Source organism: Eretmochelys imbricata, chromosome 6 (assembly GCF_965152235.1).
Source record: "Eretmochelys imbricata isolate rEreImb1 chromosome 6, rEreImb1.hap1, whole genome shotgun sequence".
In the NCBI taxonomy this organism is placed as follows: domain Eukaryota; kingdom Metazoa; phylum Chordata; order Testudines; family Cheloniidae; genus Eretmochelys; species Eretmochelys imbricata.
In genome coordinates, this window is record NC_135577.1 from 112746937 (window position 1) to 112891115 (window position 144179).

At 43.9% G+C, this 144179-nt stretch overlaps 2 protein-coding genes and 1 non-coding gene across 11 annotated transcripts; 2 read left to right on the top strand and 1 right to left on the bottom strand.

Moving 5' to 3' along the window:
- Nucleotides 1-19142: 19142 nt before the first annotated feature.
- Nucleotides 19143-111365, bottom strand: LOC144266162 (exocyst complex component 3-like). 8 transcript variants are annotated; one of them, XR_013346438.1, is made up of 14 exons: nt 88059-88291; nt 87377-87665; nt 66528-67308; nt 51785-52376; nt 46670-46781; nt 42826-42900; nt 36702-36802; nt 34126-34218; nt 32855-32987; nt 27904-28014; nt 26535-26690; nt 23530-23651; nt 22149-22332; nt 19144-21292 (listed from the first exon to the last, which is right to left on the bottom strand). XR_013346438.1 is itself a non-coding variant. In XM_077819416.1 (14 exons), exons 3-13 carry the CDS (start codon nt 67042-67044, stop codon nt 22154-22156), a joined length of 2196 nt encoding a protein of 731 aa, XP_077675542.1. In that variant the 5' UTR covers nt 67045-67308; nt 87377-87488; nt 111220-111365; the 3' UTR covers nt 19144-21292; nt 22149-22153. The 8 variants fall into 8 exon arrangements, 7 of the variants coding, with proteins under 7 accessions (XP_077675545.1, XP_077675542.1, XP_077675541.1 ...); XM_077819416.1 differs by lacking the exon at nt 88059-88291 and adding an exon at nt 111220-111365 and having other exon boundaries at nt 22149-22337; nt 87377-87488; XM_077819415.1 differs by having other exon boundaries at nt 22149-22337; nt 87377-87488.
- Nucleotides 111366-115314: 3949 nt separating this feature from the next.
- On the top strand, nt 115315-128482 carry EIF5 (eukaryotic translation initiation factor 5). Of its 2 annotated transcripts, none has more exons than XM_077819423.1 (12): nt 115315-115337; nt 117832-118016; nt 120905-121184; nt 121564-121645; nt 122052-122224; nt 122646-122757; nt 124796-124935; nt 125563-125718; nt 126070-126231; nt 126639-126803; nt 127121-127255; nt 128100-128482. In XM_077819423.1, exons 3-12 carry the CDS (start codon nt 121113-121115, stop codon nt 128190-128192), a joined length of 1290 nt encoding a protein of 429 aa, XP_077675549.1. In that variant the 5' UTR covers nt 115315-115337; nt 117832-118016; nt 120905-121112; the 3' UTR covers nt 128193-128482. The 2 variants fall into 2 exon arrangements, with proteins under 2 accessions (XP_077675549.1, XP_077675547.1); XM_077819421.1 differs by lacking the exon at nt 115315-115337 and adding an exon at nt 117559-117708.
- On the top strand, nt 122949-123074 carry LOC144267189 (small nucleolar RNA SNORA28). The gene has a single exon (XR_013346559.1). It is a non-coding gene; the product is annotated as a small nucleolar RNA SNORA28 (small nucleolar RNA).
- Nucleotides 128483-144179: the final 15697 nt, after the last annotated feature.

Here is a 144179-nt window from a genome sequence, read left to right on the forward strand (position 1 = left end):
ATATTTTTCCAGGATAAACATTCTGAAATCTTTGTCCCATCCTGAAGAGAAGGGACTTTCTTCTGTGAACTGGAACTGGGACAAAACCCGAAGTGAGCATTAGCTAGCATTACTGTCCATGGGAATGAGTAATCTAGTTCAGGCACATACAGAGGGGGGCCTGCATGGTTGTGTCACTGACATGGCTGTGCCTTAGCAACCCTACTGGCCAAGTGTGGCTTTGCAGCTCCCTGCCTCAGTTTCCCCTCGCCATGGTTTTCTCTCTCCTGGGGATTCATGTGACTCAGTCAATGGCAGATTAATGCACAGGCCCAATTGAGGGGCCCCAGGAATGCTGGAAGCTGGGTAGAAGAGGGAAGGCCACCAGTGCTGGAACTGATTTCAGAGTAGCAGCCGTGTTAGTCTGTATTTGCAAAAAGAAAAGGAGTACTTGTGGCACCTTAGAGACCTTGTCTTTCCCTGGAGCCCACCCCCTGCACCTCTTCCCCCTTAAGTCCCCCCCGACCAGGCTAGAAGCCAGAGACAGGCCAAGACAAGAGCTGCCCAGGGAGCCTAGGCCACTGTGGAGAACCCCAGACCCTCCACCTGCTCGGAATGAGGAGGCCCGAGAGCAGCCCCCCTCTCTGTGTTCCCACCTGCCCTGGGTCACGCCGCCCCGGGCAGGGTCGGAGTGTCGGGGGCTCCCCACAGCAGCCCAGGCTCCCTGAGCAGCTCTTAGAAGCCTCGGAGGAGAGGATGAACAAGGGGAAGGGCCCATGGTGAGGGAGGGTCCTAAGGCTCATCTCATGCCCTCCCCCCTGGGAAGAGGCTGGCACCGCTAGCAGGGGCCGCACTTTGCAGTGCGGGAGCTAATCACCTTATCAATTCCCGCAACGCAAAGCACAGCCCCGGCCAGAGTCTCTGCCTATGTTAAAAAGTGGACAGGCATGGCCCTCTCACAGTTCTGGCACCCTTGGGGTGGGGGGCCCCCACAAATGTTCTTTGGGCCCAGGGCCTCAATATATCTTAATCCACCTCTGGGCTCAGACCTCCAGCTGGGTCATTATCCGGCTTCTCCACCCGTTGGAGTTGGTGATGTGGTTTAGCCTTCTGGCCAAGTTAACTAAAATTTACGCCCTTCTGGTGTAACATAAGTCCAAACAAACAGTACTTTGGTTCATCTTCTGGGCTACCTTTAAGTCTCTCTGCTCTGGGATAGAGTGCTAATTCCCAGGCTCCTTTCAGAGACTCCCTCTCACAGTCTCAACCCCACTGGGCCACCTTTCAGCGTTCCTAGCTCTGGGATAGTCCCCTGTTTCTTCCAGACCCTACTTCAGGGCCTTCAACAAGAACCTAACTTGCTCCCTTCTTCCTGAGTTCTCTCAGTCCTTTTATGAGGTCCAGGTATATCAGGCTGTTACTTGACTCCAATTAGTTCTGCCCCCTTAGGCTGGGAGGTAGCTAATTATGACACAGACAGGGATGATTGAACAGGGCTGGCTAGCCCCAGGCCCCCTTATCTTAAAGAAGCAGGCCACACTGTTACAGGTAACAAACACATAATTGGTACTCAGTAAATAATAATCCTATGTAATGTAAAAAATTGATAAGGGAAGCAAAGGGACACAAGGAGAACTCTATGGCCAGCCAAGTTAAGAACAACAATAAGGAGGGTTTTTTTAAAAGTATATTAGGAACAAAAAGAATCCTAACAATAGTATTGGTCCATTACTAGATGGAAATGGTAGAATTATCAATAATAATGCAGAAAAAGCAGAAGTGTTCAATAAATAGTCTGTTTGGTATTTGGGAGGAACAAACAGATGATGTAGTCATATCATATGATAATGTTCTTTCTATTCCACTAGTATCTCTTGATGTTAAACAGCAGCTACTAAAGTTAGACATTTTTAAATCAGCAGGTCCAAATAACTTGCATCCAAGAAGTTTAAGAGTTGACTGAGGAGCTCACTGGACTGTTAATGTTGATTTTTCAATAAGTCTTGGGAAAGTTCCAGAAAACTAGAAGAAAGCTAATGTTATGCCAATATTTAAAAAGAGTAAATGGGATGACCCGGTTAATTATAGACCTGTCAGTCTGACATAGATATCAGGAAAGATAATGGAGCTGCTGATATGGGACTTGATTAATGAAGAATTAAAGGAGGGTAATTTAATTAATGCCAATCAACATGAGTTTATGGAAATTAGATCCTAACTTGACATCTTTTTTGTACGAGATAACAATTTTAATTGTTACAGGTAATAGTGTTGACCTAATATACTGAGATTTCTATAAAGTATTTAACTTGATACCACATGACACTTTGATTAAAAAAACTAGAAAGATATGCAATTAACATGTCACACATTAAATGGATTAAAAGCTGGATGATAGGTCTCAAAATGTAATTGTAAAGAGGGGATCATCCTTGAACTGGTGTGTTTCTAGTGGGGTACCACAGGAATAAGTTCTTGGCCTTACACTATTTAACATTTTTATTAACAATCTGAAAGAAAACAAAATCACCACTGTAAGTTTTCAGATGACCCAAAAATTAGGAGAGTAGTAAATATGAAGAGGACAGGTCATTGATACAGAGCGATCTGGATCTCTTGGTAAGCTGGGCTCAAGCAAACAATATGCATTTTGGTACAGCTAAATGTAAATGTATATAGTGTGATGGGGCAAGGCCAGATGGCTATAGAAAAGTAGTGGGAGATAGATATATTAGCTCCAGGCTAAACAAATCCCTGGTACCAGGATAAGTGAAATGGCAGCTGCTCCAGGTCAATTAAGACACCTGGGGCCAATTAAGAACTTTCCAGAAGGCAGGGAGAATGCTAGGTTGATTGGGACACCTGAAGCCAATCAGGAGCTGGCTAAAACTAGTTAAAAGCCTCCCAGCCAGTCAGGTGGGTGTGTATGTCAGGAGCTGTGAGAGGAAGTTGTGTGGTTGGAGAGACTGAGTAGTACACGCTATATTAGGCACAAGGAAGGAAGCCCTGAGGTAAGGGTGAAGTGGAGCTTGAGGAAATGAGGGCTGCTGTGGGGAAAGTAGCCCAGTGAATTGTACGTGTCATGTTTCTAAAAGGTCATCTACCATAGCTGTTACTATTAGGGTCCCTGGGCTGGAGCCCAGAGTAGAAGGTGAGCCTGGGCTCCCTCCCCCCGCCCAACCTTTTCCCCCTGATTAATCACTGAGACTGGGAGACATCAGAGACTGTGCAAGGAAGGATAACTTCTCCTCACCTCCCTTGCTGGCTTATGATGAAAATGGCTCAGTAGACTGTGACCCTTGTCTCTAGAGAGAAGGGTTACGTGGAGGGTCACAGTGAGCCTCTGAGGCTAGTGAAATCTGCCAGGAAATGCGGGACCCACAGAGGCAAGAACAGAGCTTTGTCACAATAGCTAGGAACAAAGAATGTAGGCCCTACTTACAGAATGGGGACTTTATCCTGCGAAGCAGTGACTCTGAAAAACATTGGATTCAAGGTAGATAACCAGCTGAACGTGAGCTCCCGATGTGGTCAAAAGAGCTACTGTGATCCTGGGATGCATAAACCGTGGGAATCTCAAGTAGGAGTAGAGAGGTTACTTTACCTCTGTATTTGGCACTGGGTGGTGTGACTGTTGCTATGTCCAGTTCTGGTGCCTGCAATTCAAGAAGGATGCTGACAAGTTGGAGAGAATTCAGAGAAGAACCATGAGAATGATTAAAGGATTAGAAAACATGCTTTATATAGTGATAGACTCAAGGAGCTCAAACTATTTAGCTTAACAAAAGGAAGTTTAACGGGGGACTTGATTACAGTCTGTAAGTGCCTACGTGGGGAACAAATATTTAATAATGGGCTCTTCAGTCTAGCAGAGAAAGGTATAACACAATCCAGTGGCTGGAAGTTGAAGCTAAATAAATTCAGACTGGAAATAAGGCATACATTTTTAATACTGAGAGTAATTAACCTTTGGAGCAATTTCCAAAGGGCCCTGATGGATTCTCCATCACTGACCATTTTTACATCTAGATTGGATGTTTTTCTAACATTATTTTGGGAAGTTTTGTGGCCTATGTTATCCAGGAGGGCAGACTAGATGATCACAGGGGTCCGTTCTGTTCTTGGAAGCTATGAAATCTGCGAATGTCGACAGAGCTGTGTTCTAGGGCAGAAGTTTATCTATAGTAAGAAATACTTCTTGAAAATGAGGAGCTGACATTTCTCCATTCAATGTATGAACAGGGTCTGCGTTCTACCTTGCCCTAGAACCATATCTGCAAACCATGGGTTGCCCCCCACAGAATAACTTGATCATGTTCTGCTGTTCTCTATATCCGCAATTACCATTAGCAAGTTGCAGCATATTAAATCTAGGTGAGACTTTCTTTCTACTTGATTTTAAACCAACTTTGGTGAATCAGAGTTCACTATAAGCAAGTTCTGTTCTATTCACAGAATGCCACACTGACCTGGAATATTAAATACATGTTGTGCACAGTGGATATAGTGATGCATTTTTAAATGAAAAGGATCATTTTTCCTCCCTTCATTGCAGAGGGGGAAAGTGGAGCAATAAATATGAGGCTATAAAGCCAGGGAGCCATCATACAGTGTTGGAAGAGAACACTACCATATTTTGAGGTGGTTTATTGTGTTCTGTAGCTCCATCTGGTGGATGGTTTTCAATTTCACTTCAATATCTGAAGCTGTATTATCATATGGATTGCACCAATAGACTGAGCAGGTTTCCAGTACGCCCTATGGATTAAAACGTAAAGTAATATTATGTACCAATCATGCATTCCTTTCCCAGCCTAAATTTCCATTGATTTTAATAGGGCCTTGTTTCCACTTAGGAAATTTGGACCCCAATACACCTGAAATACATCATCTCCACACACAACATTTCTCTCCCTGGTACATAAGAATTCTCCCCACCACCTGGAGCACAGCTGACCAGAACTGCTCTGAGCATAGTGAACCAACATGCAGTCCTCCATTGTGTCAATTTCTACTGGTGCAGTAGCCAGGTAGATGACAAGCCTTAGTATAACGGCCCCAGCAGCAGGTGTGGAATGATGAGGAGCGGGTGCGGAACTTGTGCAAGGCCATATTCCTGGGTCTGTGTGCCGAACTCGCCCCAGCCCCACACCAAAATGAGAGCTTCACTGACCCAGGAGAAGCGAGTGGCAATTGCACCCTGGAAACCTGCAATGCCAGATTGCTTCTCGTCAGTTGGGAATCAGGAGTCAGGAAATCTACCGTGGGGACAGTTGGAGTTAGGAAATCTACCTTGGGGGCAGTTGCCATGTAAGTGTGCAGGCAGGGCCATTAATCACCTGCTGCTATGCAGGACTGTGACTCTTGGCAATGTGCACGACAGAGTGGATGGCTTTGCAGCTATGGTTTCCTGAACTGCGGTGGAGCGATAGATGGCACATATGTCCCTATGCTGGCACCAGACCACCTTACTGCAGAATACGTCGGCAGAAAGGGCTGCTATTCTATGGTTATACAAGCATTGGTGGATCACTGGGGACACTTTACCAACATCATTGTTGGCTGGTCAGGGAAGGTGCATGACACACACATCTTTAAGAACACAGGACTGTTCAGAAAGTTGAAAGCAGAGACTTTCTTTCCTGATCAGTGGATTATTATTGGCAATGTTGAAATGCCAAGTGATCCTGGGAGACCCCGCATTCCCCTGGCTTCCCTGGCTCATGCAGCCATAAACCGGCCATCTTGACAGCACCAAGGAGCGCTTCAACTGCTGGCCCAGCAGATGCAGAATGACAGTTTAATGTGCCTTTGTCATTTGAAGGGGGTGCTGGTGTTCTTTATTCATAAGACTGAACCTCACTGAGAAAAATATTCCAATGGTTATAGCTGCCTGCTGTGACCTGCATAATATCTGTGAAACAAAGGGGGGCAGTTTCCACCAGGGTGCAGGGCAGAGGTGGATTGGCTGTCTGCTGAATTTGAGCAGCCAGCACAAGGGATATCAGAAGAGGTCAACATAGAGCTATATAGCTCAGGGGGGCTTGGAAAGACCATTTTAATAGTGAACCAGAGTAATGTGTAAAAAGAAAAGGAGTACTTGTGGCACCTTAGAGACTAACCAATTTATTTGAGCATGAGCTTTCGTGAGCTACAGCTCACTTCATCGGATGCATACCGTGGAAACTGCAGTATACATTATATCACTTTAGATAAGCTATTACCAGCAGGACAGTGGGGTGGGAGGGGGTATTGTTTCATGGTCTCTGTGTGTATATAATGTCTACTGCAGTTTCCACGGTATGCATCCGATGAAGTGAGCTGTAGCTCACGAAAGCTCATGCTCAAATAAATTGGTTAGTCTCTAAGGTGCCACAAGTACTCCGTTTCTTTTTGCAAAGACAGACTAACACGGCTGTTACTCTGAAAAGGGTAATGTGTGGCGCTGAAATGTTCTCTACCTGGCCCTGCTCTTTTGCAGCCTGGAATGAATCATGTGGTGATTCCTGTATATGTAGGAATAGAACATTGTTAATGCACATACTAATTTTGTTTGTGAAGGATCTTATGAGTTATGTGACACTGGGCAGTAACAGGTAAGGGGTCGCTTTCAGAACTGCTGAGCACCAGTCAGCATATGTCGTGAGCTATTACAGATGAATTATGTTCCAGATAATAGAACAACAACAAAACAAAAAACAACGAACAACCCAGGCCATTCAAAAACAAATATATTTAAAACGTAATAAATTAAGAGAATAGACCTTATGAAGGAGAAAAAACATTCCTGTCCATTTCAGCTACACATATACCAGCCGTGATTTTCACAGGTCAGCGTATATTAAGCTGTGATTGTCTTTATGTCCCCCAGCTAGAGTAGGAGGGGGAGTGCGGTGACTCCTGATGTCACATTGAATGTTAAAGAGGGGTACAGATAGGTCTCAATGTAGAGTTCTGAATGTGCTTTGGAGGGAAGCAAGCTTGGGATTGTTGAACCTGCAGGTCCACCAGAGTCTTCAGCATCTCTGGTTGCTGTCAGAGAAACCCCGTTATGTCCTGGGGCATGCCCCTCTTCTTTACCTGGGCCTTTCTCCTCTCCACTCTCTCCTTTTCCAGACTTTCTGCAGTGGTCATCCTCCAGGCCCCGTGTGCGCGGTCCAATGCAGCACTGGCTTGCAGGACATCCTGGAACGTGTCATCCCCAGTCCTCTTCTTTCTTCTCCTTATCTGGCTCAGGTGTTCTGTGAGTGTGGAGGGGGAAACCTTGAATGCTGCAATGTCAGCAGCTGCAGGTAAAACACAGAGAGGTACCACCGTAGTGTATTCCCTACCTGTGTTCCCCCTAAGGTGTGCACTTGCACAAGAGGCCATCAAGGGCCACACACCTGATTAGTACAGCTGCGCAGGTGTGCACACAGCACACGGGGGCATAGCCACAGGTGGGCCTGGAGGACGTGTAGGGTGAGGTGGGGAATAGTGGGTGGATGGGGGAAGTCAGATGAGGTGGGGGCAGTGATGTGGGAGCTTGGGTCGTTCAGGGCTGTGGCGGGGAGAGAGGCTTCTCCCCCAGCCCCAGGCCAGTGGTGTCTCACGCCCCAGCTGAGGGACCTGGTTCTCTTGGGCTTAGCCAGGCAGTTTGTTGCCCCTGCAGTGCAGTCAGTACTCCTCAATTGTGGATGACTGGCCTGCTCCGATGCAGCAACACCCCGGATGGCTCTTGTTGATCTGACACTTTTTAATGTAAAAGGCTCACTGCAGCAATGGGAAAATCTCAGCTGCATGGGATCCCTCTCTCTCAATTTCCCTCCCACCCTTATTTTAAAAAAATCCGACAGTATTCTACTCAGTAGGTCCCCCGCGCGCTGTAGTGACACCGTTGCAAGATGCAGCGAGATGCAGCACTGTTCTGCAAGGATAGCTTAATGGTTCTAACCGTCATGGTGGGAAGGATTTGAATGCAACTCTCAGAAATTAATTCCGAACGTCAGCAAAGGGAACTGGCTACTCAGTCATAGTCAAAGGATCAACTGAACACGAGGTGGTCTGGTTGTCCCCAAGACCTACCCCTTCCCCTTTTCTCCCAAGAAGATTTGCCACTGAAGGTAAGAAGAAGAGCGAAGATATGGTTGGAGGATGTAGGTCATTCTTGAGACATCCTTTGAGTGGGGCAACCTTAAAAAACTTTCCTGAATGTCCAAATATTATTTTTGTGTTGAAGGCTGGATAAATGTTCCCGTGTGTGTGGGTTCTGTAGTGTCTCTTGTAATAGACCGAATATAAGACTCAAATGTGGTACTCACAGAAGGGACTCTCCACTTCGGATGTTGGAGGCATGGAAGTTATTATTAATTCTTTATATTACAGTAGTACCCAGAGGCCCCAGTCATGATCCAAGCCCCATTGTGCTGGGTGTTGTACAAACATAAAATAATAGTCAGTCCTTGCCCCAAAGCACATGTGCAATCTAAGGCTCTGATCCTAAAAGCCACTGAGGTAGGGATGGGCTGCGCTAGAGTCCGGCTGACTTCAGAGGGACTCTGTGATGGCTGAGGGAAGAACGGCCATACTGGGGGCAGGGCTGCAGCGGGGAGAGAGGCGGGATCTGCATTAATTACCCCTCGGTTTTTTGTTTCTATTGGTGGCACACATCTGCACATCACCTCAATATCGGTGCTGCACATAACAAAATTCATTCTGCACCTGAATGGAAAAAATGAGAGGGAACTTTGTTACAGAAAGCAAAACTTAAGATGCTGAACTCATTCCCCTTGCACCCCCAAAGTTTTAGGCACTGCAGTCCCACTTCTGCTTGGGCTTGCTTGTTCTCAGGGCCAGACACAGCAACTGCCATGGTGAGTATGGTTCTCTGGATTGGGGAAATGAGGAGGGAATTGCTCAGGTGTATGATTCTAGTCGTGTAGGGCAATGTCACTGAACACTGGCACCATTTCCACAGGCAATGGTGATTTTGGCTGAGAATAACCAGAGGCAGAGCTGCTGCTGGTGTCCGAAAGCTTCCTGGGTCCATATGCTGGTAGCCTGTGTAATGCAATGGTTCCTGCTGAAGTTATCAGCACTGAGGGTGTGGGAAAATGTCCTACCGCGGCAGAAGAAATAAGGTAGCTCTCCCTAGAAACCTTTGGCAGAGCACCTCCCTGAAAATTTCATTAAGATCTCCCCAGAGGATTCACAGGATATCCTGCTGCACATAAACAATCTGCTCCTTATGCCCCGTCTATTCAAGAGGGGAGTGAACAGCAGATAGCAACTCTACCTCCCCTGGTTGTACCACTACGTCTTCTAACCCAAGTAAATTAATAAATCCAAAGATGTCTCTTGCTACTGTCGGGGGCCATCCCTGATACTGAAAATTAAACTTCACCCTTACCTGAGATTCCTTCCCCTGCAGCGGGCTTGCCCATGCACAAATGGCTGGACCTGTACTGGAGTCCAAAACAGGTCCTGGCTCACTGTGCAGCTGGATCCCCTGGTCATCTGTCCCCCATACTCCTCCTCCGCTTCCTTGTCCACCTTCTCCTCCTCACTGTTCATGGCAGGGCCATGTGACTTGGGCTCCTCAGAGGTGTCCAATGGTGCAGTCTCTGCCGAGGGTTCTGTAAAAGCAGCAGGTCTGAAGCTCGGCTCCGGATTCATTGATGGCCTCTCTGGCCTTCTGGTTTGCCTGCTGCAGCTCCTTGGCTTTCTCATGGCATAGCTTCTGGTCCCTGTCTTAGTCCTTCTTCTGCATCCCCCTAGCAATCTGCTTATAGATGTCCACGTTTCTACATCTGGATTGGAGCTTTGACTATAGAGCCTCCTCTCCACACAGGCCCAGGAGATCAACATCTCCTGTCTACGCCAGGCAGGAGCAGGTCTGCAGCATATGGTCGCCTGGGCCATTGCACTGAACATGCTAGGCATGCTCACCAAGCCAGGAAAAGGGATTTCAAAAAATCACAAAGCTTTAATGGGGGGAGGAAGGGGATTCTCTGGGCAGCGGCTCCCCCCTAGTGTGACATTGTGGCCAAAGGGACTAATATGATCCTGGGATGCATAAACAGGGGAATCTCAAGTAGGAGTAGAAAGGTTGTATTTGGCACTTGTGCGACCGCTGCAGGAATACTGTGCCAATTCTGGTGCTCACAATTCAAGAAGGATGTTGATAAATTGGAGGAGTCAGAGAAGAATCATGAGAATGATTAAAGAATTAGAAAATATGCCTTACAGTGATAGACTCAAAGAGCTCAGGCTATTTAGCCTAACAAAGAGAAAGTTAAGGGGTGACTTGGTTACAGACTACTGTATAAGTATTTGAACAAATGTTTGATAATGGTCTCTTCAATCTAGCAGAGAAGGGTATAACATGATCCAATGGCTGGAAGTTGAAGCTAGACAGATTCAGACTGGAAATAAGGTTCCAATGGTTAAAAAATTACACAATATACCAAGAACTGTAGTAGATTCTCTATCATTGACAAGGTGTACATCAAAGTTGGATGGTTTTCTCCAAGATCTGCTCTAGGAACCATTTTGGGGAAGATCTCTGGCCTGTGTTATACAGGAGGTCAGCCTGGATGATTCCACTGGTCCCTTCTAGCCTGGGAATTAGGAGTCTCCAGCCTTTGTTTGCTGCTGCCCTGAGCTAGAGCTGGGTGAACTATTCACAGAAAAGAAGTTCTCTTGTCCTCTATTTGGATTGTAAACTCTTTGTCCTTTTGATCTATGTCCATACAACATCTAGCACAATGGGGCCTGGCCAGTGACTGGGGCTCCTAGATGTTATTGCAGTACAAATAATACATTTTCTCCTTGTTTATTTGCAAACAGACTCTGTTCCTAATTCATCCATTATCTGGGTGGCAGAAACACATGGGTGGCGTGACTACATATTTGCATGAGTATTCATGACACTTTCTCTCTCTGCATATCAAATGTGCTTGTCTGAACCTTGGCAGAAAGTACACAAGATGGATGTCCAGACTGCTTTCATGGATTTATTCCAACAAATGGTGGCTCGTAGTATTCATTCCATTGCTGTAGTGGTTGAGCACCCCACACATGGGTTAGCAGCCCATTGCAGACAACACAACACCGACAGTATCTCCCAGTCTAGAAAGCTCATAGTCTAGAATGTGGACACGAACAGCAGGTGAATAAACTGACAAATAGAAGTGGGAAGGACAAGGTAACAATAGAGAGAGGTGCATTAGTAGTCACCAGTTTGATGTAGTGACTTTTCTGGCACTTTTGACCAATCTCTGCTCAGCACCGAGGTTACGTTAATACTGTAGATTCAAAGATGATAATGACAGAAGGGGCCACCGTGATCTCCCAGTCTGACCTCCTGAATAACACAGACAATAGGAAGCTCAACTCACAGACTTCACAAAAAGAAAAGGAGTACCTGTGGCACCTTAGAGACTAACCAATTTATTTGAGCATAAGCTTTCGGGAGCTACAGCTCACTTCATCGGATGCATACTGTGGAAAGTGTAGAAGATCTTTTTATACACACAAAGCATGAAAAAATACCTCCCCCCCACCAACTCTCCTGCTGATAATAGCTTATCTAAAGTGATCACTCTCCTTATAATGTGTATGATAATCAAGGTGGGCCATTTCCAGCACAAATCCAGGGTTTAACAAGAACGTCGGGGGGGGGGGGTAGGAAAAAACAAGGGGAAATAGGTTTCAGAGTAACAGCCATGTTAGTCTGTATTCACAAAAAGAAAAGGAGTACTTGTCTCTAAGGTGCCACAAGTACTCCTTTTCTTTTAAGGGGAAATAGGTTACCTTGCATAATGACTTAGCCACTCCCAGTCTCTATTCAAGCCTAAGTTAATTGTATCCAATTTGCAAATGAATTCCAATTCAGCAGTCTCTCGCTGGAGTCTGGATTTGAAGTTTTTTTGTTGTAATATCGCAACTTTCATGTCTGTAATCGCGTGACCAGAGAGATTGAAGTGTTCTCCGACTGGTTTATGAATGTTATAATTCTTGACATCTGATTTGTGTCCATTTATTCTTTTACGTAGAGACTGTCCAGTTTGACCAATGTACATGGCAGAGGGGCATTGCTGGCACATGATGGCATATATCACATTGGTGGATGTGCAGGTGAACGAGCCTCTGATAGTGTGGCTGATGTTATTAGGCCCTGTGATGGTGTCCCCTGAATAGATATGTGGGCACAGCTGGCAACGGGCTTTGTTGCAAGGATAGGTTCCTGGGTTAGTGGTTCTGTTGTGTGGTATGTGGTTGCTGGTGAGTATTTGCTTCAGGTTGGGGGGCTGTCTGTAGGCAAGGACTGGCCTGTCTCCCAAGATTTGTGAGAGTGTTGGGTCATCCTTCAGGATAGGTTGTAGATCCTTAATAATGTGTTGGAGGGGTTTTAGTTGGGGGCTGAAGGTGATGGGTAGTGGCGTTCTGTTATTTTCTTTGTTAGGCCTGTCCTGTAGTAGGTGACTTCTGGGAACTCTTCTGGCTCTATCAATCTGTTTCTTCACTTCCGCAAGACACCATCACAGCGCCTAATAACATCAGCCACACTATCAGAGCTTGTTCACCTGCACATCCATGCAGGCTCATTCACCTGCACATCACATGCTCAGATAAATTGGTTAGTCTCTAAGGTGCCACAAATACTCCTTTTCTTTTTGTGAATACAGACTAACACGGCTGCTACTCTGAAACCTCAGACTTCACTGATTGCTGCTGAAAGCTGACACTCACAGAAACAAGAGACAGTCTGAACCCCTGTTTTTAGCAAGATAACTTTCAGGCTATAACATCATCTGCTGTTTCCTTATTGTCTCTTTATCATTACAGCAAATTCTAGTATCTAGTCAGCCCAAAGTGTGTACCCTTTGGAGACTGGGAGCTGTCATAAAGGGATCACAACCTGCAAGTCCTCTGTCCTGCCCTCCCCAGCTCCACTAGATGGCAGCAATTGTGTATCTTTTTCACTTCTTTTCATTGCTCCCATTGCACTTTTGTAAGACACACACTAAGCTTTAAGGCAGCCATGAAGCTGTCTTCTATGCTGTAGAGTGCCCTTCCCCTCCTGGTAAATAATTGTCTTTATCACCATTTCTAATCAAAGGGCTCTTTCTTATACTCTGCTACTTCTGGAATCTACCCTATAATGATGTCCTGGGGCCATAGCTCCCCACAATTTCCAGTCCCTCCTTCTTTGACCATATTAATTAAGCTGTGACACTCTGGGGACCTTTCCCAGACCTGAAGAGCTCCGTGTAGGATGAAAGCTTGTCTCTCGCCCCAGAAGAAGCTGGTCCAATAACAGATATTACCTCACGCACCTTGTCTCTTTCATATTAATCAAGTGTTTTGCAGAGTGTTTAACATTAGTAACATCTATGGATGTTTGTTGTAATAAAGATTAGTTGGCTTTATCAGTGAGTGTATGATCACTGTCTTGTCTGTCCTGGACGTTTACAATTCTTCGTCGTCCCCCCCAGGAGACTGATGACTAAGCTGGGGTTTTCTGTTCTCAGCTGTAACCTTTGACCTGCAAAGTCACAGCTACAGGCAAAATCTGAAAGAGATTTCCACACACAAGTTATTCTGGCCAATGTGGTGACAGATACGTGTCACGATGTTTGATTCATTAGCTCCCTGGATTTTCTTTTTTGGGAGGGAAAAAAAAATCACAAATAAAAAACCAGCTTCTGTTTTATAGTAACAATACCTAGCTCTTATACAGTCCTTGTCAACAGTGGATCTCAAAGCACTTTATAAAGGAGGTCAGTATCATTAGCCCTATTTTACAGATGCGGAAACTGAGGCACAGAGAGCACAGGTGACTTGCTAAGGTCACCCAGCAGCAATAGACCCCAGCTCTCCTGAACACAGGCCAGTTTCCTATCCACGAGGCCACACTGCCTAGTGAATTGTTCCTAAAGACGTCCAACTTTCTGTGGGTCTTTGTTTTCTTCCCCCAGAGGATGTTATATGTCTGATGAAACTGAAAGGCTCACACACACTTGCCTTGAGCACTTATCCTCCTTCCCCATACATCATACTGCCTTGTCAAAGCTATTTAATAAAGCCATGATATGCATATGGCTATGAGAATCTCACGAAGCCTCTGCTTCTAACTTACATCTAGAAGGTGCATTAGTGCTTGCAGTGCAATTCAGGGGATTTGAGACTCCATGAAACTAACTCTCTTGCGAGACAAAGATAAATCCTTTAAGGTGGCTGCTGTAGACCATCTGACTAACCTGCAAAAAGAAAAGGAGTACTTGTGGCACCTTAGAGACTAACCAATTTATTTGAGCATGAGCTTTCGTGAGCTACAGCTCACTTCATCAGATACATACCATGGAAACTGCAGCAGACTTTATATATACACAGAGAATATGAAACAATACCTCCTCCCACCCCACTGTCCTGCTGCGGTGGGAGGAGGTATTGTTTCATATTCTCTGTGTATATATAAAGTCTGCTGCAGTTTCCACGGTATGTATCTGATGAAGTGAGCTGTAGCTCACGAAAGCTCATGCTCAAATAAATTGGTTAGTCTCTAAGGTGCCACAAGTACTCCTTTTCTTTTTGCGAATACAGACTAACACGGCTGTTACTCTGAAACCTGACTAACCTGGGGAGTCAGAAGTCTCCTGGAAATACAATGTCATAATTAACCCTTTTATAGACACTACATCACTGTTCAGAGACCCCACTAATAATTAAACTGAGCCCCTACAGTAGCTGTCAGGTTACCTGCCAAGCTATTCTGGGAACAGACAAAACTAGAGCTGGTCTCAAGGCACAAAATTCAGATCCAGCAGCCCTAGTTTTGCAGGCTCTGTCTGTAGAAAGCCACTCCCTCCCTCCTCCCAGGTTGGGAAAGTAGGCAACTGGTAACAGTTAGTCAGCAAAACCCACTTAACCCTTTCCCTTCCCTGAGGAGCCAAACCTGTTAGCTGGGCGAGTGGTTTCAGATTAATCTTGTTAGCCTGTCACTGGGTTGTTTCACATGCTTTCCTCAGCAGTTCTTAATAGATGCTCCCTCAGAATCCCACCGGATTTGTATCTCTATGAATGCTATGGGGTGGAATTGTGCTCACCCACACAGAGCTTAAGTAAATGTGATATGTACAAAGAAAAGGAGTACTTGTGGCACCTTAGAGACTAACCAATTTATTTGAGCATAAGCTTTCGTGGGCTACAGCGCTCAAATAAATTGGTTAGTCTCTAAGGTGCCACAAGTACTCCTTTTCTTTTTGCGAATACAGACTAACACGGCTATTACTCTGAAACCTGTGATATGTACAGTGAGTCTGAGGCTCTCTAGCCCTTTCAGTAGAGAAAAGAGCAGATGCACAGCTGGGCTGTGTCTGCAATGTACACCACCTTCACTGGGTTGGGAACCAGTTGATCAGCACAGTTCACTGCCAATGCCCTTTCCTGTCCCCTGTCCCAGGGCCCCTCCCTGCTGCCATAAAAAGATGTTGCGGTCATGATCCATGATTCCCTTCCTTTAGGGACTCCTGTCAGGGTTTGTTTGTCACACAAGCAGTGCATCCGATGAAGTGAGCTGTAGCTCACGAAAGCTTATGCTCAAATAAATTAGTTAGTCTCTAAGGTGCCACAAGTCCTCCTTTTCTTTTTACAAGCAGTGCAGGAAGCTGAGTTATTCTTAGTCCCTAGAAATGCTTTGGAAAACCTGGTTTACTGTAACAATTTCCCACACACAGGACCCTCACCAAAAAACTCCAGTCCCAATGCTGTGCTCTAGTTCCAGAACCATGAATTACCGAGATGGTTCCAAAAAGTCTGTCACAGCAGAACATGAGGGGCTGCAGCCAAACAGCAGCCATGGAACACAGACAAGGAATCGTCTTCCAGCAGTCAGTGGCTCCATTCTGTGCCAGTCACAAGAGGAAATGGGAAGAAAGGATCTCTCAGAAAAGCTGAGATGTTTAAATCCTAGGAATCAATGTTATCTCCCTTTTAAAGTCCTGGTGCCCGTGGTCTCATGAGGTGACTTTAATGGGAGCAGGACCTCTGCACCTGATCTAGGAAGGGGCTGAACATCCTCTGTTTCTATTGGCTGGTGGGAATTGAGAGGAGGAATTCCTCATCCTCTGCAGCCCCTATATGCCAAGAAAGAATCATAAGCCCCGCAGCCAGTGTATCAGGGGAGTGGAGGAGGATCATTGTCGAGGGAGTCTCTGGAGTGCTGAGAGCTACAGAGATTCTGTGCTGCCATAGACCATGGAGCAGCTCACTGGCAGCCCACAAGAGGCTGCTGTAAATTAGAGCAGCTCTGAGCTGCTCTAATTTAGGTCTAGGGTACAGGAAGTCCTGGCTGCTTTAAAATGTATCAGCAAGACAAGATGTGTGAGGTAATATCTTTTACTGGACCTTCTTCAGATCTGGGGAACTAACAGAGTGTCACAGCTAAGCACAAGAGGGAACACATTGTTTAGCATAGGCTGTTAATATATAGTGCAAGGGGACATTCAAGTGAAGTGGCCTGTTAATACCTCTCCAGTCATAGGAAGGGAGGGGAGAAAGGGCAGCTGAGAGGGGTTGTTTAGTGGACTGTAAATTGTAATAAGCCATAAATCCAGTGTCTCTACTATTCAGTCCATGATTTTAAGTGTCTAGGAAAGTTATGGATGTAAGCTCCCAGGCTTATCGTTTGAAGGTGTTATGCAGGTTTCCTTTGAGGATGAGGACTGAGAGGTCACATACAGAGTGATCACTTTGTGAACAGTTTTCACCCACAGATGATAGGGTGTTTTTGTCTTTTATCATTTTTCTGTGCAAGTTCATTTGAGCACATAGTGAGTATCTCATTGCAGCCACTTAGTTGCTACTGGGGCATTTAGTGCACTGGATGAGGTACACCACATCTTGTGATAGGCATGTGTAGGACCCAGGGATATTGAAAGGTGCGTTGTTGGGGGTGTTGATCATTGTAGAAGCAGAGATATGTCTGCAGGTTTTGCATCTGTTATTGTGGCAGGTTCTGGGGCCGCTTTGAGTTTGTGTGCCCTGGTGTGCGGGGAGCTTGCTTCTGATGATGAGCTTGGAGAAGTTGGGGGGGTTGTTTGAAGGCCAGAAGAGGGGGTCTGGAAAGATTTATTTCAGGATGGGGTTCCCATCAAGTATGGGTTGTAATTTTTCGATGGTACCCTGTATGGGTTCCATTGTGGAGTGGTAGGTGACAACTAGGGGTGTGTGGTCAGAGGGGGCATTATTTCTCTATTGAAATAGGTTTTCTTGGGTTATTTGTGTGGCCCGTTCCATGATGTGATCTACTTCTCTGGTGGAGTGTCCTTTGGTGCCTGCACTGGCCCCTACACAATCCAGAAACAAGGGTAAAACAGGGAAGTTAAAGCCACCCTTGTCCCCTGTTTTCCTGGAAGCACAGCACAGATGGGTTTAAATATGTCACAGGATCATATCTAGAAAGTCCATAGGTTTGAGATCTTTCTCAGATCAGGGCAGATTCACCTCCAAACTCTGCAGTCCAATATGCAGCAAACAAGTCTAAGAGTGCATTTTTCTTCATTTAAGTTTTATTTGAATATTTTATGGCTCCATTGCAAAATAAGAAAGAGAAATTTACAATGAAGAAATATTATTTAAAATAAATATCTTTCACATACAGATATATATTACAGAACACATTGTATATACATACACAGACAGGATTTATTTACCTAACACTATGTTCCAATACATGCCGATTTCCAATTTACATTTATTTATTTAGTAAGCACAAAACCCTTCTCTGAATGTGACTATCAGATAGAGTAGAAGCAACTAATTATCAATATTTATTTGAAGAAATCTTTCCAGTGCTGTGGAATGTATTTTTAGACCAGCTATGATCAGGATGTCTGAAGGGTTTTGTCTGTTTTTATTTATTTGCTCTGTAATGCTTGTTGATTTAAATATCAATAAACATGGGCTCACTATAATCCTATCTCCAAGAAATTGTAGATATAATGTATTCCCCGCCCCTGGAAATAAATGCGTAAGTCATAGCACGGCAGGATGAATACTGTGACTAGCTTGATATACCCAGCACAATTCAGAGCCCGGCCCTGTATATTTTGACAGATGTCCATATTTCTTTGTGTTGCAAGAAGTTTGAGGCTGGATGAGCTGGGGGCAACATGCAGACTGTGCTGTCTTCCAACCTGTGCAAAGTGGGAGTGAATTTTTTAAAATTGTTTTACTGAGTGATTTATAAGCCCATTAAATGTTTAGCTGGACTAAAAATTGCACATTTATCTAATACCTGGACCATCTGAAGCTTTAGAAACTGTTTTCAAACAGAACAGGGAGTCAGCTGTCTTGGAAGAGTAGCCAAATTACTGACTTTTGTTAAAACGCTCTTCCTAATCCTTTAATAGCTGAAATTGACTTTTATGATTCTGAAGTTCTCACAATTCATTAAAAGCAATAAAGAGTCTATTGGGGATTAAATCATTTGGTCCATGGGAATCAAAGATGTGCTCAGTATTGTACAAGACAAAAATAATATTAATACTCCCCCTCCCTCATCTCCTGTCTCTGTGAGGCTCACAAAGTAAAGGCAGCATTCTGCAAAACCTTACAACCAAAAGTAGTGCTTACTACTCATCCCAGTAGTACGAATTTGCATGATTGGGTCCTAGAACACAGACATACTGTAGATCAGGACCAATTACCTCCACCAAAGCTCCCCTCCCATCTACCCAGGACAATTAGCAATATGGGAAGGACAGGGTGGTTGTGAGCCCTTGACACCTATTGAGTGCAATCCCCAAAGAAAGATAAGGCTTTTTTTTTCTTCATCCAATTATTTAATGTTGGGCTGCAGAAGGTATTTGGTCTTTACAGGCCTCAGAGAATAACAGGTCTTTATGAGGAGGTTAAAAAGGGAAAGGAAGGGCCAGCTGCCCTTGTATTGGGCGTGGAGGAAGGCGCGAAGATGGGCCTAGAGAAATAAACTCAGAAGGCTGTGAGTGGAGCTGTGTGAATAATGGATTTTCTGGTTCATTGGCCATTCTAGAAAATTAAAAACACCGAACCGCTTGGGTTGAACTGACAGGTTTCAGAGTAGGAGCCGTGTTAGTCTGTATTCGCAAAAAGAAAAGGAGGACTTGTGGCACTTTAGAGACTAACCAATTTATTTGAGCATAAGCTTTCGTGAGCAGCCGATGAAGTGAGCTGTAGGAAAGCTTATGCTCAAATAAATTGGTTAGTCTCTAAGGTGCCACAAGTCCTCCTTTTCTTTTTGGGTTGAACTGAAACTGTTCAAAATTTTTGGGAAAACAAAAAGCTGGGAAAAAACTACAGTGTCCAGTCAAACAAAACGTTTGTTTCACTGCTGACCACGTCTGATTATTTTACACATTTTCAAAACAGTCAATTTGAACTGAAAAATCAAAATGTCATCTTTTTTGAAAGGAAACATTTTGATTTTCTCTGAGTCCTTTTTAAGGGATTTTGTTTGTTTTTCTCACCAATTTGGCAAAACCAACACAAATTCACCAAATGTTTTTGTCCCTGAAGAGGCAGGGCGCATTGGCCCATTGACATAGAAAGAATATGGGTCATGTTAATAGATCAGATCCAAGGTGTAGGCCAGGGCAGAGCTGTGCAGGGAAAAGTGAATGAAGAGTTCAAGCTGAGATGGCAAACAAGGGAGAGCAATTTTTTGGTATGGTGTGGTGCCACTTTTAGTTAATTAACAACCTCTGTGACTCAGCTAGTGTTTTCTGGTCCTTGAAGGGTCACTTAAGGCAGATTACATGGTCATTCTAAAGTTGTTTGACTTGTTTTTTAAAACCCATATATTTGCCATGGGCAAGGCACACATTCCCCTGTTCACCCTGTGTGTCACCTTACTTGGAATAGGTCTATTTGGGTCTAGTTGTAGAGGGAGGTACCGTTCACCAGGAGTAAGGAAAGCAGAATCTGGCCTTTAAAAGCTAGTTTATTGAAGAAATGAGCTTTCAGACTCAGCAAAGAGCACAGATGAGAGTTTATAGTTTTGTAGTGTGACACCTTTTAAAATTTCATTTTGATTTAGGGGACTTTCCCCCAAACATCTCACGGGGCAGCTTGATTGCAAGTTTTTCATATACACAAAAACCAACCAACTTGCTTCTCTTGTTCCATTCCTAATTAATCATGAGCACACTGAACTGCCAACAAAACAGGGGTAAAAGGCCATGTTTGAGGAAGCTGTCACTGATGCAGAATGGCTGCCTATAAGAGTTGAAGAGTATCTGATAATCGCAGTTCTTTTCTGCACGGCTAATTTGTTTACACTTGTCAGAATGGCAGTGACCTATATTAACACAATAGCAAATGCGGCCTTGAACCAAATCCAGCTCTGAGATTATGACCAGCCTATACATGGGCAAAAAGAAGGGCTATTATTTTCCCATACTGTACTTCTTGTCTATTCACATCTGAAAGAAGTTCACACCGACCCAGAGTGGAAACAGCTATTTTAACTGTCCACTGCACATGAGACTTCCACAGCAAAAATTCCCATGTTAAAGAAATGAGAGTATTACAGCAGGGGAAATTTTCGGTAAACTGAGTTATACGGATGGAAAGACAAACTCAGCTCTGAAGCCAGTTATAAAACTAAGATACTAATTACACTATGTCCACAATCCATTGTAATGGGCTACTGGGGATTGATGTAAGTTCTGTGTTATTAGTATGGCTTTCCATTTAAGCAACTGAATGGGACACAAAAGCTAAGTGCCGCATCCTGCTTCCCCTCTGTGGGCCTGCAAGGCCCCAAATGCTATGGAAATGCCACCTTCCGGCTGAGCAGGATGCTAGGTAGTAACCATGCGCCAAAAGGCTTCCGCAGCCCTCTGCATGCCACAGAGCATGCTACATAGTGGCTCTCTGTGCAGGACTGTGGAAAGGAGCATTGTAGAAGGACTGGAGAAATGGCAGGGGCTTACTGACCCAATCCCCTATGAAGCAAGATGTGGCTCTCTCCAGTGCTTCTCTTCCTAGCAGCCATAGCCCAGCTAAGCAAGAATCTAGCTGCAGGTTTGAGGGAGGATTCTAACCCATGTGCATTCCCCTTTTCAGTTGGACTTCATGCAGGGAACCATGGTTTGGGTTTATGTGATCTTCTTGTCTTGAAACACTCTGGCACATGGTCTCGCATGGCCTACAGGCTGTTTTCAGCAGACAAATACTGTTTGCCATTCCGAGCAACTTTCAAGTAGCTGTGATCTCAGATGTTGCCTGCTGATGATGGAACCTTTGTGACACAGGCGAGGAGGGTGGCTTCTGACTTTCCATATTAGACCTGAGTGAAAGAAAGGAAATGTTTGTGAAACTGAAATAAAACAATGTGTGTGTGTGAATGCACTCTCAATACAGAGCGAGGCGATAAACCTACATAGGGAGAGGGCTCTAATGAGCAGCCAAAGATTTAACATGATCCTATGGTTTGAAGCTGAAGCAAGACAAATTCAGACTAGAAATAAGATGTAAATTATTCAGAGTGAGGGTAACTAACCATTGGAATGAGTAGGCATTGGCCATCACTGGAAGTCTTTAAATCAAGACTGGATATCTTTTCAGACGATATGTGCTAGCTCACTCAGAAGTTATGGGCTTGAATGCAGGAATCACGGTGAAATTCCCTGGCCAGTGTTAAGGAGGTAGTCAGACTAGATGACCATAAAGGTTCCTAATGGCCTTCAAAGCTATGAATCTATGCACTCTGTTGAAATGCATTGGACTAGGGGAGATTTATGGAGGGACCAAATGGAAAAACATTAAGTATTTGTTTAAAAAGAATAGGGATTGTCACTCCTAAGCAGGGGCTAACTGGACAGTCTGAACAGGCCCTGTGCTCTGTGATTCTCTGTGATTAGACTAGGAGCCAAGAGTTCTGGGTTCTATTCACAGCTCTTCCACTGACCTGCCGTAACTTGGCCAAGTCACTTAAGCACTCTGTACCCCAGCTGCTCTATCTGCAAAATGATACTTAAAGACACGCCGAGATCTACAGGTGGAAAATGCTATATAAGAGTTATTAATGCCAATTTGTATTAGAAATCTAAAAAAGTGGCATTACAGTCACATCAACTATTACATTATCTAGCTATAAATCTATTTACACACACCTATAGGCATATGTATTCACACATACTCACCTTTCCTAATAGCAGCAGCAGCAGCCACAGACTCCATATTTTCCAGCCTTTATTTCTATCTCGTCAAAAAACAAATTTTGTCCTCTTTCAGCTTCCACATAATTATCATAAACCATCTCCAACACAGCATTTCTGTCTGTCCAACTGAGAGTTCCTTTGATGTCCAAGATTATATTCAGATGTTCTTTCCTTTCCAAAAGTACCAGGAATCAGACCAGTAAAACAGAGGAGACAAATATGTTTGCTTGATAAGACCCAATTACAAAGAGCAGAGTCTTGGAAACTATTAAACTTCAACTGCTGATAAATTGGTTTCTAACACCTATGGCCACCCAGCCTGTTATAGCTGTATTTAAAATTATGATCTCACCTAGCCAAAGCTTTTCCTGACCCAGTTCTCTAGTAAGAGCAGACCAAGGCTGTTTGATTGTTTGGAAGGTTGGTTTTTATGGTGACTCCACATTTTATTTTTAAAAGCATTTTTTGTACCCTTTCTGCAAAGAGATGGTGACCTCTTGGTCACCTGGAAGATGTTTTTTTTCCTCTGTGTGGTAGTTGCTTGACTGAATTGAATGGTCACTTATCACCCTGTTTAATGATGCGGGCAATAGGAATCCAAGTCAGATGTGATGTAAGCAGGTGTGACGCCATTGAAGTCAATGACATTGAACCAGCGCTAGCTTTGGCCCTAAGAGACTACGATCAAAATGGGTATTTTTCCGAGTACTGTCTGTGCATATAAGTTAACTTGGAAAAATACAGTTACTAGAACAGGGCATCAGAAAAATGATGGAAGGAATTGAAGGAAAAAAAACAGAACAGTTTGACAAACTGAGATTAGCTACAATTTCATTTTTGGAACTAAAAGTCAATTTTAGTTCCTACTGTCAGTTTCCTGTGTGAAATGTAAGTGCTGAACGCACGTTGGATAATGTATAATTAACGACACACAAAAGAACGACGTTAGAAGAATGTTAAGGTTGCCAAGTTAAACATTCAAAAGTTAAGAATTGCCTGAATTAAGATTGTTGGTGCAATGCTAATTTGGCCCCCTTGTGCATGTGCATTATGATATAGTCTTTAATTACATGATCACATGCGACTTTTTTCCTCTGGACCCCTGCCTCATTCAGTGCACAGAATGGGAAATGTCAACCCAAATGGTCAACGTTTGATAGTTATAAGCAACTGAAAACAGGATCTAATAATGGAGGTGTCAGGCAGCCTTAACTATAGATGTTGGTACCAGCTCTGACTATAATAATCCCAAAGCACAGCCAAGAAGGTGCACAGGTAGTGTATTGGATAACAAATATTGTTACAGGATTTATGGCTGTAAATAACCAGCTAAGCAGCCTGAATAATCCATGAAATGCCTTACCTTATATCTGGAAACTTGTGGACAAGAATCACAAGCTGTATTTTCATTGCTTCGATGTCAGTAAGTAGAATAAACTCTAGGATTCCTTCAATAGGATCATCCAGTGAAGCAGTTCTAGGGCCCTAGGGATATAAGAACATATGCATTCGACTGGAGTGGCAGAGGAAGTAGAGTGCACTGTGAAGATCTGGCTTCAGGATCAGACTTGGGTCACCTACTTGTGGACCAGAAAGAGCTACGAGCATTGCAGGGGTTGTGTGCTATTTCCCCCACTCCCCAAATGTAAGAATAAAGTAGAATCTAATCATGCAACTGCATTAGCATCCCCTACTGGTCAATACATGCAACTGCATTATTGCCGGCTTTAAACAAGCCCACCAAAAGAGGGAGGCTATGAGGGGGTGAAATTTGAACAAAAAGACAAAGTGAAAAAAGGGTTTGATCCTGCATGGATCTGTGCACTCCTGCAGGACTGAGCCCTATAAAAGCAAGCAAAGAAATATTCCTTTTTTAATGACATTTGATAAATGAGGATTGGAATGAACTGCCCAGAGTTAGCTTCAGATCTTGCTCACATTTTGAGTAGGAAGGTAATAAGAGTAAATTGCTACTCTGAATTATTTATACCACAATATCAGCATAAATTCTATGGCAAAGCAAAGCTAGGGAAAGTGCTGTTCAAATTAGTTCAGGACAAGCACACATTCCCACGATATCTACTTAGCACCAAGAATAAGACTGGATTTTCCAGGAGCTAGCACGTCTCTGCACTGAACATAAATTCAAAAGATAATATTTAGAGAAAACCCTCCTCTCTCTCTTCCTCTGCATTGCAGAAATACAGACTGCGTGTAGCTCTGCATACCAAGAAAACTATAATTATTGCCGGGTTTTGCTCCCTAACATACTCAAACTGTACAATATTCCCTGTTTGTCAAGCTCAGTATTCTCAAATGTTATTTATTACAGAGTGCCAAAAAGGTCTACACAGAGAGGCAGGAAGACAAGATCCTTGATCTAAAACAGCCAAAGTGTAGGTGACTGAGCAGTAATGCTTAACACAATCTTGTTCGCTCTTCTTTTACAATATATGTAATTATTATTTAGCAAACACTTCTTTGAGGAGAGGGCTGGGAGTTTCAACATATGTTTTGAGAAGGGACTTGAAAGGGGAAAGCATGGACACATGGCAGGCTAGGTCAGGAAGCAGGTGCAACCATGGTAGTAACTGCATGCATAAATTAAGTATGCAGTTGAGCATATATCTTGCATGCACAATTATGCACCTAACTTGACTGAACATCAGCCTGCATTTTTAAGTATATTTCTTCTAGCAAGGTTTTCAGTGCTAATACCCTGATCAATGAGAGAGGAAAGAGCATGGGTGACGGGAGTGGCATTTTACCAACTGCATGCAGATTGGTTCTTCAACCTGTGTATATTATAGATTGTGTGTGCTTATACATACAATTAGATTTTCTTGGATTGCCTGTGCATTGCCTAATTTAGTGATAAGATCAGCTCTTCTTCCATGTCTTATACAATGCTGAGCACAGCATTAATGGCAAATTTAAGAGCTATCTGTTAGAGATTCTTTTTTTGTTTTTTAAATAACATATTTCTGGTGGTCTCTGAAAGTTTTAAGCGCTCTTTAAATGGCCTACTTAATACAATAGACTTTAAAAGTACTAGCAGTTTTCATTTTTCCATACTGAGACTAATGGATTAATTGCAGTGAGTCTGAGCTTTTTCCAAGGGAGACTAAAAATTTTTGTTTATTTATACAGAGTTTGAATCACTGACAACCAGTTTACTGCAGCTCTCACTGAGGATAGAAAGGAGGATTGTCAAACCCAAGCAGCCAAAAATAATGAGTTGGGCCTAAGAAATCATGTGATTGGCTTAAAATTAATAGATTCTTTAAAATAATTAATTTGGGGTCTTTTTATTTGTGCCATTTAGTTTCTGAGCCCTTTGGGTTCATGTTTTCTAGCTTTTCTCTCCAACCGTAAGGCTGGTAACTTAATTTTTTTAAATGAAAGCTAAGAGCCTGATGTAATCACATGACTCCAGTAGCTGGGGGATTAGGAAAAATGCCAGATGTTGAGAGATTTGCTATAAAATCAAAAGGGCTGGCAATACTACAAAAGCCTCTTTTCACATCCCAGACTGCTGTTTGCATGCACTTCCTTCTGATTTCACACAAAACATCCAGCCTCCTTTGGAAATTCATCTGTTCTGGATCCACCTGGCCTCTGCTTTGCTTTATCTTGTACTCACCAGTAATTTATTTGGGAAAATGTACCAGGTAGCCAAGAATTACAGTATTCTTAATTATAATACATTACTAGGCCCTCTGCAGTGCATTTCACCCATCTCTCTACATGTGCTTTACAAACCTTCATGATAATCCTGATCCCTCTGAGATAAGTAAAAGAGATACAGCAAGCCCTTTACCCACTACTGAAATGCAGCAACTTCTGTAGTGGAACACGGAAGCATCCAACCGCCTGTCAGAGCAGGAAGTGAGAAGGATACCGTATCCAACTGAAACTATACTACAGCAGACCTTTGAGGAGAGTGTAGGTTCTATAGGACTCTGCATTGCCCACCTGGCAAAAGTTGTACGGTAGAGCAGCATAGACAACGTCACCTGTTCTACTGAGACAATTGCCCCCTGAAGTACAATGGACCTAGCTGATGTAATTGACTCACCCCAGTTTTGAGCCTCTCACTATTTCCTGTTACAGGGGAAAAAGTAGAAATCTTGTGGTTCCCCCTACATTCCAAAGCTACAAACTAACAATATTTTGCACCACTGATAGCAGATTTGAACTGCCAACATGATGTCTTGAAACATGACTGATGTTTATGTATGGGAAGCTGGGTATCAGTTTGTTAAGTGCTCCTGTTCCATTCAGAAATGTGCCGCTCATTGCCCAGGTTCTTGTACTTGGTGGTGGAAAAAGTAAACATAACACTGCAAAGCCAAATCAAAGACTTACGAAGCATTCTTCAAAGAGTGTTTGCATTGCCCTGTGATCTGCTTCAATTTTGTTGGCAATTTTCCTCCGCTTTGCAGAAGATGACTTCCCAGAAGCAGTTAGGAGAGCCTGAACATACTCAGTGATAATGTTGTGATGGACAGTCTGGATGAGGGTCTGTTCCAGACAAAGAAACAAAGATTAGCCTCTTTGTGCTGAGTGTGGCTATGAGTAAAGGCCGATTCTGGATAGAAAGACACTGACCACTTTGGTTTCACTCAGAAGCAGGCCCCAATCTTCCCCCTCTGAACCCTTTTAAAGAGTCTTGCAGTGCTAGTCTGACACATGGATGTACTATGGTGGGCACAATCTGTTTAGAGACTATGGGCGATGAGGGCCATGTAAGTACTTAAAGGGAATGAGAGAGATCTAGCCCTCAAATATTACTAAGAAAAGACAGTTTATTGGACAAAACTACAGATCATTAACAATTTAAATCAGGTCAGTTTTAGACTGCAGTCAAAGCACGTAGGAAATCTCTAGCCCTACCCCAAACAAACTTAGCAACACAGTCAGTTCTGGCTTAGTGTTCTACCCCAGCACTGCTACCTGACATGGCATTCGTGTGACACAATGTCCAGTGACAGGTTCTAACGAACAAACAGAGTAGCTCCAAAGTTCTATGTTGCAATGCTTTTTCTATCTTTGAATTGAAATTAGTGGTGGTGAAAGGTGCCATATTTACAGATGTGGAATTGGAAGTCTTGTTTTTAACCATAGGACATGCATAGCACAGGCAGCAGCAATGCAAACTTCCCCTTAATGAAAGGAAGGATAGCCAGGTGTTTAGGGTACTAGCTTTCTATATGGGAGACGCAGGTTCAAATCCCTGCTGTGCCACAGACTTCCAGTGAGACCTTAGGGAAGTTATTTAGGTTTCTCTTGGCCTTCATTCTCCACCAGTAAAATAAGGATAATAGCAAGTCCCTACTTCATAGGGATGTTCTGAGGACAAATGCATTAAAAATTACAAGGGTTTCAGATACAATGGTAATGGGGGGCCTTAAAAGTGCTTAGCTAGACAGATTGCTACAGCCATGACCGGGTGAGGCACCTTTTAAGGTAGTCCAACCCCCTCCCCTGCCTGTTTCCATGCCCCTTCCTTTCCTGGCTTCTCTGCTAAGATCACAACAAGAGTTGTAATTGTAACAGTGGTTTTTGTGATGTTGACACCTGTCTGTTAGGAACCGGACTGAGACTATCAGGACTTCTTCTAAACTGCTTGGGGCTAAACGGGAGTTGGGGTTAACTCTGAAATACGTAGCAATCCCAACATCCACTAGCATGGTTTGTGGTGGTTTTTCTTAGTAATATCTTGCTTATTTCTTACCTCATAGGTCTCTGTATTTTTCATCTCAAACCTTGAAAAACTGGACCGTAAGCAGTCTAGAAATCTGTCAAAATCACTATGACCTTTTCTGAAGTGAGCCTTCAGTGCCACCTGAGGAACAGGAAATAACTGACGTCAACGGCAGACCATGTAGAGACATCACAGAGCTGGTATATGGGCTTTGTTTCTGTTTGCTCCATCCACTTTTAGAGGTGGAGTCATTCAAGTGCTGCAGCTTCTTCTTTTCATTCCCTTGTTTCAAATGATGAGCAAAGCGAGGAAAGCAGGGAAACAACTAAAACCCAAGATGGACTAAATCAACGTGCTGAAGCCCCAACACTGGAAGACCTCAGACTGTGGAAGAGACCGGGTGGGGAAGGCAATATCTTTTACTGGACCAACTTCTGTTGGCAAGAGAGGCAAGCTTTGGAGCTATACAAAGCTCTTCTTCAGGTCGGGGAAACTTACTCAGAGTGTCACAGCTACATACAAGGTGGAACAGATTGTTTAGCATAAATAGTTAACACATATTTCAAGGAACCATTGAAGGTGAAGTGGCCCATTAACACCCCTCCAATCATAGGGAAGAATGGGTGGGAAGGAAGTGGGGGGGGTTGTTAATGGGTTATAGATTTTTTGCAATAAACCATAAACCCAGGTCTCTGTTCAGTCCATGATTTTTAGTGGCTAGCAAAGTTATGAATTTAAGCTCCCAGACTCATCTTTTGAAAGTATTGTACAGGTTTCCTTTGAAGATGAGGACTGATAGGCCAGATATAGAGTGATCTCTTTGTGAAAAGCGTTCACCCACAGGTGACAGGGAGGTTTTGTCTTTTATCATTTTCCTGGGTGAGTTCATGCAAGACTGTAGTAACTGTCTGGTTTCACCCACATAGTGGCTACTGGGGCATTTAGTTCACTGGCTGAGGTACACCACATCTTGTGATAGGCATGTGTAGGATACATGGATCTTGAAAGGTGTGTTGTGGGGTGTGTTGATCATTAGAGCAGTGGAGATATGTCTGCAGGTTTTGTATCTCTTGTTCTCACAGGGTCTGGTGCTGCTTTAAGTTGGTGTGTCCTGGTCTGTGGGGAGCTGAAGAAGACATCTGAGTAAGCTCCAAAGCTTGTCTCTCTCATCAACAGAAGTTGGGCCAATAAAAGATATTACCTTGTCTCTCTAATATCCTGGGACCAACACAGCTACAACAACATTGCATGAAATAACGGAAGATACCTAATTTTGCCATCTGAAATGGAAACTCCACAGCATAAAGAAAAAGGAAGTGAAACTTACTAGCGACATCTACTTCCTGAGCAAATATGAGAAACAAAACATCATCCCAGAGGTCTCATCATCTAACACAATCTGACCACTATATACAACTCCAAATATGCTGAACAGCTTGGCAAATGGACTTCAGAAAAACTGAGGAACCACTTACTGCACCTCACATGCTCCAGAAGGAACCAGCTTCCTCCAAGAAACAACTGATTTCCTTCACAAACCCTGCAACATTAACAACCTCCCTCAGAATACCATTCTTCCCACCATAAATTTCACCTCCCTGTACACCAACATCCCTCACAATGATGGCATAACTGCCTGCCTCAAATATTTACAAGACAATGGACAACCCTCAGATATCCACCCCAACACACATCACCAAATGCATCCGTTACACCCATTCTCATCCATAACAATTTTACATTAAACAATTAAACAACGAACACTTTGTCCAAACCATGGGAACAGCCATGGGTACTAGGATGGCTCCCCAATATGCCAACCATTTCATAGCCAACCTTGAAGAAGAATTTCTGGACAAATGCACCATGAAACCAATGATATACCTGAGATACATCAATGATATTTTCATCCTCTGGAAAGACGACCTACGTGCACTCATAGATTTCTACCACAACTTCAACAACCACCACCCATCCATTAAACTGTCTCTGGAACACACCCACACCAGCATCAACTTCCTGCACACCACAATCAACTTCAGCAATGGAACCCTACAGACAACTATATACAAGAAACCCATGGACCACCACACTGACTGTCATAGATCCAGTCATCATCCAAAACACACCAAGAAATCTGTAATCTACTCAGGCCATGTCTACACTTATAAGCTTACAACAGCACAGCTGTACCGATACTGCTGTGTCACTGTAAGATCAATGGTGTAGCCGCATTATGCCAATGGGAGAGAGCTCTCCCATCAACATAATAAAACCAACTCAACAAGCGGCTGTAGCTTTGTCGGCGGGAGAGCATCTCCCATTGACATAGCGTTGTGCACAAGAGCACTTATGCCAGCAAAACTTATGTTGCTCTTAGAGGGGTGTTTTTTCACATTCCTGAGTGACAAAAGTTTTGCTGACATAAGTGCTAGTGTAGACATAGCTTCAGATACCACAGAATATGCTCAGAGAAGAGAGCCTAGGATATACACCTTAACACACTCAAAACCACCTTCACCAAACAAGGACACTGCACCAGACATGCAGATCGCATCACGGAATGGGCCACTCAAATATCCCAGGAGAACCTGCTCCTATACAGAAATGAAACCCCTTCTGACTACATACCCCTAGTTGTTATCTACCACCCCACACAGGAACCCATATGGGGTATAAACAAATGACTACAACCCATACTCAAAGGGGACCCCATCCTGAAAGAAATCTTTCCTGAACCCCTTCTTCTGGCCTTCAAACACCCAACATCCCCAGGAGCATCATCAGGAGTAAGTTCTCCACAGACAAGGCCACACCAACTCAAAGCGACACCAGACCCTGCCAGAATAACAGATGCAAAACATGCAGACATATCTCCACTGCTAAAATGATCAACATCCCCTTCCCCAACACATCTTACAAGATCCGTGAGTCCTACGCATGCCTATCACAACATGTGTTGTGCCTCATCCTGTGGACTAAGTGCCCCAATAGCAACTGAGTGGCTGCAATGAGATACTCACTACGTGCTCAGATGAACTCACAAAGGACAATGATAAAAGACAAAAACACCCTATCACCTGTGGGTGAACATTTTTCACAAAGCAGTCACTGTATATCTGACCTGATGTGATTGCAGAGCCATTGGCCATTATCTTTGAAAGATTGTGGCAATTGGGGGAGGTCCCGGACGATTGGAAAAAGGCTAATGTAGTGCCCATCTTTTAAAAAGGGAAGAAGGAGAATCCAGGGAACTACAGACTGGTCAGCCTCATCTCAGTCCCTGAAAAAATCATGAAGCAAGTCCTCAAGGAATCCATTTTGAAGCACTTGGAGGAGAGGAAAGTGATCAGGAACAGTCAACATGGATTCACCAAGGGCAAGTCATGCCTGACCAACCTAATTGCCTTCTGTGATGAGATAACTGGCTCTGTGGATATGGGGAAAGCGGTGGATGTGATATACCTTGACTTTAGCAAAGCTTTTGATATGGTTTCCCACAATATTCTTGCCAGCAAGTTAAAAAAGTATGGATGGGATGAATAGACTATAAAGTAGATAGAAAGATGACTAGATAGAAAAGCTATAAAGTAGATAGAAAGCTAGGCTCAATGGGTAGTGATCAACGGCTCAATGTCTAGTTGGCAGCCGGTATCAAGTGGAGTGCCCCAGGGATTGGTCCTGGGTCCGGTTTTGTTCAACATCTTCATTAATTATCTGGATGATGGGATGGATTGCTCCCTCAGCAAGTTCGCAGATGACACTGAGCTGGGGGGAGAGGTAGATATGCTGGAGGGTAGGGATATGGTCCAGAGTAACCTAAACAAATTGGAGTTCCGGCACCTATGTGTACGTTTGTAGTGTAGATCCAGCCTGAAAAAGTTTCCCAGTCCAGAAAAAGTGCTCTGTGTAAGCTTGACATTTTGTCTCTCTCACCAACAGAAGCTGGTCCACTAAAAGGTATTCCCTCACCCACCTTGTCTGTCTGGCATCCTGGGACCAGCACAGCTATAACAACACTTCATACAACTGTGGAAGGCAGACAGCCTCTCAGTGGAGCGATAGCTATATCAGTGAGGCCCACACAGAACTGCCAAACTGGATCAACCCTGGGGTTCATCTAGTCCAGCAGCCTATCTCCAACAATAGTCAGCACCAGATGCTTCAGAGGAAGGTACAAGAACCCTACAGCAGACGTATGCAAGATAATCTGCCCTCCACATTAAGTCTCATCCTGATCTCTAACAGTCAGAGGCTGACTTAAGGCCTCAAGCATGAGGTTTAAATTCCCTTCCCAAATTTTGTTTCCATTGGCTATGATAACTCTGGATATGCTTGATCTCCAGATAAATATCCAGGTGCTTTTTGAATCTTGCTAAGTTCTTGGCTTTAATGACTTACTGTGGCAATGAGTTCCACAGTCTAATTGTGCACCATGTAGAAAAGTATTTCTTTTATCAGTTTTGAATTTGTCACCTTTCAATGTCACTAAATGTCCCTGTTCTTGAGTTATGAGACATAGAGAACAGAAGCTCTTGATCTACCTTCTCTGTACCTAGATTAACCCAGGGGAGACACACACACGGGCTTTGACAACCATCTGATATATTTGCAGTGGTCTTCATCTTTGGGAAGAAGTGAACAATACACCAAAGATAAATGGCATCACATTATTTAACTTTGTCCATTGAGAAATTCATAGCCATTAGAAATTAATATTTTTCGCTCCAGCTCTTGGGATTTGAATACAGGCGGGCAGCCATCGGTGCATCTTTAGTAATAGCGAAAAGACTATGGCTCCAAAAAGCAGAGTATTAGAATCCTGAATGATTAAATAGACAGAAGCTCCAAGGTACAGATCTAAAATATATCAATTCCTCAGTCCTGCAGGCAAAGCCATACATCATCCCCAGGATCAGGATAGGAACATCTGCCTGACAGCATGAAAATATCATTAAATGTTAACACTGGTCTCAGATACCTTGACTTTAGAAGTAATTGCCTGCAGAAGAAGTTCTCTGCTCTGTTCTTCTGTACTGTCTATAAATTCCTTCACTTTAGCATCAGTGTCAGCACTAACATGATAGATGTACATTAGCTTATGCCAAGCAGCTCTGTAAAAAAAAAAAAAAAAAAAAAGAACAAACCAAAACCAAAAGTCACATTGGGCCATATTTTCAGTCCATGGTCTCCTTTAAGGGCTGATCCAACTCCCATTTAAGTCAACAGGACTTTTTCAAATGGTTGAAGGTTGTTACATGCTTAACTGCACCACTGGATGAGGGCCTCAGTGCACAATCACTTGTGCATATATTTTTGAGTGCTCTCGTTAATGTGTGCAACTTTACACAAACAAATGCCACATTTGTACATGCAAATCAAACATAAATGGGTTTTGCAAATACAAATTCTGTCATTTTCCCAAATGAGAGGACACAAAAAATAGCACACAAACAGGATTTGCACATGTAAGACAGCTTGCAGACAAATGGAGACTGGGTCAGGGATCCTTTGTACGTTTGGCCCATAACAAATGCAAATAGAATAGCACTGTACATTAAAAAGGCCAAAGCTTACAAGCAAAAAATACAGACATACACAATCAGAACATTCTTCAGATCTACATAATCATGCAAGTCCTAGGTTAACGTGTTCACAAATCAGAAATCATCATTTTTATTGTCTGGAAAAGGTTAATGTGTAATTTTTATTTTCACATTTTAAAAGAATAATATACATATTTTCTACTCAGTGGAGCCAACATAACTCTTCAGTTTAGGATTCATAGTGTTAGCAACATGTTATGGGACTCTTGCCTTTGCTGTAAGCTACATATCACAGCGCATATATTATGAAAGAAAAAATTACTTGCACATGACTGACTCTAAAACTGAAGTAAATACTGTGGCTATTTTTGGGGCTAGGGATTTCTGGCTGACTCAAAAAGATCCCTAGGTAATCTGACACAGAAAAACCACCAGTGAGCCTGTTTTCACCACTGTCACAAAAACTACTGAATTGAGCATTTTGGTGCCTAGAACCTCCTCTCTCCTTTTATGCTTTGTTGCTTCCTGTTCCTTTTAACAAAAAGAGGTAGGATGTTCATATAGGGCTTGATCCAGCAAAATCACTGAAGCTCTTGCTTAACTTTAAGCACTCAAGTAGTCTCATTGACTTCAGTGGGAGCTGGATGAGGCCCATAAAGCAGAAAGTTCACTTCACTTCACATGTCACACTGGTCTGTTTTCTCACCTGAAAATGCAGCAGTTCTCAAGTATTTGCAGATTGCTGTCGGTCTCAGAAAAGGTGTCAAGTTGGAGAAGGCTTCTTACTTCATGTTTATAGCTAGATAAAACAAAGTAATAAAGACATGTTTAAATAGCAAGGTCTGACAACATTACAGAGTCGGCTAGCCTGGCAGCAAACAGACCAAATATTCCATTATTACTTTGATTCTTAGCGTTCACAGTTTTACTCTTCTAGGTGCTTTCTAGAATAGGAAAAAGATACAGTCCCTGCCCTAAGTAGCTGGAAGGGATAGGGAAGTGTTACAGTAATAAGACTGGGAAGTTACTTAGCTTAGGCATTGTCATTGTAATGGTTCTGGGGATTTTGTGTGTTCATTTTTTAAAATACTTGCTCCTTGTAAGCGACAAAGCAAAAGGGACTTGCCCGAAACCTGGTGCACTTCTAGAAGACTCAGTGTGTATGAGTAACCAGTGGAATCTGTAAAAGCGGCAAAGAGTCCTGTGGCACCTTATAGACTAACAGCATATACGTCTGTTAGTCTATAAGGTGCCACAGAACTCTGCCGCTTTTACAGATCCAGACTAACACAGCTACCCCTCTGATACAGTGAAATCTGGTGATAGCTTGAGTCCCTAAAGGCCTCAGATTTATAGCACTGCTGGGCAACTCACTCTTGTACTTAATTCCTTCCCTCTGTTAATTTAAAGGGACAGTGAACTTTAAAAGAAAAATAAATCACACTCCTTTCTGAAAATATATTGCCTACAAGTAGTAGTACAGGACTCTCTGCTGGATGGGATACAGTGAGAGACCCATACTGGAAAAAGAGGAGAAGGAAGGAGCCAGAAGAAATGACAGGGTAAGGAGCCTGTGGATAGTGGGGAAGCGGTAGATGTGGTATATCTTGACTTTTAGGAAGGCTTCTGATACTGTCTCACATGTCCTTCTCATAAACAAACTAGGGAAATTCAACCTAGATGGAACTACTATAAGGTGGGTGCATAACTGGTTGGAAAATCATTCCCAGAGAGTAATCATCAGTGGTTCACAGCCATGCTGGAAGAGCATAACAAGTGGGGTCCCGCAGGGATCAGTCTGGGTCCAGTTCTGTTTAATATCTTCACCAATGATTTAGATAATGGTATAGAGAATACATTTATAAAGTTTGCAGACAATACCAAGCTGGGAGGGGTTGCAAGTGCCTTGGAAGATAGGATTAAAATTCAAAATGATCTGGACAAACTGGAGAAATGGTCTGAAGCAAATAGGATGAAATGCAAAGTACTCCACTTAGAAAGGAACAATCAGTTGCACACATACAAAATGGGAAATGACTCCCTAGGAAGGAGTACTGCTGAAAGGGATCTGGGGGTCATAGTGGATCACAAGCTAAATATGAGTCAACAGTGTAACGCTGTTGCAAAAAAAGCAAACATCATTCTGGGATGTATTAGCAGGAGTATTGTAAGCAAGACACGAGAAGTAATCCTTCTGCTCTACTCTGCGTTAATTAGGCCTCAGCTGGAGTATTGTGTCCAGTTCTGGGCACCACATTTCAGGAAAGATGTGGACAAACTGGAGAAAGTCCAGAGAAGAGCAACAAAAATGAATAAAGGTTTAGAAAACATGACCTATGAGGGAAGATTGAAAAAATTGGGTTTGTTTAGTCTGGAGAAGAGAACACTGAGAGGGAACAGTTTTCATGTACATAAAAGTACATAAGGAGGAGGGAGAAAATTTTTTGTTCTTAACCTCTGAGGATAGGACAAGAAGCAGGGATAGGAGAAGAGGCTTACTGTGCAGTATGGTAAGCGCCTGTTAAATAGAGAGACCTGATTATTATATTAATGTAGAATGTTTCTCTAAACAAAAATCTCACTGTTTTACTGATAATTGTGTTGTCTCTGATACTTACATAGTAAGCATTTAGAAAGAAAGAAAGAAAGAAAGAAAGAAAGAAAGAAAGAAAGAAAGAAAGAAAGAAAGAAAGAAAGAAAGAAAGAAGAGGGTGCAGTACTTTATTCAAGTGGGAAAGGGTTAGGAGGAGGTAGTGTCCTCTGCTTTTAGTAACTAAGAGTGGGAAAAGAGTCTTCTCTCTGAGCAGTTAGGAAAGAGAGTTAAAAAAAAAAAATCTTACTGGTAGTTTAGTGAGAGCCTTATTCTGGGCCTGATCCCAAACCCATTAAAATCAATTAGAGTCTTTCCATCGACTTCAGAGGTCACTGGATGAGGCCCTCAGACCCCAGAATATGCATGGCACTGGTACACTACTGTTACACACACAACACACCATGGGTACTAACAGGGTGTGAAATGTCCTTTTCTATTGTTTCCCAGAATAAATGTTGACCCAAGTACTTAAGAAAACCAAATAAATCCAGAGGAATAAAATCTTCAAGAAAGGTGATGAAACTTGAGTCTGGCAGCTTGATGAGAACTTGCTGTACAATGGGGAAATAAATGGGGAATTGGGAAACAAAATTAGTTTCAGACAAACAAAAAATCACCAATAAATCTGCTACCATTTCTTCTTTCTTTTACTGATGATGGGTCAATGCAGAAAAAGATGGGCCTCTTACCTATGCAGAAAATGCAGAAATTCTCCCAAACATACAGCTTCCACCTTATCTTTTATGGTATCACTGATATGCTGGACTGCCTGTGCCCTCCTTGTTAATACCTGTCGATTTAAGTAGTGATAGAACATTCTGAAGTTATTCAAATGTCATTGGGTGCACATGATTTCTCACACCTTCTTCACCTTTGAAAGTCCCTCCATCTTCTTAGGGAATGATTTAGTTCCTTGTTTTAAAAATCCTCATGTGAATAAAAATACTCCCTAGGGTCTAGATTTGGATACTCAGACTCACAGTGAATAGTATCTTACTCCACAAATGCTTCTGCTGAAGTCGGTAGGACTTCCTGTGCAGTAAGGTGCCACTCAGTGCGAATAAGAGTAGAAGAATCTGCCCCACATTTGGGCATTACTAGTAATACTCAGCTGTAGGGCCCACTTCATACAATATTTGCCATCTTCATTTCTGTGGGGTTTGCCAGCAACTTTAGCATGACCTTGTATTTGAATAGATATGACTATATAGAGACATCCCATCTTTGACCATAAAAAGATGCCTATATAAAAACTTACGCAGACAGTATTCCTGGGGTGAGATGCTTATTCGACCAGATTGGCGGCAAGGAATAGGTGGGCTCCATTTCATGGCCTAAGATAATAAACAGGGTCCTGGCAATTTGCTCATGTTAATTCCCCCTGACACCACCTTACACTTGCAAGTGGTAAGCCAAGCAGAGCACTTAGTTTCTTCCTGCCAGAAGGATGAAAATCAGTCTCTGTTTGGATTGACTTGAACAGGTGTTAACACTACTAGCTGCTCTGTTGAAATGGAGCCTTGCTGTAGGAAAGGACCAGATGGAAAAAAGGAGACAGACAGAATAATATATCCTGTGTTCAGCTCATGATCTGCGTAGTGTCAGAGAGACAAACGATGACACAGAGAGAGAATGGGATTTTCCATGCACTAGCCACAATAAATGTATCAGTTCATCAAAACAGGAGGAAGGAAACACATCCCCTAAATCTGAGCACAAGACATGTATTGTGAAAATATTGATAATCAGTTCATCTTTAGGCATAAAGAAAACGAAATTGCAGAAGTTCTATTTTCATGATCTTACATAATGTATAATATTACATAGTAATATTATGCATCATCATCATATTTATATACCTAAGTGCCCCAGTGAAGGATCAGGTCCCTGTTGTGCTAGGCACTATACAAACACAGAACAAAAAGAAAGTAAGTAATATTTTCAGGATCTTACATTCATACAGCACTTTTCATTGCAAAAAATCATCCCAAAGCCCTCTCCAAATAGCACCAACTCTATATACCACTGAAATGCAGCCAGATCTAGCAGTTGTTAATCAGGGTACAGCAACACTATGCATCAGTTTAGGACAGCGAGTGAAGAATGCTGTATTGAGTTGACATGTACAGAATGGTAGCTGGGTAATCACATTCCATCTCAGTCAGGAGCTTGATCAGGACATCAAGTCGGACAACAGTGTCTCTTGGGAAAAGAGGTACACAGCATTCAAAAGGCAGCCTTAGGCCTGCTCTACAGTTAAATTTTGCTGGCATTGTTACTTCAGTTAGGAGTATGAAAAAAAAATCACACTTGTAGCTGACATAGCTATGCTGGCAAAAGCCTTAGTGTAGATGCAGTCATACTGGCAAAAAAAGTGCTTTTGCCAGTATGGCTTATTTCGTTTGGGGAACTGGTATAAAATATACTAGCAAAATAACTCTCTGGCCTGTATAAGCTGTGTCTCCATTAGGCTTTGCCAGTATAGATATTATAGACAGATAGATAGATCATAGAATCATAGAATCATAGAATATCAGGGTTGGAAGGGACCTCAGGAGGTCATCTAGTCCAACCCCCTGCTCAAAGCAGGACCGATCCCCAATTAAATCATCCCAGCCAGGGCTTTGTCAAGCCTGACCTTAAAAACTTCTAAGGAAGGAGATTCCACCACCTCCCTAGGTAATGCATTCCAGTGTTTCACCACCCTCCTAGTGAAAAAGTTTTTCCTAATATCCAACCTAAATCTCCCCCACTGCAACTTCATAGAATCATAGAATATCAGGGTTGGAAGGGACCTCAGGAGGTCATCTAGTCCAACCCCCTGCTCAAAGCAGGACCGATCCCCAATTAAATCATCCCAGCCAGGGCTTTGTCAAGCCTGACCTTAAAAACTTCTAAGGAAGGAGATTCCACCACCTCCCTAGGTAATGCATTCCAGTGTTTCACCACCCTCCTAGTGAAAAAGTTTTTCCTAATATCTAACCTAAACCTCCCCCACTGCAACTTGACACCATTACTCCTTGTTCTGTCATCTGCTACCACTGAGAACAGTCTAGAGCCATCCTCTTTGGAACCCCCTTTCAGGTAGTTGAAAGCAGCTATCAAATCCCCCCTCATTCTTCTCTTCCGTAGACTAAACATCCCCAGTTCCCTCAGCCTCTCCTCATAACTCATGTGTTCCAGTCCCCTAATCATTTTTGTTGCCCTCCGCTGGACTCTTTCCAATTTTTCCACATCCTTGTAGTGTGGGGCCCAAAACTCGACACAGTATTCCAGATGAGGCCTCACCAGTGTCGAATAGAGGGGAACGATCACGTCCCTCGATCTGCTGGCAATGCCCCTACTTATACATCCCAAAATGCCATTGGCTTTCTTGGCAACAAGGGCACACTGTTGACTCATATCCAGCTTCTCATCCACTGTAACCCCTAGGTCCTTTTCTGCAGAACTGCTGCCGAGCCATTCGGTCCCTAGTCTGTAGCGGTGCATGGGGTTCTTCCGTCCTAAGTGCAGGACTCTGCACTTGTCCTTGATGAACCTCATCAGATTTCTTTTGGCCCAATCCTCCAATTTGTCTAGGTCCCTCCATATCCTATCCCTACCCTCCAGCGTATCTAACTCTCCTCCCAGTTTAGTGTCATCTGCAAACTTGCTGAGGGTGCAATCCACACCATCCTCCAGATCATTTATGAAGATATTGAACAAAACCGGCCCCAGGACCGACCCTTGGGGCACTCCACTTGATACCGGCTGCCAACTAGACATGGAGCCATTGATCACTACCCATTGAGCCCGACAATCTAGCCAGCTTTCTATCCACCTTATAGTCCAGATATAGATAGCTAATCTAATATGCCTATGTGCCATGTTAAAGACATCATTTTCCACCTTGCCTTAACCAGGCCTGTGCAGTCATTTGTGGCCACACTGGCTTCAATTCCTAACTACTTGATGGAGCCACAAAGCAGGTGCTTAGACATCTGATCAAATTTCAGACATAATTTGTGCCTGAAGAGAAACTGAGGCCACCGTCTGAAGATTTGTGCCTAAATATTTATTGCATGTAGAGATGGGCCTGAACTGGAACCTCAAGTCTGAATCCATAATCAGATTTGGGAGACGAGGTTGATTTGAATAATTGGGTCTGAACCTTCCTGTAAGCAGGTGGCTTTCTTACTGGCCCAGGAAAGAACCAGGGCCATGCCAGAGTCTGTTTCAGGCCCTTGCATCAGGGCCATGGGCAGCGCATAATGGAGACTAGGAGAGGCTAAGCCTCCCCAAACCTCTCACTTCTGGGGAGGGGGGCACGGATTATCACATGGACCCACAGGAACCATGCCCAGGGGCCCCTGGAAAAAATCTCCCCCCACCAGGGCCACAGAGCTGGAGGAGGTCTCACTCCCAGCTGCAGAGCTTTTCCGGTCTCAGGGCCATAGCGGGGTGTGTGTGAAAGGAGCAAGCAAGCAGAGGGCAGGGCCTCAGGGGAAGAGGCCGAGTGGGGAAGGAACATGGGCGGGGTTGTGGAGGAAGGGGCGGAATGGGGTGGGACCATGGACGGGGCTGTGGGCGAAAAGAGCGGAACAGGGGACAGGCTCCGGGCTTGGAGCTCCGGCAAGGGTCAAGAGCTCTGCTGTGGTCCCAGCTGGGGTTGAGAGCTCGACTCCAGCCAGGGCTGAGCTCTCAGCCAACCTCCCCTCCCAATAACCCCGATCAAGCTCTCAGCCCACCCCGCCCCAGTTGGGGCCATGTGCAGGAGGGCCCAAACTCTCAGCTCCACCCTCACCCGGGGCCACAGGGCGGCTGAGAGCAGTGAGCAGGGGATGGCCTTGCCTAAAAGAGGCGGGGCCTTGGCCGGAAGAGGCAGGGCAGAGGGCTAGCTTCCCCAAGGGGAAGTTTCACCCGCCGCCCGTGATCAGGGCACACTTTCACAAACACAAACTGAGGAAGTTAACAAAACAAAGTGATTCCCCCAACCAAAGCAGGCTGCAATCCCCAGAGGTTTTTTCCCCTGCCTCTCCTTAAATCCCTTGCTCAGTCATGCGACAGGCAGGCGGCCCTTAATCCTTTCTTGGATGTTTCACCCTGTCTCACTGCCCCTATGGGATTGGTTCTGGATGTAGCCCCTGCTGGTGGAAATCTCATGAGAACACCTTGAGAGATTTCATAGATTCATAGAGTTTAAGGCCAGAAGGGACCATTGGGTCATCTAATCTGACTGTCTGTAGCTCTCAGGCCACTACATTTTACCCAGTTACCCCTGCACTGAGCCCAATAACTTGTCATTTCAGTACCACCAAATCCAAACTCCAATGCTGTTATACTCAATTAGATCTGCCTGCTGGCCTATTTGAGTATTTTATGACAAGCGGCAGGCCATTTGTGCAAAAGAATGACAAAATAAAAGGAAAAAAACCTTAGCTGCCAATAAATACAGACCTTGATTGGAACATAAGTATTAGTGTTTCTATCTTTTAACAGAGTTTATAAATCAACATTATTACCTGCAGTGCTTAATTTGTAATGAAAGAGATGCCAGGGCTCAGCCCCAGCACAAATTAAGCACTGGCTGGGCAGCCGAATAGCAGCAGCTGCTGGCTGGGCGCCCAGCTCTGAAGGCAAAGCCCCCACCAGCAGCAGTGGAGAAGTGAGGGTGGCATGGTGTGGTGTATTGCCACCTTTATTTCTGCGCTGCTGCTGACAGCAGTGCTGCCTTTAGAGCTTAGCACCCGGCCAGCAGTCACCACTCTCCAGCTGCTCAGACAGAATTTAATTGGCAGGCCACACAGGAAACCTTGGCGGGCCAAATTTCAAAGGATCCTCAACTTGGCCTCTATATGTGCCCATGCAAATTTCCTATAGTAGCTATTTTTGCAAAGTATCACCTGCACATTCCTAGGTTGGTCTGACATGATTTTTTCCTGACAAATCCATGTTGACTGTTACTTAGCACCTTATTATCTTCTAGGCGTTTGCAAATTGATTGCTTGATTATTTGCTCCAGTGTCTTTCAGCTGACTGGACTGTAATTCTGCAGGTATTCCTAATTCCCCTTTTTATAGATTGGCACTACCTTTGCTCTTTTCCAGTCCTCTGCAATCTCTCCCATCTTCCATGAGTTTTCAAAGATAATCACTAATGGCTCACTCAGTATCTCCTCAGTCAGCTCCTTGAATGTTCTAGGATGTATTTCATCAGGCCCAGCTGATTTGAAGACATCTAACTTGTCTATGTAATTTTGAATTTGTTCTTTCCCTATTTTAGCCTCAGATCCTACCTCATTTTCACTGGCATTCACTACGTTAGACGTCTGATCACTACTAACCTTTTTGGTGAAAATGGAAACAAAAGAGGCATTTAGCACTTCTGACATTTCCATGTTTTCTGTTATTATCTCTTCCCCCCCAGCCCTACATTGAGTAATGGGCCTATCCTGTGCTTGGTCAGGTTAGGAAAATCTGGACCACTGCCTCTACACCACATATTAAAGTTTCTTGCAAACATGCATGCAGCACTTCAAGCATGAGCCTGCCCACAAAGAAGTTAATGGCAAAACTCCCACTGACTTCAGTGGAAGCAGGAGCAGGGTATTACTGAGGATATAGAGAAACATAGGAAAGTTCATTATTTTTCTTTTATACAAAAGAGGAAAAACTCTGCTCTCTGTGACACAGCTACAGCTGAATTCCGTAGGATTGCAGGTGTGCAACACAGCAGACTTGAGCCTAGATCTGTAAAATTAGAGTATATTAGCAAATGCTGAGGATCTTGCATGTAATGACTTGCATGCTACAAAGAACATCAGCTGTGGTTTACCTGAATGATTGTAGTGTCTGTATAGGGTTTTCCCCTCGCGGTAATTACTTGTCTGAGCGCTTCTCTTACTTCCTTCTGAATATAACAAAGTTAAAATACAAATATTTACAATATGAACCAATTTGTAATCTGTTAGGTTTCCCTATCTCACCCCGCACCTGTGCATTTGAAAATCTTCTGCCTTTGTGTTATGCTCACTGTCCAGTCCTGTTTAACCCAAGCGGACATCATGTAGCTGCCCTATGGGAAGCTGGCCAAGGACTATTGGATGCACCATAAACACAAAATCTGAAAACAAACCTGACACTGTAAAGAGAAGTTTCATTGCTTCAATGTGAACAGCAAAGGATTTTTTTATAAATTGGGCTTCTGCCCTTTTTTGCTTCTTATGATGAACAGAGAAGACCTGACATTGTTTAGCATTTTTTATTTTTTTAGATTGTGGGCAGTCTTTTTGTTTGTTTGGCTTAGAAATATCAAGAATGCAATATCTGGCCATCCCTGTTTTTTGTGGGCAGACCTGTGGGAAGTTTAAGGGAATTTATGTTGGGCCCTTAACTTTATGGAAGGGATGAGAGTGCTGAATCTTTAACAAAGTATTAATTAATTATTACACCGTCATTCAAACATTTTAATCAAAACCAAATAAACAGTCTGATGAAAAATCCTTCTCTCTCTCTTAGTAGCTGAACTTTCATGTTTAGCTCTTGTGATGTCGCTAGTTCTCCAGTCACCACAGAGTCTTCCAATCTAGAGAGGATCTGAACTTCCCATGTAAAAAACAAGCAGGAACCAAACCTCCCCCTCCACTCCTCAACTTTCAGACCTTCTTTTTTCAGCATAAAAAATAGAGGGGGAAAGATGCATGCTCCATTTTTTCCCCTTTGTGGGTTACTTTGAACTTCGGCATCCTGCCAAGTTTACATCCAGCTGTGCATACCCTGCTGTGTCCTCTATGAAAAGATGGATCAGCCATTAAATGACAATCCACAATGCTATGGGAAGAAAAGCTTTGAAAACTGGCCCCAAGTGGGGATCAAATTCCCCACCATTGTGTGTCAGCGCTTCAGGATGAATCCCTGCACCAAAGAAATGCTGATAATTTGATAAATCTGCCCTCCAAGACAGCTAACCCACAGGGGCAGAAAACATCATCATACTAGTTATAAGAGCTCTCAGCACTGGTAGGCTGAAGACCAAAGTAGGTTGAATAGGGCAAGACAGGGTTTGGGTGAAGCCATGTATTCAAAGTCTGAATGTCCATTTGATTTGATTGTATCCCTTGCTATTTTCTATTTGTGAATGTCTGTGAAAACAGCCTTTTGTATGTGCAAATATTTGGGCAATACTCCAATCAGAAAACAAATCAGGATGTCAATGAAAAGAATTAGACAAGTCATTCATTCTTCTTCTTCTTAAAAGTTTCAGACACCCATGCAAGGAGCAAAAACAATACCATGTGACTTACATGATCAGTCAGACACCAGGAATGTAATCTATTCAAAGACACCAACTCATGAATAACCCATAGGCTGACATTTTTTCATATGTCTTGATTATCATATAGTTATTTCCCAAAAGGAATAAAAAGGGTGAGATTCACCATCAAAATTATTCAGGATGGATAATTGCATCAGCTCTGCCAATGATGCAGATGCATTCTTGGAGCTGGTCTTACAGTGCTTACCATGATTATAGTCACATCCTCATCTGAAATGCATGCTGAAGAGAGACATTAAGAGCATGAGGTCTTCCCTATAGTCCTGATTCAGGAAAGCACTTAAGCATGTGCTTAGCTTTAAGCATAAAAAATCAATCAGACTTAATCACATGCTTAGATGCTTTCCTCAACGGGTGCCTATATGAGTATGTACATGACTAAATATGCCTTTTCCTTCAGAAATCATTCCTGGGGTGCTGCTGTGGAAAGCGTAATGCTCCATAGTATTTCCTGAACTGATTCAGCCAATTGTAGTGGTTTTCCCCTCCTTCACTAGCTGGGTTGCAGGTGGATGTTGTTTGAGAGAGGCTGGGAAAATGAAAGAGATAATGTTACAAGGGTCTGATGCTAGCTTACTGCAGCCAGTGCTAGGGGAAGTGGGCCCTGCCATGCTCGGGTTCTAGTTACATTAAAAAGCACTGCAACATGGTCTCACCTTCTTCATTTGGCTACCCCTGACATTGCAAAGTATACCGTCAGAAGCTCATCTCTTTCCTTTGGAGCCCACACCACATTCCTACAAAGCATCCTTCTAAGGGGTTTTTAAATTAAAAAAAAAATACTGTCCTGTAAGCGTTGGGAGTTGGAGTCATGGTTTGACTGTAAGGCCCCCTTCCCCACTCAAGCCCCACTAAGGGTATGTCTACACTGAACGTAAGCCCGGGGTTAGTGGCCCTGGTGCCAGCTGGGCTTGAGCATCTACATTGTATTTTAACCCTATGTTAAGACTTTTCTAACCCATGCTCAACCCTAGGGCTCTGGGGTCCACACTGCAGTGCACAGACCCAAGTCAAAGTAACCATATCCCAGAGTCCCTAGCTGCCCCCCACCTCCAAAATGTGGCCACTTTACTGCCCTAGGGCCATGGTGCACTGTAGGAAAACTTTACTGCCTGCCCTGCACGTTTCCAGGAAGCAGCTCACTTCGCAAAAGGCTTGATCGCTTTGCTCTCCACAGCAAACCCAGGAGGGCTCTCTGACAGTGGGTTTGCAGATCAGAAGAGAATGGGTTAACACTGACCTGAGCTGCTGCCATTTGCAAAGCCATTTGAAAAGAGCTTCCATTTTCAATAAAGTGGATTGCAGATTGTTGGGACCGAGAAGACTAAGGAAGTTGTCCCGTGGAATTGTGGGATACTTCCAGCTGACACCCGGGAACCAAGTCAAGCAGGGCTGCATCTATACTGCAAAGCAATAGGGCTTGGACCCTGGGTCCTGGCTTAACTTGAACTTGGGCCCTGCAGGGTCCTGGGACCCTGGGCCTGAGCCCTGGGCTAGCGCAATTACAGAATAGACGCAAGGGGGATTAGGCCTGAGCCCATGCTCAAGCACAGACTTATGTTGCAGTGTAGACATGCCCTTAGAGGCTCTGTGGGGTGTCTGTGTGCTTTGCCAAGGAAACTGTATCTATGCCAGCCCCACAAAGGTTAGCATGGAAGGCCACTTTGGGGCAGGCTAGGGGTGACCATAGTTCCATATTACTCAGATCCAGAGGCCCCAGTATCCTGCATGACTGGTGCAAAGGGTCTGTGACCCTTAGTCCAAACTATAGGCTGATTAACATCCATAGGGAAAGGGGTACGTAGTCCCGTGAAACAGCCCTGGGTTAGTTGGGGGGTGGATTTCACCTCCATGGTCTCCTGTACTCCACCTGGATAGAACCTAAATATTCTGATTTTGTGTGTGTGGAGTGAATCCCCCCCATAGTGCAGGTATAGTAATAGCATGAAAAGAGGCAGTTCAAAGTTCCCAGTAGCCTCTTGCCGAAGTGCTCAAATAGGGCACCGCCTATCGGCGAGGAAGGCAGACTGCTGTTTGTGGACCTTCAGTTCTTGGCTTCTTTACTGAAACTACCAACACATTGAGATGGGGGCCGTTTGTGATGTAGGCACCTGTCTGCTAGGAACCACCCTGAGACCATCACCTCATTTAATACCATTCTCTGTGTGGTATGTTTTCATTCTCCTACTAAATAAACAGATTGAGGAGTAGAGCCATAGGGTAGCCAGCTGGGCAGGAGTATTTGACCTTTTCTGTACATGAGCCAAAATAACAAGGAAATGTATTATTAAAAAGAGAATGATTTGGGGTGACAACCAGGTTTGCTAGAACTCCATGTTCTTACCTGGATGACTGTGAGCAGCTTTTCCTCCACATTTGAAAAATTCCACTTGAGAACATATGCATCAGCTAAGAGCATCTGCTGTGGAGTCCAGCAGGGCATGAGGAGCTTCTCACTGTCATTGCACACAGAAAACAAAATTGCAGTAAGAGAGGCAGTTTTCCAGTAGCTTTGTGGCTCTTCCAATCCCAGTACTGAGAACCTGTGCTTGGCTATGGCCATATTTGTGACGTGTAGCTCACCTGGCTAATTGCATGCACAAAGCAGCATTCAGCTCTCATCTAAGGAACAATTGCAACTAGGTAAAATATTTTTTTGATCCTCCCCAGCCCCATCCTTTTTTTATTCTTCTCTTTTTGGCCCTTTTTGTGGCCCCATTCTCCAATTACATCCTCCCCTCTCCTCTGTCTCACTCCTTCCTGCAGCTCTCTCTTGGCCTTGTTTGCACTAGAAAGTTGTACTGTTAGTGTAGACCCTTCAGACTCCCAGTGTGGATACAGCTATATAGGTTCAAAGGTGATATTCCTGTATGGGAAGGGGAATAACTATACAGTACCAGTATAAGTCGAAAGGCTTTGGAACTCTCCTCCCCACTTGCTCCAACAGATCATAGATTTGGTGACCTTCAGAACATGCCGTACGACACACAATTACACATTTCCCCAGGCTTTTCTTGAAGGGAGCGTGTATGTGATTGATGGATGGGATGACTGAGGCGTCAGAAGGTTGGGCAGAGTAATGTAGTTTGACAATGGGAAGAGGAGGCAAAAATTCTTTACATCTGAAATAGGGTCTGCTGGTGTCACTGGGTTTGGGCAGCCTGTTGTTGATCTTCAAAATGTGCTTTAGGTAACATTTGTGTAATAAGCCTAGCGTTGAGAGAGGTGCAGTGTACAAGTTCAGATAAATATGCTTACAGCTGAGAACACCTATTATATTTGTCGTGAAAGAGATATTCGGGATAGTTAAATGCAAATACCTTAGCACCATCAGCCCTCCCAAAAGTTCTATTAGTTCTGGGTACTCAAGAGTCTCTGTTGGGAAATAGAGCTCTCCTGCTATTTCCACACGTCAATCATTAAAGCAAACATTCATATTTTACAGAATATACATGATATTCTGTGTGGATAGGTGCCATGCCAGGGCACCCCCAATGGCCTGGGATGGCACTGCACACACCTTGCCTTAGTTTCCCTCTGACTTCTCAGAATAATCCACTTACACCCAGAGTCTTTAAAAACAATATTCCCGCCACCCAGAGTCTCCTTTATTCATATTAATCAGCTCCCCCAAAAGAACGCTCCTTTTAGATTCAGGGTTTCACAGCCCTCCCTCTTGGTCTGTGTGCGACTAGCCCCAGCCCCCACAACTTGTAAAATCTCCCCTCAAGCTCAGAGTATCCACAGTCCTCCTTGGTGGGGCTGCCTGTGTTTACCCAGTCAGGCTAGTGGACTTTCCCCTGAGGTTCAGAGGTTGCATAGCCCTCCTTCTTGGGGCTTTACCCTAGCTGAGTTCTTCCCCTCAGCAGCTTCCCCTGACTAGGCTTGGAACCTCCATTTTGATTCATCTACCCAGTTACCTGACTACTCCCTTAATCCTTCCCAGGGGGTCTAGCAACCAAAACACCTGCCTGGGCCAGCTGAGAGAGATGAGAGCCATGTCTCACCCACTCTGCTAGGCTCCTGGTCCTGGGCCCATAAAGGAACACTAGCCTGGGTTTTTCCTGTCACTTCATCCTCCCAGAAACTAACTATTCCATGGGATCACCTGCCTCTCATCTCCTTTCAGGTAACCAGAACAGACATTGGGTAATTGACCTCTCACACAACCTCTCCTGACCTTAAAGAATCAGAACCAGCCCATCATAATCGCTCTTAAAGGGCTGGGAAAGTAAATAATATTTGGCTGCAAACATACAGCCCCAGTTCAGCAAAGTACTTAAGCACATGCCTAACGTTAAGCATACGAGTAATCACACTGAAGTCAATGGACTCCTCACTTGCTTGAAGTCATCACATTCTTTGCTGAATTGGGGCAACCAAGACATTTCCCAAGTTGTACAGTCAGTTCTTAGGGTCACTGGCTTCCAGAACAGCACAGAGATGGAGCACTGGTTGGTCAGAACTGATCTTCACTATGAATTTATGCTGTTAGGATAAGGACAACAATCATTACATTTCAGGGTGCAAAGTTTAAAATGTCAGATGAGAAGCTACACAGAATAGAAAAAGCCACATCACCATAGCAATAAAAATTATCAATGTATCCAGACTTTAATGCAACTGGTATGGTCGTACACGTTACGAATTATACCTGAGAGGACACGCACACAACTGTGCGAATTATACCTGGTAGGACACGCACACAAATGCTACGAATTACACCTGGTAGGACACGCACACAAATGCTACGAATTACACCTGGTAGGACACGCACACAAATGCTGCGAATTATACCTGATAGGACACACACACAAATGCTACGAATTACACCTGGTAGGTCACGCACAGTTCGAATCTAGGCTGAGGCACATAAACAAAGTCCACAACTGCAGAGTTCCCAAAAGACACTAAGTTTATTACGCTCGAGCATGGTGCCCCCCTGCTAGCCAGGAGGGGACCCTGAATACAGATTATACAAAGGTTATATACTTTTTAGCAAAGCATGTTGCCCTCGTGCATCAGAAACCTTAGCCAATAAACAAACCCTTTTTTTATCTACTACCTATCCCTGCTTGGTGCATTCCTCGTGCTAAACCAGTATGTTAATTACACAGCATGGTCCTAAAGCCATGCATCAGTAACTTTTATTATCAGGATGGGAGGCCTCACATCAAAGGCCAAGAGATAGGGAGTTAGAGACTGACAAAAAACAGATACTGGGAGTCAAGGCAGGCTGGAGACAAGGAGGAGGATTTTCACAGGGATTCAGTATCTAAGGATCACTCCTCCTGGTGTATGATGTGCTTGCTTTTAGACAATGGTGGGCCCCAAACCAAAATGGAGTCACATGTGCTAACTTTTCCATAACAATCATTATCCCCACTAACACTTTCTAAGCCCCATCTACAAGTTCTTAAGTACACAGTGAAGGATGTTCAGTGCTCGAATCACTAGCTTGTGCTGTGGAAAACACAGGTTCAATTCCTGCTCTGCCACAAACATCCTGTGTGAAGCTTAGCAAATCCCCAAGGCTCTCTGTGCCTCATCTGTAAAATGAGGATAATAGTGCTCCCCTATAAATACTTTAAAGATACAGTAGTGAGTTCAGATACTACAGTGATAGAAGCCATGTAAGTACCATAGCCAGAAAGAGGTTGGGTGTATGCTGAGGGAACTGCTTCCATGGCCAGTATTCTGGAGACAGGCACAGATGCGCCGTTATTGGTGAGAATTGTTAACATCTCCCTGTGGGAAGGCTGGATTCTATTCCCCATTAAACAAGAAGAAGTGCTGCCCCTGCTAAACAAAGTACCCCTAGGATACTGTGATCAGTAATGGGCACCACATTACCAGGAGAAACAACCTGCAGGGAGTTCAGAGACGAGCGGTGCACCCCACTATGCTTGCTCTGTTCTAACGCAGCTCACACCACGGTAAGCCCTTCATTTGTTAAGCTCAAGGCTAAATGGCTGCAATCAGTTGTCTTGTGCTTGAGCCATCCTTGAAAAGCACTTGACGAGTGCAGGGGCCAGAGTGCTGGGGCTGACCTTGGGAGTGGGGTGAGCCATCTGTGGGTAGAGGGACAGATTATGTGCTACAGATGAGTTCCACTCAGTGCAGCAGAGCTGGGGGACTGTCAGAGGGCTGGTTACAGCTCCCCAATTCTTTGTTCAGCTCTTCCCTAGCACAGGTTAGAGTACCATCTGCCAGTTAAAAACAGATGGAGCAGAACACAATCCAGCCACACCTCTGAGCCAGGGCTGCAGCAGGGGTAATGCAGGAGCCTGCCGTGCTATCCCTAACACCACTGGGAACTCCTCAACAGCGGAATCCCAAGGTGAGATGCAGGTGATTTCCAATCTGTGTAGCACCAAGTGAGCAGAATAGGGAAGTCAATCTGCTCCATAATGCCTATTCTTTAGACTGTCTCTCTCGTCAGTTCTGGGTGAAGTTCAAGGTTGTGCTCTACCGAGCCCTAGATGGCCAGGGATTCAGCTACCACGATACCATTTATAAATTGGTAGGTATCTAGGGGCTTGTCTTCATGTACAGCGCTACGTACAGCTGTCTTCACGTACAGCTGCGCTGCTGTAGCGCTTTAGTGAAGACGTTCCTACGCCGACATAGCACTGTCTACACGTGGATTTTTTCACACCCTTGAACAACGTAGTTATTCCAATATAGGTCTGTAGTGCAGACATGGCCTAGGTCTGGAAAGGAAATCCATTCACTAAGAACAAGCAAAATCAAACTCATAGAAAAGACACTGTTATGCGGGAGGTTGGGTGGCTCCCATGAAGTGTGTCTTTGGCCTATGGGCAGTGCTGGTAGGCATGATAGCTGCCTTCCATTAGATTAGGCTAAATGAGGGAGGTGTTAAATGCCCCTTTCATGAGTAACAGCTGAAACAATAGAAGCTACCACCCAAAATAACAGACCAGCATGGCAAGGCTGGAGTAGGAGTTGAGCCATGTGGTCTAAAGAATTTTTCCTGGGGCCTGAATACAACCGCAGGGAGGCGGGGCATTGTTTGATGGAGCTGAGCATGTCTGTGAGCCAGAAGAAGTCAGACGCAGACAGAAAGCAGCAAGAAATCCAAGGAGACAGTAAGAGAAGTGCTAGTAGTGAGACCATGAGAGAAAGCCTAAAGAGAGAGCTTTTGGGGCAGTGCGCTGACTGGAAAAACTGTGAGCAAAGAAAATGCCTCCTGTTGTTTGATTCCTACTGTGCTTAGGGAAGCAGGACTTTGTGTCCATTCTTTGTAAATAAACAGGATTGCACCAAAGAAATACCTATAATCAATTTCTCCTCCTAACCCACAAGGGCCTGAATATTGGCTAACCTTTCCCTTTATGTTCCTTCAGTATCACTGCCTTGAAGCTCAAGAAGGACCATGCTCAGAACTAAAAGGGAAACTGAAAGGTATAAAGAAAAAGAGGAATTACTTGGAACATACCTTCTGTACATATTAAAGCCCCATTCATAAATGAGAAGACATTTGTTGAAGCTCATATCACCGCCTGTAAGTGTGGAAAGGTAAGAAGACAAACAGGCATTACAACATTTTGTATAGGTAGTAAGCAATCCTGCTTCTTTGAAGACATCTCTTTTGCATCTCAGGTTGGGAAAAATTGTGGTTTCCAACTGACTCAGATGATCTTTTAATGCAGACTCATCTGTGTTGCTAGCAGACATGAAGGAGGGAATCTGTGTTGCCATGCACTCCATTAGCAGTTTCTCGAGATCTTTATTCCAGTATTTTGGGCTCCAGGTTGAAACAGATTCCATGTCTTTGACACTGTCAAACCATTCTTTTTCTTTCTCTTTTTCCCACTTCAGTGATTCACCTACTGATTTCAGTGGCTCCAGTAATGTACTATCGCTTCCACTGATTGCTTCTTGCACAACTGACCACATTCTTTCTGCTACTTTTTTGTAAAGTAAGTCAATCTTTATTTCACTCTTATGTTCAGATTGCTCCAGATCATAAATGTGATTACAAGCTTCAAGAAATTTTGCTTGATCTATCAATTCACAAATGGCTTGATCTGAAACAGTAAAAATACAACCAGAAGGTTATTGACTTAGCTATAGACTTTTCTGTGGCAATCATCATAGTAATTACTGAGCAACTCACAGATAATAAGAATGTATTCTCATAACAGCCTTGTGAGGTAGGGTATCATTCCCATTTTACAGGTGGGTAGACTGAGGCCCGGTGCAGTTAAGTGATTTTCCCACAGTCATCTATAGTTAGGCTTGGCAGAACTTATATATATATATATATATATATATATATATATATATAAGTTTGACAAATACTATTGATGTTTGTTTTTCAACACTTTTCAACATTTTTAACCATTTACATTTTCACAGTTGCACACAATTATGGGATTTAATCTTTTTTTAATTTTTGATTGATTTAAACTTTCACAGTTCCAGGAAACGGGATGAGTCAGACAATAATTATTTAATGACAGTAGAAGCTGCAATTCAAAAAGTTAAAGCTTTATAACACTTAAAACACAATTGTCAACATCACCAGTCAAAATATACAAAGTGAATAGCCTTAAATCAAACTCTAATAAGTTCTCAAGCAGCAATAAAAAACTAACTCTTCCAAGCCTAGCTATAGCAGAGCCAGGAAGGGAACCCAGATCTCATGGGAGCCTATGCTTAACAGGCTGGTGTGATTGATGATTGGTCACACCCTGGAAACAATTTCAAATACATCTGTGGAGAATGAGGGAGTTGTGTATTATTTTTTATACATATCATGTGCACCTCAGTATACTTGTGCCTGATTACATAGAGTGAAAAGAGGCTGTAAGTGGGAAACCAATAGGAAATTAAACAAATGAAGCAAAGATAAGGTACAGTCCATAGAATACAAAGCGTCTCTAAGGAGACAAGCAAGAAGCCACTGATTGGAGAATACTCAATGCCTGGCTCCAGCTCCTATGGCAAGGTCCACTCTTCCCAGACTTAAATCAGGATCAAAGGAGATGCTAAAACTTTAAAGACGTTGGCCTAGGAAAGAAGGGACTTGAGTGGGTTGTCATGATGGGGACAGACATGCACATTGGGAGAGGGGGTCACAGAGCATGCTGCAGAACTCAGTGTCACTCTTCTGACCAGAGATGGGATTAACTCTATTGAGCTTGCAAAGAAAGATTAAGGTGTAGGCTAGGGGGAATATGCACACAGGCATTTTTGCTTGGTACCTTTGCTCTGCATGCTTTGTACCTTTGGGTGAATAGCCAATGCTTTGTTTTGAAGAAGCTATTTCTGTGTCCCTGCAAATCCATTCTGTAACAGGCTCCCAGAGAAAAAGGACCTGAAGATGCCACACCCAGCTGGGTCTGTCAGGTTAGCCAGAGGGCTGCATCCTAAGATTTAGTGTAAGGGTGGTAAAGTCACATGGTTCCAACCTTGGGAGTGGTTTAGGCAGAAAGGTCTGTCACCTGAGGGGCGCACTCGAGAGGGATTAAGTGTTTGTCTACACTGCACACTAAGCCCGGGCTTTGACTCAGGTTTGAGCCCAAGACTCCCTTCCATCCACACACAAATCAGTCTGACTCAGGTCAGCAAACACCTAGGACCTGTCATTTTGCAGCATGGACGCAGGTTAAGCCGCAGACCTGTGACAAAAGGTCTGCATAGTGCAGTATGGATGTGTTAGCAAGGCTGTGAAACCCAGGCCCAGCAATTGTAAACCCAGGTTTACAATGCAGTTTTTAGATATGCAAGCATGGGTTTGGAAACACCGACTCCCCAAGCACGGGTCCCACAAACCTGAGCTTGAGGGCATGGTAAACACACCTTAAAAGGGGTCTAAAGCCCAGCTCGTCCTGTAACTGTGTCTATATCTTCACTGTTTGTCATTAGAGTCAGGATCTAGGAGGGCATTGCCCTTTAAGGGATATAAAATGATGATTCACATAGGAAAATATTTCCCAGAATCCAGCTTCCTACAAAATGCTTTATTGCGTCTAGTTAAAAAGTGTGCTTTTAACTCTCTGGTTCTCGCAACAATCACTAAATATCAATTGCCTGTGGCAACAGATTTCTTTGGTATCGACATATAAGGGCCCAGCACCTGCCAATAGATGTAGCATGGAGAGGGAGCTAAGTTGGCATAGGTTACCTACACATGCCCCCCCTGCACATTACTGGAAGAACAGACCACCATATGAACACGCTTACAACCAAACTCTGCTTTGTATCACATCTTTCTTACAAACTAAACCAAGGCGCTTTGCAGGGATGGATAATACAGTTGCAAAGTGAAATACAAATGAGCAACAGAAAGGGGAGTAAAATTTAAAAACATCGGCAAGGAGAAATATACGTTTCAGAAAAGATTTGAAATGAGAGGTGAATCCGGGAGGAGGAGAGAGATAGGAAGCCTATTCCAAATGGCAGGAGCTGATGAAAACAGTTTCCACGGTGAGAAGAAACAGAGGAGGCCAGTGGGGAGGACAGACTAGCAGAGAGTACCTGAGAGATACTGCCTCCCACCAGACTCTTTGTCCACAGGCTTCTCTTCAGTTTCCTTCTTCAGAGAGGACAAATTCTTCAGCAATTTGACTGCCATATCTTTCACTCTCTGTCTCCTATTTGATTTCTGCTTCTCTCTCTCCTTTTGAGCCTCTTTGGGAAGCATTGATGCATTTTCACCAGAAGATGGTCCCTGCAGCTTTCTCCCTCCAGGGAATTGGGAATGCTTCATTTTCTTCATACTCCCAGCAAGAGCCAAGTGTTTGCTATCAGGTTGAGAAGGCTAACTGGAAAACGTTGGCACCACGGTAACTCAATGTGATTTTACAGTCTCAGCCTTAAGAGTTCCTCTCCGTGAGACGATGTCTGTCCCCAGATTCAGTGTCAGTGCTCCTGCCTGCTTTAACTGACTTCCAGACAACTCAGCCAACTTCATATCACAGTTTAGTCCAGTAGTTTTTATAAGCTACCTGCTCTATTATGTAAATGATCCCCTGTAGCGTTACATCAGCAAACGTTTAATACATAACCTAACCACAGGTGCTGGAGGAAAGCCAGTGGAATTTTCAGCAGTTTCTAAATGACTAAAATTCCCCTGGATGCTGCCAACTAATTTAGATTCAGAGTCCTCTCAGTCCAAGAGATTTTGTTGTTGACAGTGTCCATGAATACACACAGCAGCTCTACACTGATGCACTTGCCTTTCTACTGACTCTGTGTTATTTCTCAGCACCAAGGTTATCCCTTATTTTAGGCCCAAATTTGCCTCCATCTTCAAGAAAATCAAGTATTCCGCCCTTGGGTGTGCAAACCCCAAAAGGACTGGCATTGGTTTTCATTGTTGAGCTATGAGGTTCTTATGTGATGAGACTGGATCTGAACTCCTGGGGTACCCAGCGGCTGCCTGGGACTGCCCTCTAGCAGTTATACACAACCCAGCATTTTTAAATGAAGAAAATGAAAAGTTTAAAGTTACAGGGGCAACTAGCCCCTTCGTTATCTACCAACAAGAGAACCAGCCAGCCTCTCTCATCCCTCTCTATGGTATCCTACATAATTAGGGCCTTTCTTTTCATATATTCAAGTACAGTAACTCCCATTGTCATTCATGGGGATGGCTGTAAGTGTGGAAAGAGATCTCTATCAAGCGTTCTTACAACTACAATACCCACCTGCTGAAGTGAAGAAACATATGGACAGAGCCAGAAGAGTACCCCGAAGTCACCTACTACAGGACAGGCCCAACAAAGAAAATAACAGAACGCCACTAGCTATCACCTTCAGCCCCCGACTATAACCAACTAAAACCTCTCCAATTCATCATCAAGGATCTACAACCTATCCTGAAGGACGACCCATCACTCTCACAGATCTTGGGAGACAGGCCAGTCCTTGCTTACAGACAGCCCCTCAACTTGAAGCAAATACTCACCAGCAACCACACGCCACACAACAGAACCACTAAGCCAGGAACCTATCCTTGCAACAAAGCCTGATGCCAACTCTGTCCACATATTTATTCAAGTGACACCATCATAGGACCTAATCACATTAGCCACGCCATCAGAGGCTCGTTCACCTGCACATCTACCAATGTGATATATGCCAGCAATGCCCCTCTGCCATGTACATTGGCCAAACTGGACAGTCTCTACGTAAAAGAATAAATGGACACAAATCAGACGTCAAGAATTATAACATTCAAAAACCAGTCAGCAAACACTTCAATCTCTTTGGTCACTCGATCACAGACCTAAAAGTGGCAATTCTTCAACAAAAATACTTCAAAAACAGACTCCAGCGAGAGACTGCTGAATTGGAATTAATTTGCAAACTGGATACAATTAACTTAGGCTTGAATAAAGACTGAGAGTGGATGGGTCATTACACAAAGTAAAACTATTTCCCCATATTTATTCCCCCCCCACCCCCGCCGCTGTTCCTCAGACGTTCTTGTCAACTGCTGGAAATGGCCCACTTTGATTATCACTACAAAAGTCCCCATCCCCCCGCCCGGCCCCCACTCTCCTGCTGGTAATAGCTCACCTTATCTGATCACTCTCGTTACAGTGTGTATGGTAACACCCATTGTTTCATGTTCTCTGTGTCTATAAATCTCCCCACTGTATTTTCCACTGAATGCATCCGATGAAGTGAGCTGTCGCTCACGAAAGCTTATGCTCAGATAAATTTGTTAGTCTCTAAGGTGCCACAAGTCCTCCTTTTCTTTTAACAGAAACAGTGAAGTTCTAATGCACTGTGGGTGGTGGTAAAATGCAGGAAGCCCAGAAAAGGGTCCTCAATATAGTGAGCCACAGGGCTGTGCTTCATAACGTGTGCTTTACCAGCTAACAAAAGATCCAGTGGGAGGCTAACGTAGGTAAGATGAGGAGCAGAAGTGATGCGTACGCAACTATGTATATCTGCTAGTCAAACTCCACACTGGGGGCAGAGGAAAATTCTGTCCCCTCAACACCTACAGACATTTTCTTGGACCCAGATCTAGGAAGAGGTTCTGGCTCATGTTTCCCAGACTGAATTCATACACAGTAAATCTAATTTAATGCATCAAATTGCAAAAAAGTATATTCATGTTTTAAAAGTCTCTCTCTAAACTAATAAGAGAAAGACAGTTGAGGTGTTAAAGGAGCACTCAAGGAAGACAAGGCCATTGAGGAGAAGCTAAATGAATCCTTTGCATCAGTCTCACTGCAGAGGGTGTGAAGAAGGTTTCCACACCTGAGCCATTCTTTTTAGGTGAAATTCTGAGGAACTGCCCCAGATTGAAGTGTCAGTAGAGGAATTTTGGGAATAAATTGATAAATTAAACAGTAATAAGTTCCCAGGATCAGATGGCATTCACCCAAGAGTTCTGAAGGAACTCAAATATGAAATTGCAGAACTACTAACTGTGGTATGTAACCTGTTGCTTAAATCAGCCTCAGTGCCAAATGACTTACTCCTGGGGGAATTCTGCATCACTGTGAATGCACAGAATTCATGTGCCCTGCAGATTTCTTTGCTTCTCCACAGAAAAATGACTTCTGATGGGGAAGCAAAAGAAAGCCTCAAGACTGGTCACATGCCCCTCCTCAGCACCTCAGGCAGGTCGGTTTGGGTGCCTGGAGTAGCCAGTAAAGACGTAAATCACCGCCGGGGGGAAGTGGGGTACTGGGCCATCATGCATCTGAGAGAGAAAGTCATTCTGTCCCTCTCACATGCTTTTGCGACACGCTTGGCATGGAGGGGCAGGGCTTTGGGGTATTTCTGAGCAGGTAGGCGTGGGGAAGGCTCTGTCCCCTCAGGCAGAGAAGAATGTAGCAGCCTGCCTGCTTAGTGAATTGTTTTTAGTGAATTGTTCCCATTGTCTTTGTGAATTACCCAGGAGTATAAAACAGGTGTAAACATTTTAAGGTTCCTTTACATTGCCAGAGTGGTGTAAAGGAGTCTTATTGTAAGAACAGTATGGCTTATAAATGCTTATGGTGCTTTAGTGATTAGAACTGGTCTAAAAGTTTGGACTGAAAACATTTCCTAATAAAATATGCTGCATGAACTGTTTGCTACTGAGCTTTCTGGAGATGGTCAGTAACCAATATAAATTGTGAGTTTGATTCACCAACTCTCATCTGCTCTTCAGTTGCCTATGATGTAACACTGAGCATGTGGCTGCATATATTTGTTGACTAATAACTAGAAATAAAGGGTCAAACTTATCTACACTACTATTAGAGAAAGGAGGTTTGGGGATTTCCTCTAATGCTGCCCACTCCCATTCTCCAACCATTATATTGTAGTTTAAACAAATTACCAACATAATTGAAACCAGGATGATTATATTGTGTTAGTTTGACAAATAAAATATGCAGAATTTTAAAATATTGTGTGCAGAATTTTTAATGTTTTGGAGCAGAATTTTTAAATTTTTGGCACAGAATTCCCCAGGAGTAATGATTGGAGGATAGCTAATGTAATGCTTATTTTTCAAGAGGCAATGCTGGCAATTAAAGGTCAGTAAGCCTAATTTCAGTACCAGACAAAATGGTGGAAACTATAGTAAAAAACAGAATTATCAGATACATAGATGAACTTGATTTGTTGGGGAAGAGTCAACACAGCATTTGTAAAGGAAAGCATGCCTTCCCAATCTATTAGAATTCTTTGAGGGGGTCAACAAACGTGGACAAGGGTGATCCAGTGCATATTGTTTACTTGGACTTTCAGAAAGCCTTTGCAAAGGTCCCTCACCAAAGGCTCTCAAGAAAAGTAGGCAGTCTTGGGTAAGAGGGAAGGACCTTTCATTGATCAGTAATGGGTTGTAAAACAGGAAACAAAAGGTAGGAATAAATGGTCAGTTTTCAGAATGGAGAGCAAGAAATAGTGGTGTCCTCCAGGAATCTGTACTGGGTTCAGTGCTGTTCAACACATTCATAAATGATCTGTAAAAAGGGGTAAACAGTGAGGTGGCAAACTTTGCAAATGACACAAAATTACTCAGGATAGCTAAGTCCAAAGCAGACTGTGAAAAGTTACAAAGGCAGGGATGAAAGTAACATAAAGGACTTACTGGTACTCTGGAGTCCTGAGCAGGGGGGCATGGCCTCAACTGGAAGAGGCAAGCCTTTAAATACCCAGGCCCTTTAAATCAAGATTTAAAGGCCCCAGGGCTCCATTTGTGGCTGGGAGCCCTGGGGCCTTTAAATCACCCCTGGAGCTACCAGCTGCAGAGGCAGTTGGGAGCCCTGGGGCGATTTAAAGGGCCCCAGGCTCTGGCTGCCGCTACCGCAGCGGAGCTCCGGGCCTTTAAATCACCACTGGAGCCCTGCCGCTGCTACCCCGGGGCTCCAACAGCGGGGCTCGGGGGGCACTTTAAAGGGCCCAGGGGCTCCGGCTGCTGCGGGGAGCCCCAGGGGTTCGTGGGGGGGTGCTTTAAAGGGTCCAGGGCTCCCCACAGCGGCCGGAGTCCTTGGCCCTTTAAATCAGCTCCGGAGCCCTGCCGCTGCTACCCCAGGGCTCTGGCAGCAGGGCTCGGGGGGCGCTTTAAAGGGCCCGGGGACTCTGGCCGCTGCGGGGAGCCCCGGGGGCTCCAGCCACTTCAGGAGCCCCAGGGGTGCTTTAAAGGGCCTGGGGCTCCCTGCAGCGGCTGGAGCCCCTGGCCCTTTAAATCGGCACTGGAGCCCAGCCGCTGTTACCCTGAGGCTGCGGTAGCAGGGCTCGGGGGGCGCTTTAAAGGGCCCGGGGCTCCCCGCAGCAGCCAGAGCCCTGGCCCTTTAAATCACCGCTGGAGCCCTGCCACCATTACCCTGGGGCTCCAGCAGTGGGGCTCGGGGGGCGCTTTAAAGGGCCTGGGGTTGCGGCCGCTGCGGGGAGCCCCCAATGATCCATCTAGCCCAGTATCCTGTCTTCCGACAGTGGCCGGAGCCCCGGGCCCTTTAAAGCACAGGCAGAGCCCTGCTGCCACTATCCTGGGGCTCCGGCAGCTGGGCTCGGGGCGGGGGGCTTTAAAGGGCCTGGGGCTCCTCGCAGCAGCCGGAGCCCCGGGCCATTTAAAGTGTGGCTGGAGCCCTGCTGCCGGAGCCCCGGGGTAATGGTGACAGGGCTCCGGCCGCACTTTAAAAGGCCCGGGGCTCCAGCCGCTGCAGGGAGCCCGGGGCCTTTTAAAGCGCCAGCCTGGGGAAACCAGTCCAGTCTGGCACGGCGTACTGGCTCTTGCCAGTATGCTGTACCGGACCGGACCGGCTTACTTTCACCTCTGTACAAGGGGATCTCACAAAACTGGGTGACTAGTCAATGAAATGGCAGATGAAATTCAATGTTGATAAATACAAAGTAATGCACATTGGAAAACATAATCCCAACTGTGCATACAAAATGGTGGGATTTAAATTAGCTGTTACCAAGATCTCAAGAAAGAGATCTTGAAGTAATCGTGGATAGTTCTCTGGAAACATCTGCTCAGTGTGCAGTGGCAGTCAAAAAAACCAACAGGATGTTAGGAACCATTAGGAAAGGGATAGATAATAAAACAGAAAATATCATAATGCCACTATATAAATCCACAGTATGCCCGCACCTTGAATACTGCATGCATTTCTGGTCACCCCATCTCAAAAAATGTATATTAGAATTGGAAAAGATATAGAGAAGGGCAATAAAAATTATTCTGTGTGAGGAAAGATTAAAAAGACTGATACTTTTCAGCTTGGAAAAAAGACAACTAAGGGGGGATATGATAGAGGTCTATAAAATCATGATTGTGTGGGGATAGTGAATAAGGAAGTGTTATTTACTCCTTCACATAATGTAAGAACCAGGGGTCACCCAAAGAAATAAATAGGCAGCAGGTTTAAACAAACGAAAGGAAGTACTTCTTCATACTGCGCATAGTCAACCTGTGCAACTTGTTAACAGATGTTGTGAAGGCCAAAAGTATAACTGGCTTCAAAAATGAGTTAGATAAGTTCATGGAGGATAGGTCCATCAATGGATATTAACCAACATGGTCAGGGATGCAACCCGATGCTCTGGGTGTCCCTCGCCTCTAACTCCCAGAAGCTGGAAGTCGATGACAGGAGATGGATCACTTGATGACTACCCGTTCTGTTCATTCCCTCTGAAGCATCAGGCATTGGCCACTGTCGGAAGACAGGATACTGGGCTAGATGGATCATTGGTCTGACCCAGTATGGCTGTTCTTATGTTGTTATGATAATACACTCAGAGCTAAGCTGAAATTCCACTCTTAACTTGCTCTGTTTTGTTTAAATAATTGCAATTTGTTTTCTTTTTTTCTCATTACTGTTAACAAGGGAGTCAAGGAGCTACACCAATTTCCAGCTGCTGAGTATCTGGTCCCATTAAATATTAAAGCCATAGTTGTTACAAACCATATATCATTAAGGAATGGTTTCAGTAGGTATCAGAACTTAAGGGGTAAATTTTCCATGCAGCATTTAGAATGAATGGGATACATGCATTTAAATCTCCGGGTATGGCATCCAGAATTTGCCCCAGGATATCCCTACATTTCTATGCCAGGGAAATCCTACTAGTTTCTATTTGAAACCATGTATATTTTATCCTGCTTTTTGTCTATATTTTCTATTTTTATCCTGGTGCCTCAAGTTTCCTGGCTCTTTCCTACAGTGCAAACTATCAGATAACAGTTACGTTGTTATACCAATAAAATAAAAACCAGCAGGATCTTATTAAAGGAGAAAAGGCAAAATGCCACATTTATTGTGAATACAGAAAGAATCATAGTAAGCAGTTAGTTATAGCTATAACATTCCATTCAATTTCATATTTATTCACACATTTATTCATACATACACACAGAGGTTCTGCAAGTTTGTTATCATTGTTACCAGCCTTAGAGTTCCTCATGCCAAGCCACTGACCAGGTGGCCTGGACATGAGGAGGGAGCAGGGCCTTGTCAGATGCACATCTGATGCTCCTAGAAGTTGGTTTGCAGAATCAGACCCCAAAGTTCTCAGTTTCTAGAGTCCATTTTTATAGGAATTTATTCCTATGCCAGTCTATGGGAATTGCTTCATCATGCTGTTGCTGAATCAATCAGCAGAGGGCACATTCCTGATGGCTCCGTGTTGTTCTTCAGTTCTCCCGTCCTTGAAGCTGTTGGGTGGATTCCAATCTGCCCTCCGGGGGTCCTCTGGTTGTTTCCACTTGACGCCTTCTTCGGCTGATGGACACTGGATTCTTAGGCCTTGTCTACACTACAAAATTAGGTCGAATTTATAGAAGTCAGTTTTGTAGAAAGTGTTTTTATACAGTTGATTGTGTGTGTCCCCACACAAATGCTCTAAGTGCATGTAGTCGGCGGAGCGTGTCCACAGTACCGAGGCAATCGTCGATTTCCGGAGCATTGCACTGTGGGTAGCTATCCCACAGTTCCCGCAGTCTCTGCCGCCCATTTGAATTCTGGGTAGAAATCCCAGTGCCTGATGGGGCTAAAACATTGTCGCAGGTGGTTCTGGGTACATATCGTCAGGCCCCCCTTCCCTCCCTCCCTCTGTGAAAGCAAGGACAGACAATCGTTTTGTGTCTTTTTTCTTGAGTTACCACGGCAAGCATGGAGCCCGCTCAGCTAACCATCACCGTCTGTCTCCTGGGTGCTGGCAGACGCGATACTGCATTGCTACACAGCAGCAGTTTATTGCCTTTTGGCAGCAGACAGTGCAGTATGACTGGTAGCCGTCGTCGACGTAGTCCAGGGTGCTCTTTTAACTGACCTCGATGAGGTCGGGGCGCCTAGGCAAACATGGGAGTGACTCAGCCAGGCCATTTCCCTTTAAAGTTTCGTCTCATGGCGATTCAGTCCTACCGACAGTGCACTGTCTTTTAATCTGCAGCCAGCAGAAGATGATGGCCAGCAGTCATACTGCACCGTCTTCTGCCAAGCACCCAGAAGATGACGATGGCTAGCGGTCGTACTCCACAGTCTGCTGCCACAAGATGTATAAAGATAGATGAAGTGGATCAAAACAAGAAATAGACCAGATTTGTTTTGTATTCATTTTCTCCTCCCTCCCTCTGTGAAATCAACGGCCTGCTAAACCCAGTTTTCAGTTCTGTCCTTAAGAGGGCCATTCTGTTTCTCGCAAAGCCACCCCCTTTGTTGATTTTAATTCCCTGTAAGCCAACCATGTAAGCCATGTTGTCAGTCGCCCCTCCCTCCGCCAGAGCAACGCCAAACAGTCATTCCGCGCCCTTTTTCCTGGATTGCCCAAGCAGGAGCAGACGCCATAGCACAGCAAGCATGGAACCCGTTCAGCTCACCACAGCAGTTATCGTGCAGTGTATGCAGAACCAGCACCTGAAAAACCAGGCGAGGAGGCAACGGCAGCGCGGTGATGAGGACATGAACACACTTTCCTCTAAAACCGCGTTCCCCCACAATTTGGAGATCATGGTGTTAATATGGCAGGCTCATGCCGTGGAACGCTGATTCTGGGCCCGGAAAACAAGCACAGCGTGGTGGGACCGCATAGTGTTGCAGGTCTGGGATGATTCCCAGTGCCTGCGAAACTTTCGCATGTGTAAGGGCACTTTCATGGAACTTCGTGACTTGCTTTCCCCTGCCCTAAAGCACAAGAATACCAAGATGAGAGCAGCCCTCATGGTTCACAAGCGAGTGGCAATAGCCCTGTGGAAGCTTGCAACGCCAGACGGCTACTGGTCAGTCGGTAATCAATTTGGAGTGGGCAAATCTACTGTGGGGGTTGCTGTGATGCAAGTAGCCAATGCAATCACTGAGCTGCTGCTATCAAAGGTAGTGACTCTGGGAAATGTGCAGGTCATACTAGATGGCTTTGTTGCAATGGGATTCCCTAACTGTGGTGGGGCTGTAGATGGAACACATATCCCTATCTTGGGACCGGACCACCAGGGCAGCCAGTACATAAACCGCAAGGAGTACTTTTCAATGGTGTTGCAAGCACTGGTGGATCACAAGGGATGTTTCACCAACATCAACGTGGGATGGCCGGGAAAGGTTCATGACGCTTGCGTCTTCAGGAACTCTGCTCTGTTTAAACGGCTGCAGGAAGGGATTTACTTCCCAGATCAGAAAATAACTGTTGGGGATGTTGAAATGCCAATAGTTATCCTTGGGGACCCAGCCTACCCCTTAATGCCATGGCTCATGAAGCCGTACACAGGCACCCTGGACAGTAGTCAGGAGCTGTTCAACTATAGGCTGAGCAAGTGCAGAATGGTGGTAGAGTGTGCATTTGGACGTTTAAAGGGTCGCTGGCGCAGTTTACTGACTCGCTCAGACCTCAGCGAAACCAATATTCCCATTGTTATTGCTGCTTGTTGTGTGCGCCACAATTTCTGTGAGAGTAAGGGAGAGACGTTTATGGCAGGGTGGGAGGTTGATGCCAATCGCCTGGCCGCTGAATACACGCAGCCAGACACCAGGGCAGTTAGAAGAGCACAGCAGGAAGCGGTGTGCATCAGAGAAGCTTTGAAAACCAGTTTCATGACTGACCAGGGTACTGTGTGACACTTCTGTTTGTTTCTCCTTGATGAAAACCCACCCCCTTGGTTGACTCTAATTCCCTGTTAGCCACCCGCCCTCCTGCCTTTGATTACAGCTTGCTTGCAAAGGAAATAAAGTCACTATCATTTTAAAAACATGTATTCTTTATTAATTGATTATAAAAATAGTGAGATAACTCACAAGGTAGCCCGGGTGAGGTGTGGGAGGAGGGTAGGAGGGAAGGAAAAGGCCACTTTAAAACTTGTTGAATGCCAGCCTTCTGTTGCTTGGGCTGTCCACTGGGGAGGAGTGGTTGGGTGCCCGGAGCCTCCCACCCCATGTTCTTGGGCGTCTGGGTGAGGAGGCTATGGAAATTGGGGAGGAGGGAGGGCGGTTAAGCAGGGGCTGCAGTGGCAGTCTGTGATTCTGCTGCCATTCATGAATCTCCATCAGACGCTGGAGCATGTCCGTTTGATCCCGCAGTATCCCCAGCGTTTCCTCATGCCTCCTCTGATCTTCCTGCAGCCACCTCTCCTCACGTTCATCGGCCACCATCCTGTATTCTGCTATTGTGTCCCTACACACAGCTCTGTCAGTGCTGGACAACTGCATGAGCTCAGAGAACATTTCATCACGCGTGCATTTTTTTCGCTGCCCTATCTGAGATAGCCTCTGGGATGGAGGAGGGAGGCTTGAAACATTTGCAGCTGCTGGAGGGAAAAAAGGGAGTGAAGTATTTAAAAAGATACATTTTACAGAACAATGGCTATACTCTTTCACAGTGAACAACACTATTCACATTACATAGCATATGTGATTTTGGTACAAGGTCGCATTTTGCATCTTATATTGAGTGTCTGCGGCTTTGGTGTTAGAGATCACACATGCAGGGCCGGGCAATAGAATTCAGCTTGCAGGCAGCCATGGTAAGCCATAGTCTTTTGGCTTCTGCAACCTTCATAACAGCAGCCCCCTCCTTTCCCCTACCAAGCAAAGTCCATTGAGTTGGCCATTTACTGCTGCAGTTTTCCTGTTAACGTGCAGCAGCAGAAACCAAACTAACCCCCTCCCCCCATCCAATTCTCTGGGATGATCGCTTTTCCCCTCCCCCCACCTCCTGGCTGGTATCAGGGAAGATCCCTGCTAGCCAAACACGAATAGCTCAGCGCCAATGGCCCTCCCTCCCACCGCGTGGCTAACTGCGGGGAGGATTTCTTTTCAGCCACAAACAAACAGCCCAGTAGGAACGGCCACCTCTGAATGTCCCCTTAATCAAATTCCCCTATTTCAACCAGGTTACCATGAACAATAACACTCTTCTGAGGATAACAAAGAGAGAGAAAGAATGGATGTTGCTTGAATGCCAGCAAACACCGGGACCATACGCTGCCAGGCTTTGTCATGCAATGATACCAGATTACTGGCTACTAGCATGGAGTGGTAAAGTATCCTACCATGGAGGACGGAATAAGACTGCTCTCCCCAGAAACCTTCTGCAAAGGCTTTTAGAGTACCTCCAGGAGAGCTTCATGGAGATGTCCCTGGAGGATTTCCGCTCCATCCCCAGACACGTTAACAGACTTTTCCAGTAGCAGTATTGGCCATGAATGCATCCCAAGTCCTCAGGGCTACTTAATTATTAAAAAACGCTTGCTTTTATAATATGTATTATATTTTAAAAGGTTCACTCACCGGAGGTCCCTTCTCTGGCTTCGTTAGTTTGGGAGGGTATTTCAGTCAGGGTGATAAAAAGATCCTGGCTGTCGGGGAGAATGGTGTGCTGTGTGCTCTCCCCAAGCTTGTCCTCCTCATCATCATCTTCCCCATCGGCAAAATCCTCAGCCGTGGCGGAGAGTATCCCATCCTTGGAGCCCACGGACAGGAGTGGGGTAGTGGTGGCGGCCCCCCCTAGAATTGCATGTAGCTCAGTGTAGAAGCAGCATGTCTGGGGCTCTGTCCCGGAGCATCCGTTTGATTTTTTGGTTTTCTGGTACGCTTGTCTGAGCTCCTTAAGTTTCACGCGGCACTGTGTTGCATCCCTGATGTAGCCTCTGTCCCTCATGGCCTCGGAGATTTTTTGAAATGTTTTGGCATTTCGTCTTTTGGAACGTAGTTCTGATAGCACGGATTCCTCTCCCCATACAGCGATCAGATCCAGTACCTCCCATTCAGTCCATGCTGGAGCTCTTTTTCGATTCTGGGACTGCATGGTCACCTGTGCTGATGAGCTCGCCTGGCCACGCAGGAAATGAGATTCAAAAGTTCCCGGGGCTTTTCCTGTATACCTGGCCAGTGCATCCGAGTTCAGACTGCTGTCCAGAGCAGTCACAATGGTGCACTGTGGGATAGCTCCCGGAGGCCAATACCTTCAAATTGCATCCACACTAACCCTAATTCAAAACGGCGATGTCGATTTCAGCGCTAATCCCCTCTTTGGGCTCTGTGTTGGATCCTGGTCAGGACCTGGCCAGCCCTGGTGGAAGAATGACTATAGTGAGAAAACTACTCTGAACAAAAAACCCTCGTGTGTGAAGTTAGGTTTTAGTCTTAGAAGTATATTGTTACTTTTGTTTGTTTGTAACCATTTCTATCCCAATTCCGTCCGCTTGGTATCATTTAAATAGCTGCTCTTTGTTAAAAAAAACTTGTTTTATTAACCTTGTTTTATTACACACCCATCTCAGTGCAGCGTTTCAAACTGAAGAGTACAATCTTCAGCCAAATTAACAGGCTGGTGATGTGTACTGTCTCTTTAAAGGAGTAGCCAATTTGAGACGGTGTTGTGAGTGCTACCGTGAGAGGGACTGAACACTGCAGGGGACATGGTTTTAAGGAAACTCAGGTCTGGAAGGGCTGTTGGGGTCACCCTGCAAGGAGTAACCAGGCTGGTGGAAGCCAAGGTGAAACCATTGCACCGTGAGCGGGCTGCTGGTGTCAGGGCTCTGAGCTAAAGCGGCACAGCACAGAAGCACCCAGGGGTACAGGGCAGGTGGTGACATGCCCAGTTACTGGTCTGGGTGACCTCCAAAGGGCACAGCTGGGTGTGTTGATGAAAACCTTTTACTGCATTCCCTGCTTCCCACCTTCCACGGCCATCAGAGCCTGTTGTCACAAAAGATTAACCACAGCAGTGGATGGAATGACAGTAGGAAACTAATCAGAAGAAAATACTCTAATAAATGTAATTCTATTTCTTTACAGCCTCCTTGATCTCATGTGCCAAATGACCACCCTCTTGCTCCTCAAAGCTCACTTCTTCCAGGCTGAAGCCTGGCCTACCAACTCTAAGCCTCCACTGTACGAGTACTCATTGCTTCAGACATCTGATTGGATCGCTAGCACTATTTTATCCATAGTGCAATATTCTCTCTACCAAACCTAGGGGGGGAACGTTCCATTCTGCCCCGGCCCCTTTACGCAATTCTGGCCACTGAAAAAAGCAAATATCCCTGGTGTAAAGGGGTTCCCTGCATGTTGTAGCACTGCAGGAACAGTCCCATGCTGCTTGGATGTAGCCAAGGCTCTGTACCATTGCCATTTTTCAACAGTCTATAACCCCTTTGTCTTTAGGGACTTTCTTTAAACAAAATATTTCAAATAAATTCCCTGTGGAGTTCCTCTATTCATCTTAGACTTAACCTTGCTATCTAGCAGTTTCCGGTTTTTTGCCTGTGTACAAAAACAACTCTTTATAATAAATGGACTGTATGTCTAACTTGACCAATAACTAGTCACTGGGTTTAGATACGAATCAGAGGAAGTCAGACTATCTGTACTTCTATTATAATGCAATGCCTTTGTAAGAATCCAGCTTCAACAATTAATATTCCAACTGCAGCAATTTAATGGTGCCCCACCCCATTTTGTAGAGACCGAAGATGGGGATCTGTCACATAAAGATGTAATGATGAACAATGGACACTGTTTGCTCAATAGAAGCTGCAATATAACTTGTACATGAATGCTGCCAGGCCAGCTGGATTCAAGATATCCAGAGAGGGATATCTTGCCCCTTTTGCTTGATTTCAAAACAAATTGATGTCACCATCACTTTGAACAAAATGCATGAATATGTGACAGAAAAAATATTCATTGTGATCACAAAACATTCAGGGGACAATATATAAAATGATGCAGCAAGTTAGAATGTAAACTAATGCAAAACCACTTTTTAAAACTACACCATGTACTAACAAAAAAGTGTCATTTCACTCATAAGTAGAAAGGTCAATGATCAAAGAAATAATTATGCAAATCATTAGTGAGGCATACTTCTCTTTAGATTTGTACTTCTTTCTTTAGTTCTACAGCACAAGTAGAATTACTAGGTTTTGTGATGTTCCTACACAAGAGTTTATTTTGTTAGTTATACAGTACTATGTACAATGCTTTGTGAAGAAAAGTATTGTTTTGTACTGTCTGGTTAGGTTACTTAACTTCTTTAAATAAAACAATGCAAATATTGATCCAAAAAAGTGTCATATACTTGACCTCTCCACTTTCTCCTATTCCTCAACCATGCCATGGACTAGTGTGGCTGAAGTTCTATGTTAGCACCGAAATCGCACCAGTGTGAATGATGGAATGTCAGAGAGGACGCAAAGCAGCTAAGGCTGGCTGGGAATTTCTCAATTAAACTTTTTTTCATGGAAAAATGCAGATTCATCAAAACTGAAACTTTTTGTGAGAAAGGGTCAATGTGACCCAGGGACCTCTTTGTGCCAACTGGCAGACAGCACAGGGGTGAATAAAGGTTACAGAGATCCCCTGAGTCTGGGATCTACAGAGTAGTTTCACTGAAGAAGGTCATGTATGGTCTCTAATGAAAGCCTGGGTCACATTGGTTATCACAATCATTGTGAAATGTCTATGAAGATAATGTGTAAGGAGTGATTGTGTGTGTGTCTCCATATATATATGGAGTGTGTGTGTGTCTCCATATATATCTGAAGTATATATATTTGTATATATATATATACAATGTTCTTCAGATCTGAAAGTTAAGGCAGGTCACTGAAAGCTGGTGAGACACATACTGGTGTCAGGCAGGAGAAGGGGATGCTTATCATTCTCTGGCAGGTCATGTGCAAATTAAGTATTGTATAGTTCACAATAGTTGACTGTTTACAGTCTGAGCAAAACGCTAATCAACAGATTGTGGGGGCTGCAGGAAAAAACAAAAACAGCAGGGGTCATTTCAGGAGAAAAGTCAATGAACTTTGGAAACTCTATCTGGGGTATAGCTGAACACCAAGCGTCTCTCCCTGAGGAAGTAAAATGACAGTGGATTTTGCTTCATGAAAAAGGAATCTCTGCCAGGCTTGGCTGAAAATGCTGAAAAAAACTTTGGGTAAGATAAACTTTTTTAGATAGGAGCATACCTTGTGAGTTAAACTTAGGCTTTAGTGAGCGTGGTATGATTTTGTTTTATATGTAACCACTTGTTTCCATCACTCACACTTGTTTCTTGCTGAATCTCTGTTCTTTTTAAAACAAATTTCCTTTTCTTCTCCTGTAATCAAATTCAAGTGCTGTATGTGAGACAGGAATGATGAGCTAAGGTAAACTGGGATCTGTTTCTTTGGGGACAGAGGAGCTGAGATTTCTGTGAGTATCCAGCTATTGGGGCTGAACACAACAGAGGGACACTTTGAAGCCACACAGGGGCTGAAGTGTGTTTTGTCAACCTGCAGGGCAAAGGCAGGGCTGGCATAGCCCAGAGGAGAGTCCTGGAGTGGCTGGCAGGCTGGTTGTGTTAGGGGCTTAGCTGGCACAAACAAGACTCCCTCATGCTGGAGGTAGGTGGCAACAAGGTGACGCACAGCCCTGGGTGCCCCGGGAAACATCCCAGTCGGGTTTGATACATTTCCTGACTTGCAAAAATGTTGAGGTGGGGGGAACCCACTTTTGAAATTATCAAAATGGGACAACTGAACACTTTCAAAATGAAAAGGTTTAGTTTTTTTTCCTTTGAAATGACTTTTCATTTTGAAATTTAACTTAATTTGTACTAAAAAAAAAAGAAAATGGAAACATTTCAATTTTGACCAGACCCAAACAATTTTTTTATTTTTATTTTTTAATCCTGATTCAGGGTAAGAAAAGTTTTTGAAATCTTGAAAATTTTCACGGGATGGGAAAATCATTTGCTACCTAGCCCTAAAAGCAACTCAATGACACCTAACAAGGAGGAAAACAACAACAACAAAAAGACTACAAATAGAGTGTCTGAAGTGTTAAATGCCCCCAGCCTCTTGCTAATGAAAACAAAACAATTTCATGGTTGGTAGGCAATTCACATAGTCCATATTTTCTTCTTTTTTATGAGGACATGACTTCAAACTGACATCAACTGTCATTTAATTAGTAACCTAGTTTATTGCTCCTTTGAAAACATTTTAGTTAAGTCCAATGGGTATTATTCTGCATTTGTCTAGAAGAAACAAAGATCTGTAGTGTGTAAGTTCCCCCTTTAAAAACAAATACAAAGAATAAAAAACACCTAAGTTACAAAGATGTACAGAAATAGGGCCTGAGCCAGGACTTTTAGAAGTTGTCATGGAAATATCAGTATTATCAGTATCTTGCCCTCTCACTAATTCAAACATAATGGAGTCATTGTAGAGGTTATAGTTTATTTCTCAGGAAGCAAGCAGAGATACTGAATCAGAAATACCCTTTCGCTGATCTCACACAGCAGGTCTCCAGCATTAACAAAAGAATATTGAAGCAATTTCAGCTTCTTCCTATTTTTCAGGGCAACATCAGGGCAAGAGGAAGATTTATCTCTGTGCAAGAATTCATGAAAGCAAAGGGGTATCATACATACACCATAGCTAAGGAACTTATCATGTTTCCTCAGAGAGCACGCACTGAATGCTTGGCTTAAGTCAATGCTTTTTTTGAATAAAATATTTCAAAATAAATGAATCAGGTTTAATATCTCTGAAGGTCATGTTAGGGGAGCTAGGTTGTGTTTAGCCCTGCACAGGTGCAGAAGTGCCACAGAAGCCAGATGCGGTCTTGGTCCTTACACCACTGGTGGACACTAAGAGTGGCATTAGAAACCACTTAAGGGTTGGGGAGGGTGGAATAAAAGGCAGCACCAGGGTCCCACAGACATATCACACTGGCCAGCAGAATTGGGTCAGGGCAGGGAAAGTACACAGCGCACCTTGTTAAAGGGCATAAGAGATGCCATCATTGCGCACATTCTCCCAGCACTCAGGAGGTATTGTGTCTACCTCTACTAAAATTCTTCTGGAAGCTGCTGCTGCCTGACCACAGCCACTACCTTTCATGCATGTAGTGACTTAAAGATGCAGTTTAGCCCTAGCAATATAAATAGTGGTCCCTGAAATAGCAAGAAGGCACAAAATAACGTTGGATTCTCCCTATTATTGATACACCACACACACCCCCCACACACCCCCATAGTGCTCTCAGATGCCAGCACAGCTCCTAAAGTGAATTGCAACCTTGAAAGCACTCCAGCACATTTGATACAAAGTAAACATGGTCTTTGCAATGATGTGGTATGCTAGGAACTCAGAAAGCACCAGACAGACACCAGAGGCACTGTTCCCTCTAAGCTGTGCGTGTGTGCGTGTGCACACAGATGCTAAACCCCACGCACACAGCAAAACACTGCATGCACAAAAATTTGCACAGAAGAAATTAGAGGGAACATTGACCAGAGGGGAGCGTTTTTCTGAGCTGCAGTAAGGAAATGAAGTTTCGGTGTTCCAAATGCATCAGCTGGATGGAAGGTCCAAATCAGTGAATTCCTCAAAATGGTGCAGTTTAGCAAAAGCCCCAAATTGGATTCTACTGCCCAGCACAGTTAGAAATATAGGCTGTTTAAGGGAGAATGGATATTTCATTCCTTTAGGTGCACAAGAACCTACACAGATGAGGAGTGATCAGGGAGATGAATGGACGTGGAGTATGTAATGGTTGCAAAGCATGTCCTGCTAATGATAGGCCTGATCTTCTGGAGGATATGCTTCCCCAATACCTCCACAATTGTGGGTGGGCATGTGTGACAAGATTCTGGGATTATCTACCAAACATTTAGTTCATGGCAAATTGGGATGTAAATCTACCCTGAGCTAGCCTGCTGCCAACCACGTATCTGTGTGGACCCTGCTGTTGTGCACTAAAAGTTCCCTAGTGTGCTTTAATCTCCTGTTTCAAAGCATAGTAGGTCAAAGGGCACTATGGAATTTTTAGGGTCTACCTGGATAATGAGGGGTAGATTTACACCCTAATTTGCTGCGAACTAAGTGTCCATGTAGCCAAACCCAAGGTCTAACCTTGCACCACACTATACATGTCTCCAGTCAAACCAAAAGACAATGTATCCATACCACACTTACCAGTGTACAAGAGGTTCAAAGGACTCCTCTCCCAAGGGGAAAAGTAGCCTATCGTGCCAGGCTAAAAAGGGAGCAGGAAAGCAGATCCCGAGGAAGGAGAGATCATGAAAGTGAGCTTTTCACCCCCTGTATACTGCTATTTCCTGCACTCATTCAGCATCACCTCCGCCTCTTTCCAGAGCTCACGTAGGTTCCTTCAGCACAAAGGACGGGGGCAAATCTCAGGTGGCCTCAGAATGCCACTAGGAGCATATGTTGCTGGAATATAACAGAGAGCAGCTTTTATGCTGCATCCCCAGAAGCCTACGGCAGTGTCATTCTGGATAGGATCCCTGGAGGGCAAGCAATTTAGAGCAAATTAACTTTGAGAAGAGGTTAACCAGGTTTCTAGTTTCCACCTCAGTAAGTGTTAGGAATGTTATTGTTAGAGTTATCCTAATGCAGACAATGCTATCTGCAGACATTTACCAGGGTAAAATTAAAACATGGATTAGTGTCCCTTGTAATGTAAATGTATTTTTATTATAAATGATAGGTACCATTTGTTAAACATATTAATAACATTTTAACCCTATCACTATTTCTCCTTTTAAACCGCTCAGTGAACTAGCCTGCACTTTTTAAAATAAAGCATGTATTGATAGTGTACAATGTCCATTTGTGCCCAATATAACAGTTTAACCTTTCTTTTTAGCCCTATTTGGATAGATAGAAATCCTCTTGCACATTTTTGCTATGCCACCTATTGCAATAAATAATTTAGGTTTAATTTTGCATGCCCCGTCACAAACTTCCTGAATATCACAGCTGCAGCTCAATATGGCCAAGTATATATAGTTGGGACTGATGCTGCCACAAGGGGCCAGTGCTTCTTTAATTTTTCTTCACCAATATTTCTTTGGCACTGCGTTGCTCTCTCTCCACAGGCACATCTGCTAAGCACCACCTGGAGGCTACAAGTCATAACTACAAACTGGTTTCCAGGCTAGCTTGCAAGCTGTCAGACAGGAGCACTACCCAACTAAGCGTTTCCACAGTATGCATCCGATGAAGTGAGCTGTAGCTCACGAAAGCTTATGCTCAAATAAATTGGTTAGTCTCTAAGGTGCCACAAGTACTCCTTTTCTTTTTGCGAATACAGACTAACACGGCTGTTACTCTGAAACTCAGGATCAGAACTCATCTATTTCTAGCCCTTGGGGACAGTCAGAGTTTAAAGCTGTCATGAGTGCAGAGGTAAGATCAGGTATCTCAGAAACCAACGGGGCTGGGAAATAGGAGCTTTAGGAAACAGACAATCCTATCTTTCCAATGGGACCAATATATATTTGGTGGGCCACATTTTTCATGGTGAGCACCCATGGTGAGGTTAGAAAAGAGAGCTCAGCTCCCACTTAGACACCCCTATAAGAGCCAGATTTTCAGAAATGCTCAGCACCCAGCAGCTCCCAGTGTGACACTCCTGGCCAGACTTTTAGAAGAGCTATAACCTACCATGCTGATCTCTTTTGAAAATGTGGACCCAATTGTGGATTCCAGCTAATTCTCAAAATCTGACCCCTACACCTGGAAGATCCTAGGATGTCAAATTTGAAATTATGATGTTATGTAGAGAAAAGTTATTTTAGGTTCATTTTCAAAGTCATTGCAATTTTCTCCCTCTCTGAGCCCTGTATATTTGTACTCAAGCTATCTACGGCTTGTGGCTTTCCATGCAAGAGATGTATAAAACAGTCCCAAAAGATTGTTTCAGTAAAATATACTGTGTATAGAGATTATGTGGATTAGTTAGATGAGATTGGGATGAGTGTTATAACTTGCTCAGGAGAAATGCAGCCATTCCAAACTCATGCTGATAAAACATTTATACCATCTCACCATGTTTTATTCCATATACATGAATGCATTTAGTTCAGACTTGACATTAAAATATCCAATATTGTTACATCATGTGGAAGCTCTGGAGGAGTCTTCAACCTTTCCTGACCCATCCAACTGCTACAGGAAAGGAAGAAACATTGATAAGAGGCAGGTGAGCAGTGGACCAGATCAAGGCAAATCACTCAGAAACAGGCTGAGAGAGAGAGAGAGAGATTAGTATTTGCAGAGCATCCGATCTCTGTTCATGTCAGAATAGATCTTGTCTTCCTACTTCTCTGTAAAGCTACACAAATGCTATCTAAATAATAACAAATACAGGCTAACTCCTGAGAGGTGCTGAGCACTTGCAACAGCTTAACCCAATAATAATTATGCCTGGTGTTCATTACCAACTGTCTCTTCTCTCCTGAACAAAAAATGCTCTGCTCCTCACATAACCAAAATGGACACTGTGAAGACATTTTGTTGACTGGACTTTAGACAACAAAATGAAATTCAACAAAGACAAATGTAAGGTGCTACACTTAGGGAAGAAAAACCAAATGCATAAATACAGAATGGGGGAAAACTGGTTTGGCAGCACCACTGCTGAGAAGGATCTGGGAGTTGTGGTGGACCATAACCTCAACATGAGTCAGCAACGTGATGCTATTGCAAAAAAAGCAAATGCGATTTTAGGTTGCATTAACAGAGTCATAGCATGCAAGTCACAGGAGGTGATAGTACCACTCTACCCGGCGCTGGTTAGGCCTCAGCTGGAGTACTGTGTCTAATTTTGAGCACCAATGTATAGAAAGAATGTAGAGAAACTGGAAAGGATCCAGAGGCGAGCGACAAAGATGATCAAAGGTAGGGTGACCAGATAGCAAGTGTGAAAAATCAGGACAGGGAGTGTGTGTGGGGGAGGGGGAGCGTCCATATAAAACAAAGCCCCGAATATTGGGATTGTCCCTATAAAATCAGGACATCTGGTCACCTTAATGAAAGGGATGGAATGCAAGCCCCATACAAGCAAAAGCTGAAGGAACTGGGTATGTTTAGTTTGGAAAAGAGATTAAGGGTGGGACATGATAATGGATGTCAGATACTTGAAAGGCTACCACAAAAAAGATGGAGAAAAGTTGTTCTCTTTTGCCACAGAGGGCAGGACAAGAGGCAATGGGTTCAAACTACAGCATAGCAGATAGAATAGGAGTACTTGTGGCACTTTACAGACTAACAAATTTATTAGAGCATAAGCTTTCATGGGTTACAGCCCACTTTGTTGGATGCATAGAATGGAACATATAGTAAGAAGATATATATATACATACAGAGAAGGTGGAAGTTGCCACACAAACTGTGAGAGGCTAATTAATTAAGATGAGCTATTATCATCAGGAGAAAAAAACTTTTGTAGTGATAATCAAGATGGCCCATTTAGACAGTTGACAAGAAGGTGTGAGGATACTTAACTTAGGGAAATAGATTCAATATGTGAAATGACCCAGCCACTCCCAGTCTCTATTCAAACCCAAATGAATGGTATCTAGTGTGCATATTAATTCAAGCTCAGCAGTTTCTCGTTGCAGTCTGTTTTCGAAGCTTTTCTGTTGCAAAATTGCCACCCTTAAATCTTTTACTGAGTGGCCAGAGTGGTTGAAGTGTTCTCCCACCGGTTTTTGAATGTTATGATTCCTGATGTCAGATTTGTGTCCATTTATTCTTTTGCATAGAGACTGTCTGGTTTGGCCAATGTACATGGCAGAGGGGCACTGCTGGCACATGATGGCATATATCACATTGGTAGATGTACAGGTGAATGAGCCGCTGATGGCGTGGCTAATGTGATCAGGTCCTATGATGCTGTCACTTGAATAAATATATGGACAGAGTTGGCATCGGGCTTTGTTGCAAGAATAGGTTCCTGGGTTAGTGTTTTTGTTGTGTTGTGTGTGGTTGCTGGAGAGTATTTGCTTCAGGTTGGGGGGCTGTCTGTAGGCAAGGACTGGCGTGACTCCCAAAATCTGTGAGAGTGAGGGATTATTTTTCAGGATAGGTCGTAAATCTTTGATGATGTGCTGGAGAGGTTTTAGTTGGGGGCCACAGGTGACAACTAGTGGTGTTCTATTATTTTCTTTGTTGGGCCTGTCCTCTGGTAGGTGACTTCTGGGTACTCTTCTGGCTCTGTCCATCTGTTTTTTCACTTCAGCAGGTGGGTATTGTAGTTTTAAGAATGCTTGATAGAGATTTTATAGGTGTTTGTCTCTGTCTGAGGGATTGGAGCAAATGCGGTTGTATTTTAGAGCTTGGCTGTAGACAATGGATCATGTGGTGTGTCCTGGATGGAAGCTGGAGGCATGTAGGTAAGTATAGTGGTCAGTAGGTTTCCGGTATAGGGTGGTGTTTATGTGACCTTCGCTTATTAGCACAGTAGTGTCCAGGAAGTGGATCTGTTGTGTGGACTGGTCCAGGCTGAGGTTGATGGTGGGATGGAAGTTGTTGAAATCATGGTGGAATTCCTCAAGGGCTTCTTTTCCATGGGTCCAGATGATGAAGATGTCATCAATGTAGCGCAAGTAGAGTAGGGGTGTTAGGGGATGAGAGATAAGGAAGCATTGTTCTAAGTCAGCCATAAAAATGTTAGCTTATTGGGGGGCCATGCGGGTACCCATAGCAGTGCCGCTGACTTGAAGGTATATATTGTCCCCAAATGTGAAATAGTTGTGGATGAGGACAAAGTCACATAGGTCAGCCACCAGGTTTGCCGTGACATTTTCGGGGATACTGTTCCTGATAGCTTGTAGTCCATCTTTGTGTGGAATGTTGGTGTAGAGGGCTTCTAAATCCATAGTGGCCAGGATGGTGTTTTCTGGAAGATCACAGATGGCTTGTAGTTTCCTCAGGAAGTCAGTGGTGTCTCAAAGAGAGCAGGGAGTGCTGGTAGCATAGGGCCTGAGGAGAGAGTCCACATAGCCAGACAATCCTGCTATCAGGGTCCCAATGCCTGAGATGATGGGGCGTCCAGAATCCTTCCTACCAAAACTACAAAAAGAAGGAGCCTGCGTGGACTCCTCCTGAAGGTCGAAACAACAGACTGGACTTCTACAGAGATTGCTTCCGTCGACGTGCACGGGCTGAAATTGTGGAAAAGCAGCATCACTTGCCCCATAACCTCAGCCGTGCTGAACACGCCATCAACAGCCTCAGGAACAACTCTGACATCATAATAAAAAAGGCTGACAAAGGAGGTGTTGTCGTCATCATGAATAAGTTGGCATATGAACAAGAGGCTGCTAGGCAGCTCTCTAACTCCACATTCTACAGGCCATTATCCTCTGATCCCACTGAGGATTACCAAAAGAAACTACATTATCTGCTCAAGAAACTCCCTGAAAAAGAAAAGGAACAGATCTGTGCAGACACATGCCTAGAACCCCAACCAGGGGTATTCTATCTGCTTCCCAAGATCCATAAACCTGGGAATCCTGGATGCCCCATCATCTCAGACATTTGCCTCAACCTGCCACCCTGCCATAAAAGTCTCCTCCTTACTCTCACAGATATTGTGGAGCACACAACAAGCAGCAATAACAATGGGAATATTGGTTTTGCTGAGGTCTAACTGAGTCAGTAAACTGCGCCAGCACACTTTTAAATGTCCAAATGCACATTCTACCACCATTCTGCACTTGCTCAGCCTATAGTTGAACAGCTCCTTACTACTGTCCAGGGTGCCTGTGTATGGCTTCATGAGCCATGGCATTAAGGGGTAGGCTGGGTCCCCAAGGATAACTATTGGCATTTCAACATCCCCAACAGTTATTTTCTGATCTGGGAAGTAAGTCCCTTCCTGCAGCTGTTCAAACAGACCAGAGTTCCTGAAGATGCGAGCGTCAAGTACCTTTCCCAGCCATCCCACGTGGATGTCAGTGAAACTTCCCTTGTGATCCACCAGTGCTTGCAGCACCATTGAAAAGTACTCCTTGCGGTTTATGTACTGGCTGCCAAGGTGGTCCGGTCCCAAGATAGGGATATGCGTTCCATCTATCACCCCCCCGCCCCACAGTTAGGGAATCCCACTGCAGCAAAGCCATCCACTATGACCTGCACATTTCCCAGAGTCACTACCCTTGATAGCAGCAGTTCAGTGATTGCGTTGGCTACTTGGATCACAGCAGCCCCCACAGTAGATTTATCCACTCCAAATTGATTCCTGACTGACCAGTAGCTGTCTGTCATTGCAAGCTTCCCGAGGGCTATCGCCACTCGCTTGTGAACCGTGAGGGCTCCTCTCATCTTGGTATTCTTGTGCTTCAGGGCAGGGGAAAGCAAGTCATGAAGTTCCATGAAAGTTCCCTTACGCATGCGAAGGTTTCGCAGCTACTGGGAATCATCCCAGACCTGCAACACTATGCGGTCCCACCAGTCTGTGCTTGTTTCCCAGGCCCAGAATCAGTGTTCCACAGCATGAGTCTGCCCCATTGCCACCAGGATGTCCAAATTGCCAGGGCCTGTGCTTTGAGAGAAATCTGTGTCCATGTCCTCATCACTCTCGTCACCGCACTGCCGTTGCCTCCTTGCCTGCTTTTGCAGGTTCTGGTTCTGAACATACTGTAGGATAATGCGCGAGGTGTTTACAATGCTCATAACTGCTGCGGTGATCTGAGCAGGCTCCATGCTTGCCATGGTAAGGTGTCTGCAGGAGAGCAGAGTTGCAGTGGAAGCGGTGGCTGACAATGGATGCCATGAGAATATAGATATTTATAGAGAATGACAAGAGGACCTGCGTGGTGGAATCATGAGAGCAGGAGAGCAGAGTTGCAGCGGAAGCGGTGGATGACAATGGTTAGCACCACACACATTAACCAAGGAAGAACACACATACCCGGGAGCCCATGAGAGACAGCATAGAGAAATTTGCTATTGAGACAATAGCAGTAGAGCAGAGTTGCAGCGGAAGCAGTGTATGATGATGGTTAGCCGTCCTACTGCACTGTCTGCCGCCAGCAGCACTCAGGACACAACAGCGGCGGCATGGGTGAGCTGAGTTGAGCGGGCTGCACGGTTGCCATGGTATAGTGTCTGTGCGGAAAAAAGGGGCGAAACGATTGTCTGACATTGCTTTCACGGAGGGAGGGGCAACTGACAACATGTACCCAAAACCACCCTCGACAATGTTTTTGCCCCATCAGGCATTGGGAGCTTAACCCAGAATTCCAGTGGGCGGCGGAGACTGCGGGAACTGTGGGATAGCTACCCACAGTGCACTGCTCCGTAAGTTGATGCTAGCCACAATAGTGAGGACACACTCCTTCGACTTAATGCACTTAGTGTGGACATACACAATCGACTGTATAAAATGGATTTCTAAAAATCGACTGCTATAATATCGACCTAATTTCGTAGTGTAGACATACCTTTAGAATCATAGAATCATAGAGTTAGAAGGAATCACAAGGGTCATCTAGTCTAACCCCCTGCCAAGATTCAGGATTTGTTGTGTCTAAACCACCCAAGACAGATGGCTGTCCAGACTCCTTTTCAAAACCTCCAGGGAAGAGGCTACCACAACCTCCCTAGGCAGTCTGTTCCATTGTCCTTCTTCTTACAGTTAGGAAGTTTTTCCTGAGATTTAATCTACATCTGCTTTGTCCTCACCCACAACTATTTCACAATTGGGGACAATATATACCTTCAAGTCAGTGGCACTGCTATGGGTACCCGCATGGCCCCCCAGTAAGCTAACATTTTTATGGCTGACTTAGAACAACGCTCCCTTATCTCTCGTCCCGTAACACCCCTACTCTAATTGCGCAACATTGATGACATCTTCATCATCTGGACCCATGGAAAAGAAGCCCTTGAGGAATTCCACCATGATTTCAACAATTTCCATCCCACCATCAACCTCAGCCTAGACCAATCCACAAAAGCGGTCCATTTCCTGGACACTACTGTGCTAATAAGCGATGGTCACATAAACACCACCCTATACCAGAAACCTACTGACTGCTATACATGCCTCCAACTTCCATCCAGGACACACCACATGATCCATTGTCTACAGCCAAGCTCTAAAATACAACCGCATTTGCTCCAATCCCTCAGACAGAGACAAACACCAATAAAATCTCTATCAAGCATTCTTAAAACTACAATACCCACCTGCTGAAGTGAAAAAACAGATGGACAGAGCCAGAAGAGTACCCAGAAGTCACCTACTACAGGACAGGCCGAACAAAGAAAATAACAGAATGCCACTAGTTGTCACCTGCGGCCCCCAACTAAAACCTCTCCAACACAACATCAAAGATTTACAACCTATCCTGAAAAATAATCCCTCACTCTCACAGATTTTGGGAGACACGCCAGTCCTCGCGTACAGACAGCCCCCCAACCTGAAGCAAATACTCTCCAGCAACCACACACAACACAACAAAAACACTAACCCAGGAACCTATCCTTGCAACAAAGCCCGATGCCAACTCTGTCCACATATTTATTCAAGTGACAGCATCATAGGACCTGATCACATTAGCCACGCCATCAGTGGCTCGTTCACCTGCACATCTACCAATGTGATATATGCCATCATGTGCCAGCAATGCCCCTCTGCCATGTACATTGGCCAAACCAGACAGTCTCTATGCAAAAGAATAAATGGACACAAATCTGACATCAGGAATCATAACATTCAAAAACCGGTGGGAGAACACTTCAACCTCTCTGGCCACTCAGTAAAAGATTTAAGGGTGGCAATTTTGCAACAGAAAAGCTTCAAAAACAGACTGCAACAAGAAACTGCTGAGCTTGAATTAATATGCACACTAGATACCATTAACTTGGGTTTGAATAGAGACTGGGAGTGGCTGGGTCATTACACATATTGCATCTACTCCCTTAAATTAAGTGTCCTCTTACTTTCTTGTCAACTGTCTAAATGGGCCATCTTGATTATCACTACAAAGGTTTCTTTCTCCTGCTGATAATAACTGATCTTAACTAATTAGCCTCTCACAGTTTGTATGGCAACTTCCACCTTCTCTGTATGTATATATATATATATATCTTCTTACTATATGTTCCATTCTATGCATCCGATGAAGTGAGCTGTAGCCTACGAAAGCTTATGCTCTAATAAATTTGTTAGTCTCTAAGGTGCCACAAGTACTCCTGTTCTTCTTGTCTGACAAAAAGTGCACCTACATTTTTTTAATATCCCTTTAGAATCCCTGGGTCACCAAGAACAGGTATTTCAGGAAGCTCAAACTGAAATTTAGCTGTATACAAATCATGTGGCTTAACAGATGTGCAGACATCTGCAGATCAAGCAACAGTATTTACTAGTCATGTATGTAGTAGACGTGCCTCCCCATGAACATTTATGTTTGCATTGTTTTACGAAAATAAACAAGGGCTTTTGGAACATACGGTGTGCAGGTCCTGATTTTTAAAACCTGCCTCCATTTTGTGCCCCAAGTGCAATTAATTTCAGGTATTGATGACAGCATATAGAAGATGATTATATACCTAATTTACAAGCACAATTAGGTAGTTATCTGCCATAGGTACATGCAGTTATTTGTGGGTGAAAAATGAGAGGCTGAACTGAAGACCCTTTACACATCACACCCCTAAATATAGTCAAATGAATTAGACCTTGTGCAGCACATTACAGTATTTCCCTGCTTGAAATGAACATGCTGACTTTGCTATGCATGTATAAATCCACAGTTAACATTGCATTATATCACTGATTTTCTGTTGTGGTGCATTGAGTCTGTAATGCCTAAGTCTATCCTGTTCATAGAAAGCAATAGCTGCATGCCACAAATTAGTTGTTAAATTTATGTGCTCATAATGAGCAAAACAAAACAAAAATCCCATAGTGTGCTGAAGGCCTGTACATTTTGTTCAATGTTCTATTCTTATGAGCAGCTGACCTAGATTCTCTGCCTGAATGAGAATGTTTCCCAGCAATTGAGGCTGTTTAGAGAGTCAGGAATTCAAGTATTGCCTGAAAGCTTATCATAGAAAGAAAATGAGGCTATAGTTTTACACTATTCATTCGTCACGTAACAGGTTCTCAAATATCCACATAAAGTGCAACACTGACTGCACTAGCTTTCACTTCAGAGTCTGACAAAGACTGTATTTGCATTTTGTCCCCACTAGGCAAACACGGCAGTTTCCAGCACTATGCATCCTTGGAATAAACACAGTGTGAAAAACTTTGCCATATGGCAAATTGGATTTTCTGTAAATGGTCTGGCAGTTGACTAGGAGTCAGGACTCCTTGGTTCTCTTGCTGTTTCTACCACTGAATCATTCTATGGTCCTGGGCAAATCAGTTCCTCTTTGTGCTTCAGTTCACCCATCTGTAAGATGAGTACTATAACCATTTATTATTAACCAGTAATACTTAACTCTCATGCATGTGGGTTGTGAGGCTTAATTCATATTTGTAAAGCACTTTGATTTCTTGAAATGAAAGGCACTATAGAATAGCAAAGTTCCTCTGTTCTTACTCTGTGGACCATACACTTTTTTAATATTGTAACTTGCCCATTTTAAAGTACAATAAACTATGATGGAATAAGATTTCTTTCTTTACCAGTAACTCTAGCCCCCACTAAACCAGCAGTTTCCTCCCTAAGGGCTAGATCCTGGATATATATGAGTAGGGTTACCATATTTGAACATTCAAAAAAAGAGGACACTCCATGGGGGGGAGGGGGTATTTCCTCATGCCCCCCGCCCCTGGCCTCACCCCAACTCCACCCCTTCCCTGCTCCTTCCCCACCTCCCTTCCAACCTCTTCCCCAAAGTCCCTGCCCCAACTCCGCCTCCTCCCCGCCCCAGCCCCGCCTCCTCCCCTGAGCGCACCGCATTCCCCCTCCCACCCCTCCCTCCCAGCCACACAAAACAGCTGTTTCGCGGCGCAAGCACTGGGAGCTAGGGGGGAAAAATGGGCACTCTCTCGAGTGATCAACATTCACTTTCTTTCTCTAATGATCAACATTCACGCTCTTTCTTGAATGATCAACTCTTCTTTGAGGAAAAATAATAATGGCTAAATCCCAGACATTTTTAGATATTTAAAAATTCCTCCTGGACGGCAATTTAAGAACCAAAAAGCCAGACAGGTCCGGGAAAATACAGACATATGGTAACCCTATATACGAGAGGACTCTGGCCATTGCAGACCCCCATTGATTTCAGCACTCAAGCTGCACTTGCACATACGAATGTTCAGGATCAGGGTCAGTGATAAGACACGTACCCAGTGTGTTCATTTGGAAAGACATTATTCTTCACGGTCTAATCACTGAGCTTTAGCCACTTCTCTGCTTTGGTAAAACTTCCAGCAAGGCACCGATGGTGTTAAAATCCAATTAGCTGCTTCGAAACTCAGATTTGGTTGACTGGATTCAAACACCACATCAGACAAATGGGTTTTCCCTCACAAGCTCCTTTCTTGTGTGTGGGTAGCACACAAACTAGGTCTTTCATTTTTCTGTAAACACTTGCCACAGCTGTTATTTTTAGAAAGCTATGTGATGGTCTGACTTTTGTTTATGAGCAAAAAAAAGGAATGCTGAATATTTTACTGTCTGTGTTGTTTGTGTTTTTTAGTTTCACATTTCATTACTGAGACCCCTTACTCTTCTGCCAGGAGACTGAATGAAGAAACCTTGCTGACAAGAAGCTTCGGCCCTCTGACAAAGCAGAGTAAAGGTGCAGGTGAGCAAATAAAACTTGCATCTGATGAAGTGAGCTGTAGCTCACGAAAGCTCATGCTCAAATAAATTGGTTAGTCTCTAAGGTGCCACAAGTACTCCTTTTCTTTTTGCAAATAAAACTAGTCAGGGACACTGACAGGAAGTAAAAAGGCAGGAGTAAGGATGTAGGTGGTGAGGAACCAGGAAGCAGCATGTGATGGATCTATGAAAAAGTATGCCAGAGGACACTTTGAGACTGCAGAACCCACACTCAGATCTTGTAGACCTGCTGCGCAAGGCAGAAGCAGGGGTTCTGCAGCTGAATGAAACTCAGCAGGAGTTCCAAGTTTAGCAACAAAAACCCTGTTTATGGTTTCAGGTTTATTTTCAGAAGGCTTTGGTTTTTGTCCCCCACAACCCACCCACCCACTGCAACCAAAATAACACAAGGCAGTAAAATCTCTATGTTCCCATCCTACGATACAACCACATTTGCTCCAACCCCTCAGACAGAGACAAACACCTACAAGATCTCTATCAAGCGTTCTTACAACTACAATACCCACCTGCGGAAGTGAAAAACAGATGGACAGAGCCAGAAGAGTACCCAGAAGTCACCTCCTACAGGACCGGCCCAACAAAGAAAATAACAGAACGCCACTACCCGTCACCTTCAGCCCCCAACTAAAACCTCTCCAGCACATCATCAAGGATCTACAACCTATCCTGAAGGATGACCCATCACTCTCACAGATCTTGGGAGACACGCCAGTCCTTGCCTACAGACAGCCCCTCAACCTGAAGCAAATACTCTCCAGCAACCACACAATAAAAACACTAACCTAGGAACCTATCCTTGCAACAAAGCCCATTGCCAACTGTGCCCACATATCTATTCAGGGGACACCATCATAAGGCCTAATCACATCAGCCACACTATTAGAGGCTCGTTCACCTGCACATCTACCAATGTGATATATGCCATCATGTGCCAGCAGTGGCCCTCTGCCATGTACATTGGCCAAACCAGACAGTCTCTACGCAAAAGAATAAATGGACACAAATCTGACATCAGGAATCATAACATTCAAAAACCAGTAGGAGAACACTTCAACCACTCTGGCCACTCAGTAAAAGATTTAAGGGTGGCAATTTTGCAACAGAAAAACTTCAAAAACAGACTCCAATGAGAAACTGCTGAGCTTGAATTAATATGCACACTAGATACCATTAATTTGGGTTTGAATAGAGACTGGGAGTGGCTGGGTCATTACACATATTGAATCCATTTCCCTAAGTTAAGTATCCTCACACCTTCTTGTCAACTGTATAAATGGGCCATCTTGATTATTACTACAAAAGATTATTTTTTCTCTCCTGCTGGCAATAGCACACCTTAACTGATCACTCTCGTTATAATGTGTATGATAACACCCATTGTTTCATGTTCTCTGTGTGTATATATGTATATATATATATATATATATATACTTTCTACTGTATTTTCCACTGCATGTATCCGATGAAATGGGTTTTAGCCCACGAAAATTTATGCCCAAATAAATTTGTTAGTCTCTAAGGTGCCACAAGGACTCCTTGTTGTTTTTGCTCATACAGACTAACACGGCTACCACTCTGAAACCTGTCACCATGCAAGATTTTACTAAATTACTCAAGATGGTTAAGTCCAAAGCTGGCTGCGAAGAGTTACAAAGGGATCTCACAAAACTTGGTGATTGGGCAACAAAAATGCAAATGAAATGCAGTGTTGATAAGTGTGAAGTAATGCACATTGGAAAACATAATCCCAACCATACATATAAAATGACGGGATCTAAATTATCTGTTACCACTCAAGAAAGAGATCTTGGAGTCATTGTGGATAGTTCTCTGAAAACATCTGCTCAATGTGCAGTGGCAATCAAAAAAGTTAAACAGAAGGTTAGGAAACATTATGAAAGGGATAGATAATAAGACAGAAAATATCATTATGCCACTATATTAAATCCAAGGTACACCCACACCTTGAGTACTGCATGCATTTATGGTCACCCACTCCTCAAAAAATAGCCAAAAAGAAAAGGAGGACTTGTGGCACCTTAGAGACTAACAAAAACTGCTTATTCATGTTTATTTGATCTACTCACACAGGAAAGGACCTTGGTAGGTATCTGGTATCTCAGAGTAAACATCTGCAATTATGCATAAGCACATAGCTTATGTACTGGATATTTGAAGGTATTGTACACAGAACACTATACTTGAGTGTTACTAACATTCTTTCTCACACCCAGAAGTCAAAGAAATAGGAAAAATATCATAGGGAAAAAATCTGAAAGAAAAAAACTTGCATCTCTTGAATGTAAAAGTAATAATTCACGGCTACCTAAGCCATAGATACATGAGCTGAGCTGAGCAACTGCAACTCCCATTCAACTTCTCATTTAATTCTTTATGTCTATTAACATTTTATGTGTCTAGTTTTAATTTTTGCTTCATTTTGTGCATACCAGAACTCCATATGCAGCCTTTGGTGGTCTGGGGACTTATTTACATGCATCCCAAGTCAGAGACTTACCAGTATATCATGAGCACATGCAGCCACAGCCTCAGATCACACAACTCATTTTGCTGCCTTCTGAACACTACGATAATGCACTCACTCCAGTTTTCAGGACATCAGACACAGCCTGTTAAATTGATAAGATATAAGTGAGCTGTGCTCATGTTTTGAGAGCAAGACCAGAGAAATAAATACAACTACCTATTTTCCAAACAGCACTTGTACTTATCTTAGGGAGGAGAAGGAGAAGCAGGAATGAGAAAAAGGAGACAACAGCATGGTAGCAAGGGTAAAAAAGTAGACCCTGAAGAGAAGAGTCTCATTAGTTTATTTTCATGGGAAAACTATAGTGAAGAAAAGATAATTCCTAGTCACAGTAACTCTGGTAGATAGGGTTGCCTGGTGTCCGGGTTTTGACAGGAAAGTTCAGTCAAAAGAGGACCTGTACAGTGTCCGGTCAGAAGTACTGACTGGACACCAAAAGTCTGGTTACTGCCTGCAGGGGTGCCAGAACAGGGGGGGGCCAAGGCAGCACCCTCCGCAGCATGTGTGATCATAGCGGGGCACTTGCAGACAGCTGGGGGCAGCATGGCTGTGAGACAGGTTGGTGCCCATCCACTCAGTGGGATTGTGTTTGGATCACATCCCATTTTCCACCCTCCTCTCTGCTCCCCACCCGCTGCAGAAACACCCCTACCTGCGTGGGAAGCCACTCCAGGGTTCCGAGACACGTGTGACTGGCACAGGTATCCGCAACCTGAGCTGGGGATCCCATGTGGGGAGGCCGCTTATCCCCAGGGCAGAGGTGATTTTGCAGCACCAGCTCCCACTTTGCCTTCCTCCCCATGCCACTTGAATGGGAGCTCGGCCTGGCCTGGGAGGGTGGGGGAGCAGCACCCTTAAAACTCAGGGCATGTGGCTCATTGCGGAGCCTGGCCTCCAGCTTGCATACACAGCGTGGGAAGGGAAGGGCATTTCCCCCAGCCCGGCGCAACCCGCCCACATATACAGACAGACAACACACACACACCCCATAATCGCTGCTGCAAACACCACTGCCAGCCTAGTCCAAGGCGCGGGGACCAGGGGCATCAGGTCATCAACCTGCACCAGCCCCTTCTCAGTCAGGGCTGACTCCTACCCAGCTCTGCAGGTGGCGGGTGAGACCTGGGGGGAGGGGAAGCGAGCGAGCAGTGCTGTAGTGTCCGGTTTTAAGAAATTGGAAAGTTGACAACCCTAGACAAAAGTTGTCAGCACTTTTTAAGCTCCACAATTAAGATCAATGGAAAATTGGGAAGGATTTGATTAAGACACAAGACTACTGAAGCCAGGATAGGTAGGTTTGTTTTTTTTTTCCTGTGTTCTGTCACCTTAGGCAACCCACTTAGGCCCAAATTTTCAAAAGTGACCACAGCTAGTGTAATGGCTGTACACTGCCCCTCATAGCCACTGGCATAGTGGGTGTGGCCAAGGGAAAAGGGGCACAACCAGGCGACATCTGCATTCCAACTATTCTCCGCTACCAGAACAGCCTCTTGGAGCCATAAGCAGATGGGCATCGCTTAGAACTGCTAAAGGGACTAACACACCAGGAACCAAACTAGTTCTGCTGGGCCCAGAAGCCATAAATGTGGTATAAAGCCACCGCTCCCCCACAAAAGGTCCAACACCAAAAGCAGCTCAGACAGACCCAACACAGCCTCTAACTGCAGAAGTTACCATACCACATTACAAACAATTAGTAGAGATGGGCTAAAGCCACAAATCAAGATCTTCTAATGCTGTCACAGTTCGGGGTGTTCAGATCAGGCCCATCTTTAACGTTCAGTCTTAAACCTTCAAACCACACAATACAGAACAATAATTTTGACCAAAGAAGTAATCGCTAGAAATGGCTTAGGTATAAAACAAAACAATGCAATAGGAAGGCAGAGTCTATTTGATTAAGGCATCTGTAACCCACAGATACATTATTTTTAATGTAGTAGGGCAGGGTAGTTAGAACAAGAAAGGATTCTGCACTGCTATGCCAAGTTCGCAGACTTTTATAGTACATTTTACTCTAAAATAGAAAAGTAAATATAAGGAACGTCCTACCCCTTGAAGGCCCAAATTGGACACAATATGGATTTTTTCGGCCAAGTCCAAGGAAAGGCTAGGCGGCATGGCCCACATCAGCCAAGTTCAAAAACAGGTCTAATTATGTAGGTCGCTTCAGCCAAGCTCTAAAGGAGAGGAGGGGAAACATAAAGCCTAGTTCTTCACCCCTCTTCCCCTCCAGCCTTCCTCCTTTTTTCTGTCAGATTCAACCCTCAGCTCCCCCTTACAACTGGAGGGGATTGACTAATGCCCCACCGCTGCAAGGCCCTGCACTCAGAGAAAGGCCCTTGGTCCTTCCTGTTTCCAGGGGAAGGGATTTAACTAGGGTGACCATACATCCCGTTTTGGCCGGAACAGTCCCTTTTTTAAACCCTGTCCCGGCCTTGATCAGTTGGCAAGAGTAAACGGGACAAATGCCCACTCTTGTCAAAAAACTGGGGTGTGGAGGAACGTGAGGGGGGCGAGCACTGAGGCCAGCCCCGCGCAGAGTGGGTGAGATAGGGCTTGGGCAGGAAGCAGGCAGGGCTTGGGCGAGCAGTGACACCACCCCAGCCTCGTGAGGGGGGCAGGCAAGGCTCAGGCGAGCAGTGATGCCAGCCCCAGCCTCATGAGGGGGCCAAGCAGTAAGGCCAGCCCCACGCAGGGGAAGGAGGGGCAGGGCTAGGGCTAGCCCAACCTGTCCCGTTTTCCCTTTGGGAAATATGGTCACCCTAGATTTAACCCTTCTCTTCCAGCTTCCAGATGGGTCTTCACAGCCTATCACACCAAGATGAAGTGAACTGTAATCTGTTATTGAAAACACGATAGGGAATGCCCCACAGCAGTGACACTGTATTCAAGTACTCTGCCTTCTTCACCAGCCTGCATGTCATTGAGATAGTATCTGCAAAGCCAGCTATACAAATAGTTAGCTTGGCTGGGGGAGAAGTGTACATAATACAGAGCATTCAAGGCCACTTGAGTACAGCAGACCAATGCCAAGAAGTGGAGCAATATTCTCAAGGGCATGTAGGCGGCATCTGCATTTCATATCCTGGTCAAAGTACAGAGACTTTAGAGCACCGTCCCCTTTGCTCTGAATTGCAATATCTTCTAGCTTAGAAATGCCTTTCTCATCGCTCTGAACTATGCAAGTCAGAGTTCAACTTGCTCCCTGATTTACTGAAGCACAAACGACTGGGGTCTGAGAAATGTCACAGAGAAGAGGACAGAAATAAAAATAGGTCATTAATGAGAACATTCAAACTGTTCTGTGTTTGTACAATGCCTAGCACAATAGGATTCTGGGGCTCGTAGGGACTACCACAATATAAATAATAAAAAATGAGTGTTCCTCCCCAATTATCTATAGAGGGGTAGCAAACATGCCTGAGGGATTTAGGAGCACAACCCCACTTATTTATGAAAAGGCTGAGGACCTTAATCAGTCCTGAGTAAAGAGGTAAGGATGTGGCCCATTGTTAGTTATTTATTAAGAAGTAACAGCACACTCAGTGCAATACAGAACACAAAGGAGTTTGTGGTAGGCAGTATATAACTATAACATCTCTTCTTTCATTAACGTGAGTAGGCTGGTACCCTCTTGTGCTGTAGAGTCATAGTCCCATGTGTATCTAAATATGCACCAAGATTAAAGTTCGACCTTGATCAGATTTTCCACAGATCTCTCAACAGTAATGGAAGCGTTACTATGGTACACACAACTCTGTTTGCATATTGAGAGAACAATGAGGAGTAAATGGACAGAGAACAGGTAAACATTCCACAGCCTGCATTAAATTACAGAACAGCCTTTGGAAACATTTCCTAAGGAAGGGATCAAATTATCAGTGTATAGTCTAGCCCAAAGCAAGGGCAGTGTGGTTTTCCACTGACTCTGGAGGGTCCCAGAGCTCAGGCTGCAGCCCAGCCCAAGTGTGTATACCCCATTTAAACAGCCCCTTAGCCAAAGCTCCATGAGTCCGAGTCAGCTGGCATGGGCCAGCTGCAGGTGTCTACCTGCAGTGCAGATATACCCTGTGACAAGTCTATCCACATCACCGCACACGCTCCCCAACATGCCAGCATTACTGCGCCACTGGATGTGTTGAGAGGCCCTAGCCAAGGCTTCCCCATCCCTTACCACCTGCCCAATGGGGGGAAAGTAGCAGTTCTGCAGAGCCTATTTCCCCCTGCATGCAGAAAGCAGTGGTATGGGTCACTGGGGCAAGGGAGAAGTTGGGCACCCCTCCCGCTACTCCATTGCACCAACTCACCGGACGGGCCAAAATGTGTTATTCTGAGCAGAGAAGGGCTTTGAATCTCTTCATTCTGCATGGTTCAGATGTTTAGCAGACCTCTATGATAGCAGCAATAGCTGTAATACTCAAAGCTGGTTGTCTTCAAAAACACAGGAACATTTATCACATTTTTATTATTAAATATTATTCTGTAAGACCTGGGATGCAAACCCAAATGTTATCCTCAGGACAGATGAACACCGCCACGGAGCCTTCCCAATCACAGAGCTCACCCATGGTATTTACTGGTGACTTGAGACAGCCCACACAACAGTGAAATAAGCAGTCTTCACAATCACAAACATTCAAAAATCATGAGTCAGACCCCCAAAATTCATGAGATTGGCCCAGGAGTGAAAGTAATTTAAAGGACTTACCGGTATGCTGGAGTCCTGAGAAGGGGCATGGCCTTGACCGGAAGAGGCGGGGCCTTTAAATTCCCAGGCCCTTTAAATCAAGATTTAAAGGGCCCGGGGCTCCAGCTGCGGTAGCGGGGCTCAGGTGGCGATTTAAAGGGCCTGGGGCTCTGACCGCTGGTACCGCCCCAGGCCCTTTAAATAACCGCCGGAGCCCCCGGCTCCCGCACTACCCCGGGACTCCGGCAGCGGGGCTCCAGTGGCAATTTAAAGGATCCGGGACTCCCAGCAGCAGCCAGAGCCCTGGGCCCTTTAAATCGCTGCCTGAGCCCCGCTGCCAGAGCCTCTGGGGTAGCGGCGGCAGCTGGGGGCTCCAGCAGTAATTTAAAGGGCCCTTTAACTCACCGCCTGAGCCGCCTCTGCTACCCAGGGGCTCTGGCAGCAGGACTCTGGTGGCAATTTAAAGAGCCCGGGGCTCTGGCCACTGCCAGTAAGGCGCGGTGAACTGGCTCTTGCCAGTATGCCATACAGTACCATACCAGCTTACTTTCACCTCTGGATTGGCCCCAAAAACATTAGATTTAAAAATATATATATTATATTGTGGTTTTTGATCTGCCTGTTGATTTTTGAACTCCCCCTGTTTACTCCCTGTGTGTGTATTTGCACATACTTATGTGTGTGCATGTGTGATTAATGTAGCCAATACAAAAACTCCTCTGGCTACTGGCTGCAGGGCTTGGGGTGGGGAGAGCCCTGCCAGTCTCCTGAAGCAGCCCCAATTAATGGCTCTTCCCGAGGAGGTGGGCAAGTGAGAAAGGCAGCCACTCAGAGAGGGTTTTTCCGAGCAGAAATTCGGGAGAGAGCTGGAGTTTCTGGAATCGCAGCCAGACTGGCTCCACCCTAATCATGTGACTAGTAAAGAGCTGACAACACGGCATAAGGAATCACATTCAACTAACCATATTCTTTCCCGATGACCAGAAAAGGATTATTTTAAAATGAGATTGTACTTCCCCGCCTCTCTTCTTTATGGTATGTACTAAGTCACTGCTTCTCAAACCTTTCCATACTGGGACCCTCTTTCCCTCAGCAGGAGCCCCCAGAATCCATCTCCCATTTAGCAATATGTGAACAACAGAGTAGTAGGTTGAGACGGCATGTATAAATAACACTAATGACCCTATTTCAGGATCTGTACTTCTTAAATGTTTGGGTTGGGGGGTGGAGTAGCCTGTGTTTGTACCTTAGAAATATCAAGAATGTCCATGGGCGGCATATCTACGAGGCTTGGGGAGGCTGAGCCTCCCCAAAAGAGACTGGCCATGCGGGAGGGCAACTGCCGCAGGGCGGGTCACCTCCCTTCGGAGGCACACTGGCCCCCTGCTTTTGGAGTGCCAGAAGCAAAGCTCCCTAGAAGTGGGAGGGCCACCAGTGCCCAGATCGTGGCCCTTTCTGTTGCTCAACCTGAGGCCCGCCCTCACACTCAGCCTCTATCCCTTAGACCTCCCCCTGACCCGCCATTCACTCCGCCACAGAGAAGTGCGAGTGGCAGGTGAGCAGGCCTCAGGGGAAGAGGCAGAGAGGAGTGAGCAGCGGCTCGGTGGCCTTATCAAGTCTGGTCAAGTCATATTTTGCTAGTGGACCTGCTGAATGCATCAAAATATGTTCCATGAGAACTCTTACATTTGAACTGAAAGATCCGTTATCCAAGTAGTAATTAGTAACTGAAGTTATAGGTGTTAACAAAACCAGATAAAAACACAGTTTTAAACAGTCTGACTAAAAAAGTCCCTTCTTTCTACTAATGTCATTGTCTCACTAGTCTCACTGTCATCTAGAGCAAGCAAGATCTGAATTTCTAATGTAAAAAGAAAAATAAAACACATCCTTGCCCTACAAAATAAAAATGTGTAATTTTTTCAGAAGCACCTATGCGCAGATGCTTTCAAAAATATTACGCAAGCCCTTGTAGGCATGAAGAAAAAAGGCACAAACCAATTTTACCCTCATTGCAGGTCACCTTTAAAGCCCTGATCCTGCAAATATTTATGCATAGGCTTGTATGTGAGTAATCACATTGACTTCAAGCACTCAGGTGCTTAAAGTAAAGCATGTGTATAAGTGTTCATAGGATTGAGGCCTAACAACTCCGGGAGATGATGAAACAAATGTGGATATCAAGGGTATCTAGAAGATACTGATTCTAGTAACTTTGAAACAATATTCTGTTATTGAACATTTTTTTATCTGAAGGAGATGGCAAGTGTGAATCCCAATAGCGTCAGTCTTGCCTTTCCTGCTTCTAAGGAGATACATTTATTGGCATGCAGTTTTGGCATTAGGGGTGCAATTTTTAAAAGCACTCACCATTGGCCTGCCTCTGCCCCAGTGAAGCCTATACAGAGCAGAATTAAGCTCACACCGCACTTTGGAAAATCTCGCCTAAAGTTCTCATGGAGGTATTGCCCCTCTGCCCTTCATCAAAATATCCCTTCCCCAAAGTATTGTGCATGCCCTGAGGTAGCTGCATTTGAATGGTGAATTAGTATGTATATCATTAGAAACATTTCAGGATGAAAGGTACTGTATATGTGAACATGCACAATATGATACGTAAAGTTAAAGGAGGTAATTCATATAAAAATCAAACAGAAACAACACAAAATAATCCCTAATATAAATCCACTATGAATTTGGCTAAGTGTCTTATTATATTTTACCACAGAACAAGGAAATTGATAGTACCCCTTTTATAGCAATGGCGCAGGGCAAGCCTTAAGAGTTCATCAAAACCAAAGAACTGGATATGTATAAATGAAGGGATGTCATAACAGTCTACAAATGTCAGGAGGGTGTGAACTCCCAAGAGCGGTGAGGAATTATTTAGGGTGGACATGGAGTGATATAACCAGGAATAATGGGGTAAACTATCTTGAGTATTAGGAAAAACTTCCTGACAGTGAGATATCTGATTTAAACAGTCAAATTCTCTGCTGGTATAAATGGGTACAACTCCATTTATGTCAGTGGAGTTCTCAGCACTGACACCAGCAGAGAATTTGACCCAAGAGGTCTTTCTCAAGTCTGTTTTCTGTGTGTTTATGATTTAGCAAATGTTTGTAATGGAAAATACGTTGTTACCTATTTATCAGGTTTAATACAAAACTCTTGGCTATAGCTATAGTACTGCAGGAATGTTTGGAAAAGACAAGAGTGAAAATGATTTTGTATTTATTACATGTCTTTTAATATACCACTCTGTGGCTGAATGTACCCCCTACACACTATTGTAATAATTCACACCCTACACACTATTGTAATAATCTGTGTACAAAATATGCCATGTGAGGTATCATTTGAATACTCTCTGGTCAATAATATCATGGTGAAATGTGTGTAGCAACATTATATGTAAAGTTATTAATGTAAGCTGAAATTATGACTGAAATGTGTTTATCAGACAAGGCTGGGAAGGGGGTAAACCTGTTTCTCAAAGACAAAGGACAAGCCGACACCTCTAGCCAGGAGTCATCAAAGTTGCAATCACCTGTCAGGTTGTCATTCTTTGTCAACAAAGGGGTGGAGGAACAGAAGAATCTACATTTTAGCAAGCAACACCTGGAACCTCTTTTACCATGAGACTCCATGTCACCATCCACAGCGGGAAGGAACTTTATCAAGGGGTAACCCTCAGGAAAATGGATTTCAAAGGGTGACTGGACTATAAAAATAAGAGGCAAAAATACCCCAGGTTCTCTCTATCTTTCACCTAAGAAGACAAAGGAAGCAGCCTTTGGACTATGGGAGGGGTTCTGACGTGAAAATTTGGTCAGCCCTGTTGCTGGGAAAATGTGGTAAGGATTTTACCTTGAACCAAGTCTAGTTTGTTAAGTTTTAGTTACTAGAAAGCATTTTATCTTTATTTCTCTTGTAGCCATTTCTGACTTTAAAGCCTTATTCTTGTACTCACTTAAACTCTCTCATTATAGTTAAATAAACTTGGTTTATTTTTAATCAAAACTAATCCAGTGTTGTGTTTAAACTGGGCTGTTCAGTCATTTAAAGTAGCAGGCTGTTGGATACTGACTCCTTACAGCGGCAACTGACCTATAATATCTAAACTGTCCAGGAGAGAGTGGACAGTGCAGAACACACATTTTGTGGAAAATTTGGGATTGGGAATATCTTGGGGTCATACTGCAGGTAGCAACAGGCTGCTGGAAGCCAGAATGTGGCTGGTGTGTTGCTGATAGGCTGCTGGGGTCAGAATTGCTGGATCAGGACTGCAGCTATAAACAGACACTCAGGGTGTGACCTGCATGTTGTCTGGCTGTTTGTGAGCCACCCAGGTTGGGTGCTACAACAGCAAAGCATTGTGAGGCACCTACATTTGCAGGGCACATGGTTACACAACCACTCACTGATCTGGATTGCACCCTGGAATGTGATGTATTCCCAATATTCAAGGGGAAGTGGCACATTAAACTAGAAGAAACTCTTTGATAAAACCCTGTTGGGTATAACAATGAAGAGTAACAGAAGGCAAAGCAGATAACAGTTATGTGACCACAGAAATGCTAAACACTTTAATAAGATACTAAAACTCAAGATGTAGGAGAGGTGCAATAAAATAAAACTGAAAACAATTCATGCATTCTTCTACAATATCCCTTCACTTACAAGGAAGAGTGATTGTATGATTGTAAAATGGGTGAAAAAATAGGAGTAGCTTGTGTTCATTTGTACAGGGAGGAAAACAATACCAGATTGTCTACTGAAAGAAACAACCTAATGCAGATCAGAAAAGGGTTGCTAGTTTTAGGTACGAAAACTTGCATAAACTGCAAAAATGCAAGCCAGGGTTTACATGGATTCCTCACATCACCCCCACCCGGGGTTTGGACTCATGTGGCTAGATCAGTGTGACTACAACAGTGGCAAAAAATCCCAGTATAGACAAGGCTTAAGTGACATATAAAAGATTCAAGTGAAAAGAGGATAATCTACAAACATGCAGGGGAGCTGATGCTGATCTCACTTATACCAGTTTTTCTACACCACTGTAACTCTGTTGACTTCCATGGTTACTCCTGATTTACACCACTGCATATAAGATCAGGTCCAGAAAGAGTAATAGCACCAGGACTTTGCTAGTTATCATCTGGTTTAACACAGTTGTTAGCATAGTTTCTCTGAACCATAGTATAAAAATTTACTGTAGGTCCTGTCAGCACTACAAAAATGTCTGTTTCTGGAAATTTCCAGATTGTTTCTTCAGACCATTTCAGGTAGAAAGCATATGGCAGCCAATATGGACAGAAAAAATGTTTTAATGATTTTTAAAAAACATCCCTTGGGTTTCAACCATTGGTTTTAAAAAGTTTTACCCTAACCATGCAGACCAGCATCAGCTGGAAAAACTATGTTTCTTAAGATGCTTTTCAAGAAAATCACTTTAGGACACAGACATTTTTGCAGTGAAGATGGAGCCCTAGAATGTCTACAGGGCTATTCGCAGGAAAAAAAACTTAAGTGTGGTTCATGAAATCATGCTAGAATTCTACTAGCAATACAGTGTTTGAACACATTTGCAGCAGGCAAGGTTCTGAACCCAGTGTGGAGTGATCTTTATGAGCTCTGAGTGTTTATTATTCGTTTTTATTAATTTATATAATATTGTAAATGAACTTGGTACTTAACGTGCAAAACAAAGAAAAAAATCCCTGCCTCTATATTTTATTTCAAGTACCATTCGCTTTTTTACTTTGGCAAATTATTTACTATAGTAATATAAATATTTGAGCTACAAACCACTGAAGCATTCAAAGACTTTGGCACCCTGTTATAGCCACATGACACTTGCCTCATTACCAAAGGCAACCCTGCATTTCCATTATCTAGCCTGCATTCAGCAGCCCTTAGGGGTGAGGCAAAACACAGAGTGGCAAAGACAGAAGAGAGGCACAGAATGACCACAGAAAATTAAACCTAAGGGTCCCACCAAAAAGTCTCAAAAGAGCCAAAAATTATGAGTTAAACAGGATTTAAAAAAATATAAATCAGTAGAATAGAAAAAGAAAAAAAGAAAGCTAACGTTTGACAGCTCCTGGAATGCTGGACTGAGCCGCTAGAGGACTTACCCTATCAACAACAATAATAATGACTACCAGAGTCCTCTGACACCATTTCCCAGCATGCTTAGAGTCTGGAGTGGGGAAAGAATAGACTGGAAACTCTGCAGAAGCCAACAGGGCTTCAGATTTCTAACACAGTGATTTACAGAGACAATTTTCTGGGCCAATGATGAGTCAGGACTGCTCAGCCCCTCAGTAGGACGGGACAGCTTGACTCAGGCCTTGTCTACACTCATGATGTAAGTCAATCTAAGTTACGCTAGTTAAGTCACGTAACTTATGTAACTTAAGTTGACATAACTTACATTGACTTAACACAGTGTCTACACCATGCTATGTCTACGAGAGACGGTCTCCCGTCGACTTATTGCATCTTCACCAGACCTGCTAAATCAATGCCCACTTCATCGATCACAGTGGTGCCAATTTAGCCCATATTGAAGCTGTCATAAATATAAAGGGAAGGGTAACCACCTTTCTGCATACAGTGCGATAAAATTCCTCCTGGCCAGAGGCAAAACCCTTTCACCTGTAAAGGGTTAAGAAGCTAAGATAACCTCGCTGGCACATGACCCAAAATGACCAATGAGGGGACAAGATACTTTCAAATCTGGAGGGGGGGGAACATAGGGTTTATCTGTCTGTGTGATGCTTTTGCCGGGAACAGATCAGGAATGCAGCCTTACAACTCCTGTTAAGTTAGTAAGTAATCTAGCTAGAAATGTGTTAGATTTCCTTTTGTTTAATGGCTGGTAAAATAAGCTGTGCTGCATGGAATGTATATTCCTGGTTTTGTGTCTTTTTGTAACTTCAGGTTTTTGCCTAGAGGGATTCTCTATGTTTTGAATCTGATTATCCTGTATTTAGCATCCTGATTTTACAGAGGTGATTCTTTTACCTTTTCTTGAATTAAAATTCTTCTTTTAAGAACCTGATTGATTTTTCATTGTTCCTAAGATCCAAGGGTTTGAGTCTGTTTTCACCTGCACAAATTGGTGAGGATTCTAATCAAGCCTTCCCCAGGAAAGGGGGTGTAGGGCTTGGGGGGATATTTGCGGGGAAGGCATCTCCAAGTAGGCTCTTTCCCTGTTCTTTGTTTAAACACTTGGTGGTAGCAGCATACGGTTCAAGGACAAGGCAAAGTTTGTACCTTGGGGAAGTTTTTAACCTAACCTGGTAAGAATAAGCGTAGGGGGTCTTTCATGCAGGTCCCCACATCTGTACACTAGAGTTCAGAGTGGGGAAGGAACCATGACTCAAGCCCTCAGAGACAAAGGGCATACGTTTAATTTCAGTTCCGGCTTTTGAGTTTGGAGCTGAGTGAGAACAAGAACAGTTCAGAGAGTCTCTGATTCCTCCTGTTCCCCACAAAGGGAAACATTGAACTGCTGTGGCATCAGTGCATGGGTCAGACAGGTCCAGCTCTGCAGAGACTAGCATCCAGGGTGGCAGAGATCCAATTTGGCAATGGCTACCTTGAGCCAGTTGAGATCTCCACACAGTGGTGTGATGTCTTTATATGCAACACATGCACTGCATGCTCCAGAATTCACACACACACAAAAAGTTTTATTCTACAAAAGTATGAAAGTCCAGCATGTAATCGATCTGTTCACATTGGCTGTCTTCTTTTTTTGCTGGCAAAGCATGCAGTGCTCAAAGTTGCATCACATTGCCTAGGCAACATCACTCTGTGGGCAGCTCACTTCCTAACTGGCTGTGCTTTGGAAAAAGTAGTTAAGGCATTCAAGTGTAGAACTGAATCATCCGTCATAGAACAGAGCTAGTGGAGCAAACTCTTCATCAGGATAGGAAGTTTAGTGCAAAATTTGTTCATTAATTCATTTTGTACAAGAGACTACGTAACAAAACCAGCAATTATAAGAAAATGAAAGGTCAAAACAAAACCTGCAATTAGTGAGTACTTAGAGAAAAGCAGAAAAAGAGCTGAAACAGCATTTCAGTGAAATGGTGTACTAACAGGAATGGATCCGTGGTTGCGGAAACAAACAAGCTATACTGCTGGCCCTGTCTACTTTTTGTCAGTGAAAAGAATGTGTGGTAAAAGGCAGGACACAACAACCTAAACAACCTACACAATGCCTCCAGACATTACAAAACTAGCCGGCAACACTTACTAGCCTATAAACAGTTACAAACATTTGGATATGCTCGCATTCATCTTCAGTGAGATGAGCAATAGAGAATTGCTCTGAGACAACACAATGAAAAGGTTTGTCAGAATTGGGCTATTTTGCAAAGACTGGTCATTCGTGTTGTATGTCATCTCAGCGAACAAAAGCTGATATTTCATGGGCATAACAAATTGGATGACTCCCTAAATCAGGGCAATTATGTAGAAACCTTAGAATTAGTCTGTGAGTTTGATCCCTTACTCAAACAGCATTTAGAAACCTCTACTGGTTTTTCTGGAACATCAAACAGAATTCAGAATGACCTAATTGAAGCAGTAAGTAAGGTCCAACTTAATGCCATTGGCAAAGAAACTGAGGCACCACCATTCGTTCCTATTTTACTTGATGAAACCTTGGATACTGTCAATAAGTCTCAGCTTTCATTTGTACTGTGTTACAGGATCAAGAGTGGTGATGTTGCAGAACACTGTTGATTTTACTAATGTTACTAAAAATTGAACTGCAGCTGACCTTGACCAGCATTTGAAACTGTGTGCCAGAAGTTTAAATTTGGTGACAGGATGGTAGCTCAGACATATGATGATGCAGCAGTAATGGCAGGCAATGTATGTGGGCTTCCGAAGGTATTTGTGAAAGGTTCCCCTGTGCACTTTTTTGTTCATTGCTACATTCATGTTTTAAATCTTGTCCTCAGTTTTGCAGCAAACAATATCAGAGAATGCTGGATTTTCTTCAGAAATTTAGAAGGAACAGCTACGTTTTTCTCTCAGTTTCCAGGGCTGAACTTCTTCAAAATACAGTTAAATGGAGACTGCCTTCTATTTGTATCACAAGGTTGAATTTTCATTCGAGGCTTGTACAAACCATAAAGCAGAGCGTAGAACCTCTGATTGAATTCTTCAAAAGTGTGGTACAAAATCCTCAACCAAGGGTTTTCTGACCATGCTTGATGATTTTCAGTTTGTGTTTCCAAGAGTTCTGAAGGAACTCAAATGTGAAATTGCAGAACTACTAACTGTCTGTAACCTATCATTTAAATCAGCTTCTGTACCAAATGACTGGAGGATAGCTAATGTGATGCCAATTTTTAAAAAGGGCTCCAGAGATGATCCTGGCAATTACAGGCCGTAAGCTTGATTTCAGTATCGGGCAAACTGGTTGAAACTATAGTAAAAAACAAAATTGTCAGACACATAGATGAACATAATTTGTTGGGGAAGAGTCAACATGGATTTTGTAAAGGGAAATCATGCCTCACCAAGCTACTATAATTCTTTAAGGGGGTCCACAAGCATGTGGACAAGGCAGATCCAGTGGATATAGTATACTTAGATTTTCAGAAAGCCTTTGACAAGGTCCCTCACCAAAGGCTCTTAAACAAAGTAAGCTGTCATGGGATAAGAGGGAAGGTCCTCTCGTGGATCAGTAACTGGTTAAAATTTAAGAAACAAAGGGTAGGAATAAATGGTCAGTTTTCAGAATGGAGAGAGGTAAATAGTGGTGTCCACCAGGGGTCTGTACTCGGACCTATTCAACATATTCATAAATGATCTGGGAAAAGGGGTAAACAGTGAGGTGGCAAAATTTGAAGATGATACAAAACTACTCAAGATAGTTAAGTCCCAGGCAGACTGTGAAGAGTGCAAAAGGATCTCTCAAAACTGGGTGACTGGGCAATAAAATGGCAGATTAAATTCAATGTTGATAAATGCAAAGTAATGCACATTGGAAAACATAATCCCAACTATACATATAAAATAATAGGATCTAAATTAACTGTTACCACTTGTGACAGACCCAGACCAGTGGGGTACAGGAGTCTGGTAGAAGGCAAATATACTGGGCACTGGATGAATAGTTTTCTGTTCCCTGAGTGACCAGAGCAGGGGCTGCACTAGGGCAATCAGGAACCTGTTAGAACCAATTAAGACAGAAAAGCTAATTAAGACACCTGGAGCCAATTAAGAACATATTAGAATCAATTATGGCAGGCAGACTAATCAGGACACCTAGTCTAAAAAAGACCTCCCATCAGTTAGTGGGGGGGCGTGCAAGGAGCAGGGAGTGAAAAGGAGTGCTGCTGGAAGACTGAGGAGTACAAGTGTGATCAGGCTTCAGGAGGAAGATCCTGCAGTGAGGATAAAGAAGGTGCTGGGGGGAAGCCATGGGGAAGTAGCCCAGGGAGTTGTAGCTGTCACGCAGCTGATACAGGAGACATAGACAGCTGCCATCCACAGGGCCCTGGGCTGGAACCCGGTGTAGAGGGCAGGCCCGGGTTCCCCCCATGCCCCCAACTCCTGATCGGACACAGGAGGAGTTGACCGGGTCTGTGAGCAACACCAGAAGGGAAGGTCTAATTTGGAAAGGGATCTGGCCTGTTCCCAACCCATTAGGTGAGACAACAGAGACTGCAGAGATTGTTCTCCATTTCCCCCATGCTGGCCAGTGATGAGATTAGCTCAGTGAATGGAAGGTTTGAGCCTCTAGCAGAAGCGGCCAAACTGTGGGCTGCCGTGAACCTCTGAGGTGAGCAAATCCGCCAAAAAGCACAGGACCCACCAAGGCAGAGGAGGAACTTTGTCACACATTCAAAAAAGAGATCTTGGAATCACTGTGGATAGTTCTCTGAAAACATCCACTCAATGTGCAGCGACAGTCAAATAGGGGAACAGAATGTTGGGAATCATTAAGAAAGGGATAGATAATAAGACAAAAAATATCATATTGCCTCTATATAAATCCATGGTACGCCCACATCTTGAATACTGCATGCAGATGTGGTTTCCGCATCTCAAGAAAGATATATTGGAATTGGAAACAGTTCAGAAAATGGCAACCAAAATGATTAGGGGTATGGAACGGCTTCAGTATGATGAGTGATTAATAAGACTGGAACTTTTCACCTTGGAAAAGAGACGACTAAGGGGGGATATGATTGAGGTCTATAAAATCATGACTGGTGTGGAGAAAGTAAATAAGGAAGTGTTATTTACTCCTTCTCATAACACAAGAACTAGGTGGCACCAAATGAAATTAATAGGCAGCAGGTTTAAAACAAACAAAAGGAAGTACTTCTTCACACAACACACAGTCAACCTGTGGAACTCTTTGCCAGAAGATGTTGTGAAGGCCAGGACTATAACAGGGTTCAAAAAAGAACTAGATAAATTCATGGAGGATAGGACAATCAATGGCTATTAGACAGAACTAGATAAATCATGGAGGATAGGGCAATGGGCAGGGATGGTGTCCCTAGCATCTGTTTGCCAGAAGCTGGGAATGGGAGACAGGGAATGGATCACTTGATTACCTGTTCCATTCATTCCCTCTGGGGCACCTGGCATTGGCCACTGTTGGAAGGCAGGATACTAGGCTAGATGGACCTTTGATCTGACTCAGTATGGCCGTTCTTATGTTCTTTTCCTCTACAGCAACATGACTGAAGTGACAGCGGTGTTGTTTGACATTCTTCAAACCAAGATGTACAATATTGGAGTTTATATTCAGCAGATTCATGAGACAATAGCACAAATTTGCCAAAAGCAACAAACTTTTGATAAGTTTTAGAAAGAGGGGTTGAAGGTAGATTCACATGAACCTTGGGAAAAAAGAGCAAGAGAAGGCCAAACAAGATATAAGCATCTCTTCTGTGATGTTAGTGACAATATCAGCAAAGAGCTATTGGTACACAGGTAATCTACTCTGAAGACCAGCCTATGCACAACCAGAATGTGTGCAAGGTCCTAGAAAGACTCTGCCAACACAGGCTCTATGCTAAGCCAGAGAATTGCATCCACCATGGAACTGTTAGGCTAAATTCTGTTCACTGAGGGGTCTGCATGGACCCCCGGGAGGTGGAAGTGGTTTGCGATTCAGCAACACCACAAAGCATTTAAGAAATTCAGCCCTTTATTGGGTTTGAGAATTTCTACAAATGTTTTATAGGGGACTGGTCCGAAATCCTGACCCCCCTATAACCTCTCTGCTGTGAAAACCCTTCAATCACCTGATGGCAGTGTTCACCTCTGCGCCCATCCTCGCACATCCCAAACCAGGTCAGCCATTCTTCCTGGAAACCAGTGCTTCCAACGTCACCCTCGGGGCAGTGCTGTCCCAGAAACAGGGCCTTGACCAAGAAGTTCATCCCTGTGTGCCAAGCACAGTTATGAAATTTCGGACAAGGAGCTACTTGCCATCAATGCGGCTTTTAGAACTTGGAGGCATTAAGGAGCTAGACATCCAGTTCAGGTGTTTACTGACCACAAAAATCTAGAATACCTGTGCTCTGATAAAGCCCTAATGCAACCACAGCATTGCTGGGATCTCTTTTTTTCTAGGTTTAATTTTACTATCACCTGGCTTCCACAATGGTAAGGCAGAGGCTTTGTCCTGCAAAGGAGAATATGCCAATGATCCTAAGGGACCTGAAGAGGAACCTCCCTACATCCTGAAATGCAATCACTTCCTTGGAGGATCACCACTATCCAATTTGTTCATGAGCATACATTCCACCCTATCAAATGACCCCTTCACCCAGACTCTCCAAATTTCCAACACTGAATCACAGGGTAAGTTCACACAAAAGTCAGCCTGTGGGATTGTGGAATACTTTGACAGACGCCCAGAGCATGAGGCCAGTGGGGTCTCCATCTACACAGCAAAGCAATAGGGCTTGAACCCTGGGTCTGAGTTGTGGGTTAGTATGATTTGTGTGTAGACAGAAGGGGGATTAGGCTTGAGCCTTAGTTTGAACCCTGGGTTTACACTGCAGTGTAGACAAAGCCCTAGATATGAAGAAGGAAGATATGGAACCCTCATGGACTGGGAAAGGTACAGGCTGGAAGAGTGGTCCTGGGAACTACCAGCCCATTATATATGCATGCTCCCAAAGTAGTCAGAGCCTTTAATAGACTCCATCTGGATAAATCCAAAACTTCAGCCCCCTAAGGAAGTGGTGGGGAGATCTCAGGACCCCAGCATTGAACCCCGATCTGGAAGGTCTTTTGGTGCACCCTTAACCATTGCACCACAGTCGTGCCCTCAATCATGACACCTGACCTACAAACCCACAGCAGCCACACCCCAGGTGCCTGATTGGATGGGTAGGCAGCAGTCTTATTGGATACCTGGACTATATAAAGGCCCCAACAGGAAGCAGAAGCTGTCTGAGTGACAGACCATTGCCTGCTGGTTGCTGCCTAGACTGCCTTGCCTGACCCTATCTTGCTAGCCTGCTGTTTTGCCTGACTCTGCCTTGTTGCCTTGCTGCCTCCCTCCCTAACCCACTGACTTGGCCCTGTGGATTGGATCTTTCCGCTATTGACCCCTGGGAGAACTCCAATCATTGCCCTAGACTCCCTCTGAAACTGATCGACCTCCAGGCTACCCGACCACCCACGCAAACTTGACAACTGCTCTGGACTGCTCCCAGGCCTGCCTTTGCCACCAGACAATCCAGCATCACAACAAAGAACCAGGACCGAACCCATGTGAGTGGGGATGGGGAGAGAAAAGCCACTCCAAGAGCTCAGGCTCCAGCCCGAGCCCGAGCCCAAACATCTACACAGTGATTTTTCATCCCCGGAGCTCAAGCCGAAGTCAGCTGACCTGGGCCAGCTGTGGGATTTTTATCCCTGTGTAGACATACCTTTTTAGATGCCTTTAATGTGTAGATTGGGTAGTATCCCTTTAAAAAGTTTGAGAGCCCGCTAGTGGGCCTCCCTGTCTTCCTAGTGCAGTAACCACCAGAACCCTGCTAGAGCAACAGTATTTCTGTGTAGTTAGGCCCTGTATATTTGTATAGAGTTAATACGCATTGTTATTTGGAATCTGTGTCCCTGGGGCTTTCTCATATTGTTAACGTTGTGTACAGAGCAAAGACACAACAAGGTCATTGTAAATGGGTGTGCCTATTCTGGAGCGCTGCCTTCTGGTCTCAGGTGGCTTTGCAGCACCCTGCCTCAGTTTCCCTTCACCCAGGAGCTGATCAATTAGTCCACTGATGACTGAGTCATATAACAACACATCTTCTTGAGGATTATTATTAATCTTATTATATATCTTATTAATATACAGTAGCTTCAAGGAGCACAGTCCCTTTTACACCAGTCTCATTCCCTCCTCTTTGAGGTCTATCTTTCACCTCTGACTTCAAAAGTACGCAACTAAATACAGGATTTCTACCCTCCCTGGCTGCTCCTCACTCTTTCCCCCTTAGTCACAGTAGTTACCCAAGTCCCTCTTCATGGGGCTGTGGTCTCTGGACTTTCAGGCCACTACCTTCTGAAGGCTTCCCCAAATACTTCTCTCAGGAGCTTGGCCCCAACTACTCAGCTGCTTCCTTCAGCCTCTCAGGAGCTCCTCCCCTACCTTAAGCCACTCCCCTGCTGCTTCTCTGTCTCCAGCAGCACTTTCCTGCTGCTCCTGACTGTCTCTTCCCAGGAAACTCTCATTCTCCTGTCCTCTCTTCCTTGCCTTATAAAGCCCAGGTACTTTCCTTTTCAATCAATCAGTAACAGACAATCGGTCACAGCCATACTGAGAAATCTACCTTAAAATATTCACAATCTTCCTCTCCCCTGCCATGGACTACAGTATAGAACTAAAAGTCCTGCATCAAAAAATATCTGTCTCCTGTTTCTTCTCTTTGTCAGGTCTTGATCAGGTCTCATCTGCTCTACAAGGCATAACTATTTTTGGACTGTAGTATAGCAAAACTATGTTGTAAACAGGTACTCCACCATGATTAATATTGTCGCATAGATGAGCCCTAAGTGTCTGAACTAGTGTCAACTCTACCACGAAGGTCGAACACAGCTTGGGGCAACAGCCAGTTCCTTAAAACCTTGCAGCCCTTTCTGAAGAACTACGCACAAATCTTCTCTGGGCTGGTAATCGTTGCATATGAAAGTTACACATACGTTCTACAGATGGCTGAGGTCATTTGTTCATTAAGAGATACTTTGAGCTTTTTGGTCACATTTTATAATAAGGGTACTGTAATTATAGTACTTATTATTATTGCAATTAATTAATAATTGCAATTCTAGTGCAGTTACCTTGTGGGTTTGCTTTTCAAGATGTAATTACCACTGATTCATATAATCTGAAGGTTAACTGATCATTGCCAAAGATTTAACATTCTTGCCCTTTCAGTTAAGATGTGAGAACATAAGAACATAAGAAGGGCCATACTGGGTCAGACCAGAGGTCCATCTATCCCAGGATCATGTCTTCTGACAGTGACCAATACCAGGTGCCCCAAAGGGAATGAACACAACAGGTAATCATCAAGTGATCCATTCCCTGTCGCTCATTCCCAGCTTCTGGCAACAGAGGCTAGGGACACCATCCCTGCCCATCCTGGCTTATAGCCATTGATGGACCTACTATCCTCCATGAATTTATCTAGTTCTTTTTTTAACTCTGTTATAGTCTTGGCCTTCACAACATCCTCTGGTAAAGAGTTCCACAGGTGGACTGTACGTTGTGTGAAGAAATATTTCCTTTTGTTTGTTTTAAACCTGCTGCCTATTAATGACATTTGGTGGCCCCTAGTTCCTGTGTTATGCGAAGGAGTAAATAACACTTTCTTATTTACTTTCTCCACACCAGTCATGTGGACCTCTACCATATCCCCCCTTAGTCGTCTCTTTTCCAAGCTGAGAAACTTCTCAGTATACAGAGGAGCCCTTCAAGAAGACATCCAGCTAAACAAAGAAAGTCCAGACTTGAGCCCCAGATATTTCTAAGGTGAAAAAATAAGCAGAAAAAAATGTAACAGAAAGTTCCGATCTTCTCTATGTATCATACAAGAAGCAAAAATCCTTATGCAGAGGTGGATTAAGATTTATTGGGGCCCTGGGCGCAAAGAACTTTTGGGCCCCCACACACCTCTCTCCACAGGACCCTGCTCCCTCTGCTGCATCCTGGCTTCTATGTATGCATGTCGCCTTCCAGACCTTCTCTCTATATTTTTGCTTGCAAAGAGATTCTTTGGTCCCCCAGTATTCTACCAAAGGATCCATTAAAAGTTAGCAGAGGATTATATTATCAGGCAGTTTTTGTGAAATTGTGTTGGTGAGTGGATGTACTTAATTATCAGGTGATGAAATATTGAAAGCGCTTTACTTTTCACAATTTTCCCATCAAATCAATGTCTGCTTAACCAGTTCCTCCTATATTAGCCTTTCTTCCCTGCAAGCAGACTACTCAGGTTGGTATAACTTGGAGAAAGAGAAGAAATAGGACATGTACAGGTCTTGGTTTTTTCCATAGATGAGTTACTGTACAGTAAGCAGAGAACAGGCAGTCAGATCATTTAGCTAACAGTTCAAAATAAAAACTCAAAACATGAACAATGACGGTGAAGAGGGGCATTCGAATAGTGGCACAGTGAAAAAGAAAAAGTATTTTTGCTGTTTTAATGACGAATGGTGCAAAGAAAATGCATTCAAAAACTGGCTTCGCAAAATCAACACGGTTACAGCAGAATGCATTCTAAGTCATCAAAGGGGTTTGGTGAAATACGAGGGAAGACGAGCGCTGACCAGCCATGCAGAGAACACAAAACACAAGGAATCAGAGAAACAACAGAAAAGAACACCACAAACCAATGGGTTTTTTTTACCAAAAGAGGTTCATCCCAAGAAAATCTGCTGACCATGGCTGAAGTGGGGTAAGTTTACCACAGTATTTCGCACCATTTAAGTTATGCAAGCCAAGACTGTGCAAACAAAATGCTTCCAAGATTTTTACTTGATTCTGAAATTGTGAGAAAAATGTCTTGTGGACAGATGAAAGCAACCAGCATAACAGACCATGTTTGGGCACCAAAATCACAAGAACTTTTGCTTAAGGACTTGGATGGTGCACATATTTTTTCAGTTGGATCCAACAAGGGAAATAAGACATTCTCACTGTATTTTCCACTGAATGCATCTGATGAAGTGAGCTGTAGCTCACGAAAGCTTATGCTCAAATAAATTGGTTAGTCTCTAAGGTGCCACTAGTACTCCTCTTCTTTCTGGTAACTATGTGTTATTTCTTTGTGACAGAAGGAATTAAGCATGGCTTGCTTGATTTTTATAATGACAATGACGGGACAAGTGAAGCAATTGCAACAGGGGTCTCCAGTATTCTACAGGAGAATGGTCTCAGAATTAACAATGTGTCTTCTTATGTGGCTGACGATGCCTCTGTGAAGTTTGGGAAACACAGGTCAGTGTATCAGAAACTCAAACAGCTTAATGACCAACTGATACAAGTGGGATGTAAATGTCATGTAATCCACAATTGCCTCAAAAATGGGATGTGAGGGCATTGAGTTTTGATGTAGAAACACTCATTCTCAAAGTATACAGCTCGTTTTCCTCCTCGGCCAAGAAGACAGAGTCTCTTATGTCATTTTTCGAGTTTGTTGAAATGGACTACAAAGATGTGCATAGGCACGTACCAACAAGGTGGCTGTCACTTCTGCCCGCTATTGAATGAGTACTACAAAGCTGACCAGCACTGAGGGAATACTTCTTGTCAGAGGGGGAAGAAGAATGTATCAAGATTGTGTGGGACACATTCAGTGAGGAAGAACATGAGTCTCTTCCTCTTTATGTTTACTTTCTGCACAACTAAAGAGAAGAAGAGAGGACAAATGCTATGGAAGATCAGCCCAAGGCATTTTGGGCATCATCTCTCCATCTGACAACATAAAATTCAGAGAGGAAGCAGATAAGACATTGACATAGTGCACTGAATACCTGGAGAAATGGCAGTGCTCTCACTCAACAACGAAATGAAATGGTCCGATTTTGAGACTCTTGCTACAGCACTCTGCATCAAGATTGACATTGAGTTACTGTTTGATAACTACTGTGTTTTACAGCAGTCAAGAGAAGAGACTGTCTCAAAGGGGCAGAAAACAGATCAGAGAGTGGTTGAGGTTTTCAGACAAATCCCATAGAGCGGTGACAGCCAAATGTTAAAAGTGCTCTCTTTTGCACTGTCCATTCCTGTATCCAATGCCTACTGCGAGAGAGTTTGATGGCACAATTGTGGAACAAGGACAGAAACAGACTGAATGATAGCAACGTGAAAGCAGAGCTGCAGGTGCAACTGAACGTCAATATCCTGTGCAGACTTTCATGAGTTCTTAAAAAAGAACCCCGAGTTGCTTAGAGAAGCAAGAGGCCAGCTGAAATACAGATTTAAAAGAAAGGAAGCCAAGAGCAACAACATTCTGCAGGTGACCCAGCTTTATGGTAAAAACATAACATTTAATTATAATTAATTAAGTATTTAAGTATGAAGGTTTAAAGTTTAAAGCTATTCATTGTTGTTGCTCTGTAGCTAGCAAACTAATACTCAAAATAATGGGTAAACCTGTAGAAATGTAAAATCGCTTTGAAATAAAATTATCATATTGAGAGTAACATTAGCTAACTAATACATTATTGAGATAACTTAACCCCCCAACCCAGAGCCTGCACCCCCTCCCGCATTCCAATCCCCTGCCCCAGCCTGGTGAAAGTGAGTGAGGGTGGGGGAGAATGAGCAACAGAGGATGGGGGGATGGAGTGAGCGAGGGTGGGGCCTTGGAGAAGGGGTGGGGCCTCAGGAAAGGGGTAGGGCAGGGCAAGGGTGTTTAGGTTTATGCGATTAGACAGTTGGCAACCCTACTGGGGAGCCCTGGGCCCTCCACCTGGCCTGGGTGGCGCGCCCTGGGGGCAGGGACACGGGCTGGTGGCTGCTCTTGGGCCTCCCCACCCCCTGCCAAGGGCAAGTGGAGAGTCCAGGGCTCCTCACAGCAACCCAGGCTCCCTGGGAGGCTCTTACCATGGGCCGGCTCTGACCTCTGGCCTGGCTGGGGGGCCTAAGTGGGAAGAGGAGGAGCAGGGGGCAGGGCCACAGTTCTGGCATATGTCCCCCCCACACTTCTACCCAGGTTCCAGTGCTCCTGCGATGTCCCCCAAATTGTCCGGGGCCCCATGGGCCCATGTATTAATCCACCACTGCCTTTATGACACAAACACATGGTTTTTTACATCTTCCACCACCTTTATCTCAGCACTGCAGAAAACTGTGACTAGCTAGATAACAGCAATGGCCATGGAGTGAACTCTGTCCTTAATGAGAAGTTAACTTCAAAGCCTAGTTGGAACTATTCAAATGCTAACATTATTTTGGAATGACACGGAGAAGACCTCTGTATAAGCTCAAAAGCTTGTCTCTTTCACCAGCAGAAGTTGGTCCACTAAAAGATATTACCTCATTTACCTTGTGTCTGTGGCTGACACAGCTACAACAAAACTGTAAACGTTATTTTGGAATGGCACTCTAGAAACAAACACTTGAGTGAAGCTGAGTGGCTTTAAAAGTAGTCTTTATCCCTGCCCCCTTGGAAGTGAAATGCCTATTTTAGACATGGGTTTACCAAACTCATTAGACTCTTTTTAGTGTTTTGTCAGGCCACAGCCCAGAAGAGCATCACACCTCTATTTAAGAAATCACCATGAGTTGTATTGATCTTTCTTGCTGTATACTGATCTGACAGATTGGCATATAATATTTACACATTTTCCTCACTGTTTGCATTTGGCAGGGCTGGCTCCAGCGTTTTTGCCGCCCCAAGCAGCAAAAAAAACAAAAAACCTTACCGCCGAACACGGAGGCGGAGTGATGGTGTGGCCGCCGAATTGCCACCAGCAACCGAAGAAGAGTTCCCTCCCCACCGCCGAATTGCCACCGAGCACGAATCATGCTCTGACGGAGCAGCCGCCGAATTCCCACCACCACCGAGGGCGGATTGCCCGACATCCTGCCGCCCCTGTACATTTGCCGCCCCAGGCACCTGCTTGGTTTGCTGGTGTCTGGAGCCAGCCTGGCAGTTGGCAAAAAATGGGTATACTCTAACCTTCTGAAAAAGGAAGTTGCTTCACCTTGTTCTGCCTTTGTTTTCTCTCTCAACCTCTTAATGTCTTGTCTGTTTAGATTGTAATATAATAAGAGACAGTCCCTGTCCCAAATATGTGTCTGAACAGTTAGCACAATGTTTGATGTGGCATGCCCTCTAAGCACTACCATAATAAGTAGTAATAACTAGAAAATTATGCATTTACTGACTATACACATACCTTCTACTACACTCTTGTTCTCCTGTTCCTTTTTAATTTTATTTTTTAATTAAATAACAAAACTAGCTTACATTTATAAAGCATAAATACCAAGGCATTTTACAAACCAAATCCACTCAACAAGATGAACAGCAAGCTGCACAATAGTGGGGGATGTGGAGATTCTGGTCAAGTATAACAGAGTAGACCTCTGTTCTGAGTGCTGCAGGATCTTTAATGTCAATGCAGAACAGACATCCAAAAGACCCCTGCACAGTAAACTGCATGATTTTCAAGACTGTGTTAACCCAGCTGGAAGCTGGACTTGTGCTTCCCAAGAGTTTACATATTCAGACCTGACACCTACATAATTAAGCTATCCTATTGCCAAGGTGTGAAGGAGAATAGTGACCCTCCCAGCTGACCTGATTACTACAGACAAAGCTCAGCTGTGTCCACACAGTAGATTTTCTCATAACACAAGCATGAATCATCCATATTTGCGCATCTACTGCCACACTCCCCAACATGTTTGCATCAGTGCATTCTGGGAAAATCTGAACAGCTATCAGAGGATGTGTCTCAGAGGAACAGAGTGTCCAGAGGATATGCAGGCAAAACCACACACAAGGCAATGCACTCTGGGATGCCCTACAGCACAGAGAGCTGGGAAGAAGGCAGACTGACCAAACCAGTTATACCAGCATAGTTAGGAATCCTGCCCACAGTGCAAAAAACCGTCACCAAACCAGTCACAGGAAGACAGTGTAAATAAATTTGTTAGTCTCTAAGGTGCCCCAAGTACTCCTTTTCTTTTTGCGGATACAGACTAACACGGCTGCTACTCTGAAAAGTGTGAAGCTTAACACTCTGGCATGGTCAAAATGCTTTTCACAGCCATGATTGGTTATAACTGGGAATTGATAATTGATTTAACTGGGAATTGGTCCTGCTTCGAGCAGGGGGTTGGACTAGATGACCTTCAGGGGTCCCTTCCAACCCTGATATTCTATGATTCTATGATTCTATGATAACTGAATACTAATCATGTGGCATTGTTAGAGCCAACTATGTTACTAACTGATTACAAACTTGCTTAAAAGTTGCAGTATAGACATGGCCTAACAATGGATATCCCACTTTATAGCCATTTCAGATTATTAGAATTTCCATGCTTTTGTGGGTTTGGATCTTAATATAAATATCAATTAAATTCTTGTTTTTTAAAAATTAGCTGTATCATATGTAGCAGGTATTCACTTTTTGGGAGGGGGAGGAGATGGATTCTTTGACAAAACCTGATCAGACAATAAAACAAATTTGAATTATTCAAAGCTGAACTGAACCATCATAAAGCAGTTCTGCTATAAGGGAACGCTTACTCTAGGGAAATGATTCATTGCTGACAATTTCCTACTGTCAGTAATTAAATCACCATTAAACAAAAAAGAAACCCAGGCAGCTGGGTTAATAATGTCTCAACAATAAACGTGGAGTATAGTTATAAATTGTTTAGTTTATAGCAGTGAAATGCAAAGCTCACAAGTGGCCTGTACTTTGAAGATCACATGAGCAATTTGAACTATGAACTCTGTGACTCATTAAGGCATGACTTTAAAGAAGGGGAAAGGTGATTTCTGTCTTTTCAGAGCCCGTAGTTTCTAAGTGTACAAAATTAAAATGACTTTCAGTCAGTAAAAGTACTTGACATCTAAAATCAAATTTAAAAAGATTGTTTTGATCAGATGAAATGAAAAACTAGGCTCCCCCAAATAGCAAAGAATCCACAATTTTTGTATATTTTGTATAAAGATTGCTAACAATAATGTCCTCTGACATCACCCATATTGGATTAATTCCTGCAGTATGCATTAGGACTAACATTTTAAAACAGACCTATTAAATTAATTATGTCACTTTTTATACTATAAAATATAGATCTAATCTGCATCTCAAGACCGTGAAATCAGACCTCACTAGGGTCATTCATTATGTCAAAATGCTGCAAATTCAAGGTCTCTGTTGCTCCTCTGCCATACCATGAAGTGGTGTTGGTAGCAGCACATTTTTAGTACTGTAATTTATTAACCTCAGATGTGTTGTACCATGAAAGGAAAGTCACAGAAAGGAGGCATTGAGAAAGTTATAGGTCCACGCATAGTGTCACAGCAGAGAAGTTTCCTGTTGTACTTTTCTTGCATCCCACATTCTGATTATTTTTTTCCTCCTGATAATTGCCAAGTCTGACATATTTTGGAGATACGTTTCCTTGTTTGGGGTTTACATTTTAAGGCAGTTTTTAAAACCTCTCCCTCTTGTGGGGAATGATTTTATTGTGCACATTTCAAAGAGACATTTAAAATTTCCCTCAGGATTTATTGTACCTCTCCCTAATTCAGTCAGAGCTCAACATAGCCCTGAATACACAGTTTATAGGCCAGTGTCCTGCCCTGAACACTTGCTATTCAGTAGACTGAGAACTTGTATAACTAGGGCAGCAGCCATGATGTAGGAGGATCTTGTTAGAACGCAGCACTAAGCACTGAGAAAAACACACACTCATTCTCTGGTAACTGTACTCCAGCTCTGCTGCTGCTGAAATAACCTGTTTTTCATTGTAATGTGTCACTGATCATGTCCTTAATAATGGCCTGACTTTTCCTTTGTGTCTTCTAGGAAAATCACATTTATAAGCCACCTTTGCATTTGACTGTTGTTCTTTTTTCTGCCAGACCAAAAAGAGCATTCCAGAGTCACAAAAGGTCTAACAAGAGTCCTCTGTCTGTGACAACTTGGTACCAGTGATGGCCTAATTTAAAGATGGCTTGGAAACCTAATTTTGTAAGTATTTTATTAGCTATTGTTATTAATCATTTTATTTTTGAAGTGGTCCACTCCAGCCTATTCTCCTCTGCTCCTCTAGACAGCCCTCAAAATACTGTACAATATTATCATTAAAACATGCCAAATGACAAGGACTGAGGTTTCTTCTGCTGTTGTCTGAGTGCATTTATAAGGAAGCAGAGAACAGTAAGACAGAAAAGTGATTTGTATATTTAATTGCCATGATAATATCTCAGAAATGCCCATTTAATGCCTTTCTGCTTTAACATTATTTGTATTATACAATAACAAAAATATTAAATTCCTACTTTATTAGGAGCCTTCAAAAATCCTAATGCTGGCCCTGCTTGGTGCCATTTAGGAGGAGTGGAAGAGAACATGGCATTAGTAGTAGCAGGTAGCAATTGAGATACTTGGTTAGAGGGAGTGGAGGATGGGAAAATGGGTAGAATTTCATGCCCTTTACAAGACTAGTATTTTTTAAAATGAGCCCCCAACTCCTAAAGCTGGACCCACTCAATGCCTCTGTCCACTCAGGAAGGGAGCTAGCAGTACTGGTGACAGGAATAGTAACTGTCTGCAAGAAACAGGGGTTGTATCTTTTCCTGGGCTTTGCATTTATCAAAATCAAGACCCCATACCCTGAAGACAGCTCTAATAGTTTGTCCAGTAAGGAAGAAAGTTAGTGGTAATGGAGACTGTATATGTGGCAGGGAGAACTGGAAATTCATGCCCTTTTGTGGGGTCAGGCCCTGCTCAGTGCCACATTCCTATCAGAATGAATTAGCAGCAAAAAGGACAATAACTATCTGTGTGACAGGGAGAACTGGGTGTTCATGTCTCCTTCTTGGGGAGCAGCAAATGTAGGAGGCTGTATGCCTGTTTTTGGGGTTAGCATTTTAAACCCCACTCTAGATGGATTCCTTATTGGCTGAGTAAAATGAGGCCTGACATTGAACTTGATAACATTTCTCTGTCGGTATGGAATGCAATAACTTTTGGACACTGCATTCAAACAATTCCAAAATGTCAGGGAACGTTATAGGCATCAATGGCCAAAATCCTATTGATTTTGAGGAAAACTGGAAAGGGGGACATGCAGAGCTCCTTCTGTATGATTAGCAAACCCAGCAGTTTCATTCACATTTGTGACAGGTTTCAGAGTGGTTGCCATGTTAGTCTGTATCAGCAAAAACAATGAGGAGTCCTTGTGGCACCTTATGGGCTAAGAAATTTATTTGGGCATAAGCTTTCATGGGCTAGAACCCACTTCATCTGATGCATCTGATGAATTGGGTGCTAGCCCAAGGAAGCTTATGCCCAAATAAAATTTGTTAGTCTCTAAGGTGCCACATGGACTCCTCCTTGTATTCTCCTTTGTAACTTTCTAGAGATCAAAGAACTGGTTGACAGCAGCCATCAACACCTTCCAGCATAACAACAGCAACTCAGCAGCTCACGAAAGCTCATGCTCAAATAAATTGGTTAGTCTCTAAGGTGCCACAAGTACTCCTTTTCTTTTAACAGCAACTATGTTCATCATCGCAATAGTTTAAAATGTTAACAGTCTGATTTATCTCCCAAACAGAAAGGGGTAGGGGGAAAAGGAGGGCAGAGGAACAGGGGGCACATGGGAATCCCTGGCACAGGGAGAGAATAAGCTTGGTATGGGGAAGGAGAGGAGAGCCCTTGGCATTAGAGGGAAGGGGGGCCATAGTGCCCTGGCATTTGGCAGAGAGGGGGATAGGGGGGAGACACAGAGTCTCTGTCATCATAGGGAAAGGAGAATAGGAGGCATGGGAGAAGGAGCACAAGGAGCTCTTGCCACGGGGGGCAGGCAAAGGAATGGGCGGGGCACAGAGCCCCTGGCATAAGGGCTGGGGCAGTGATTGCAGGGACGGGTATTAGAGGCGAGCACACAGGGCTTAGGAGGATGAAAGGAGCCCCTGGCGGGTGCAGTAGCTCAGCCTACAGAAGCAAGGAAGCGGACAGCCCTCTAATACGTATATGGCGGTGACCAGCACCATTTCTGTGCCCTCGGCCACACCAGGGGCCAAAGAGGCCAGCCACCCTGCTCCTCCCCCACTCGACGCACAACCCGGCCCGGCTGTTTCAATGACTCATTCTTTTCTCTCCCGTCCCTACCCCCTTGCTCTACTTCTCGCGAGCTTTGGCCACTATAGACGCGATGTCCTTTAGAGTGCTGGGGGGAGGGGGGAAAGGGCGGATTGATTGACTGGAGCGGCAGCCAATAACATAGGCGGATGGCGAGCGGCGAGCTAATGGTGGGGCGAGGGAGGCGCGGCCCGCCGCTGGCTGATTGATCCCAGCCGTGGCGTCGCTCAGTTGGAGCGAGAACATTCTAGAGGTGAGTACGCGGCGCCCATCGCAGGGGCAACCGGCAACCGCCCCCTTCGGCTTCAGTTGTGCCCGCCCCTTTCCCTTCCCAGGTGCCGCCGTTAACGGTGCCCTGATTGTATCTCCCCCACAGATTGACTGGCGCCGCCGCTGCTGCTGATTCCGCCCGCCCCAGGACGCTCGGACCCGGCGGCTGCGGCGCCCGCCTTCCCTCCGCCCGGATATAAGCGCCTCTCGGCCCCGTTCTCCTTACACACTCGGCTTCGTCGCAGCCCGGGGCGAGCAGCGTTGGGTTTATGTCTTTATTGGACGAAAACGGTGAGTGGCTGCCAAGGGGGTGGCGAGGCGCGATGTGAGGAGAGCGCGTCTGGGGACGTGGGGGAGGATCTACAGGCCGGGGTACCCGAGGTGGGGGCGGCTGATTGGGGTCCGTGCAGCCTCGACGGGAGTGGTGAGGTATTCCCGTGCGGGGGGGACAGGCGGCGCTGGCTATCCCGGTCGGGTGGTCCCCGTGCGACGAGGCAAAATGGCGACGGTTGGGGCTGCGCCTCGTGATGGGGGGTGGAGGGGAAGCTGTGTGGCGCAGTTAGAAATCCGCAGCGCAGGGGGGGAGGGGGCTGCATTCCAGGGGTTACATCGGGAGGGGCGAGTTGCGGGGGGGGGGGCGGGGGGGGCTGCCTGAGAAACCGCGGAGGCCCCCGCATGCGCAATTGGAGGGGGTGTCGTTCCCCCCCCCTTCCTCCCACCCGTTCTGTGAAAGGCTGACTCAGTGCTTAATCGCTGCATTTATGAGTCATCCCAGAGCGGAGTGGGGCGGTTCGGCGGGAGGGAGGCTGGCTGCTCGCTCAGCGCGACGGGCTCGGGGGCGGTGTCGGGAGGTGGGTGGGGGCTTCGGTCGCCAGCAGACAAAAGCAGCGATGTGGATGAGGCCACACGTCTGTCTTCCTTCCCCTGAGGTACCTGGTTCCTCCGTTCCTCTGCAGCCCCGTGTGTAGGCCACATGATGGCTGGTTTTAGATTTGCTGTGGAAAGCACTGCCACGTCTGTTGTGTGGTGTCTGTTTTTTTTATTATTTTTTTTTCCCCTTGATAAAGGGCTCTTTCTAGCTGTTCTGGGGCAAAACTAAGTCTATCGATCAGGTCCTGTAGATCAAGTAGTGTAAGCTGATCCTTGCAATTTACAATACAAAGGACTTGTAAAGATATTAGTTGGTTTTCACTCCAGGGATTTTACAGGCATCCCAGGGGAGAAGAGCTGCTTGTTATATTGGAAAGTGAACACCTAACTGCCCACATCTCCCTAACTCTCTGAGGAAAACAAAGGTAGAGAAACGAAGGGAGCATTATTTATATCAAAACAAGCAATACAGGGGTTCTCAAACTTTTGTCCTGGTGACCCCTTTCACACAGCAAGCCTCTGAATGTGACACCCCCCCAATAAATTAAATACATTTAGAAGCATTATAAATACTGGAGGCAAAGCGGGGTTTGGGGTGGAGGCTGACAGCTCATGATCCCCCCGCACCCCCCATGTAACAATCTTGTGATCCTCTGAGGGGTTCTGACCCCCAGTTTGAGAACCCCTGAGCTAATACCTTTGATATGTCCCCTGCTACACCTCAGGGTTCACACTTAGCTGCTTTTTTTGGTCAGCAACTGTAAATGACTTCCAGTTACTGCTACTAACTAAATGTTGGGGAAACTGTGTTGTTCAGTATTGAAAAATACATTCTTGTGCTGTTTTGTTGCTGTTATAGATTGAAGTATTTTGTACATTTCTATCAAAACAAGTTATCTAAACACCTCCACTTGAAGTAGCAGTGTGGTAGCATGTACAGCCATTCTAAAGAGCTGGCAAGAATAAACTTGTCTCAAATGTGGTATCTATCTAAATGGTCAGTCAATATTTAATCACAGTACAGCTTAGAAACTGAATTGTAAATGTATAGCAGAAGTGATGCAATAGTAGGGTGCTTCTGAGAAATCAGGGAAGCATTGGGTAAGTTAATGAACATCTATGTACCACAGAAGTAGGAAGCCTAGAAATGCAAAACATCTTAAATATTTGGGGGTGGGGAGGTGGATGTTTTGGTACTACTATGCTGAATCAAAGGTGCAGAAGGAAGTTTCTATAGAAACAAGACGGGGCTGCTACACTTATGAGTGGAAGGAAGCACTGGTTAATTTAACAAGTTTAGCCGCTTAAGTCCAGGAGAAAAGCAAGCTGTTGGCAAACAACAACACTTTATAGTTATATAGAAGTGACAGTATAGTTTGCTAAACACTACTTATTCATGTTGAAGGTAGGTATTTCACAGCATTCTGGGTGACTAAATACAAATAAGCTACACACTTCACTTTAAAATGAGTCTATTCAGTTACACCATAACCAAGGATTTAAGGGCTGTTTTTTCCTTGCCTCCTTCTTCCAGAGCAGTCAAACTTTCACCCCATGTGACTCTTTCAATAGCAAGGCTGTTGTGACCCGTGACAGGGTACTGTGCAAAGGATTGCAGATCCAGCCCTTTGTCATGCCTGCTCATTAGGGGAACAAATTGGAGTGGGCTGGAGGTAACCTGGCCCTAATTGGGGAGACAGACGACTGCTACCTAATTAGCCTGGGGCTCCATTAAAACCTCAGGGGAAAGCAGGAGGAAAGGAAAATGGCAGGGAATAGAAGCAGGGAGGTAGCTCTCCCCTCCCACCTGCCTGCAGAGGGTGAATGGTAATTTGTATGTGGTGGGAACAAGCCTGAGAATAAAGTGCACCTGTGGTTACAAAGCCCAGGGTATCAGACTGACTTTGAGCCTAGCAAAAGCCAAAGGGGATCTGCTGCTCATTCCCATCCATCTCATAATATAACATTCTCTGGTAACCTTTTACATGGAAAACTCATTCTTTAGCTGTGTCTGTGCGCTCTAGTAGGCGAAAATGGGGGAAACTTGTACCATAACACAAATCATCATTCTACAGGACAGCAGAAGTTGACAGTCTACAGCTGAGGAACTGCTGCTGTAATGATACAAACTGAGACTACGTAGTCAAATAACTGACTTCATGCATAGGAAATGCTTTTATGTCCAGCAGAAATAAGACTTAGAGAACATAACTATAATTTCAGATCCAATAACTATTAAACAGTGTCCTTCAGCATGAATATACTTCATGAAAAGTTTTAGACTGAACTTCTTTTTTAAACACTTGCAGAGCTGTTGCGCAGCCATTGGTACCTGTATTGGGGGAACATAGCATACAAACAAGAACCTTACAGCCTCAGTGGCGAAAACTTTTTCATGTCAGAGACCGAGAACTCTTGCAGTCGTTTATGTCATCCCGTCTTCTCCAGACAGAAGATACCAAAAAGCTGCAATCAAAGATCTCTTCATCTTATTGATAAAGCTACTAATAAGACAAAATGTCTGTCAATGTCAACCGCAGTGTTTCGGATCAGTTCTATCGCTACAAAATGCCCCGTCTGATTGCAAAGGTAACTCTTCCTAAACTCTGGTAATCAGAATATAAGCACTATTTATATAGAGCTTTTCATCAGTATGTCTCTTGTAGATCATTTTGAGAGAGTCGGTATCATTATCTCTACTTTACAAATAGGAAACCAAGGCAAAATTAAGTGACTTGCCCAAGGTCACTCAGCAGGCCAGTGACAGTCAGGAATAGAATCCCAGTGTCCTGTGTTCTGGTCTGCTGCTTTATCCACTATACCACACTACCCCTCTTCCATAAGTAATGATACTGCTTTAAGCAGTGTTTAACTTTGTAAGCATTTCTTAAATGACTTAGACAGTGGTGTGGCATTGACCTTCACATGTATACCTAATTGTGTGAATTTGATTTTTTTTTCCTCTTAGGTTGAGGGCAAAGGAAATGGAATAAAGACAGTTATAGTCAACATGGTTGACGTTGCAAAGGCGCTTAATCGGCCTCCAACGTGTAAGTAACTCTTAAAGTAACATGAAATTCCCTCATGGCTCTTTTGGTCCCCAAGGATTGCTTGGATAACATCATATGGTGAAAGCAGGGGGCGGCACTTTTTTAGAGGTTTCATATGCATATTTTACTAGTGCAGCACTGACACAGGCTCCATGGGCCTTAAAGTTTAATAAAGGGAAATATATTATTTCTAGGGTAAAACACTACTTGGGTTGAACTTTTCTCTTAGAAAGACATGACCCAGTACAGCTAAGAACCATAAGAGACATGACCTATTAAGAGTACTGCCAAGCATTGTAGTGATAGTGAATTATATTTGAGAGATGAGCACTAGTATACAGGTCAGGCCTGGCTGTCAGGATCTTACTGGCAGGCTTTTAATGTGCCAATTTCTGTCTCTTGAAAGATCCCACCAAATTTTTTGGTTGTGAGCTGGGGGCACAGACCCAGTTTGATGTTAAGAATGACCGTTACATTGTCAATGGATCTCATGAGGCGAATAAGCTGCAAGACATGTTGGATGGATTCATTAAAAAATTTGTTCTCTGTCCTGAGTGTGAGAATCCTGAAACTGATCTGGTGAGCATGCTTAACTTTTTTCCTATAACCAAACAGGTTTTTCTGGTATTAAAAACACACACGACTGTCTTATTCTTAGATAATGTGCACGCAAGTGCTAATGCATGCAAGATTGACTACTTCAAGTCAATTTCATGCTGATGCTAGTGTGTAGGTGAAAGTTCATTGTAATATAATTCAACTTTGAAGTGTTGGTCTGGAAACATTTCCAGTCTCAAACCCTAAAATTTCAGGATTGAGAAATTTAAAAAATCAGTTATGTAAAAGTTAGCATAACTTCCTTATACAAATTATGATAAACAGCTTGACATGAAAAGTTTATCTGAAATCTCTATTGGCCTCTTTGGATGTTTAAGTTGTGGCATAAAGAAGTAATATCAGAGTTGAAATAAGGTTTTAATTTTGACTTTCCCTCTGGCAGCATGTCAATCCCAAGAAACAAACTATAGGTAACTCTTGCAAAGCCTGTGGCTATCGAGGCATGCTTGACACAAACCATAAACTCTGCACATTCATTCTCAAAAACCCACCCGGTAAGTGTTGCATATTTTTGACTCTCATAAAGGAAGCAATCCACATGCTAAAACATCCTTGTAGCTGAAATAGACTCTAACTTCTACCTCTATGTTGGAGGGGTTAGGCAGTGGGATATGAGGTTGGGTGAAGTTACAGACAAGTTATTTTTTGTCCTTCACTGAGAAGGACTTAACTGCTTACTCTATGCAAGCAACACTCTGTGGCAGATATCCGGTTGCCTGTCTCAATTTAAGCTTGCTATAATAAAAAAAAGTCTAACCTATTCCAGTGGTCTCTACTAAATGAGGTCATGTGTTATATAGACTCTAACAACCTATTTGAACTTGCAGATCAGGAAAGTAATATTTGTGTTACCACACACTAGCCAACTTTGTGGGCCAGACTGCTTCCCAATCCCTCCCAATGCTTATAAACAGCACACTGAGCTACATCTGGAGAACAATTGTAGGTTAATTTTGCAGGCACCAGGTTGATAGATTTATGGGAAGCAAAGTCAAAATGAGTAGTTTTAGCTCTGCATGCTAACTGCTGCTTTTAAATGCCCTACACAGGGCTATAGTGCTTAGTACCAAAACCCTTACATGATGGCAGAATGGCTCCATGTCACACTTTCCAAAATTAAGCTTTTTTCCCCTCTCCTCTGGAAGTCTTACAGAGAGCACTAAAAACAAAGTATGGCTCAGTCTCCCAAGCTGCAGCTCTCACTTAGAGGGATTTCAGCACTCTGAGCCTGAGGATGCAAAGGACCAAGACGACATCACTGTTTCTGCTAATAAGATTAGTGATGGGTACAGGGGTCTTCAGTCTATTTCTAATCTGTGAAAGTGGCTTGACTCAAGTTTTATGACTTAATATGTACATTCATATCTCAAAATATAAGTTTGAGTTAACTGCTTCTGCAACTTCAAAAGTGACTTACTATAGTAATTTTGAGGCCATAACTGGTTGGCCATGGCCAGCCAGTTATGGAGACATCTGATAGAGCTTTTCCTAAGCAGACAAAAGCATAACTAGACTAATGGCTGGAAACAAAGCTAGAAAAACTCAAACTGAAAAGCTGCCCTCAACAGAGAGTGACAAACTACTGAATTAGCTTACCAATGACCTCAAGTCCTCTATTTCAAGTATTTAAATCAAGCTTGGATTTAGTCAACTGTGAGGTAGTGACTCTAGTTCAGGAATTACTAGGTGAAATTCTGTGGCCCATACCAGTGGTTCTCAACCAGGCATATGAATCTCTGGGGGATACCTTCCAGGAGGTACATCAGCTCATCTAGATAGTTGCCTAATTTTATAACAGGCTCCATTGGAAGAAAGCACTTGCAAAAAGCCATTATATGGCGCTCTAAAATTTCATACATACAATGACTAGTATAGTTACTATCCGTGTTTCTCAACCTGGAAACTGTAATTTTCAGTAATGTGCTGTGACACTTTCTTGTAAAGTACTTTAAGTGGGATGAAACCTGGGGTACATAAGACAAATCAGCCTCCTGAAAAGGGTACAGTAACCTGGAAAGGTTGAGAACTGTTGGCCTATGCTATGGAGGATGTTGGACAAGAGGAGCATAGTGATCCCTTCTGGCTTTAAACTCTCACCAGGCCCATTCACTGGAGACCTTGTAGATGTGATATGCACACTTCACCAAATCATGGCTCTGATATTTAAAACAGGGAAGGGGGGAGGAGGAATAGTACTTAATGTGAAACCTTAAAACTAGGTCTCCAATATCTGTCAAATTGTGGCTGTTGGCTTCCAGCCTTGTTGGACACAAGGGATGTTGTCTTATTTGTCTTAAGACTAACTTCATCCCATGCTATGTGGGGTCTGCAGTGGTGGCACAACCTTCACATTGAGGGAGAGGTGGCACTATGAAAAGGAGCCTTGGAATACTGAATTAAACTAAAACTTCTTCAAACTAGGTTCTGTAGGAATCTGATACATTTGAAATACTGCTGACAAATTGTCTCACTAAGTGGAAGTCTTGTTCCCACTTGGAAACAAATTAAAGTATGGAGTCTATTTACTTCCAGAGAACAGTGACGCTAGTACAGGAAAGAAAGAAAAGGAAAAGAAGAACAGAAAAGGCAAGGATAAAGAGAATGGTTCTGTGTCTAGCAATGAGACACCATTGCCACCACCACCAGACGAACTTGATGCTCCACGTGCAGTGGTAAGTAGACTTTCCAGAGACTTGTAAAGAACAGTGAGGTTGGCTTATAAATTAGACTTCAAAATTAGTGTCAGGTAACACTTCCACTTATAACTGCTTTCTGAAATGGTGGTGGCTCCCTTTCAGAGCTGCACTGAAAATGAGCCGTATAGGTAGCCCAAGCCATTTATGCTGGCTTTAGTGATGGTAGGTCCTTACCATTCCATGATACTGAAGCACTTCTTCCTTCCTGTTTGCTTGGATCTCAAACTGTTGGGGGGGGGTGGGAGGGAGTCTCATATCCCATCCCCAGCTCTGCAGTTTAATCCATGAAGTGGTTAATGGAATTAGTCCACCACTAGACCTACTTTCTGTGGGGTGGGGGCAAGCTGGAAATATGGCTAAAATACTAAGCTCAGTATTAGCTTTTTCTGTAGGTAACTGCTATAGGACCATAAGGTTGCCACTCACTGTAAGTTATTCATGAGGCATCCCTATGAATTTGAGTACTCCCCATCCTCCCCACACATCAAAAGTACAGATTCACAGTAGAATACCTTGGAATGGCATTAGTATTTAATATGCCCATAAGCAGAGCATCACTTGCCCTTAAGAGCTCATTAACTCTGTGTGAATGCTCTTCTTCAGGAGGATGACGACGATGACTGGGGTGAAGACACAACTGAAGAAGCCCAGAGGCGCAGAATGGATGAAATCAGTGATCATGCAAAGAACCTCACACTTAGTGATGACCTAGAAAGAACAGTAGAAGAGCGAGTCAACATATTATTTGACTTTGTTAAGGTAAAACTGCAGTTCCTCTTCTGAAGAAACATTAGCTCAAAACAATACTTGATGTCATTATAGTAAACCGTTCTAAGGTGAAAAAAAGAGTCTAACAAATTTATTTGAGCATGCATCCGATAAGCTTTCATGAGCTACAGCTCACATTGGATGCATGCTCAAATAAATTTGTTAGACTAAGGTGCCACAAGTACTCCTTTCTTTTTACGGATACAGACTAACACGGCTGCTACTCTGAAACTTGTTCTAAGGTGGTGTAGTTTTCTAACTGTAACCTGGTGGGGGGAAGGGAGAGTGACTAGAAGTACAGGCTTGTTAGCATCGGAGTTGTGACTAATTTCTCATCTGCAGAAAAAGAAGGAAGAAGGTGTCATTGAGACTTCTGACAAAGATATTGTAGCAGAAGCGGAGAGACTGGATGTAAAGGCTATGGGCCCTCTAGTTTTGACTGAAGTCCTCTTTGATGAGAAGATTCGAGAACAGATAAAGAGATACAGACGCCATTTCCTACGTGTAAGCTTTTTAATCTCCAACAGTTTTACTGGCCTCCATATATAAAGTCTGACACTTTAGTGGCTTTTAGGAGCAACAACTACTTAGATGAAGTTCTGAAAACTGTGGTAGAACAAAAGTCTACAACAGAAAACTCCTTCTCTTGTCCCTAAACTCTGCAAACCAGTGGTTCTCAAACTGCATTAAGACCCCAAACGGGTCGTGACCCTGTTTTTAATGTGGTTGCCAAGGCTGATAGACTTAGTGGGGTTCAGGGATGACCTCCAAGCCCTGCCACCCTGGGCAGCCAGGCTCAGGTTACAGCACCTTGGCTGAAGTATATTGTACAGAAGGCTTGAACTTAGAAGATTAGCGTCTTACCTGCCCACAAAGAAACTAATATTGACAATTGTATGGCTTTATTACAGTTCTGCCACAACAACAAGAAAGCTCAGAGATACCTTCTTCATGGCTTGGAGTGTGTGGTAGCCATGCATCAATCTCAGCTTATTTCTAAAATTCCACATATCTTGAAGGAAATGTATGATGCTGATCTTCTGGAAGAAGAGGTCATCCTTAGCTGGGCAGAAAAGGTACTTGGATAGTTCCACTATTAGGTGGACACGGTACTATATCACAGTTTCTGAGGTTTGCAGGGGGGGGGAGTATGGTGCGATGTGGTCTCTTCATATAGTGTTGTAATGTCTCCTGAAAGTGTAGACTGATTAAGGTGGTGGTTTTTTGTGGGGTGTGGTGGTGGTTTTGTTCAGGGTGGCTGGGCTTGGCTTTGAGTTTCTGAGAAGTCCTTATAGAACCAGTATCACTCCTCTGGCTAATATGTAACTTTTTTTCCAGTCCTCATAGCAGCTTCTGCACTAGAGGTTTTTAAAATACTCTTCCTTTCTTGTAGGCCTCTAAGAAGTATGTCTCAAAAGAGCTTGCTAAAGAAATCCGCATCAAAGCAGAACCCTTTATCAAATGGCTGAAGGAAGCTGAGGAAGAGTCCTCTGGTAACGAAGAAGAGGATGAAGATGAAAATATTGAGGTAAGAAGATTGGTTTGTGTGTCCATCCATTGTTCTTCTCCCTCCTCCCCTCCCCCCCCCGCTCATTCTTCTTGGGCCTGCATGCCTAGGTGTGGCCTAAGACTAGCTTTTCCTCTGAGGCATATGGCTAAAACCCCACTACTATTTGTGGGGGAGTTCCCCAGTCCACATAATCGTCCTTTCCCTCTGTACACCCTTGGATTCCTCCACAGGCTCCTTTCTTCCCCTAATAAAGACAGGATAAAAACTTCACCAGCTAGGACAATGAGTAGTCTTTTCCATTTTAAGCTTCCAAGGTCTAGATGGTTACCTTGTGAGCAACACAGGATGCTCATAGTGTCAGCCTTTTAAAATAAGGACTTCTAGTACAAGCAATGAAGGCTGAATTTAAAGAGCAAATTGTCTAGCCTCTGCTGAGGATGCAAACCTCTGTTAATATATGGTGCACCATTACAGAACCAAGGTAAAATGTCTTGTGAGCTGGTAAAATAACATGACAGTTCTTAAGTTCTTTGCATGTCACATTTAGCATGTCTCCCTACGTCAGTAAGACAAACTTAACTACCTTTTGAGTAATGGGGGTGTGGTGACTAGTAGAACCAAACAATTTGGAATAGCTTTTAGAAGAGGATTCCTGACACAGTGCTCTGACTATGGTTTCAGATATGCTGTTATGCCACAAGGAGACTACAGTCTCCCTAAAATGAATTACCTCCATACAGGCTGTGTACATATATCTTATACCTTAGCTAAACTTACTTCATTAAGTAGATAGAGGGTGTCAGCATCATTATGGAAGATTATCAATGGATGTCCTTAAACACTAAATATCTTGTCTCACTAGGTGGTGTATTCCAAGACTGCCAGTGTACCTAAAGTCGAAACTGTGAAGCCTGTAAACAAGAAAGATGATGACATAGATATCGATGCCATTTAAGTGATGTGACCTAGCTTCCAGTGTAATACTGAAAACTGCTCTGCATTTTTCTTCCAGAAGTGCAACATGTACATGCACAAGCTGAAATGGCTTAATATTATGCTAATTAATACTCAAATGTCTTTTACTGTGACTGGTCTTGTGTAACTATAAGCCGAACACCAAGGAGTCTACACATGAGTGAACCGATCTAGTTTGTTAATGGCATGTTTCTTTTTAAAGTTGTGTTGGACACAAATACTTGGAACACATTTATACAGCTGTGGGAATAAAGGATTTGGTTTTGGTCAGCCTAAAGAGTTATGTTCACCTTGGAGTGAGACCAGCTTAACAGGTGTCTGTTTGCTGGCAATGGTATTCTGCTCCTGTCTAGGAGGGAACAGAAAGCTGCTCTGAGGAAAATAGATCCCTGGTAGAGAAACCAGTATGCAATTTTTCTAAACTTGAGAGTCTCTAGCAAGCTCAAAGAGCAGCAAGAGACACTAGTGACTGGGTTTCAACTGACAGACAAAGCTAGTCTAGCATTCATATGGTCGTAGGGCTAAAATTTGTGTGATTAAAAAATATATATACCTCTTCATCTAGCATCCATATTTGGCTGACAGGTGCTGACTATTTCAGACTGCCTTTGATAAACAGCTCAAAAATTGCAAGAGGGAAGATCAAGACTTGCTCCAAAAGTCATCTTCATTCCATTCTAGTGTCCAGAGTTGATTGTAAATATCACACTTATTTTAAGTGAGGTGTCATTCTTACTACCACTGTGACAAAATAGCCAAATCAAAATCTTATTGAAGTAGAAGAAATATCTAAATTCCTACTTTAGCTATAATTCAAAAGTCCTTTTTGCCAAGAGCAATACATACTTTTTTTTCTTACAAGTTAAAAATCAACTGAGGGAAAAGTGGTTGAAGATTAACTTAAAATTGGGTTAAGGAAAGGAATGGTCCGAGCAAAAACAACTTTGGAGACTAATTTTTGCTTCATGCAGTGTAAAGACTAAAGTAACTTAATTATTTCTCTAAACATACCCAGCCTTTGCTGTAGTAAACTTCAAGGTTGATCTCAGACAAAAGGCCAAAACTTCAACAAAAGCAGTTTTCTTAAGCTAGGAAAACAGTGGTTTTCAACATGTGGTCTGTAGACTGACATAAGGGATCTGTGAAAGGTGACTTATGGAAATAAAGTTTCAGATGCTAGAGAAGGCTTTGTTTTTTCTGATGAGTCAAAAGTATGTGACTATCGCCACCTACAGTTCACAATTCAGTGTTCATCTTTATAGAAGCCTACAAGTTTATACCCTTCTCATGCTGTGTCAAATGCTGAGCTGAACATCTTAAACATTAATAGTTGAACTCTATACTCGGTTTTTAGTCTAACTTCTAGACTAGGTGACATACTGAATTTCCAAAGGAGTCCACACCTCCATTTGAAATTTTGTAGGAGTCTGCAAGTGAAAGGCTAAGACAAGAACCATCCCCCCACCTCAAGTAGAGGGTTTTTTTTTCCTATTATCAAAGGCTAAGTTAAGCTTTCGTGTAATTACATCTATACATAGGTGTTGCTCAGCTCTTTGTGTGTCTTTTAGCTTTGCATAGAACAAACTTAAAGGAGTAAGTCTAAAGCTATTGATGAGAAATTGAAAAGCCCTGACCCCTTTCGAGGAATTCTATATCTGATTCTTCAGTAGAGGTGGCCTTGTCCAAGTTCCTGTTTTAGTCACTAGTGGCGTACGCAAAAGCATGGCTTCTGGGTTATGTCTCACCAATATTGGGGTTCTTAGCACCTGTTATGTAGACAGGCTATTAAAAATTCTACTGGCTTTGGAATGGAGAAAAGTCTGGATTTTTAAATCTCTAGTTTTGGTTTTAATATAATGTGTGACTGAGATTTGTAGGGATGCCCTTGTGGAAGAAAAACAGTCTTCACTCTTAGGTTGTTTGTAACAAGTCAGAGACTGTTTATTCTCAAGCAGTTGCAAAGGGGAGAGTGCACAAACAGGGATTCCCCTTTCCTAGGCAGGTTGCTGCCAGATAAACAGTTAGGGCAAGCATTTATACCTTTTGTTGCATACAATAATCAACAGCCCTGTCTTTATTTTAATACATATTCCTTCCTGATCTCTGTCTTTTCTAAGCAGTTCCTCCTAGTCTGCATTCCATTCTTATCTGACACAAGCTCAAAACAGCATCTCTTACAATTTTCCCACTCGCCCAGGCCGTGCTTCAAAGTCTGGCGTTGTTAGAGTTAGTTAGCCTGACTCTTGCTCTACTCCTAAGATGTCTGTATTCAAGTTCCCTTTTTCCACTTCCACACTCCCCCCTTCTGTGCTTCCAGCACAACGATCAGTCTTAAACCTCCATTTTCATCAAACCTTATATTGCTGCTTCTAGATCAAATGGTTCAGCCTCATGGGTTTTGGTTGGATGCAACGACAATGCATGGTTAGTATGAACATAAAAGGTGGTGTTATTACATCCTTTACAACAACCTAATCCTAAACTGAACAACCATGAAAGCATTAACATTCCCTTTGTAATATGATGGGGTTGTATAGCCTTAGTCACAAAACACAATACATAGACACTCTATAGGCTGTATGAAAGGCATACTTTTCAATTTGATATATATTTTGAAGCATATGAATTTGACCTTGTAATTCAGAGATTTCTCAGTCCTTGGGTAGGAGTGAAAGCAAATTTTGGAACCAGTCAGGTACTAAGGCAGTCCAATTAAAAGATATCTGAAACCTAAGGGCTGATTGTAGGATTCTATCCACAGGCCCATAAATAATGTTTGCCTGCAGCAGTGGTGAGATTAAAATGTATGTCTTGCAAAGTGGTGGCCTTAACATACAGCTGTTACTAGCTTGGAAAAGCAGCTGTCCTGTCAGGGAAGTTCCTTGTCCCATACCCTCTCTACAAATACAATGAACAGTGACAGCTTCCCCTGGCTTCAGTTTTCATACACACTGAAGCTGTGCAGGTTCTGAAGGCCAGAGTGTCTATTGACTCCCTATCCAAATGTCAGGTGTTATTTCAGGAGCACTGACTATAAATCAGGCATACCAGGTAGTTTAATTTCCCAAATGTCTCGGTGAATTATCCAATCCCACATCCATCCTCCCCATAGACCTGGCAGGATTCCGTATGTGGGAGCCCACATCCCTCCAACTGGTCCATGTGCTTGGAAGGAGCACTGCGAACATCTGCACTTCCACCCAGAAAATCTCCAAGTATGTCTCCATAACCACAGATCAGATGATACTCCTGAAGTATCTGTAAGGGAAGTGGGCCAAGCCTGATGCACAAGATCACTCTGAATGGCCATGAGCTGGTCATTCAGGAAATCCTGAATTTCTGAACAAGCCGGATCCCACTGTAATGCCTTCGCAGCCTCAGTGATATTTAATACCATCGTCAGAAGTTTCTGGGTCACTGAACTAAGGACGGAGATAACACGTAATTCATCGACTCCAGCCTGTACTTCAGTTAACTGCTCCAATAATAAGACCTGTGGCTTTTTCCAATTGTCCTAATTTTTCTTCATGTTGTTGGCCTTATAAATATTCCAAATTGCAGCTGCACTATTAGCACCATCCAATAGGTGTCCAGTCAAGTCCTTCTTCGTTCTAGAGGAAACCCAGGCCTTTTGCTGTGCTATCTTAATGGCAGCCCCTTTTGAGCAATTAGGATATGTAAAGGTGACCTGAAAACGATACAGGCAGCATGAATTTTATAGTCCCTAGTGTAGTATTAATCACAGTCCATCAATAGCCTAACACATCTCTCTTTGATGAAGTGCCATACCATATCTGTTGGCTTAACACTTTCATTTATTTCCAAGAGGCATTAGCATTAATAGCATAGGAAGGGGTATACTGCAATATGGTGCAGGTTAAATTATTAGTTACTGGGATTATTTCAATGCAGATAAAATTTCCAGTGGCAGAACAGACTCTTTGGGTGTACGTTTGATTATTCACTAATTGGGTGACCAAATAACAGTAAGGGCCTCTTTCATCTAACATACTGCAGACTCCAGGAATGGCCGTCATATCTACCTCACTATAGAATCCATTAATCTCAATTTCCAATTCTTGGGGCTCATTTGTAGTGATATATATTTCTATCATCACCAACCCATTTGTTTTCCACTCAATTATTCGCTCATATGACTTATTCTGAACTTTAAAAAATACATTTTCTGAACAAAATTTCAGTAAATTACTAAGATTTGAAAGTCTTGGCCATTGGGTTTCATTAGAATATACAGTATTGTCTGTATTTGGGTAAATTACAGGGGTGGTGGCAAAGGTGGAGGGGATGGTGGGGATAATGTTCATGTCAGCAAGGCATCTTTGGTATTTGTCATCAGGAAGCCATTTAGGGAGGGCAGTACATTCTGATGGTACTTGTCCGTAAGCACAAAGCCCAGACCCTGGGAAAAATATCCAAACCACCACTCAACTCCAAATTCCCAAGAATGGTCCTCGCAGTTCCCTCCCTGCCAATACACAATACTCCGTTTCCTCCACCAGGGCCAATTGTTAATGTCCTTTGTCATCAGGAATTCCTGGACCTCGGTGGTTTCAGCAGAGCGAGTGTTCCTTCTTTTCTCTTGGAACAGTTGTGGTTTAGCATTATGCAGGGGAGAGGTTACTAGCACATCACCCTGTAATGATTTGGTTCTAGTGAAATCCTAATGCATGATAGTTCTGTCAGTGGACATGGGAGAGGTTACTAGCACTTCACCTTGTCCTTTTCTCCTGCTGTCCAGAAGGAACAGCAGCACCAGAAGGAGAGAGAGACCGATCATCAGTCGGAGAGTCATCTCGAGGTGGAGGGGCCTTTTTGCAGTGAGAAGCATGGGTCCAGGCAATCAGTCCTTGTCACTTCACAGCGGTGTTGGTAGTTAACAGATTTTTTGGTAAGGGCCTTTCAAGTGCAGGGTCAGGGCCGTCTTTAGCTGATGAACCTTTATGTAGACCCAGTCTCTTGCTTCCAATTAGTGGCAGGGTTACTCAAGATCCTTGGGTAGTGCTTCTTTCACCTGTGTATAAAGAGACCTAACGCATTTCATTAGAGCCTAACAATAATTAAGCATTGTGTCATCCATTAAATGAATGTCCATCTGGGCGAGGGTCAGTGAAGGTACGCGAGCAAAGGGGGGATGATTGCTGTAGTTAAACGAGACTAGTTTGCACCGGATTTTTCCTCTGTGGCCCAGCACTACTGCCAACAATGTACGACCTGCCAGCAGCACAATGTTGGTAAGGCTGTTAAAGTTAGACAGTCAGTGCGTCCCCCTCCCTGGGGACCTTTTGTAAATATTCAGATTGATTTTATTCAAATGTCTAAATGTTGTAATTATGAGTATGTGTTGTTTTAGTTGATGTATTTTCAAACTAGGTTGAGGCCTTCCCTTGCAGAAGGGCAGATGCCAAGACTGTTGTGAAAATTTTGCTTAAGGATTTTATACCAAGGTTTGACATACCTGTTGGTATCAACAGTGATCGGGGTACTCATTTTACTGGACATATAAAAGAATTATGTGCAGCCTTGCAGATCCAACACAACCCCATTGTCCCCACCACACGCAGTCTGCTGGGATAGTGGAACGTCAGAATGGGATCCTGAAAAATAAACTGGCTAAGATCTGTGCGGAGACAAACTTAAATTGGCCAGATACCTTTCCACAAGACAAAACACCACAAGGACATAGAACACAAAACACGTCTATTGTGCCAGTAAACGCATGGTATGTTGGATTGCTCTTTAGCTGGCATCAGCTTTCTCTGATTTTCTGAAAAACTGCCAGAAGCCACATTGGATGCCCTGTCAGGATCTCAAGAGGGCTGAAAAACGAAAGAACATATTTCTACCCCTTCTGGGGCAATCAGTCATTGCTTAAAATATTACTTTCTTATACAAATACCCTTGCAGATTGCAGGCAAAACACAGGAATTACCCCCATATTTTCTGTGTTTGTTTCATAGGCAGGCCAGGTTTCAGTGGCTTTTATCTTTATCAGTTAAGTACTTTGCATAAACACAGATGTTTTCTGGATTGCTTTTGGATCCAGAGCCAGTCACAGATTAAAACTTTTACTTAAAAGGGACACAGTTAACTTTTACCAGAGTTCTGATTGCCTTTTACTTATAACTCCTGCTTTCAAAACACACAGCGATCTGAAAAGGAAACACCACCTATTGTAGCCGCTTGGAGCCTAATAGGATTTTAATTAAGTAGCATTGTATATTTACATTCCTTTCACCCCTTCTACAATATACACTGCACATGTTCTTGTCCTTAACATCCCCTTTATACATTTTGGGCGGTTAAATTCCAACAGACACCCCTTATGTTCTTTTAGCTAATCTGACTAAAATATTCATAGCCAAATGATTTCAATCAAATAGTCTCTTTGCATGGATTTATTTACAGACATTTCTTTGGGAAAAGGGCCCATTTTTCCTTCAGAATGGCTGCAAAGAAACCAAGAATTATTTTCTTTTTAGCGTTTTTACAAAATCCAACTGATAATTCCCTCCAACAACTACAGAGTTAACTTTTCACTCTCGTTCCTTTAATCACTTGCTTATTCTCCCAAAACGATACTCTATCAACTCAGATTTTTACCATTCAAATTATTGTTGTAGGGGTTTAAATTTCCCATGCCTATGTTTACTGCTTTCCCTTAGTCCTTCCACCATGCCCCTCAGGGCTTCCAACCAGTTTTCCATTTTTTTTTTTTCCTCTGCCTGCCTGTCCGCTTGTCTGGGCCCGATCCTTTTTTCCTTGCTGCACCATCCCTTTCCCTGGGCACAGGCTTTGTTCCACTACCAATTTAGCAAGGTGGGTGGGCTCCTCAACCAGCCCGCACCCCTCCTGGTCTCTCTCCTTAAACATTGTCACTCACAAGGGCTACCCGAGTCCTCCCCCGTAAGGCTTGCCACCTGGACAGAATGCACAGCCAATTGGTGTTTTAACTGTTAAATTTTTTCTAGCTGTCAGGTACACATCTCTTCCCTTTTCCCCAACTCCTCTTATTTCCCAGTCCTGCCACGACCAGGAGTAGACCCACCTGCACCCTTTCCCCGTAGACCAGGGTGGAGAGAGGAATGCTAAACCTCTCTCTGGTTCTCAAGCATACTACGACTGAGTATTTAATTATGCAATCCTCAACATAAAATACCACCAGTGCTAGGCAAACTAACGTGAAATGTCAAGGGCAAAACAGAGAGCTGGTGTGCACTCTGGGGCGCTCCTCCCCCCCACCCTCCCCACGCACAATTCTCCACCAAAACTGTGACAGATTTCCGTTACCAATCTACTTGTGCCTCAGTTGATCAGGCTAAGACCGCAGGATCATAGGGGTGGAGATGAAGAGAACACACCATATCACTAAATTTTAAAGCTTCATTAATAAAAGAATAAAAAACAGTGGTGAGTGCGGGAACTGCTTCCACGTCACTCAAAGGAAGGAAGAAGCATTAGTGCTCAAACCGTGACCCACTTTCGTACTCACAAACATGCTACCCGGGCTGGCCAGGCCCGGGGGTAGGAGAGACAGAGAGAGAGATGGACGGGAGGCTATCCTATGGACAGGTTGTCCAGAGATACACTGCAAAAATCTCCAACTTGCTTCCGCTCTTGGGAGGGATTTTTTACGCCCTGGGGTCTCTTGGAGTGTCTCTTTCAGAGACCTTTGCTTGGTATTCCAGTCCAGGCTGGCTGCCAGTGGCTTCTTCAGCATCCCCAAACCACACCAGCTCCAGGATCGCAAAGGCAGACTGTTGGGTCTCACTGGGTGGCCAACCTTTGCAAATGTAATCTCAGTCCTGCAACTTGTTTTGCCTTTGTTTTGCCTCTGGCTATATTTTTTACAGCCAGCTGAGGCTGAAAGCGGTTTGTGTGTGTGTGTGTGCTTGGCATGGTCTGTGTTGATTCTTGACCTTGAACGCAGAGCAGCTTTCTCTTTATCTCTAGGTCAAGCTGACTTTTCAAATTATTGTTCCATGGGTTTAAATTAATATAATGTGTGGCTCAGATTTGTAGGGATGCCCTCAATTCTAGATCTTCCCTGATTTTGAGATAAGATCTAGTTCAGTATGAAAAACTATCTCCCCCTGCATTTGAGACTCCTTGGTCATCTCCACCTGGAGTAATTCCAAATTTGAGACACCCTGTCTCCCCACCAAGGCTCATGCCCCAGAATACCACTCTCCCAATTTCAGATGTACATGCATACACACAAGCATCTTCCCTCTGAGGTATCAATCCCTACTATCGTCTGTTAAGCATTTAAGTGGTTTCATTCATCCTAGCACAGAAACTATGTAATGGTAATGGCTATGGTAATTTGTTGGAATTCCATGAAATATCCTTCATTCCAATGAGCACACAACTATGGATCATATTCAAAGATATGCAGTAGCAAATAGGATAAATGTTGGTATTTCAGAAAAATGTCAAATAGCTGCACAATCACAGAGCATTGCATGCAATGACTGGGGCAGCTCAGACCTGTCGGAACCATTGTTTCAGGTTGTTCATGGACTCAGATGAACAAGTTTACATTGGTTTGCAAGGTTGTCTTTATAACCATAAGGCAGGGGTGGGGAACCTACGGCCCCCAGGCCAGATCCGGCCTGTTGCTTAATTTCATCCGGCCCACAGTAAGTATTTCTAAAAACACAGACCTATGACAGTAGCCTATGGTGGGTGGAGACAGCGGAGGAGATGAGGAGGGAGGTGAGCGGCAGGCAGTGGCTGTAACTGCAACACTGGGGCAAGGCAGAGCCTCCAGCCACTCTCGTGTGTTATGACCTCACAATGGCTGGCCCTGGAGCCCGGCAGCGTGTTCCTCAGCCCGTGCGTGCTTCCAGCGCTCTAGTGCGGAGCAGCCAGTAGCATCCCCAAGCCGCGCACATGTGCATGCCTATGGTGGTGGTTGGGTTGCAAGAGTTGTGTGAAAAACTGCTATCTGACTTAATTTGCAACCTCCACCATCACACTAAAAAAGCGGGTGAGTTGAACGTTTTATATTTCTCTCTCAAAAAAAGCTTAAATTAAGTTGCTTTTTACTTGTGTGTGGCCCGCGATTGATTTTTAATGTGGGTCAATGACCCGTGATAGAAAAAAGGTTCCCCACCCCTGCCATAAGGGGTAAAAACTTCCTTTGTTAAAGAAAAAAAAAGAGATTGAGTACAACTCCACAGTCAATTCTGCAGTTGCAACTACAAAGGTGCTGGCAGTCAACCTACTATGTTCAAGTTTATATTATGCAAGAGATCCTAAGTTTATGCGCTTAAAATGGTAGTGGATGGTAGTGGAAAACAGCTGAACTCATTGCCCTCTGTGCTTCAGAAGCAGGACATATCCCTCCCAACCTCTTGTGGCCCTTTGCTTGCTGGAGAAGGTACTTGACTAGAAGAGCTTGAAAATCCACCTCTTGTTTATTCTCTCTGCCCACTCAGCCTGTTACGTGGCTGACCATCTCCCTGCAGCACAATCATCTCCTTCCCCTCCAGTCTTCTGCCCTGCAAAGATACGAGGCAGTCATTCTATACTGGCAACCCTGGTAAATAGGGTTGAGGAGGGAAAGCGAAGAGAAAAGTAGATAGAAAGTAAAACTGAAATGATGAATACAGGAAGGAAAGAAGGTGGGATTATTTCATCTTTAACCGCAGATCATTGTACTGGAATGACAGCAATACACAAGACAACTATATTGCTAAATTACAACATATCTGATTAGGTTCAGATTTATTATTCGCCAAGCAAACCACTGTTCAGCCCTTCTGCTCATTTGTCTCAGTATTTCCTCATTTTTTATAGACCTTTTGTCCATTAAGGATTGAGTCTTTTAAGTAAGATATACAAATCTTGTGCAGGCAATCTCACTAAATAGCCTAGAAAAGGTAGCTTAACTTCCATTGATCCTTTCAAAGAGTGCCACTTCTTCTATGCGTGAGCACGTGCTCGCTCTCTCTCAGAGCACTATCTGTTATCACATTAATGAGCATTTCACAATAGGGATTCTCTCTGCCTGGCTGGAATGCAGTTTGGAAAATCAAAATTCATAGACAATACAGGCCTCTTGTTGCAGTGGCAGAGGAGCTGTTGTGGAGCTGATTACTTCTGCAGGTCTCTGTCTTTGCCACTATGTAGACTGCTGTAATCTATGCTGGCTGGCCGTGATTCCCAAAGGGACCATATGCCAACTGGAGATAGCCAGAGCCAGCTGGGGATAGGAGCTGGCAATGTCCACTGGGGAAAGGAGGGCAGTCTCTGCCCATTTTGCGCTGCCTGAGCACTAGAATAAGCCAGAGAGTCCCACCCAACATCCAGCATACCACTATACCATATACATTTCATGTCAGAGAGCAAGACTGGGACCAAACATAATACATAATAAAACAAAGAAATCAATGATAATTAATCCCTAGCCACAAAAGTGTCAAGCCACAGGAGATCCCTCGTGCAGTCCGTAATTGTTTTACATAGGAGTTGTACACGTTGGGAGTGATGGGGTCACTTCTTCCTGTGACAAACTCTCTGGATGGGACATTGGTGGGGAAGATAAGAACCTTGCAGTTTCCCACCGATCGTCTCACCAGGATGGCGGGTTCAGCTTCATTGTCCACCAAAACAGGCAATGTTCAGGGACCAAACCCTTGTGGATCTCGGAGACCTGCTGGCGGTGCAGGAGCCATTGTGCCTTCTACACAGTTCTTCCAGCTCACTGGCAGTATGGCCTCAATGGAGCAATGAAACCAGGGCTTCCCTGCCACTGCACCTCTACCCCAACATTGCAGGAGGAGTCTATACAAAAGCTAGAGCACCCTCAGTCTGTATTACTTTCTTAGTGGATTTTCTGCTGTGGATAGAATGATGAACTGAGCCTCAGACTCACGCTGGGTCCTTCACCAGGGTGCGGGGCTGAAAACGTAGGTGCTACGTCTATCTGCACAATAAGGGTGAGAGCTGTATGCAGAGGATCCCCTCTGCTTGTGGGTCCCCGAGGAATCTGTTGCTCTTGGAGGGTCCAGATTCTCAATAGCCATAATTTGATGTGGTTTCACAGAAAGCAGTGAAGCTATATTGAGGATCTGGCACTAGGACTTCATTAGGAGGTTTCTGTTTGAAGCAAGTTTACCTGTTGTTTGTCAGAGCCCTGTGATGTGATAAATATTCAGCTGTCGTATTTTTGTTTTCTTTGAATACTGAAGTCCTTGTCATCTTCCGAATCACTCTTAACTGGATTAGACTCATTAAATCTTTACAAAAATGGGGTACAACTGATTTACAGTCAAGTTATCCTGTCCTCTTATTTCCTGGCCCCCAATAAGTGACACGTATGCATCTTTTCATGTAGGCACTGGTGTTTCCATCCCCGAGTCTATCTCATAGAATGATCTGGGGGCCAATGCCACCTCCCTATTGATTTGAGCTGCCACTTTGTTCTTGTATCTTTAGGGAAGGTGGAAATCTGAGATTTAAAAGATTCCTCAAGTCTTTGAAATTTATCACTACTGCATAATAAACTAATGAATAAATCTTCAAAAGACAACTCAGCATTTAGATGCTGTATGGGCCCAAAGCTTCAAAGAAACTTCTGACAACTGGAAAGGAAATACTGGCTGTGCAATGATTTCCTTCATTTCTGAGCCAGCATAGTCCCTCTGATTTAATACCCAGGATGAATGCTTTCATTTTGCTGGTGGACAGGTCTTTCTGCAGCTCCCACATCCATTAATCTTGGCTTTATAAATCTTGAACATCTTCCTGCAGTCTGGAGCTTTAATTCACCTTGACAACTTCCATCAGTGGCCCCCTTGTCATCCAACAAGACAGGGAGTTTCTCAGGAGACAGGTTTGCCTGGTACTGTGTGATAGCAGCGTGAACAGCTGAAAAAGACTGACAAGTTTGTGCTGGGGCTTGAAATCATTTCTGTTGTTTAATATTAATAAGGACAACAAAGTAGTGTTGTTATTACTGAGTGCCCAGAGGCCCCAAAAAGGGATCAGGACTCCATTTTGCTAGGTATGGTACACACACATCACATGAAGAGACAGGCCTTGCCCCAAAGCTCTTAATCTACATCTAGGATGAGACAACAGGTGGACTTATGTAAGCAGGGACAAGGACAAGGTGACAGTGAAATTATTATATTAGGTATTTAAAGCATAAGTATCAAGTTCTTTGTAACTTAGTCTCTGTATTAGTGCTGATTTCATGTGCCAACATATAGCCAAAACCTGAGACGTCTCTAGAGGTCATCTCAGCCCATCCTCTTCTGAACAGACTGTCATGAAGTTTACTGCAGGGCGTCTTTCACAAGAGACCTGACAAATGTAGAGCCTGTCTTCTTCATTTGCACTGTATAATAGTAATAGTAATTAATAATACTCACCTCTACAGTTCCTTCCATCCAAGGATCTCCATGTGCTTTCCAAACATAGCCCTTGGGAGGTAGGTAGGTATTGTTATCTCTGTTTTACAGATGGGGAACTGAAGCCCAAATTAGTTAGCCACCTTGCCCTGAGTCAGTGGTTCTCAAAGCCAATCCGCTGCTTGTTCAAGGAAAGCCCCTGGCAGGCCGGACCTGTTTGTTTACCTGCCGTGTCTGCAGGTTCAGCCGATCGTGCCTCTCACTGGCCACGATTCACCGCTCCAGGCCAATGGGGGCTGCGGGACGCCTAACCTGCGGACGCAGCAGGTAAACAAACTAGTCCAGCCCACCAGGGGCTTTCCCTGAACAAGCGGCGGACCGGCTTTGAGAACCACTGCCCTAAGTCACACAAGAAGCGTATGGCGGAACCAGGGATGGAATTCCTGTCTCCTAGCACTGTGCCTTAAGAGCAAGACTATCATTCCTCCCCTTTCAGATCCCAGGTCTTTTCATAAGAAAGTAATGTCCAAAGTGCAGATGCTCCCACCATTGGATGTAATGGGCCACAGTGTCTTGGGCCCTGCACATTGCAGAGTTGGCTGCCCTTTGTGAGGAAACTCTCCAGGGGAAGTTTGTGAAGTACTTTGTTATCATTTGGTTGACAGTACAATATTGTTATTATTCTCCTCTTACAGCTGAGTAGATAAAATACCCCTGGAATACTCCAGTACAAAGCAAGTTTTTACCCTTGATGTTGAGAAGGAGTCATGAATGAGAATCAATCAGTAAAGTGATTCCATACCAAAGCTGCACTCTCTCTTTATGGCTGTCACACAGTAATGTGCCCCCAAAGTAACTTGATTTCAAAGGACAGACAGAATAAAAGTATTCCATTTGCCACTGAGACGCCAAAATTGCAGCAGGTGTTTTGTTCTCAAACTAATTACTCAGAAAGAACTGGGTACAGTTGTACCAAGTGACAAGGCTAGACTATGAAGATAATGAGCAGAAACTCCAGAAGGAAAAACAATCAAAGGAGAGGCAGTGTGAAAACAATGCCCCTTAAGGCCTTGATCCAGCAAACATTTGCTCACACGTTTGTCAGTCTGTGGATAGTCTTACTCAAGTCAATAGGATTACCTGCATGCTTAAAGTTCAAGTGTTTTCAGGAGTATAGTCTGATTGTGCTGTCATTGTTTTCTCTATATACAGTGCCCCTTGCAGCCCATGCAAGTGGGAGCTGGGAGGCATCAGCTTCTCTACTCCCATCCAGAGCTAGATGAGAAATTGTTTTGGTGCTAAAGAGCTGGCCATGAATATGTTTGCACTCAGTGGGCCTGATTCTCCTCTAGTTCACACCACCATAAAACAGGAATAGCCAGTCTGAGAGAGGAGAATCATGCTCACACAAGGCGCCAGTATCCCAGCTGGTGTAAATCAGTTGTAGCTCCAAGGCTTTTGTGGAGCTGCTCTGAGTCACAGCAGATGAGGATCAGCTCAAGAGATCAGCTGAAGCTCCCTTTGAAGTCAGGGTGAGTTGCAGATCCTTAGAGTCTCTGAAAATCAGGCCTTCAGTGTCCCAGGTTGGGAACCCAAAAACTGAGGCTCACAAAATCATTAGCCAATTTTGAAAATATCTCAGTTAACTTCTTTGTTCCTCAGCATTCCTATCTGTAAAATAAGGATAACAACTCCTCCATCCTGGGGTGGTGCAAGAATTATTTTATTGATGTTTGTGAGAGGCTGTGACTGGGGTCCCACTGGGGGCCACTCAATTAGGGTAAACTGCAAAGAATGGGGCAGATAATCTCCAAAGCTGGTGGATATTTTCCATACTTAGATTTACCAAGCCAGCATAAAACAGCTTCTTTATTACCTCACTGGTTGTCCGGAAACCAACAACACAATTCCCTTAAAGTAACCCAGCCTCCGGCCTCCATCCAGGTACCCAAGTCAAACATGATGAAGATTTTGAAAATCTTTTCATCATATAAAAGAAAAGGTTCTACCAATCCCAAAGAATCATATACATTGTCTCCCAGGTTATTGAATATTCCAGATCTTACCCAAATACATACATACAGCCAACTCTTACTAACTAAACTAAAGAGAGAGAGAGTACGGTTAAAAGATCAATATACATACAGACATGAGTTCAATTCTTGAGGTTCAGATTCATAGCAGAGATGAACTTTGTAGTTGCAAAGAGTTCTTTTAGAATTTAGTTCATAGGTTATAGTCAAATGTCCAATATCAGATCCAGGGTGTACCAGCTTGACTGGGATCTCATCTTGCGACTCAAACTGCGCCTGATGAAGCTTAAGCAGAACTGAGAAAAAAGAATCAGGATCCAAGGATCTTTTATACAATTTCAGGTCTTCTTTGAGAAGTTGGAGTCCCTTGGGGAACAATAGGTAATTAGGGTGAGTTTCAAGGGGGTCCATCACCGGTATTTTAGCTGTATGAATTAACACAAGACAATCCCCTGTTCCTCCACCATTCACTGATCATTTGCTATAAATTTCAAAGAGAGATGAATACAGATATATCCCATGTTTACACTTCATTTAAATGCTAGGATGTTCTTTTGATCTTTGAATTAACAGAATACACCATAGACAGGGACAGTTGATTACATTGTTGACCCTACTTATATATATGTAAATACACAAAAACACAAACATCTCCCCACATGTCTTTAAAGGTTGAATTTGAGTCATTTATTTTGCAGGATGTTTAACCCTTTCTGGCCATGCATCACAGAGGCACATTGATGTTTGTGACCCAGAAAAAAACAATAAGCAACTCTCTTCTGTGAAGGTTGGCAAGGATTCCTCTGCCTACAAGTGCTTCAAAGTTAGGGTCTGTTTGGTGTCTCATCTTCAGATATTGATGCTGTTAAATAACTTAACCATGGCAACAAGCTCTGTTGCGAGTTTCTGTGAAGCCTGGAGACCATTCTTATGAACCTTACTAGACAGCCCATCATGTACTGCAAAAATGATTCTTTCATGTTTCTAACACCACCTCATGACCCCAGTGATAGGTATACTGTGGAAGCAGAGAAGGTAGAAACTAGATTGGTGCGAAGGGAGAGAATTTTCTGTTGTATTTTATACACAATATTTTTCCTGCAGGAGAGAGGAGTAGGTAATGCACAATGGGGTGCTGGGCTATGACTCAGGCTTCTTGGCACTGCTGCAGTAGGAATAATGAATAATTAAAATGTAAATCAAAGGGAACCCCCCATGTGAGATTTAAGATGGTGTTGCACATATTTGGCCATATTTTGATTTACTAGTGGAAATCCAGACTAACTCCCCTGAAACCAGTTGAGCTACTCTGGATTCTGAGATCAGAATCTGGCCTCCAAAAGAAACTCAGGAGAAAGCAGGTATTGTGCTACATGATAGTACTGCATGCATTTTATTTCAGGGGGAATTATATGTTTATGATGTGTAAGAGACATACTTATGAACAAAGTTGCAGGTTTTTCAATCGTTACTTGGATAGCTAATTTATTTAAAAAAAAATTAAATAGAGACTTGGGCTTGTAGCTCAAATCTGTGATGGTGAGGAATATAATT

Bases quoted from the DNA above. Each gene is read 5' to 3' on its own strand.
- LOC144266162 (XM_077819416.1), bottom strand. From the start codon at position 67,044: ATGCAGTCCCAGAATCGAAAAAGAGCTCCAGCATGGACTGAATGGGAG. The intron at 46,782-51,784 runs GTATGTTCCAAG...GTGCAATGACAG, and splicing joins GGCTTTAATATGTACAGAAG to TGAGAAGCTCCTCATGCCCT. The intron at 23,652-26,534 runs GTAAGTCTTTGA...TTATATCCCTAG, and splicing joins CACTCTTTGAAGAATGCTTC to GGCCCTAGAACTGCTTCACT.
- EIF5 (XM_077819423.1), top strand. From the start codon at position 121,113: ATGTCTGTCAATGTCAACCGCAGTGTTTCGGATCAGTTCTATCGCTAC. The intron at 121,185-121,563 runs GTAACTCTTCCT...TTTTCCTCTTAG, and splicing joins TGCCCCGTCTGATTGCAAAG to GTTGAGGGCAAAGGAAATGG. The intron at 122,758-124,795 runs GTAAGTGTTGCA...ATTTACTTCCAG, and splicing joins CATTCTCAAAAACCCACCCG to AGAACAGTGACGCTAGTACA.